We start from the raw sequence: 129887 nt of genomic DNA, 5'->3' as shown, positions 1-129887 counted from the left end.
TAACCCAAAGGTAGAGGTAAAGGTACCCCTGCCCGTACGGGCCAGTCGTGACCGACTCTAGGGTTGTGCGCTCATCTCACTTAAGAGGCCGGGAGCCAGCGCTGTCTGAAGACACTTCCGGATCACGTAGCCAGCGTGACGAAGCTGCTCTGGCGAGCCAGCACCAGCGCAGCGCACGGAAATGCCATTTACCTTCCCGCTATAAAGTGGTACCTATTTATCTACTTGCACTTAAGGGTGCTTTCGAACTGCTAGGTGGGCAGGAGCTGGGACCGCAGACGGGAGCTCACCCCGCCGCGGGGATTCGAACCACCGACCATACGATCGGCAAGTCCTAGGCACTGAGGTTTTACCCACAGCGCCACCCGCATCCCAACCGCTCTGCAATTCAGGAATCTTTTGCCCAACGTGCTTCGTACCCATGACCCTGATCTCAGGAGCCTCTTGCTCTGCTGACTGAGCTATCCCTAGAGCTATTTTAATCTCAGCTACAAGAAAACATATCCCATTGAACTGAGTGGCATTCGAGTTGCGAATGACCAAGCAATGAGCTCAGCAGAAATGCAGGTATGAAAAGGATGCTGGGTTTCCTAAACTGCCTCTCTTTATAACTTCACATTTCCATCGACCTCTATGTTGTTGTTGTTGTTTAGTCATTTAGTCGTGTCTGACTCTTCGTGACCCCATGGACCAGAGAACACCAGGCACTCCTGTCTTCCACTGCCTCCCAAAGTTTGGTCAAACTCATGCTGGTAGCTTCAAGAACACTGTCCAACCATCTCATCCTCTGTCGTCCCCTTCTCCTTGTGCCCTCAATCTTTCCCAACATCAGGGTCTTTTCCAGGAAGTCTTCTCTTCTCATGAGGTGGCCAAAGTATTGGAGCCTCAGCTTCAGGATCTGTCCTTCTAGTGAGCAACTCAGGGCTGATTTCCTTAAGAATAGAGAGGTTTGATCTTCTTGCAGTCCACGGGACTCTCAAGAGTCTCCTCCAGCACCATAATTCAAAAGCATCAATTCTTTGGCGATCAGCCTTCTTTATGGCCCAGCTCTCACTTCCATACATCACTACTGGGAAAACCATAGCTTTAACTATACGGACCTTTGTTGGCAAGGTGATGTCTCTGCTTTTTAAGGTGCTGTCTAGGTTTGTCATTGCTTTTCTCCCAAGAAGCAGGCGTCTCTTAATTTCGTGGCTGCTGTCACCATCTGCAGTGATCATGGAGCCCAAGAAAGTAAAATCTCTCACTGCCTCCATTTATTCCCCTTCTATTTGCCAGGAGGTGATGGGACCAGTAGCCATGATCTTCGTTTTTTTGATGTTGAGCTTCAGACCATATTTTGCGCTCTCCTTTCCCCCTCATTAAAAGGTTCTTTAAAAGGTTCTCCTCATTAAACGGTTTGACCTCTATAGATTACGTATATATTCTCACTTGAGGAGCAAGCACTAACTGTTTCTTTTGGCATCCTGGTTGAGCAGGAAGCCTCTGTGCTCATCAGGGAATGAAGCCGACTGGGTGGTCCCCGAGAAGCCATTCTGAAGCTAATCTTTTGCAGAAGCTTTGGAGAAGGAAAACAAGGCTATGGTGTAAGAATGCACATCAAAATAACGTTTTTTGCCTCAAGTGAATACATCGTCTTCCTCACTACTTTTTTTTTAACTTGCATTTTATTTATTTGTTAACATTCTTATATTATATCGGTAAACATTGTCATATTGCATTACAGGACTTAACGATAATAGAATTCCCAACATGTATGAAAAACTTATATACAAATTTTATATACCTAGAAAGAAAATGAAACAAAGAAAAAAGAAAGAACAAAGAGAAAAAACAAAAACAATTTCCTCTCCAAAATCATATACATACCAACACACTAGACTTCCTGTCTTTCCCGTTGTATATTCCTTTTTTACAAATGACTGTACTCTTATTATTGTATATTTCTTTACATATTATCTAATACATTCCTATATCAATATGTGCTCTTAGTCTTATTTCTCAACTCAAGTCTCACCCACTACTACTGTACCTTGCCCTTGGTCTTTCTTTTCTTGTATTAGGCAATTCCTCGCAGGTTATTTTTATGGCCATCTGTAGTGTTGGCACATGTCGGACATGACCGGGATTTCAAAGGCAGAAATAATGTCGAGGGGCAAATTTCTGAAATGTGGCACTCTGTCCTGGATCTTAGGCAAGTCAATTGAAAATTTGCATCTTTTCGGTAAAAAAATTTTTTTTGGGGGGGGGGTCTTCCTCCAAAAAATAAATAAATCCTGGCACAGGGTCGTTCATTTCTCTAGGGTTTTCCTTAAAAAGCTCAACAATTATGGTGGTACACACACACACACTTTTTGAAATATGGCAACCCCACCATGTGTGTTTTGAGCTTTGCTCCAGGGGGAAGCATTTTGTCAGTCTTCTGGTGGGTGTTATATTTATATAACTGAGGCTGCAATCTTATACCCATTTCCTCAGGAGTAAGGCCCACTGAACTCAATACATTTTGAGCAGACATGTATAGGATCCCACTATTAAATTAGGAATCAGAATGTGCAGGGGGTGGGAGGGCAATGAGGCCTGGCCCAATTAAGACACATTGTACCAGAGCTTTCCAAACTTTTCATGCTGGTGACACACTTTTTAGACATGCATCATTTCGCAATGCAGTAATTTAGTTTTACTAGCAAAGTGGAGGTTATATTAACCGTTTCCAGACCTGGGAGGATTCATGTGACACATCTACACACTGAAGCCGACACACTAGTGTGTCACGACACACAGTTTGGAAAGCTCTGCATTATATCATCATGCCAGTACAGAAAAGGATTTACCTTTTTGCTCTGCTTTATAGTCATGCTTGTTTCTTGGCTTTTCTCGAAAGACACTGTAAAGACACTTCCCAACCTCCAAATTCATTTGCCTTATTTCCAAGGCTTTTTTTTTTCGGCCGGAACTTAGTTCCCGCACCTCTCAGGTGGGCACCATTACCATTCTAAGAGAGCAAGGGAGGCATTCATGGCGAGTTCCATGAAAATAGCATTGCTATATACATGTACAGCCACATAACGTCCCCTAAAGAATCTTAGGAACTGTAGTTTAAGGGTGCTGGGAATTATAGCTCTATGAAGGGTAAACCAGAGTTCCCAAATTTCTTTGGAGGAAGATGGGCTTTAAACATATATGATGTGTGACAAATCCATCTAATTATAGAAGTTACACATTAACTTCTGTAGTAAAAGATTGCACGTCTTCAAGCAGGACCTTTCGATTGACAGGGTACAAAAGGAAGAGAAGTGGGAGAGAACTGGAAAGCGAGTGCAGGAATAGCTCTTCCTTCACTGGCCAGTTGATGGAGCTACGTTGGTCTCCTTGCCACGATGTTCTTCCTGGCTGGTGGAAGAAGCCAGAGAGCGGCTTCCTTTAGTTGTGCAGTCCTGGCAACAGCATTCTAGTACAAATCTAGAGTGAGAACTGGTCAAATGTATGAAATATCAGGGACACTTTCCGTGCTTTCCTCTTTGGGCCCTTATGACAGTTTAGGTCCTTTCGTTGCCACAGGAGACCAATTTCCTCCCTGTGCAGTGCAAGGCTACTTACTATACTGTATTGACATTTCCTGGCTAGTCCCAATTTGTGGTTTGGAAGCGATCCAAGGCTTGCTCCCAAGGCAGCTTTAATAAATAAAATATCGAAAGTGAGGACTCCAGTCACGTGGTCTCGAATAAGGATAGTAAGCATTTCACAGGAACCCCACAGATTGCAGCCTGCTTGGATATAAGATGAGGCCTTCAGCAACTCAGCAGGAAGTGGGTTTTCTTTTTGCCAACGTGACACCCTTGTGCTGGCTAGGGCCAATGGGAATTGTAGTCCAAAATTAGGGTTGCCATACATCCAGATTTTCCTGGACATGTTGGAATTAGCGTCTCCAGGGGGAATTTCCAGAAATCAGCAAAATGTCCAGGTTTCCCAAAAAAAAAAACACCTCACAACTTTTGGGTAGTGATTTCCCAACTTTCCCAGATTTTTACTTCTCAAAAGATGGCAACTCTACCAAAACAGTCTCTCCCAAGTTCTATGTTAATCTTCTACATGAAGGGCACCAGTTTGGTGAAGGCTGATGAACTGCTAGGTTTTTTTGTTTTTGTTTCTCATCCTGCTCTTTATGTCTATCCATTTTTGCCCTTCCATTTGGCTGTCTGTTTTCTTTAAACACGATAAATAAGAAGTCATGTAGGACCAAGCTACATATAATGAAGGAGATCTATCGTCATCTCTTGACATTTTAATTTTGTATTAACAAGCTGCTGTAGGAACTCAATATGCGAGTAAAGCAGCATTGAAGGAGAGCCAGAGAATGGATTGGGGGTTGGGGGAGGAGAGAGAAGTAAGGCGCTATTTTCCTGACCTACATCAGCCCCCGAAGCTGTTTTTACTTGCTTTCGTGGTGGTGGTGAACAAACAAGGAGAAAAATTACAGTATTTCACACTATTTTTCATACAAAATGTATTTCATATTACATACTGTTTGGAAAGAACAGCCTGGGGAAGGGAGAACAATTGAGAAGGGACATTTCCCAGAGCTTCCATTCATGTCAACAGATCTTCCACGTAACATGTAGTTTCACCATAAAGACACACTTTGTATGTTATTATAACGGATTTCCCCTACCAGTTAAAAATGCTGTCTGGTCCTGGCATTCCCAAATGTACCGTTTCAAATCTGGTTCATTTCTTGCCATCGCTTTTCCTTAAGCTAGTCTTCTTTAGATTGCAAGATGATTCACATTTGCCAGTATTGCACCTGCAAGAACTTGATAATTTAGTGTTGCAGCACCAAGACTTTTGGAAGTCTTGGGGCTGCAAACCATCAATATTCGACAGGTGCCTTCAGCGTATTCCTTTTGTTGCCTGCTGAAGACATTCTTATTTAGACAACCCAACCCATACATGTGAGTTCTGTTTTAAGTCTATTCTATTGCAGTTTTAATTTAATGTTTTAAAATCAGGCTGTCATTTTTTTTAGTGGTCGGTTATTGTCTTACCTTTTTTGTAAGCCGCTTTGAGGTCTTCCCCCGCCCCCTACAATCAAGCCGCGTATAAATTTTATGGAACAAATAAAACAAATAAACCTCCTTATGAAGAAAGGAATGTGTCTAGGTGCCCTTCTGCCTTGTTTGAAGTTACAAAGAACAAAGCTGTCTCCCTTGTACCCAGCAGCCAGTACAGGAATTAAGACGAGAAGCAACTTGTTAAAAATATCCTTAAAGGACCCCTGACCATTAGGTCCAGTCGTGGCCAACTCTGGGGTTGCGGCGCTCATCTCGCTTTATTGGCCGAGGGAGCCGGCATACAGCTTCCGGGTCATGTGGCCAGCATGACCAAGCTGCTTCTGGCGAACCAGAGCAGCGCACAGAAACGCCGTTTACCTTCCCGCCGGAGCGGTACCTATTTATCTCCTTGCACTTTGACGTGCTTTCGAACTGCTAGGTTGGCAGGAGCCAGGACTGAGCAACGGGAGCTCACCCCGTCGTGGGGATTCGAACTGCCGACCTTCTGATCGGCAAGTCCTAGGCTCTGTGGTTTAACCCACAGCAGCCACCCACGTCCCTAAAAATATCCTTACTTTGCTCCATTCTCAGAGAAGGAAGCTGTCTGTAGCACAAGCACCCACCCTGTTTTTAAGGCATCAGTTCCTTGCTTATTCAGACAACAGCTACTCTGTCCGGACTAGGGGGGAAAGGAGGGGAAAAGGTGTTGCAGCTCCCCATGACATGTTATGGGGGAAAGGGGGACTGTTTCCTGCCCTCTGTTATCTCTGTGATCTAAGAGCAAGGCAAGGTTAAGTCAGTTCTGCAAGACTCTCCTGCTTCAGTCATCCAAGAAATCTGTTTTTATTGCTCAAAAGCAGGCAGAAAGGGATTTAACTCCACACTCCCCCCAACGAGGGAGTGATGGTACTTGAATCTGTCCAGATGCAGTTGTATAAAAACATCACATGCCCAATTTTGGGATATTCAGCCAGCTGAAACTGGCAACATTTCCATATGTAGTGAAAAGACCAAAGGCAAAAACACAAACTAAAAAACAAAACAACTCACCACCCCCCATTATTCAGTTTTGAGAGCTTAGCATAGAAAGTGGTCCTTTTCGCTTGGTGTTAGCTAATCTTCTAGTAAGGCCACAGACACAATGCAAGAACATAGGAGGAAATAATACATCTACAAACACTGGCAGAAGGCTCAGCTTGCCAAATTTGGCCACAGTTCCTTTAGATAAATAACTTCTCAGTGACGTGCTGCGCTGAAATTACATAAACAGCAGAAATTGCTAAGACGTAGGCCCCAGGGTTTTGTGGGTTTCAGGACTTTCTGCAATCAATATTCTGACATCTGCAAACATTTATCTCTAACAGCTGGTGCCAAAAGCAGTAAAACACACACACACCAACAACTTACCATCACTCTTGCAAAGATCTTGATTCGAGTATCGTTCCATTTAAAAGCTGCTTTTCATCTGCAGCTTGGTGCAATTATTTTTTTCTGTAATAGAGACCTTATATGGAAAAGGTTTTGTTGCAAATGTTAAAAAGTGTGGAAACATGTGATTATGTAAAAAAATTAAGCCTGCAGACCGATGCACACTTACTCGAGAGCAAGTCCCAAAGAACTCAATGAAACTTACTCCCCAGCAGACGTTTATAGGACTCTGCCATTAGTAGTCCATATTAAAACAATTTTAGGGGGAAATCGTGAAATAACACAGAAGTTAAACGAATATATCTTTAGTACAAGGTGACAAAAGCTAAAGATTCAGAGGCTAACCTCTTGGGGAAGCAGAAAATCCACTACTATGGTATTCAGTTCTACCAATTAGTGCTTATGATGTAATTATTAGCTTATCTTACATTGCCTTTAATGTGGTGAATGATGTAGCTTTAAAAGAGGATTTGGCAAATTCATGAAACATTAAAGCTATCAATGGCTCATCATGATGGTTGTATACTATCTCCAATATCAGAGGCAAGATGCCTCTGTCAGTTTTGAGACACGTGCTGGCTGAGCCTGTCATTTTTTTTCTTTTCTTATTTTGCAACCAAAGAACAAAAATAAGAGACACACACGATCCCATAACATATTGTTGTGCGATAATAATATCCATTTTTATAGTGTATGAAATATGTTTACTTTTGGTAATTCTAGGAAAACTGTTTTGACAATCGTACACATTATACAAAGTAATGTAAGCTAGTACTCGACAAACTAGGTCTTGCATATGTAGATATTATGGCACACAGTGCAGAGCAACTGGTACCCATCTCAAATGCTAGCAGAGCAGAGAGGAAAGGTAGAAGTTTTCAAAGAGGGAAGAAAAGAACACAATCCATATTTTCCTTAAACTCCAAAAATTTGGAGGGGGGGGGGGCAAAATCTTTATGGCAAGCACTAAGCCTTATTAAGCTGAATGGTCATTTAATTATATGAAAATTGTTCAGTCTTGATAGTGACATGGATAGGGAACAGGAACGGCTGGCAGGGAGGGACAACACTGCAGATCTGGCCAGCTGGCATCAGTAATGCTGATGTGGGTGAGGCAAGGGAGCAGCAAGCTCAGAGTGGCATGGCTGCACCAGCAGGAGTGGCAAGTTGGCTTCACTGGGCTGCTGGCACTGCCCTGTCCTAACCACCATTCTGCCCGAAATGTTCCAGTAAGCAACAGAAAACATCTGCATGGCCATCACTCCCCACCTGCCAGCTCCTGGAAAGAAGGGAAACGTGGGTCTTTTAAGTAGGCTAGGATTGGGCACACTAGAATAACTATGTTCACAGCTGCTTCTTGTTCCACCTAAAATGCATGCATTCAAAAGCTGTAGTCCTAAGCCTTTAGAAACTACTGTTGTGGGCTCTCAAAACTTCAGAATTCTCCATTTCTTCCTCCGAAGAGAGAATGTGTTTTGATGACTAGGACAAGTTTTCAAGTATACTTATTGGTTTGCGAGGCTAGAAGTACAGCAGGAATCTTTTCTGTCTCACATCAGCACCCTTCACATATTAAAGGCACATTTGTACAGGTATTAGGAGCTGATTAAGAAGCAGCGGCGCTCCTAGAAGTCAAGAACGAGGCAGCCCAAAGGAAGCCCATGCAGGTATCGTGCCAAGACCAGACTGGGACCACTGTGGGTTGCAAGCTGGTTCATGGAGGTCCAGTACATCTGCAGATTGCATCATCAGCGACACAACAAAATTAAAATAATTTAGAAATGTATGGTGTAAGAGCATGGGGAAAAATCTGTCCCAGTCTGCCTTTGATTTGGACTTCAGTATGTTTAATAGCTGACAAGGTTTTTGTTTTGTTTCCGCAAGTTGGGTGTAGCTATGAAGCAATTTGGAGGAAACAATGTCCCTCTAGGGATTCTGATTTCATTTAAAGATAAGGAAACTATGATTTCCAATGCTTCTGGTGGTACAGAGCTGAGCATCTTTTCACTGCTTAATATTTTTGAAGAAAGGATGAAGCAAGGCATCCTTTGCAGTTATTCTTGTAGCAGGATTTAGGTCTAGCAGTTTATCTAGAAGATCATAGGCCTCATCAGGGACTTTGTCCCATCCCAGATCAGCTGGCTTTTCAGAAGTTCTAATAACCAGGCCATCACGTTCATGACAACTTGGCTTCTGATACTGCAGGTGCTTTTTAGATGTCTGAAGTGCAGGCTCTGAAATGTTGAAGATTTCAGCTTGTAATGCAGGTTCCTGAGAAAGGTTGATCTGCCCATCACCTGTCGAGATGTCAAAGCTGGTTTTGCTTCCCCTCAGCCTTTCACAGAGCATTCGTAAATCCTGTGCTGGGATATCTTTACTACACAGTATTGATTTACCTGTGTGAAAAGCAATGTGGTTAGAAAGGATGCTTGACAGCTTTCAGAAGACACATTATAGCACTGTAACACAGACAGTGGATGCACACATACAATACGTTAAAGCAGTACTGTCGACCTTTCAAAAAATATAAGCTAGTTTGTCACTTAGCACACTGGTTTGCACTTAACATTAAAGCCATAATTTTAAATAAACTATGGCTTAATGTAAATGTGCAGTGTGCTGGCAAATACTGCTCAAATGTCCCCACTTCGTCCCTACCTATCCCATGCTTGGAGGAAAAAACCTGCATCACTGGCTTGGCACTGCATGTGTACCAGAGCTCATTGTTTTCCCCAAAACCATGAACAGGAAGCCCATGGGTTCTGCTTGTGGTTTAAAATAAGAGAAAGTAACCAACAAGAGTGGGCTTGCGCACAACATTAAGCCAGCATTGTGAACTGTTTCCTACAAGCACAGCACAGGACGTAGGAGCCAACTCCTAGGGGCTGTGTGGTCTTTGGCCCCCAAAATAAAATATTTGAGGGGGCTGGGCCCCCACAAAGTTGATGGGCATTCCCATTTAAATGGTGTTTGTGCACACTGTGTCATGTGATCGATTATGTAGGGCCCCACAAAATTTTCTTCAAGTTGGCACCCCTGACGCAGGAGTAAAGAGGGAGTTTTGAACTAAACTGGTTTAATGTTATGCACAAATTGGGTCAACTGGACCTTTCATAGAACCAAAGCTTGCAAAACAGATTTCTCTCTCTCTCTCTCTCTCTCTCTCTCTCTCTCTCACACACACACACACACAAACACGCCAAGAGATGAATCTGCCATATTGCTATTTTGTAATGGAATAGTGATGTATGGAAGTGAGAGCTGGACCATAAAGAAGGCTGATTGCCGAAGAATTGATGCTTTTGAATTATGGTGCTGGAGGAGACTCTTGAGAGTCCCATGGACTGCAAGAAGATCAAACCTATCCATTCTTAAGGAAACCAGCCCTGAGTGCTCACTGGAAGGACAGATCCTGAAGCTGAGACTCCAATACTTTGGCCACCTCATGAGAAGAGAAGACTCCCTGGAAAAGACCCTGATGTTGGGAAAGATGGAGGGCACGAGGAGAAGGGGATGACAGAGGACAAGATGGTTGGAGAGTGTTCTCGAAGCTACTAGCATGAGTTTGACTAAACTGCGGGAGGCAGTGGAAGTCAGGAGTGCCTGGCGTGCTCTGATCCATGGGGTCACAAAGAGTCGGACACGACTAAACAACAACAATGGAATACAAAACAGCCAACAGAACTGAGTTAAGTCCCAAAGAACTTTTGATAGGTGTGTTTTGGGGATGTGCGGGCATGCAAAGACCTCATGTTGCACCCCTGGATGAATACGGATAGGAGGAACACGGGAAGCTGCCTTGAACAGAGTCAGACCATTGTTCCATCCTGCTCAGTACTGTGTACATTGACCGGCAGCAGCTCTCCAGTTTTTCCAACAGGGGACATTTGCAGGGCTACCCGGGATGCAACGCAGACGCTCTGCCTCTTAGTCATATACACCCGTGTGAATCTGTGAAAGAGCAGTTCTGGTGACACTGGCAGTAATTCCCACTGTGGATACATGAAGCACAGGTACATACTAAGACAAGCAGGGCATATGGCTGGAAGACTAGGTTATGAGGCCAGTCGTCTGCACACTCCCAACTATGCTAAGAGGGAGGCGCCTTTAGAAAATATGCAGCCAACCACTATGTGCTTCGGTTTAGGGGGGGACGGACAGCAATTTATTTCGAGGGACACTGCAGCCAATGCTGTGGGACATTCCTCATCAGGTGATGAGAGGCAGGAGAAAAGACTTGTGGGAAACAGGCTCAATTCCCTCAGTTTTCCAGATTCGCCAAGCAGCAAGGTACCGATGGAGTCACTGAAAAAAACAATATACCTGCCTACTTCCCCCTCCCCACCTCGGAATAAACTCAAAGAGTAGGACTAAGATATATGTATGCACTCAGGAACAAATAACAATTGAGAGCCCCACATTAACATCAGTGCATCACAGAGCACCCGAGGATGGGGTCCATTGGCTCTTGTATCCCTCTCTTAAATCTACACTTTGGGTAAGGCCAATTGTTCTTTTCCATATGTTTCATTTAAAAAATAATAATCAAATGTTAAGTAACTGACAGCAGCGGTTTTAAGGTGTAATTAGCCTATGTATTACCAGTTGCTACTTTTATTTGCATGAATGGACCTTTAAACACAATCTGTTAAGTACATACCAACTTATTTGGTTGTTTGAACAGTTTCTGAAATATCAGGAGTAACAGATACCAGATAAATATTTATAAGATGATGCATGGAGGAATAACGTCTGTGAGGAAGTAGTGGTGGTGAGAATGAAGGCGCTGGCAGCTATTTGCTGGACTGCCTTCAAGTCACCAAGGGATGAGAGGTCAGCCGGTTTTGTCCTAACAAGTGCCAGGACAAGCACACAGGGCTTAGAAAAGGAAGTGGCAGGGGTCCAAGAAGGCAATCAGGCCCATGGGAAATTTCCAGGGGGCAGTCTAGGGCAGGAGGAATGAAAGAGGAAATGGTACAGAGGACTGAAGCAAGAAGGTAACTATATGGGAGATTTTAGGAGAGGAAAATGGGAAGAATTCAGAACAGTGGGCTGGACCAGAAGCTGCTAGAAAGCAGAAATTCATATATTGATGAAAAACAACCAGACACATCTTTGGTTGCAATCCTCTATGTCTATAAAGCTTAATTTCTACTGGGATTATTTAAAACTAACTTGAGGTCAGCCTGATTCTGGTGTTTAGACCAATAAATTCCAATGCCATTCGAAAGTCTCTGGGAATATAAACACAAATTATCTACAGAAAGCGGATGGCTACAAAACAGTCTGAACGTACACTGAATTACAAAAAAATATAAATACAAAACCTGCACACCAAATGTTTTAGCAGCTTGAATTGTCTCCCTGGATCCACGAATAGTCATAATCTGTGCCAAAGCTGTTAAATCATCACTTGCTTTGTAAAATGGATACCGGCCACTCAGCAGAGAAAGGAATATGATTCCTGCAGACCACATGTCAATTGCTGCAATTAAAAACAAACTTCAGTTACAATTACTTATACTCCCAGTGTGTTTGAAAGACTGAGTCAAAATCGAAAGCCGATTTTAATTTACATTTGCTCGTGACAATGATAACTGGTATTATAGAAAGTTACTTTCAGAGCTAGACTTTCTGCTCAGCATAAAACTGCTGCATTTACAAAATGGGACTGCTGTTATAAAAGGACAAAGTTAATAGGATTGCCATATTTCAAAAAGTGAAAATCCAGAAACAAGAGTTGTTGAGCTTTTTATCACCAACCCCCCCCCCCGACGTTTCTGAGCCAATTTAATGGAAAATCAGTAAAAATGGCACTGCCAACATGGACTGCCGTACATCCAGATTTTCCCGGATATTTTGCCGATTTATGCCTGGACACTGCTTCCAACTACTGTATTCTGGGTATGTCTGGGACATTCCAGACATATGGCAACCCTACAGTTATAGCTGTTTTTTTGCTTTGGTTAATCTCAGTAACTACTGCAGGCGCACTGAACAAAGCAGACTCAAATACATCCCTGAAGTGAATCAGAAAAGCTTTGAATTGGTCTGAGCCAAATCAGGCTGTTTCATGAGGGACCACATTGGGGTCTCAACCAAATCGTGTGGTTGGTGCGTACCCCTAAACCAAAGTTTTGCATGATTGGGCTGCTTCATTCACTTCAATGGAAAGGACAGTTCTGAACTCTTAAGGGATGCTCCCACATAAATGGGAAAGCACTTGAAAGCAAGAGCACATGGGATCCATTGCAATGGACAAAGTATATCCTCTAATTTGCAAACTCTATGGGTACTATCCCAAGCTAAGTATGTATGTCTCACTGACTTCAGTGGAAGAGAGCTAAAAGTACGTGCTTACAATTACCAATGAAATCACGTCAATGGAACTCAAATGTGCTTAATTTTTGCTAGTGCTGTATTGCCATATGGTTACATCTGAAAAGCGAGATGAGCGCTGTATCCCATAGTCGCCTTTGACTGGACTTAAGCATCCAGGGGTCCTTTACCTTCACATCAAGCCAGTGACATGCGAGGAGTGTTGGTGAAACATATATATTTATAAGGATAATCAACATCAAAGAGAAGAGGTGGAATAAACCAGTGTGGGAAAGTGGTGAGGGTTGGAATGGCTTAGTTAGGGTTGCCATATTTCGAAAAGTGGAAATCCGGACACAAAAGTTGTTGAGCTTTTCTTGGCAAAGTTGTTGCTATTTTTTGTGTGAAATGAGTTTTTGAGCTATTTTTAATGGAATCTGTCAAAATCTACACCACTGCTAGACTGGGATTTGTTGAATTGCTGCTGGCAGGACTGAACTGGTAAGGGAAAGTCCTGGCTTCCCAAGCAAAGGAAGGTTCTGTTCTGGCTTCCCATGTCTACCCCCAAACCTTCCTAAATGCCTCTTTCTTGGGGTCCATCAGGCTGTAGTTGAAGTAGTAAGGGTGCAGAGAAAAACCATTAAAAGCAAAACAAAAACAAACTCCTAGACTTCACAGACCTTGGCTCTTGCCAATTAAAGAGGACTTATCTGGAAGGGCAGGATGTTTCTCGCCCTAGCAAGTCACTTGACCATGCCTTCCAGTCGTCATGAGCAGATTTCCATCTGCTTAAAAAGATTAAATATCTAATGTCAGCTTTTTCATGTAATCTTTTAAAAAATCTGGTGCAAGCGTATTATGTTAGTTATGCTTGCTCTAAAAGAATACAAAGATGGATATGATCTCTCACAATCCCTGAAGAATAAGCCGGGGGGCGGGGGGCGGGATTAAAAAATTCTTCAGCTGACGCAAAACCCTCAGTGTTGGAACTTTCTGCCCACTTTCCACCATTTAAAAGAGGAATGCTGCTAACTCCCAATATCATAGTAAATATCTATGTTCTTCTTCTTTGGCAATCACTTGTCTTCCATGAATATAGTCTTAACAGTGTGTGTGTGTGTAAGTGACTGTGGAGGCCAATTCTGGATCCACACGTCCTTCCACAGTGGGGACACAAGTTTCCGGGTGAGAGTTGATAACAGCGAGGATTCCTCCTTTTAGCCCATTTCTCCCTTTCGTCCTGAGTTTGTCTTCTTCGAAGTCCATGACACCTTTAGTAAAAGCTGTTCTCCAACTGGAGCACTTGCAGGCTAGTGTTTCCCGGTTGTCGGTGTTTATATTATATTTTGGAGGGGTTTGCCTTGAGAGCGTCTTTAAATCTCTTTTGTTGTCCACCGGTATTTCGCTTCCCATTCGTAAGTTGGGAACAGAGTAGTTGCTTTGGGAGGCAATAATCAGACATCTGAACATGACCAGTCCAACAAAGTTGATGTTGAAGAATCATTGATCCGACAATAGTGATCTTTCCAGTATGCTGACATTAATTCACCTGTCTTCCCAAGTGATATGTATAATTTTTCAGAGACACCGTTGATGGAATCTTTCAAGGAGTTGGAGATGGCGTTTATAATTGGTCCATGTTTCACAAGCATACAGTAAAGTTGGTAGTACAATAGCTATCTATGTTAGGTATACACCTAACTTGTTTTTATTTCAGGTAAGAAGCTTGGAATAAAGAAATGTGTTTTATAATAGCTTTTCTTTAGATAACACTCCAACTACATACAGTCTGGAAGACCTACAGTGGTATCTAGTGCATGGAAATATACATTTTCAATTTGTTATACTGCACCTGTAGTTTGATTCGGAAACTTGGTTAACACTTCTGGTGCTCTGAATCCTGGTGTACCAGCCCTTGGAGCAACCTGCTGGCGTCTTGGGGATTAAAACATGAAAAACACATTTAGCAAATAACAGCACAGTTTGAGCTTTTAGGGGTCCGACAGTAAATAAACCAACTGCTATGACTTTATGTGGTAACATGAGTAAGTATTTTGTAAAATAATAGAATGCCACTCTCATTAATTCCTCCCAATGAGATGGCTGCAACACCTTTCAAATTTAGAACTGGGATCATATTCCTCCATATACCAGAGACTGAGAACTACGTGTGTGCAGGGGATTTGCAGCTAGCTACCACACCATGATCACAAGGAATACGCTTATGCATGCAGATACCATTCAATTTCAGAAGGCTAGCAGGGCACAAAACATTAGAAGTACATCTTTAACTGTTGTATTTTGCCAGCAGAGATCTTTGACAGAGTTATATGACCTAGACCACTTGTCTCCAATTAGCTGAGTACAGAGGACCCCCTGTTTTTCAAACAGCCAAGTCATGAACCCCCTACTTTTGAAAATTTTGATATCACTGTGGTAGTTTTTGTTATGTGAATGGTACCATGGACCCCTTGAGTGGGATATGCAGACCCCCTGGGGTCCGCAGACCACCAACTGGGAACCACTGACCTAGACCCATTTACAAGCCAAGGCATAACAACCGGCCCTCTGAAGCTGTGACACTACATTGTGCTTCCAACTCCAGTGAGTGTTCTATAACACTGGACCAGCTTTGTGGTGCGAGACACCGTGGAGATTGTGTCACAGAAGAGAGTTGAAACTTAAGAGGGATCAAGTTGTTTTCTGCAGCCTTGCACAGAGAGTGTTGACACTATTATAAAGAAAACCTTCTGCAGAAAACATTTAAACAAATGCACTAAGTCAGAATTTGTGGGTGCTGAAAATCTAGTTGTGAAAACGAACACCTGCATGAAATAGGCTGCCCAAAATGAGCTTTTGGAATATTTATCTGCTGTTGCATTGCAAAGATTTAATATTATCTTGTGCTTTACTCAACATGGATTAATTGGACAAATGTTTTTTCTTTAATCATTTCTTGCCAGTAATGCGATTGCATCAAAGCTAATTACCTTGAAAGACAAACACTGCAGACTCTATCTTTTGCATAACAGTCACAGGTCATGTTAGTTGGATAACTGCTGGCAGCTTTCTTCACTAAGCCATTAGTCACAGCTGAAGTTGTCTTCTTCTTCGCCAATAATTTTCTAGCTGCAATATCTGTCACCCTAGGCTGCTTTATGAGCTGCAATATAAATTATATTTTTTAAATCCAAGACACATTTAAACACAATTTTGACTCTAGCTGCCCTCAAAGACATAAAAGTTCTATTAGGTAGCATTTTTAAAGGCAGGTTGCCAAATTCAGACTAGTGAGCGATAAATCCCAATGGCTATTAAACCTAACAAGGTATTATAAGAATTCTAATTTAGTGGGTTTCAAGGAAAAGGTCTATTGTGTTAATATCTAGAATACGTTAATATTATAAAATTATGGAGATGTAAACTCCAGGCCAGAATTTGAACAAAAGGTTAGTCAATTTTACACTAAAGGGCTTTATACAGGAACCAGGTGATGCTCAACAGAGGCTGCTGCCAAAACCAGAAATCCAATCGCAAGGACCATTGTCCCTCCGTAATGTTCTATATTACCCCGTGCCAGTGGGGTGAGTAAACACATGACTTAGGAATTTACATGTTATAGGGAAAAGTAGGGGGAATTCAACACAAAGCTGCCATTTTGTGGCCATCTACTGTCAAATCTATTTCAGCACCATATCTGTGGCAAAGTTTCTCATTGCTTTCAAAGGGATTTAAGTGTGACCAGCTTTTTCTGTGCTGGGGCATCATGCACCAATAGACAAAAACGAAAGGGGGAGCTAATTCTCTCACAATTTACAAGAACTGTCATACCTCTTTGCTTAGAGGCAATTCTTATTCATTAGGTTAGCGGTTATTGAATATTATTCAACAGGAATATTGGTGCTCCTGTATCATCTCCAGTTGTCTACAAAATCTCTCTCTCTCCTCACTTTTCAGGTCATCAAAGTGTGTCTAATGGCTAATGTTGATTAAATAATAATAATAATATTTATACCCTGCCCCTCTGGCTTGGTTTTCCCAGCCACTCTGGGCGGCTCCCAAGAGAATATTAAAAACATGATAAAACATCAAACATTAAAAACTTCCCTAAACCGGGCTGCCTTCAGATGTCTTCTAAAAGTCAGATAGTTGTTTATTTCTTTGACATCTGATGGGTGTTCCACATGGCAGGCGCCACTACCAAGAAGGCCCTGTTGAGCCATGTGGACAACACGCATGATAATCAAACTGTATCTGGGTTAGTAACTTTTGTATACTCAATTGCAAGACTGTTCTACTGCTGAGTAAAAACATTCCTGACAAAGTTGTCCAATTCAGTTCAGTGGATCTGCGCTACTTTGTATCTGCGTCATGTCTAGTAAAGCAGAGCAGAATTATTATTAGACCTTTCGCCTCTGTGTTAAAGGGCGCTCACAAAATACCATTTCACATGCCTGATCGTTCTTAGCTAGACGAGTACATTGCTTGAACAATGACGACAAAGCTACAAAGAAGAAAAGGTTCAGATGAGAAGACACGCATGCTGCAAGCATATCCACCAGCTTTCAAGCGGTTTGGGTAAAAACCACCGCCACAGTAATACAAAATAGGCATTGTGCCAACAAGCGCAGTTCACATTCCACATCTGCCTAGCAAACATGACCTATGTAGTCTTAAAAAATGATAAACACTGAACGTGCTGCTGAATATGCAGTTGATTTATCTGTGGTTAACCAGCAATGCTTACTTTAACTGTGGAATTGTCTTGAGATGCAGAACTGCGGACATTGAAATTCCTCTCCCCAAAGACAGAGCGTTGAACATGAAGGCTCTCAGGCCCCTCCTGCAGTGTCAAAAAGAAGACAATAAGGATTCCATCTTTAACACAAAGTCAACTGTGGCATGGCTTTTAAAAAGCGAGATAGTGCAAAAACAGAAAGGTGCATATAAGCTGTCTCACGGGACTAATTTACTGCAAAGGGAACACAGTCTAGGGTGAATGCTTACTCATCCCGATTCACGGTAGTCCTCCAGCAAGATTCAGCTGGGTAAGGATAGGCTTTCAAAATTCTGATAAATGACTTCAGAATGTCCTGACCATTTGGAGAAAGGAGGCCGAATTTTATGCCGAGAAATATTATTGTTGAGATAATGGAGCTAAACTATAAATCTAAAAATTTAATCTAACATGGTGACAGAATTAGCCCTCTGCAGGGGAGAAGAAAATTCATTTGGGGAATGAATCAACTTTCTAACTGGCATGTAAATTCTCCTTATATGGAGATGCTCAGTCAGTTAAAAGGGCTTAGCAATACTAAACACACAACAGCCCTGACTTTCTGATTTCCTAACACTGCATTTGTGGTTTTATACATGGGTACATTTCGACTCCCCCCACCCCACCTGCTCAATCTACTGAACAGATAAAGGTTGATTCTCCCACCACTGTCGTCAGTTCAAGAAGAAAGTTAGCTAAATCGAAACATTCAGTGTCATTCATAAATATCAGCTTGCACATTAGGGGCTTACAGTGGAATCCTAAACACGTCTACTCAGAAGTGAGTCCTAATGAATTCAATGGCACTCCCAGGTTAGGTGGGGGCTAGGATTTCAGCATTAGGAATTTTTTATTATCCTACGTATACTTGCTTGGGAGTAAACCACTTTAAACTCAAGAGGACTTACTGATGAGTAAACTTGCTTAGGACTGTATTGTAGCAAATCATGGCAATTAAGAGCATTAAAAAGCAGATCTACCCACAAAGCTCTCTTAAAAATAATCTTAGTAAGATTATTTCTAACCTTAGACCCTGATTTTGAAAACCATTTAGGATAACTGATCTGAAATAATACATATAAGGCTACAAGGAAATTCTAATAAAATGTAACCTGGAAAATTCATCCTGCTGCTCTAATTTACACTGACTAAACAAGCGGCAAGATAGTTAAACATATCAAAATGCCAGCTTATTCAGAGTTAGTTTATTGACTGAAGATGGGATCTGGGGTTGGCATCTCAGCACAGGTGTACTCTTGTCATATCTAATGCAGCTTGTCATGTCTAATACATGCCTATATACAGCCTTCCCATCATTTTTAAACGGCAAGAAGCTGCAAGTGATTACAGCTCTCCAATGTGCACATGCAGTTAGAGAGCGAGAGTGTGTCACCTGTTCATAGCGTACACTCAGTCAAATGTTGTGCACCTGACTGCGGAAAGGTGTTTGTGACAGCAAGAACCAGCCCCAGGATTTTAGTCATTCCTGCAATAGCTAGTCTGGAATACAATCTCTTGGGCAAAGCTCTCATACAAAAGTTGTGCAAAAACCATTGCTGCACAGAAACAAATTCCTATTTTGCAAGTTCTATGTGTTGTTGTTTTTTTTTTAAAAAAAAATCTTTACATAACCACAAAGATTTCGAAAAAGGAGACTGAAGTTTCATTTTGGTACTACATCTCCCCCTGGTGGATGAAGCGGCTCATTAAACGAATTCACGCAACAAAATCAAGGAAGAAGCACAGAACCTTTCTTTTCTGTCCTTGTTTAATCTGTGTTTGGGAAAGGGAACAAGGCCTTTTATTAGCCGTTCTTGCAGCTGGCTGACGAACTAGCTGCCTAGGTGCTCTAGCAGTAACTGAAACCTGGGGTCCCAAAGTTATCTGAGGCTTATTCCATGCACAACTTTCCTGCTGGGCTTCCGACTGGATAACTTTGAGAAGTTCTATTTTTGTGTCAGGAGTTCCTTGCGCCAAACCAAAGTCGACCAGGGCATACCTAAAAGACAATATGAGAACACACAATTTGTAAATGATTTAATACATACCTCAGCTGCAATAGGGTTGTGTTAGAACCCCGTGAGCTTTAGCTGCTATCCTGAAGGAAGTTTGGTTGTGCTATAGCAGCATGTAAAAGGGGTGTGGCCTGCATTCCCGTGTTCCGAGGATTTTAACACTTTTTTTAAAGTGCACATAATTTGGCTCCTTGATTTGAACAAGGGAACCCTCTCCGTTTTGACAAGGTGCATTATCTAGACTAGAGAAAACTACTAAAGAAAAGCAGGAAGCAGCAAACCCTCAACTAGTAGTGTGTGTGTGTGTGTGTGTGTGTGTGTGTACATACGAAAGAGACATCACACACTTTTGTAAATCAAGAAAATCTTTAATAAAAAAACAAACCATAAAAACCCAAAAAACCCAAAGGCTGTAGTAGCCTCTCTCTCACTGACTAGGGTGGGAATCATCCCTGAATGGTCTTATATCCTAGAGAAAATGTGACAAATACCCATTGTGAGAGCCCCCTTTGACAAATACCGTATTTTTCGCTCTAGACGCACCAGATCATAAGACGCACCTAGTTTTTGGAGGAGGAAAACAAGAAAAAAAATATTCTGAATCCCAGAAGCCAGAACAGCAAGAGGGATCACTGCACAGCAAAAGCAGCGATCCCTCTTGCTGTTCTGGCTTCTGGGATAGCTGTGCAGCCTGCATTTGCTCCATAAGACGCACACACATTTCCCCTTACTTTTTAGGAGGGAAAAAGTGAGTCTTATAGAGCAAAAAATACGGTACTTATAAAACTTTGGGTTAGCGGAGGGGGGGGGTTTCAGCAGAGAAACAGCAGGACGTATTTAACTCTTTCACTACCTTCCCTGAAAAAGCACTAGATGCGGCAAATACTGGTCTGGAACCTGGCCTGACAGGCAGCAACACATTGTCTCTCCCATTGTAAAATATGCTATACTTTTGCCTGCTGCTTAGCAGCAGATCACAGCCCTGTGCTTGTCACTGAACATCTCGTACAGCCTTTACATGGCATACTGCTGGACACTGGGAAATGGCAGTTTGTTACGCTTAAGAAATGTATTCCTACAGAAGATCATAACAGTGTCAAACTTGGGCAGACGTACCGTTTCATTTGCCTGTTGTACAAGAAGTTACTGGGTTTGACATCACGGTGAACAATGCCAAAGTAATGAATACGCTTCAAAGCTTTGAAGAGATTAAACATATAATCTCTTACTTCTTCAAAGGAGAGAGAGTTCAAGATGTCCTGTAAGAATGCCAGAATAAATAATTGTGCAGCAACTTGCAATTAAGCGTGTTTAGTTCCTCTAACAGAAGGGATTTGTAACTCACCAAAAAGGATTCGTGTTCCAGGTATGGCATAACAATAACCACATGATCGTTTTTTCTAAAACAGTACCTAACTCCCATGACATTATCTTGTCCCCTACAAGGAAAAAAAACACACGAATGCTCTCATTAAGCCCATGTATTCAACATTTGCTAGCATTATTCTCTCTCTATACTCCAATTCTTAAAACCTTTCATTTAGAAAGTTATATCTAACACTTAGTTACTAATCAGTACTGTCAGGGAACTGACATCTAAAGCGCCGCAGGTGCAAAGGCTCCCTGAGGTTGAGAGAGCAGTAGCAGCGGAAGAGGGAACCAGTAGAGGGCGAGCAAGAACTCCAAGGGAAAGTGAGTCGGAGGGATGGCTCAGAGACGCTTCAAGCGAAACCAGTGGGGAGGTCTCAGGACCTCCTATAGGGACACCCACACCTCGACGGAAACTGTCACGCCGAGAGGCCAGACGACGTGTTTCCGTTAAGGAGCTTTTATGTTGGAAACGTTTCCGAAAGCAGCCACTTTCGGATTCTACTAGTGATTGACGCAGCCATGCTGGAGGGGCTCCGTCACAGGCAGAGGTTTGAAAACCTGATCAAACTCTGAGGGACTTGCATTTTACGCACAAGCAGCTCATCGTCCCATCACAGCAATCCGAAAGTCACCGAAAGCCAGCTTGTGCAGAGAGAAGCATCATGAGCAACCCAGCCGGAACCGGGGGTGCAGGAGCAGCTGGAGGGGGTCCAAGCCTGGAAGAAAGGTACAGAGCGTTGGAGATCCAGTTGGCGCTGCAAACGGCGAGGCTTGAGGAGAGGAGGGCTCAGGATGCAGAAAAGGGAAAGGAGAAAACCACCCCGCTCGCCAGAAAGGTACCAGGATTGGTGCAGAAATTCGGGGGGGATCCCAGGAACTATCATGCCTTTAGAACAGAGATGCAATACGCTCTAAACTTGCAGTTTGATGACTTCCCCGACGAGGAATCGCGAGTGGCGTATGTGATTGGCCATCTCGAATCCGGGGCGAAAGATTGGGTTAGACCCCTGATGGCAGCGAATAATGAGATCTTAAAGGACACGAGGAAGTTTTTTCGTGCCATGGACCTGATGTTTTCCAGCGATATTGAGCAGGGGGTGGTGCGAAGGCAGTTAATGGCTTGCCAGCAAGGAAGCAGATCTGTCCGTGAGTACTGGACTGAATTTACTATGCTGATTCATAAATTGGGGTGGGACCTATCGGCGGAGCCCATCCAAATGCTTTTCGAAGAGGGGCTTTCTTCAACCGTCAAAGATGAGCTTTCCCGGGGGCCCAGGGCGGAGTCTATGGACCAATTAACCAAATCTGCGCTGGCCATAGGAGCGCGCCAGGAGGCGAGGGCTTTGGAAAGGCGGGAAGGGAAAGGAGACCGTTGGAGGGAGTTCCGCATTCCAGACATTCCAGAGCCATCTTTCCCGCCGGCAGAGCCGATGGAAGTTGGAACAGCGCGGGCACGCGCAGTTTCAAATCCCAGTGAAGGGCGGAAGAAGGAGGGAAAGAGCGCCAAGAGATGTTATCTCTGCCAACAGCCAGGGCACTTTGCCAGAGTCTGCCCACAAAGAAAGGAATGGCAAGGGATGGCAGGAGCTGTTGGGGGAAAGGAAGAGGAAAGCAAGGAGCAAGTAAAAGCCAACGCCTGGCTGCCACCGTCGGGGCACAGCAGCCAGGCCAAAGAGCAATGAAAGTGCCCATGCCAGAACCTCCCAGACCTGCTTTAGTGATAGAGGTGTTACTAGAACTGCCAAACGGACACCCACTAAAGGTCAAGGCGCTTTTGGATTCAGGCAGCTCCTGTAATTTCATGAGTAAGGAGTTTGCAGCTGAGCACCAGATACAGACCATCCCTTTAATTAACCCCTTGCAGGTGACTACGATTGACGGCAGAGAGCTGTTGGGGGGAGAAGTTAGCCAACAGACTGTCCCGATGATAATGAGAGTGGCAAGGCACACCGAACAGATAGCGTTTAATGTGGCCATCCTGGGAGGAGCGCCCATCATTTTGGGGATGAGCTGGCTGGCGCTACACGATCCGCTAGTGGGCTGGCATCAGAGGGTGGTCTCCTTTGGGTCAGCGCATTGCCTAGAACACTGCAAGGAGGGGAAGGTCTCGGGAGGAGACAGAGTCACCCTAGCGGGGATGGAAGTGATGGGCAAAGGGAAGGTGCCCCCGCAATACGCAGATCTGAGCAACGTATTCAGCGAAAGGGAAGCAGACAAACTGCCACCGCATAGACCCTTTGACTGTCAAATCAACCTACTCCCAGGGGCCCAACTCCCAGTAGGCAAGCTGTACGCCATGTCAGACAGGGAGATGCAGGAGCTGAGGGAGTTCATTGACAAAAACTTGAAGCGAGGTTTCATCAGAGAGTCCCGAGCGGTGGGGGGCAGCCCAGTGTTCTTTGTGGACAAAAAGAACACAGACAAACCGAGACTGGTGTGTGACTTCAGGGCCCTCAATGCAGTGTCGGAGCCCCTGGCTTTCCCTATGCCCCGAATTGACGACATTTTGACCAGAGTAAGGAAGGGAAAGATTTTTACAAAACTGGACCTGCGGGGGGCGTACAATCTGATACGCATAAGGAAGGGAGATGAATGGAAGACCACCATGTTTACCCCTTTGGGAGCCTTTGAATACCTCGTTATGCCCTTCGGTCTACAAGGGGGCTCCGCCTGTTTTCAAGCTTTTATAAACCACGTTCTGGGACCTTTGCTCTACAAGAACTGTGTGGCCTTTTTAGACGACGTGTTGGTGTATTCGGAAGATGAGGAACAGCATGTGAGGGACGTTCGAGAAGGGTTGGGCAGGCTGCAAGCCAACCAGCTGTGGGTGAAACTGGAGAAGTGCCAGTTTCATACCAAGGAGGTGGAATTCCTGGGGTACCGCTTGTCAGACAAGGGATTGGCCATGGATCCAGGCAAGGTTCAAGCGGTACTGGAATGGAAGACACCGAAGACCAAGAAGGACGTGCAAAGATTCTTGGGGTTTGGGAACTTTTATCGGAAGTTCATCAAGAACTTTGCCCACTTGACGGCGCCCATCACCGACTGCCTCAGCAGCAAGAAGAAATTTGTTTGGACGGTGGAGGCAGATCGAGCCTTTGAAGAACTGAAAAGGGCTTTCGCCTCGGAAGAACAACTTCTGCATGTGGATTTACAAAAACCCATGAGAGTGGAAACAGATGCATCCGACCGGGCTATAGGGGCGGTCCTTCTTCAACCGGGGAGGAGTGCGTCGGAGTGGAGACCGTGTGCATTCTTCTCGCGGAAACTGAATAAGTCCGAGAGGAATTACACGGTGTATGACAGGGAACTACTTGCCATTCACGAAGCATTCCGGAGGTGGAGACATTTATTAATTGGGGCACAACACAAGGTGCAAGTGTGCACCGACCACAAAAATTTAGAGTATTGGAGAACAGCTCGAGTGCTCAACCAACGACAAGTGAGATGGGCACAGGAATTCTCCAAATTTAACTTTGAGATTTGTTATGTGCCAGGCCCAGAAAACGTCAGGGCGGATGCGCTCTCACGCAAACCAGAATATTGGGAAGGGGAGGAGGTGATCGAAGAGAGACATGTCATCCCGGAGGACCGCTGGGTGTGTGGGGCGGCGCTGGTGGGGCAACGGGAACTGGTGGAGGAAACGGAAAATGATGAATATGCCCAGGATAAGCTCAGAGGTCTCAGGGGGGAGGGCGAGAGCCCCGGAGGTTTTGAGGAAAGAAATGGGGCATTGTATTACAAAGGGGCACTGTATATACCCGAAGGTGAATTGAGGGGGAGAGTACTCAAGCAGTTGCATGATAGCCCCACGGCGGGACATTTTGGGCAACACAAAACCATGTGGTTGGTTACCAGGGAATTTTGGTGGCCTAAGGTGAGGGAAGATGTAAGGGAGTATGTAAGAGGGTGTGACCAATGTCAGCGAGCCAAAGGGGAAAGAAGGGCGCCGGCAGGGTTATTAGAACCTTTACCCACACCAGAACGGCCTTGGGAAGCGATATCAATAGATTTTATGACGGATCTGCCAAGGTCCAAGGGGAAAACAGCCATCATGGTAGTAGTAGACCTGTTAACTAAGATGTGCCATTTTGTAGCATGCTCACATGCAGTCACAGCGGAAGAAACGGCGAAGTTGTTTGTGGAACATATCTTTAGGTTGCACGGGGCTCCCTCGAGGGTGATCTCAGATCGAGGCAAACAATTTACTTCCAGGTTCTGGAGGAAGCTCATGAGCTTGCTACACGTGGAAGTTAATTTTTCAACTGCCCGGCACCCTGAAACCAACGGGCAGGCGGAAAGGGCAAATGGCATTCTTCAACAATATCTTAGGTGTTATGTCAATGACAGAGAGAACGATTGGGTCGAAAAGTTGGCGTTGGCAGAATTTGCCTACAATAATGCGGAGAATGTGTCCACAGGGATGAGTCCCTTTTTGGCTAATTACGGGTGTCACCCCAGGGCATTTCCAGGGGAAGGAGGGGAGAGATGGAGCGTTCCAGCGGCTGAACATTTTGTAGAAGAGATGGAAGCCATCCATCAGCAGCTCCAGCTCAACTTAGAAAGGGCCAAGGCACAATATAAGAAGCAGGCAGACAAGAACAGAAGGGAAGGTGAAACCATAAGGGTGGGGGATCAAGTGTGGTTGTCAACCCAAGGGTTGCCGTTCAAAGGGGGTTGTAAGAAACTGAGGCCCAGAAGATTGGGACCCTTTGAGGTGATTCAGCAGGTCAACCCGGTAGCTTTCAAACTCCGATTACCCAACCACATGAAATTGCACCCAGTGTTCCACAGGTCGTTACTGTCACCATACAGGGGGGGACGTGAAGGGGAGCACGTCAGGGGACCAGCCTTGGAAGAGAGGGAACGCCGCAACCATGTAGCGGAAATCCTCGATTCCAGGTGGAAGGGTAATCAGGTGGAGTATTTGGTGGCGTGGGAAGGGGAACCGGAGTCAGAAAACACCTGGGTAAGTGCAGAGGAAGTCAATGACGAGGTTTTAACAGAAACGTTCCACCAAAGGTTCCCGAGGAAACCTCAGCCTATAGCAAGGTTTAGGAGGGAGTATTTCGGCACCACCGATGAGGAAGAGGAAATGGAAGGGTTCGCGGAGTCGGAGTTGGAAGATGGAGTGGACTCTGATGACGAAGAGTACCTAGAGAGTAGGAACAGCAACAAGTGGAAGGAAGTGTTCGCGACGTCGGAAGATGAGGGAGGTTCTTTCAGGGGTTTTACCTCCTCACCGCCAGTAGGAGAGGAGACGGGAGGGGGTGAAGGGGGCCCTGGAGGGGAGGTGGATGTCAGGGAACTGACATCTAAAGCGCCGCAGGTGCAAAGGCTCCCTGAGGTTGAGAGAGCAGTAGCAGCGGAAGAGGGAACCAGTAGAGGGCGAGCAAGAACTCCAAGGGAAAGTGAGTCGGAGGGATGGCTCAGAGACGCTTCAAGCGAAACCAGTGGGGAGGTCTCAGGACCTCCTATAGGGACACCCACACCTCGACGGAAACTGTCACGCCGAGAGGCCAGACGACGTGTTTCCGTTAAGGAGCTTTTATGTTGGAAACGTTTCCGAAAGCAGCCACTTTCGGATTCTACTAGTGATTGACGCAGCCATGCTGGAGGGGCTCCGTCACAGGCAGAGGTTTGAAAACCTGATCAAACTCTGAGGGACTTGCATTTTACGCACAAGCAGCTCATCGTCCCATCACAAGTACATAGGGCTATATGTATGCTATGATACAGAACGAGTGCAGAATGCCATATTAGATGGATGTCAGCATTCACTCCTCTTGAGGTAGGGTATAAATTTAAAATAATGTAATTGTAGCTCTGAAGATGTGCTTGGACAGCTATGTGGGCAATGCCAGCTGATACTTTTTTTCCCTGTGTTAGGAGTAGCGTTGGCATACAGTGCCCAATATATCTCCTCGTCATGGCAAGCAGAAATAAAAATGGTGATGCAAATTGAAGTGAATTTCAGCACGAACTGTGTAAACAAAGTGAGTCATGCAATACAAGCATTTTCAAAATTACAGAACCTTGATTTTTGAAGGAGTAGGATTTACGATAGGTTGCATTAACAGTTTCCCTCCCCTTAATTGGCACACAAAAAAAATGCAACAGCCCTACATCGTAACATACTTCTCTGGAAAACTGATTACTTTATGAGCCACATTAGATGTGTTGTGAGCATGGGCCCACCACATTATTAAAATTTCAGGAATGTTCCTCTACAGGTAGGCTTCCTCAGATCAAATAAGGCCATGTGACCAGGCTTCAAAAACCAATTCTCCTGTAAATTTAAGAACTTGGTACATTTCTGAACCTACCCTGCTATTATAAGACACTGAAGTTCAGCAGCAATTCGTACAGGATGACTGGTAGGAATCAAATGCTTCAAAGCCACTTTTTCTTCATGGCCTCCTCGTAGCTGGGCTATGGCCAGGTAAACAGAACTAAACGTACCTGCAAAAAGGCAAAAATTCTTTAGTATATATTGAACTTTCATGAGCTACAAGAAAAAGCAAATTTCTTATAAAGCAGATCTGCTTCCATGCTGACAGTCCACAGTTTCATAAAGCTACAATTGGGGTACATAATCATGACAGCAGCAGTATTTAGAGACAAGACTTTGTGAATGTTGAGCTGTTAGGGGAACAAGGAGAAAATAATATAGAGTACTGTTTTAAGTGAACAGTTACATTTTGAATAAAGGTATTTCAGAAATTCAGAGCGATCATTAAAAAGGAATACCATCTGAAAAGGCTGAATAATTTATCTGTTGGGTTAAATGTGACAAGAGATTCTCAAGCGGGGCAAAAGCTTTACAAGAATCTTCAAAGGTAGTAGTATCTTGGGGAGAGGTAAAAAAAAGATCTTTTCTTATAAAATAAATAAAAAAAGTATACTATATGCTCAGTCCATTTGACACATTTGCGTAGTCCAAAGCATTTATTATAGCTTACAGGAAAGTAGGCTTAGAAACCTCTGCATGACTGGAGATTCTGATAACACAAAGTTCCCAATTGTGGGGAGGTTTCTAAGCACCAGGAAGGTCAGGAGTGGAGCACACCAGGTCTATTGTGGGTGGGGACAGCACACACACAATCTGTACACACTTTACACCTTCAAACATTCTTTGAATATCTGGACAGGGCTAAAGGTACCACTCCAGCAAAAGATGTATGTTGACATTAAACATTTATTTAAAAAAAATCAGTAGTGGATTGAATTGGTAGCACAAAGCAGTTAGGCTGCCAGACAACTGTCCCTCTCCTATATCTAGCAAGTAAGTAACACACTTATCTTTTTTTTAAATTAATTTTTATTAAAGTTTCCACAACATTTTCAACACAAACAAATACAAAACAATTAAACGTAAAACAGATATACTTCTGAATCTTAGTTTCATGTGCCTTACTTTCTCGACTTCCTCATACCTCCCCTTGCTGCATTCTCCTGTCAATAAATTTTAAGCAAATCCCCAGCTTATTTCAACTTAATCTTAATAACTCTCATTTTCATTCTCTTATCTATTACCGCAGTTAACCCCTATCTTCCCATTCAGCACCAACCTATCTTTCACCAATCTTTGCATATTTCTTTAAATAGTCCTTAAATTTTTCCCAGTCCTCTTCCGCGGTTTCTCTTCCCTGGTCTCGAATTCTACTCGTCATCTCCGCCAGGCTCATATAGTCAATCACCTTCATCTGCCATTCTTCCACGGTGGGTAACTCCTGTGTCTTCCAGTATTTTGCGATGAGTATTCTTGCTGCTGCTGTGGCGTACATAAAAAAAGTTCTATCTTTCTTTAACACCAATTGGCCAACCATGCCCAGGAGAAAGGCCTCTGGTTTTTTAGTAAAGGTGTACTTAAGTACCTTCTTCAGTTCATTATAGATCTTTTCCCAGAAGACCTTAATCCTAGGGCACGTCCACCAAAGGTGGTAAAACGATCCTTCCATTTCCTTACATTTCCAACATTTGTTATCGGGCAAATGGTATATTTTAGCCAGTTTGACTGGGGTCATGTACCACCTATAGATCATTTTCATAATATTTTCTCTCAAGGCATTACATGCCGTGAACTTCATCCCGGTGGTCCATAACTTTTCCCAGTCAGCAAACATAATGTTATGACCAATGTCCTGTGCCCATTTAATCATTGCCGATTTGACCATTTCATCTTGTGTATTCCATTTCAACAGCAGGTTGTACATTCTTGACAAATTCTTAGTACTGGGTTCTAACAGTTCAGTTTCTAATTTTGATTTTTCCACCTGGAAGCCAATTTTCCTGTCCATTTTAAAGACTTCCATTATCTGGTGATAGTGAAGCCAATCTCTTACTTTCCCTTTTAACATCTCAAAGCTTTTCAATTTCAATCTGTCCCCCTCTTGCTCCAAAATTTCCCAATATCTCGGCCAATTAGCCTCCATATTCAGTTTTTTAACGGCTTTTGCTTCCATTGGCGACAACCACCTCGGAGTTTTACTTTCCAACAGATCTTTGTATCTAATCCAGACATTATATAATGCTTTCCTGACAATATGATTTTTAAATCCTTTATGAACTTTAACCTTGTCATACCACAAATATGCATGCCACCCAAAGAAATTATTAAAGCCTTCCAAGTCCAATATATCAGTATTCTCAAGGAGTAGCCAATCTTTCAACCAGCAGAAAGCCGCTGATTCATAATACAGTTTAAGGTCTGGCAGGGCAAATCCACCCCTTTCTTTCACATCAGTTAGTATCTTAAATTTTATTCTTGGCTTTTTGCCCTGCCAGACAAATTTGGAAATATCTTTCTGCCACTTCTTGAAACAATCCATTTTGTCCAATATTTGTAATGTTTGGAACAAAAACAACATTCTAGGCAATACATTCATTTTTATAACAACAATACGACCTAACAAGGAAAGCTTCATATTTGACCAAATTTCTAGATCTTTTTTTACTTCCGTCCAAGTTTTCTCATAATTATCTTTAAATAAGTTCAGATTTTTAGATGTCATATTTATACCCAGATATTTCACTTTCTTAACCACCATTAACCCTGTCTCGTTCTGAAACTTTTCTTTTTCCGTTATTGTTAAATTTTTCTCCAAAACCTTCGTTTTACACTTATTCAGTTTAAATCCTGCCACTTGACCGAATTCTTGAATTAATTCTAAAACTCTTTTAGTACTGGATTCAGGCTCTTGTAATGTAAGTACCAAATCATCTGCAAATGCTCTCAGTTTATAATGTTTCGCTCCGACCTGTATTCCTTTAACCAACTGGTCCTTTCTGATCATATTCAGCAAGACCTCCAGGACCGATATAAAGAGTAATGGAGAGATTGGGCATCCCTGTCGTGTTCCTTTTTCAATGGTAAACTCTTCTGTGACCACATTATTTACAATTAATTTTGCCTTTTGTTCAGAATATATCGCACTTATACCGTTTTCAAACCCTTGACCTACCCCCATCCCCTGTAGATTTTTTATCATAAAACTCCAAGAAATATTATCCCTCCAGAGTTGTTGGCACTTCCTATTCCCCATGCTCATCTAAAGCACACCTTTCTCAACCAGTGGGTCTCCAGATGTTGTTGAACTACAACTCCCATCACCCCTAGTTAGCAAGGCCAGAGCTCAGGGATGATGTGAGTTGTAGTCCAACAACATCTGGGGACCCAAAGGGATCTTTTTTAGCTGATAAGGGAGGACATCTAAACAGAATACTGGGGAAGGTTCCAAACAAGCAACCATCCACACATCCTGTTGCTGCTGCTGAATAATGTGAAAAATGATAGCAGCCATGGAGCTGGATACTTTGCAACCATATGCATTTTTCCAGACATTCTTCTCATGGAACAAGCATTAGGAAGACCATGTGGTCTGGCCCTCAAAAATGACAGATGAAATGGTTAAGCCTGTTTCTGGACCATGGCACCTCCAACTGCAAGTGGGGGCTCACACGTGGCTGAATACTCCACGAAAAAGATTCCCTTAATGCCCCTGCACACACAAACTATTCCCTGCATACAGGGAACTTTTCTGTATGAATAAGGATTCAGTCACACAGGGTCCCACCTGCAACCTAAAATGGACAGACCGGGTGGCATTCAACTAAGCTGTATTTGGAGTACATCTACTGAAATTAATGAACATGACCAAGTTGGGTCCCTTAATTTCAAGTCTGTATAAAATGTAGTTGAATACCACCCACAAGGACAGGTTAAGCAACATTTTCTAGGATAAAAAGCAAGAATTATCATGATTATTACCTTCACCAATTTTCCCCTTAATTCTGAACACATTTGCAAGCTGTGGCACTGCTTGATAAAGCTGCTCAATATCTGTACTTGTTCCTGTTGAGAAATTAAAACAAACAAACAACTTTCTCATTAATACGTTACATATCATTATTGCAAAGTGAACACTTCAATAGTGAAATTAAATATTAGCATAAACTATCTTAGTCCTAAACAACCCAATACTGAATATAACACCAATGTTTCACAACAAATGTTAACTGATCTGTAGAAAACGCAACCTGAAGAAAGAGGCAATGCATGTGCATTGTAAACGAGGAAAATCTTTAATAATAAATTAAAGTAAATAAATAAATGAAAAGTCTCCCATGGATTATATGGATACGTGACTTTCTCTTTAAAATAAATAAAACCGTTACAACACTTCCACTACATGCACATTCCATTGGAATACTCATCACACAGAACAAGAATGTCAGTGGCTAACATCTGAAAATAAGTCGCCAGTTCTATTCTATCAGCACAGCTCAAGGCACATGCTATATACCTCCCGTGATGACGAGAGAGGCAGGAACACAAAACCTTCCTCTGGTATGCAGAACAAACAGTAACAATATTAATGCACAGTGCAATCCTAAACAGATTTACACACAAGCAAGACCAGAGTTCAACAGGGCTAAGTGCCAACAGGTAGGAACCCTGACTGGGCAGCGGCAGCAGCACACTGGCTGGCTGGAAGGTTCAGGGCATGCACATCACTGTTCCAGTCTGTAGTTGTCTGATGCCATAAAATGATAACAATGGGGCCAGCTTGGGCCCTCCCTGTTTGGGGTTTACTGCTGGCAATACCTGCTTCCCAATTCAGCAGGTGGGAGTAGGGGGACTCCAATGCCAGCAGAGAAGGGTGTGCTGGGAAGAGAGACACCTCTACCTAATTCCACCCCAGCCCAGTGCGAAGTGGACTTTGATCACAGCCTATGAGCACACAGGACCGTATTCTTAGTGATCTCCACTTGACCGTAGATAGAAACACCATAGCATACTTTACTCAATGAGTACTCATGGCACCCACTTGCTATATAGTTCACACAAAAATACCATTAGTTAGGAGTTTGCTATTGTTCAATAAAGCGGTAGAGAAAATAGCAAACCCCTTGCAAGCTGCAAATAGCATCAATTAAGTTTTAGGAAAGACAGGACAGGAACGCAATGGAGTGTTAATTACATCCATTCAGTGCACACATTTGAGCTTCATTTTTCCTCCAAAGTGTGAATCAATGTTTAAGATTATTATTTTTCTATACTTTGATTAGAACTAATCGCTTAAGAACCTACAGCTGGGTCCCCAATGTGGCACCTGTTGGCACCATAGCACCCCAAGAGTTCTCCCTTGGTGTCTTGCCAAGGCCCACTGCACCTACATTTTTTTTACATTTTTAAACTGAGATTCTTTGGGGACAGGGTTCAGGCCTTTTCTGTCTACATTTCATTTGCTCTGTATGTGAGGATGAGGGCTTTACCAGTTTTTCTTTTTTTGCCTTCTCACTTTGCATTGCAATAGTCTATATTCCAAGGATATTCTATTGTGCTTCGGTCCAAAATAGCAGGGTGCAATGGCAACAACTGTTTTCTCTGCACTTCTATGAGCTATCAGGTTAGTAGATCAGATTACACTAAACAACATCTCTATTGTCTATGTTACCAGCACACAACAAACTAACCATCAAAGGATGTCAAGGACCAGGCTATGTCAATCACTAAAAATATTTCCTAGAGACAAAACGTGGGCTTGGAAACAAAGCAGGCAGTAGATTTGCACTATTACCTAGAGCTGTTGAATTCAAAAGCTAATTCAAAAGTCACTGCTTTTCATACTCTTTATCACTAGATGGCATGGCAAGGATGTTATATTGCATTTTCTGCAAAAACCAAGGCAACACAAACAAGGTACCCTAATTCTGTTAGACAACTGTTCTGCATTACATGACTGTTCTCTGTAACACAATTAGAGTAGGCTAACCTGTGACCCTTCCTACGCTGTTGGACTACGAAATTCATCATCCCTGTCCATTGGCTGGCTGAGACTGATGGGAACTGAAGTCCAACAACGTTAGAACAGCCTTGCTTGACCAGGCCAGTAGCCCATCAAGTCCAGCATCCTGTACTCACAGTGGCCAACCAAGTGCTGTGGGAAGCCTGCAAACAGGACCCCGAGCACAAGAGCACTCTCGCCTCCTGCTGTTTCCAGTAACTGGTATTCAGAAGCATACTGGCTCCGAACAGGAAGGCAGAGTGGGGCCATCAACAGCCTTAAAAGCCATCCATAACAGCCTCCTTGAAAATCCTTCTTAAAAGCCATCCAAGTTGGTGGCCACCATTGCCTCTTGTGGGACCAACTTCCATACTTTTTAACTATACGCTGTACTTGCTTTCCTCGTTCTGAACCTTTCAATATACCAAGTCATTGGATGTCCATGAACTCAAGTGTTACAAGGGAGAAAAACTTTTCTCTGTCCTTTCTCCAGCCATGCATAATGTTATATATTTCTATCATGTCACCTCTTACTTGACTTTTCGCACAAGTAAGAAGCCCCAAATGTGGTCATCTTTCCTCATAGGGCAGTTGCTCCAGCCTCTTGATCATTTTGATTAGCCACCCCTGGACTTGACATTACTCTTTCTAAAGCTTAGAAAAATGCTGTAACCCTGTTATCTTACTTTCATACTGTTATTTTACAAAGGGCTGTTGGTGTCATACCAATAGAGGTAAATGAAAAAATATCTGAAATAAAAATATACATATGAGCCTCTTGGGCTTGCCGATGAGAAGGTCAGCAGTTTGAATCCATACAACGGGGTGAGCTCCCACTGCTCTGTACCAACCCCTGCCAACCTAGTAGTTTGAAAGCACGCCAGTTCAAGTAGATATGCAGGTACCGCTGCAGTGGGAAGATAAACAGTGTTTCTGTGCACTCTGGCACTTGTCACAGCATTCTGTTGTGCCAGAAGCGGTTTAGTCATGCTGACCACATGACCCAGAAAGCTGTCTGCGAACAAATGCCTGCTCCTTCGGCCTGAAAAGTAAGATGAGTGCCGCACCCAATAGTCACATTTGACTGGACTTAACCATTCAGGGGTCCTTTACCATACCTTTTTACCTTTACCTATAATTTTGGTAAAATATGCTTTCATCTGTGAACCACTTGAGTGTCACTGAATTATACTTAACCAGCTGAAAGCTACTGAAAGTTGTTTATAAATGCAGTGTTCCTGTTCTGAGGCTTAGCATGATGTAATGCACTGCTCTTTTCCACAACAAATCTATTTTTGATAAGCCAGGCTAATCCCAACCCGCTTCAAAAGATACCACACACATTACATCTTCATCTGCAGGACAATGTACACACTTTTCGCATCTGCTCCCCCTTAAAGGACAGCTTACTCAGTTGCCTGGCACTAGAGCCACCGGGCAGTCTCTCATGCTGTTATGAAGTACACTTTTTATCCTCTGTTGGGCTGCTGCAAGCCATGTCCACAATTACTCCTCACGCCCCACAAAATTGTGAGTTAAAGCTAGGGGCCAGGATCCAAAGAACCATAAACCTACATCTGTTATGTGAGCCCAAAGGGGTTTTAGACTTGCATTCCTCTACCAACGTCCCTCTATTCTCTTGCTTTAAAGCAAATTGCTTTTGAAACTGAGGGGCAATTCAGAAAGAGGTTTGTGATATAGCGATCAGTTGTTCACCATCAAAAAACCAGGCAGGTGAGTGTAAGCCCCTTGCATGATCCCAAGCAGTTTCTTGGATCCTAGCCATAAAAACCTAACAAAACACTCTCTCTTTAACCTCCGCACAGCTCTCGTCTAGCTTGAATGAGATCAATTATTTAAGAAAAACAAGTTTGGCTGGAATTCAAAACAAGAATAAACCTGTACATATGAACCAACCAAGTACATCAAACGTCCAACTTCTTTCTGCTACATGTTCCTCTGCCATAGCATTCACTAGATCGCTTCTTGGCTCTGATAAAGTTAACATCCATTTATCATCTTAAGAGAACCTAGCAATCACTGCACAAACTAGGATGCAAATGTGCAACAATATGAAGACAGGAACAGGGAACGGACGGGGGAATTAGTGATAATATCGCAGAGGACGTTAAGATGTGTGACAATGTATACCTGACAGTTTCTTGCTGTGGTCGTATTTCATACGAGAGTCTTCACAATGCAAGGGAGGTTGTTCATCTGCATCCATCACAAAATTACCTGCAAGCAAACAGGGAAACAATGATAACAAAGTTCAGAACAAGCAAGCTAGGCTTCTCAGGACTAAGCAGGTTCAAACAAGTCTGGTCCCTTCCAGCTATATAAAGAACAGTAATGTTGTATGAGAATGAACATTGGATAGTCTGTACTGTACAGTCTGATCCTATGCATCAGAAGTCCCCATGAAGTCAATAAGATTTACTATAAAGTGTGCATAAGACTTTAATAAAAACTGAAAGTTCTTAATGAATATGGAAATATATTTGCTTTTCTATTCAACAGGAACTAAAGAGATATTAGGAATCAAACTTTTATCCAATTATCAGAAAGTATTGGTCAAACGTTGATTTTTCATAAGGATAACAAACAATGCACACCAAATTTTAAAGAGCCTATTGAAGAGCTTCCCCACTCTACTAGCTAAATATAGTTTTAAAATCACATTAGGAGACATTAATGGAAAATATGCAAGTAATAAAAATCCACAAAATGGTCAGATTCTAAGCTATGACGCACATTAACAGCTGTATGTACACAAGAATTCTTCCAAGGGTAGAATTTATTTCCCACATTTTAACTTCCTTCAAAATGTCAAGTAGATGTCAGCCTCCATGTCTGAGTAGTGTTTGCAATTATCCATTTCATTTAACACCTCCAATTAGGGCAGAATTGAGAAGCTGATCCTGAAAATACGTGCTATTTTTATTTAAGTATGCACATGCACAAAAAGCTAAAAATTGCACATTAGGAAATATTGTTAACAGAAAGCTGCCAATTACTCAAAATCCCCACAGATAACCACAAATCTCTTTTAACTACGTACCCTCACATCGGGGTGTTCAGACCATGTACCTTTCACAGGATGTTCTCGTGTCTTGATAACCTAGAACACATTAAATGGTATTAAAGACAGTGATGTGCAGGTATTGAGAAGATTAAAAGGCCACGTGGCAACCATTTCCAAAATATCTGGAGGGTTGTCATGCAGGCCAGCAAGGCAGTAGCTTCAGGCAATTCACTGGAACCTATCTATTGGGAATGGCATAGTTGCATCCTGCTCCTCAGATTCTGCATTGCATTGGACTAAATGATGCCAAACATCCCTTCCATCTCTTAAGATCCTATGTTTGAAAACAGCAGGCTATCTTGTTCATTATCTAATCACTTACAGTGGTACCTCTGGTTACAGACGCTTCAGGTTACAGAAATAGTACCGCCGGTTAAAAACTTTGCTTCAGGATGAGAACAGAAATTGCGCGGCAGCAGCAGGAGGCCCCATTAGCTAAAGTGGTGCTTCAGGTTAAGAACAGTTTCAGGTTAAGAAAAGACCTCCAGAACGAATTAAGTGCTTAACCTGAGGTACCACTGTAATTCCATATGCTTCAAAGGAAGAATTTTACTAGCATAGGAAACTGATATAGCACTCCATACCTATAATGATGAATAACTGGATTTGTTTTTAACAATAGTATTAAAACATTATTGTTTGTGGATAATGAATATCTCAGGAAGCGTATGATGAAACAAATTCCTTTACCTTTCATTCTATATACAGCTCAGACCCCATCACCTGGAAAGCATCACTGCCCAACAGCCATTGGGAAGATTTTATGCAATCACTTGATGGGCTCAGTTGATATACTAGTAGTCAAGTGATTACATCACAAAGGACATTATCTTAACTGTTAATAAAAGACACACTGAGTTGAATCCAGCTGTCAAGAGTAGGACTCAGTTTGACATATCATTTAATCAGTGGACTTCTCGTTAGTCCCATTGATTTCAATTAGTGTACTCAAGAGTATGACTTCAACCCTTGATATCTGAAGATTGCATTTTTATATACAATGGGTCTATCTTTTTTAAAAAATGGCTTTTAGAAACTGATGGACTTTACTCTAAAGATTTAAAATTCTAGTGAGTGATTAAGTTCTCAGCTTGGTAAAGTTCTTCTAATTTTATTTTGAAGAAATTTTTCAGGAGAGAGATTAACATAAAATTTTACTTGTTACTAAGGTATGTTTGTTTGTTTTTTAGTTTGCTGTTATATTATTATTATTTCTGGGGGAACTGAACCAGAGTAATTCAAAAACAAATTCTGTTCAGTTACTGGAATTTGGGGAACAGGCTTCTATAAAGTAGTTGGTAAGATTTCTCTTATACTCGGACTTACCTATGTATTCATCTTTGGATTATGTACTATAACTACATCTACTTTTTATTCATTTTTTGGGGAGGAAACCTATAGCATTTCCATTAGTTAAAAACCATAATAAAAGTGATAGAATGAGCTTAGCTGCATAGCTTTGCTGATCCTGCAGCTTTTAGAATTCTATTACAGAAATCAATATAGTTATCAAACATAAAAGAATTCTCCCACTACTCAATGGGTCTTGAATCCTCGTCTCTGGAGGGCTGTGTGTGCATTTTGCAGGCCTTCTGTCTGGGGAACCATAAGGGTGCTGCAGTTTGAACTCTTCATCTCTCATTTTTTGTACTGCACTCCACAACAGTGCCTGTGCACAGTCTGTAGCTTAAGGGGGCTTAAAGCCCTTTGCATGAAGTATAACTGGTAGCACCACTGGGACAGTTGCTGCCTGTGTCAGAGAAGCAGATGGAAGTATAAGCAGGAATGTGTGGTGCCATCGTATGCATTGTGACGCAGGGAGATGTCCTGGGGGAATCGTCCCATCAATTGATGGGTTTCTTCTGTGTGCTTGTGTCAACAGCACAGACTTTGACTAATAGGCACTGGAGATGCTTCCACAGATGTTAAGGGCATGGTTGCTCTTTTGGGATATGGTGGTCACTGACTCGTGTTGTAGAGGACTTTCCCTCCCTTTCACAACTGGCCCATAGAATCTCTCAGTAACACTTACCTGCAGGCATAGGGATATGGGTTCCTATGGCCAAGGAGGAAATTGGTCAAAAGAACCTCACCACTTCTATCACCCCTTTTGGCAGGAAGGTAATTTTAACTTAACTAAAAGGATTCAAAGCATCAAAGTAATGCAGAACAAAACAGAGTTTAGGAACCAAAAGCAAAGCTTACAACGATAATTAAGTATTTCAGATAATGACCTGAATAAATGTCATTTATATCCTGAAATTCTGATAAGCCATCATTCCATTAAATTTTTTTCAAGAAATCAATAAACAAAAAGACTGCATATAAGGAGTCTTTTATTAAGCTCTCTTTATTTCAGCCCACTACAAGCTTGAACAATTATTGACCGTTTTTAACAGATTTAGGAATCCAGCATTCAGCTAATTGATTGCAAGAATACTGAACAAAATATGTAGTAAGAGCAATCTAGACTGCTTTTGAAAAGAATGTGAAATAGCTGTCAAAGTATAAAACAATATCAAATTCAAATTATACAATTTTTTCCTTTTATCAATATTAGATTAGAGATCAAGGGCAAATTTTAATACCCTTTGAACAATACAGTAACTGCAGTTAAGTTTTTGTATTTTCTCATTTCTTCTTGCTGGACAAATATACCCATCTATTATAGCTCAAAATGTGGAAATCATAGTTCCATGATCATTGTTTGAGCTCTATCAAATCATTGGTCTGGAGAGAAGAACAACATCTGGGGCTTGTCAGAGCAGGTTAACTTTACAAGGTAGCTCCTTGTAGCAAGACTCCTGGTCAAATACAAACCTTCCACTGCATTTAAACTGAAGGTTGCAAGCATAAATATTAAAATAACCAAGCACAAGCTACCTTAAACTTTGTCGTTTAGTTTGTACATGATGTGAAACTATTTCTAAAAGCACTGAATGGAATGCCACCCATCATATGGAATGCCCAATACTTTGTGTACAATTTTTAAAGTCATTTCAAATTTACATATTGATCTTAAACATAGCTTTAGGTTATTTGTTAGCCTTTTGCCGTGAAACCCATACAGTATGGCATAGTAATTTCTTAATTGTACCACATGCTGATCTGGGACACAAAGCAGAGATGAGCTTTGGTCAAAGCAAGATATTTGCTATGACAATTTTTGTAAAAAGAGTATTTCTAGTTGAAGATTTGACAGTGTCTACAATTATTCTAAGAACACCCCCAATACACTGATACAAAAAGCAAACAATTGTATTGCTTCCACACTCAAAAAAAAGAAAGTTTTATGACAAAAGTAATCACTAACTGAAATCTGTGCACAGTAAAGGCTCTCAGAATTCATCCATTATATCATAGTTTTATTTATTCATATTTACTTATATCTAATATTTCAGCCTCAGGCTTACTCAGAGATCCCACTGAGTTCAAAGGGATTTCCTGGTAAATATGAGAAGTAAAAGGTAGAATTTTTGGCCCTTAAGAAAAATGGGCAGTGTTTTTATTAGAACAACCAAAAAGGCAAAAATTGTGTGCAAGTTTCAAATAGTAAATACTGTATGCTTTGGTTTGCAGTCTAAATCCTACTTTAACCAACAAAGCTATCCCAAAGGTGGGGGGAAGGGAGTCAATGGCATATGGTACTTTTCAAAAAGTATAATGCACATCTTGAAAATAAATTACCCTCTGGTTATAAGCTTTTACTAACTGTGCCAAACTATGTTCTTAATTCACTTACTTTCTCCGCTCTCCCGGGAAGGCAGGCAGGGGGGACAAAGGACCTCTTCCGAAGGCGGGCGGGGGGCAAAAGTCTTTGTCCCCCCTGCCTGCCTTCCCGGGGGCTTTTAAATCGCCCCGGGACAGCGGAGCGCCCGCCAGCATTTTAAGATCGCCTCGGACAGCGGAGAAGTCTCCGCTGTCCCGGGAAGGCAGGCGGGGGGGGGGGGAGCAAAGACTTTCGCCCCCCGCCGGCCTTCAGAAGAGGTCGGGGGACAGACTGTCCCCGGACCTGGTCTGAAAGCGGTTTCCATAGGAACGCATTAATTGATTTTTAATGCATTCCTATGGGAAACTGTGCTTCGCAAGACGAAAAACTCGCAAGACGAAAAGACTTGCGGAACGAATTAATTTCGTCTTGCGAGGCACCACTGTACTTTTGCAAATGTATTAACAATGGACATGGCATTTTATAAAGAAAAAAATGATAAATTTTCTGCTGTGAGCTACTTGCATTCTGACACCCCCCCCTGGGGGAGGGGGATTTTCTGTGAAGATAGGTGGCAGGGATAAAAATGGGAATAAAACGCATTTAACACTTACATGTACTTAGGCTTAAGTTTAGTAGAGTATAGGATTGTGAGTTATGCAAAAGGCTTCATGGAAAAGAGCTTTGAAGAAAGTACCGTAAGGGTGGTAGTATCACAGAGATGTTCTAGCCTGCAATTTCACACATAAGCAGCAGCCAGGAATAAAAGACAGAATTGTTTGAGGAAGCAAGACACCTTTAGGGTACTGGTGGAGCGGAGACCTTCAGAATCCAGTTGTTAGAACCAGAATCCTGGAGCTGCTGAAGCCAATGGCACAATTAAAAACTAAGAGGCTTTTTTTAATAACTAAGAACTAGTGTTCCACCTTTTTGCCTGCTCCCTCATCATTACAAAGAATGCCTATACCCAGAATTACTGGATACTTAAATTAATTCAGTATTTATTTAGCTGTACTTTATAGTCTTGCTTCTTTTTTCCTTAACACAAGTCTCTTAGCAATTAGGTAAAGGTAAAGGTACCCCTGCCCGTTTGGGCCAGTCTTGCCAGACTCTAGGGTTGTGCGCTCATCTCACTCTATAGGCCGGGAGCCAGCGCTGTCCGCAGACACTTCCAGGTCACGTGGCCAGCGTGACGAAGCTGCAGCTGGCGAGCCAGCACCAGCACAGCACATGGAAACACCATTTACCTTCCCGCTATAAAGCGGTACCTGTTTATCTACTTGCACTTAAGGGTGCTTTCGAACTGCTAGGTGGGCAGGAGCTGGGACCGAAAGACGGGAGCTCACCCCGCCGCGGGGATTCGAACCGCCGACCATGCGATCGGCAAGTCCTAGGCGCTGAGGTCTTACCCACAGCGGCACGTGCGTCCCTTAGCAATTAGAGTACTTTAAACAAAAATAAAGTAAGAAAAGATGCAGGAATTGTGAGAGTAATGAATGGAGCTTTTAGGCAGGCTAGCGCTCCAGTCTTTCATTTCAGAAACTAAAGCTACAATCTTATGCCCACTTAACTGGAAGTAACCACCATTAAACTCGGTGGGACTTATTTCTGAATGGGCACATAAATAACTGCACTGTAAGCTATGCATACTCCCTCCCCCCCCCGGGGGGGGCACAGAGTGGGGAAGAAACAAAGATCCACTGAAAGGTAGGATCTTAAAGCAGTATGAGCCTTCTTTTTTTGAACTCAATCAAGACCTGGGTGGGTTGAATAATACCCTGACAGGGTACCTCCACTGATCCACACTGTATTTAAGGGAGTAATAATATTCACACTACCTCATCATTCCATGAGGTGGGTTTTATTTTTTGAAGATGGGAGGATGTGAGCTGTCTTGTTCTACTGTACTTTTAATGTCAATTCATTCTTACTTTTACAAAATGTTGATTTAAATGCTTGATTGCAATAAAAATATTTTAAATGGTTTACAAAAGGAATGAAAGATTTAAATTATCAATGAAACAATTAAAAACAGGTATTGGAAACTTTCAGAATACAATTAAAATCAACAGCAAGGTAAAAATAGGTTAAAACATATGTGAATGTGTATTAGAGTAGAACTTCACAAGCAACAACAGGGCACATGGAGATATTAGACTGCCAGAACTCATTATCAGCATTTATAAGGGGTGGAGAGCAAGAAGAGGACAACCTGTGGAGAGTTGTTAGGAAAGGGCTCAACTTTAGCAAAACACTGAATTGAGAACCTGGAGTAACCACACAATGAGTCAGAGCAGAAAGAACCTCAAAATCAACACCTCTTCCATTTTAAGAAGCAGATTTCAGAATGGTAGCTGAAATTTACAGCACAGTTCTAGTTATGTTTACTGGGAAGTAGGTTTCAGTATGTTGAAGCTTACTCAATAACCATAGTCGTACCCTGGAAGTTGAATGGAATCCGTTCTAGAAGTCCATTCGACTTCCAAAACGTTCAAAAACCAAGCTCCTGCAGCCAATCGGAAGCCCCGTCAGACGTTCGGCTTCCAAAAATAATTCGCAAACCGGAGCAGTCACTTCCAGGTTTGTGATGTTCAGGAACCAAGACATTTGGGAACAAAGCTGTTAGACTTCCAAGGTACGACTGTACTTAGGGGTGGAAAAGCATTCCCAGCCAGAAATCAGGTCCAGCAATGGATACAGCATGGGGAAGAATCCAGGATTTCCATGGTTGGCCATCAAGCCTTTACTCAGAAGTAAGTCCATATGCCTTCAGTGGGATTTCCTCCCAGGTATGGGCACAGAGGATTGCAGCCATGCAGTGCAACACCGTGAATGTTTACTCAGAAGCAGGGCCTGCTGTGTTCAGTAGAACTTATTCTCAGACATGTGTTATAGGATTGCATCGCTATTTGATTATATGTCACCTTAAAAGCTAAAATCATGTATACTTGTGTCAAAACCTCCCAGGAGGATTTTTTTGGGGGGAAGGGTGTCGTATTTAGGAACACAAATGCCTAAGGTTGGGCTACAGCACTTTTGGGTGTCCCACAGCATTCAAATATTGCATGCTAATTCTTCTAACTTAGATTAGCAGTAGGAAGCAGAACACCCCAGGAGGGGCCAAGCAAATCGAAGGAAGGGAGATGGGTTGAGTGCAGGTCCAGTGATATCACTGGGCCAACTAGGCAGCCAACCACAGAATGGACATTTGAATAGCATTTTAATTTTAAAAATTAGTTCTTGTTATATCTTGCAAATTTCCAACAATATTTTACTTTTGTTCTACAACTTCAACGCAGCTTCTCAAAGCCCAAACTTGCCAAAACTTACATACACTCAACCACACTGCAAGACAGACCAGCTGGCTTGGCAGCAAATGCTAACTGAACCTGCACCAGTCCTGAAGAAACTGGTGGCCAAACCTGCAACGCGAGATTTTGACGTGCTTTTAAAGAGACTTGAAAGCACCGCCATTGGCAGGAATATTCAAAACGACTTGTGCGCAGAAACATTTTCATTTTATTTATTATTATTAATTTATGTTATTTCTATACTGCCCTATACCCAAGGTATTTAAGGAAGCTAATCGGAAATGGCTGTATTACTTATTCTCGCAATCTGGAATAAATTTTGCAGTTTCAAGTTTTTGCGTTTCTTTACAAGTTTTTGAAAACTGAAGTTACGGAAAAAAACAACTGGGGGGAGCAAGCTGTTAGCCTTGCCTAGGGCGCAAAAGAGCCATTGCACCGTGAAATCCAAAGTGAAAACCTGGACAGAAAAGTTGCAGAGCTTTCGGAGCGAGGGGGTCATAGTTTTTGAGCTACGTATTTTTGAGGAGAATGGGCAAAAACGACATGGGCTGCCACACGTCCGGTGTTTTCCGGGCACATAGGCGATTCCCGCCGGGACATTGCGGGCGGCCGCTGGGTTCCTTATGTGTCCGGGAAATTCCGGTCGTATGGCAAACCCACTCCCCCCAAAAGTCCCTCGCTACGATGCTGATTAGGGGCTCAAGGAACGACCCGTGTGGGGAACTCTCCCTTCTCCCTTCCCAACGATTTCAGGCAAGAGCCACCCAAAGCGCTGAGCGGGAAACCCACCCTCTCAGCCTTCCCGCCTGAAGATGCGGAAAGACGGGGTCCGTTCGGAGACTTATACGGGGCTACCTCAGAGACGGGCCGGCCTCTCGCTCTCCCTACCGGGAAACTTCTCCTCCCTCACGCACGCGCGTCGAAGTCCGATCTCTCCCTCCGCGAAGCGCTTGACGGTGCCGCCTTCCGAAGCCTGCTCTTGGGCGGCCAATCCCCAGCGCCCGTGCGAAGCGGTCGGATCAGCCAATCCAGCCGCCGCCTTGAAAAACGCGGAGGGGGATTGGCTACGCGAAGTTGCTGACGCGCCCAACGAACGCACCGCCCTATTCGGTGCTGGGGAGGAAGGCGAAGAACGGCGCCGAGCTGCCGAGCATGCTCGCTGGCAGAGGCTGAAGCTGCGCTGCCCTTAAGTTGCCCTCGCTTGCCCTATACAATACCTGCTTCATGGCTTAAGGCCTAAGCAGTCAAAAGTGGGGTTTTTGGGCGCATCTTATTTGGGGGAATGGCCTGGGTTTTGTGATCCTACCAAGGGAGGGAGGTCGAGAAGGCCCAGGACATCATAATCAGACTGACACACGCAGAGAAAAGGAAAATAATTAGGGCACCTCATTGGGAATCCTATGGAAAGTTAGAGGAGGTTATTATTATCTACACGGATGGGAATCGCTGAAAATGCAGCTGCTGCGATTGATAGACCAACCCAAATGTAATTGGATGTCGATTTTAAAAAAAATACAAAAACCACAGCAATATAAGAACTGGACAAAAAACATTGATCAAGGAGCTCAGGAAACCACTTTGGTTAAATTATGCAAAATTGGAATCATTTTGATATTCATTGGAATCCATATAATTGGCAAAACTGTAAATATTGGAAAATTAATTTTAAAAATATATTTTTTAAAGAAATAAATCTATCACATCTCCAAATAGCTATTTCCCAGAAACTCCCATTTTGTTATTCTGAACCTTTCCCCATTTCAGAACAGTTGATCTTCAACGGATTTGCACTGTCTTTCAAAGTGGGGAGGGCGGAGGGGAGCTGTTTCTAGTTTAAATGGCTACAGATCTGGAGGAAGATTTTGTATTAGAACATGGGGCAATTGTCTTAGATTTTTGAAAACAATTTGTCCCCCCTCCAACATTTCCATAGTGGGGAGGGAAAACTTGACTTCAGCACCACAGGATCTGTCAGAAAGAGGCTATCTAATTTATAGAAATGGATAAAACTTCAACCTGAAAAATGCCAAACATTAAAGGAAGCAATATACTATTCTTGATGTTAATTGCTGCTCCTCTGCCTCATCACTTCTAGCAACTGCTTTTTTTTGCCAGTTATTTATTTTGTTAATTTATGAATCTCCTTCCATGTGAGTCTTAAGCCAATTTAAACACATGCCATTAAAAAAAACAACTAAAATAGTTTGTAAAACAGTGGCACTGAGCGGGTTCATTCTGTCCAGTTTATATTAATTGATACCATTCATGTGTAAGAATTTGTGTTTTCTGGATTCACAGAGGCTGCTTTCTACAGAATTGGAGCAGTAGTCTATCTGGCTCAGTAAATAGGTAAAGGTAAATGACCCCTGGTTAAGTCCAGTCAAAGGTGACTATGGGGTGCGGTGTGTTAGAATTCCTGATCTTTCATTGCAGTCATGGGATTTTTGTCTATCACATGACGGTATATGTTTTGACTCCACAGAGTGGGAAGTGATGGAGACAGGATGTTTGTGTTACTGTGTTCCATGAAGTGGAACTATTGTCCTTTGTTCTTTTTCTTTTTGCTGTCTGACGCCAGAGAGAGCCATGTTGCAGTGCTCCATGTGTGTTTATATGTAAATAAAGTAGATTAGCCAAAATGCTGAGTCGCTGAGGTCTGTTATGCGAAATGTGCTAACTCTGCATATCCCTAAGTGTGCTGGTGTCGGTTGGCATTGGTCGCTGTGATGTTCGGGCTGAAGAAAGCTGATGAAGCTTCCAAACGATAGACCCAGAAGGGAGGGAACATGCCAGTTGGGCATGTGTCTCTGCCAAGGTCCTACTCTAGTGTAGGCTGAACTCCTGACAGGCTGCTCATCCCACTTCAGGCTGAGGGAGCCGGCATTTGTCCACAGACAGCTTTCCGGGTCATGTGGCCAGCATGACTGAACCACTTCTGGCGCAACAACACCGTGATGAGTGCCAGAGTGCCCGGAAACAATGTTTACCTTCCTGCCACAGTGGTACCTGTTTATCTACTTGCAATGTTGTGCTTTTGTACTGCTAGGCTGGCAGAAGCTGCGACAGAACAACAGGAGCTCATCACCATCGCATGGATTCGAACTGCCAACATTCCAATCAGCAAGCCCGAGAGGCTCAGTGGTTTAGACCACAGCACCATCCATGTCCCTATCTGGCTCAGTATTGTCTATTCTGGTGGATGGTGACTCTGCCCACTTTCGGAGAGGAGTTTTTCCTCATATTCTAGCAGCTCTTTTTCGGGAGTGGGGTGGAAAGTGATTCACTGATGGTCTGAAACATTACCTACCTGGCAGCCCTTAGATTTTGTGCTAATTCAGCAGGATGTTAAGTTTTTGTCAATATGGGACTGTTTTAATTTTTAATTCAGAATGCTGTAGGAATGCATCACATATTTAAAAACCCCGCTTGGCCTTAGAGTTCATCCGCTTGGCCTTTTTAAAAAAATACTTTCCTCTCACACCTGCAGAATTCCAAGAGTACTTGCTTGTTTTTCTCTTCTTCCTATTCGTTCTAATACTGTTTCCAATGCATAACTTCGGTTTCTGTTTATTTTCATGGATTAGCATCTGGTCCTTTGTCTTCTACTATCAAATAAGGTTTTGAATCTGTTCATATTATCCATGTTAATTCATGCATTGGACTCTGTGACTATTCACACAAATATGGCAAAGCAGGATTTGGCCTCTCAGTCACACTTTTGCAACAGAAGATAAGATGAGATGTTAGAAAATCTCAACTTATGACCTTAATATTTATGATAGTGTCAGGACTGCACAGTAAAACTTTATATTATTTAATTTTCAACTCTGACACTAAAGCATCATTTCATTTATATGCAAATAAGAAGAGACTCTGCTTTTTCTTCACGGTAGAAGCTGTTTGAATTATTCACATCTTATTAATAAAGCTTCATAAATGCATATTTTTTCACTCAATTGGTAACGGCCAAGGGAGAGAATCTATATATCAAGCCTTTGTTATTATGAGAGCTGTAACAAAATACAAAGATTTAAGGAGTACATAATTGTAGGTTATAGAGTTATAATGGAAACAATGCATTATATAGATGAATTTTTTACCCCTTTCATTATCTTGTTGCCATTCTCCTTAGTCCTTGGCAGAGATATCTTTTGGAAGGTAGATTAGAAAGAATTAAAGTTCCATATATTTAGTGACTGAAACCATGCCATTTAAGGAGAATATTTAACTCTGTTATATCATTTTATTTCTTTCTCTATGAACCTCATAATGTATATTGGCATTTCCAAATCTAGTATCGACAGTCATTGGGCACATGTATGCAGCATTATCATTTTTCTCCGCTGACAAATGAGTATGACCCTTTATTGATGTGGAGCGGGTGGGACAAAAGTGGAGCTGGGGAAATTTTTGTTTTGTTTTGTTTCCCTGAAGGGATACTTTATTGTAAAGTGCATAGGTTGAAAATGAGGAGTTTGAAGCTTCCTCTCAATGAAATAGGAATGACCACTAGGACATTGTGGTGTTTCACAAAATGATAAGCCAGACTTTCTGAGACCCTATCTGCCTGCGGACTGTCTCGCCAGAGTGGTGCATGCTCTGGTTATCTCCCGCTTGGACTATTGCAATGCACTCTACGTGGGGCTACCTTTGAAGGTGACTCGGAAACTACAACTAATCCAGAATGCGGCAGCTAGACTGGTGATTGGGAGCGGCCGCCGAGACCATATAACACCGGTCTTGAAAGACCTACATTGGCTCCCAGTATGTTTCCAAGCACAATTCAAAGTGTTGGTGCTGACCTTTAAAGCCCTAAACAGCCTCGGTCCAGTATATCTGAAGGAGCGCCTCCACCCCCATCATTCTGCCCGGACACTGAGGTCCAGCTCCGAGGGCCTTCTGGCGGTTCCCTCATTGCGAGAAGCAAAGCTACAGAGAACCAGGCAGAGGGCCTTCTCGGTAGTGGCGCCCATCCTGTGGAACGCCCTTCCAGCAGATGTCAAAGCAATAAACAACTACCTGACATTCAGAAGACATCTTAAGGCAGCCCTGTTCAGGGAAGTTTTTAACGTGTGATTTTACTGTATTTTTGGTTTTTATGGAAGCCGCCCAGAGTGGCTGGGGAGGCCCAACCAGATGGGCGGGGTATAAATAATAAATTATTATTATTATTATTATTATTATTATTATTATTATTATTATTATTATTATTATTATTATTTCTGGTTTATTATGGTTCTTCCAATAAGCTGAGGGGTAGGTTATACAGCAAGACAGTTATAGGCCCAAGGTCACACAGTGAGCTTCACAGCGGAGTGGAAATTTGTACCTTGGCCTCCCAGATCCTAATCCAACACCCTAGCCCCTATAGCGGCAGTTTCCCATCTCCCTTCACCCCCACTGCAGACTACTTCAAAATCACTGATGGTCTTGACAGCTCACTCAGTGAATATCTTTTTCTGCCCATTGTCACAATCGTGATGCTCTGAGCTAGATGCCGCCTGTTTTTCTAACAGCATTTTTAGTGCATCTTTTCGTACGTTGCATTTTGTCGTGTTACGATTTGCACGGCAAAGAATTCAAACGGTGAGGCGAAGGCATGCGGCGTAAGACGTGAAGTAAGTGATTAAAAAAAATAGCAATTCAGGATCTATGTGGATATTGAATGTGGACCACCTGAATGATCTTGCGGACCACTGGTGGTCCGTGGACCACACTTATCAGAACCTCTGTGCTTGAGCGCTCTGCTTCGCTGCACCACAATGCCTTTCTTTTAGATGTTGTGTAAATCTGCCAAGTGTGGCTCCCTCCTTGCCTTCACAGCGCTGTCGCCTCCGTTGACGCCAGCTCTTTTTCTTCTTTAACACCAAAGGAACTGGCAGCAGAGTCAGGCCCTTTGTGCACTGAATAGACAGCCGTGGCAGGAGGCAACAAAGACACTGCGCCGGTATAGTTGCTCACTTTATCTGCCATTCTTTCAGCTCTAAAGAGCTACCAGCAAAGAACAAACCCCGACGATTCGTAAGAAAAACTACTTCATACTCCCGACACGAAAGAACAAAGAAACGTATGCTGAGAAAACAGCGCTTCTCCCCCGCCTCTCTTCAGTTTCTACGGCCCAAGAAAGGTGTGTGTGTGTGTAAATCCCGGCAGGCAGAGCAACCCGTTCTGGTGCCCACAGCAGACAGCAGCATTAGGGCCTTGAAACGAAAGCAGCCCATCAAAGGCAGGAATTCTGTACTGAATGGAAAAGGAATACATACAGCACTCAAGGCATCTGGCTTAAAATATTAAAAAGGAGGACAGCCGAATGGAAAGGGTTCTTTACTTTGAGAAAATTGCCTGTGGACTGTCTCTTAGTGTTCTGAAGCCGCTCCCTGAAGCTGTTTTATATAATACCTAGTTTTCTCCTGTTTCAAAAGTGCTAATGATTCCGTGGTTGCAGAATCGGAGAAAGCTCCTGGTCCCTCCTTCTGCCCCCTTTTATTCTCTTGAAGTCCTATACGCCAGCAATTGTTTTAAAGTTGGATGGTACTGGGGGCAAAATGCTCTCTAAAGTATTAACTGATACTTGTTCTGAAGGGGTCTCATTTAGAAAGGGGGGGAAGTGGGTAAGTTAGGTATATACTTAAAGTCTATGTTGTCCCTTAAGAGCGTTGGTAGAGAACTGAAGGAAAGTAATATTCTTTCATACAACTGCTGAGTTAAATTGCTGTTTACTCATTTAATATCTGTATCCTCTTCATTCCCTGTCTTTAGTTGCTGTGCATATTCTTTAAGGTAACTATAGCTGTGGTTATGATGAAGGTCTGTTGTGGAGAAGATCTGGTATGTTGAGAAATGAAAAGTTTTAGATTTGTTCCCCTGACCCCTCCCTCCTAAAATATGAAGAATATTGCCTGATCCAATTAAAGCAAGTATTCTAGGGCAAATTTCAAATATACAAATATTTCCCTACAATTATGCAGCACATATCATCTCTATACATAAATCATACTGTTTTCATACTGGAAAACATATGCTTATATTTATCCCTGCAATAAATAATACTGCAAGAGAAATATATTAAAATGACATTTTAATAAAATATGCAAAATGTAACTGAAATTTCAAAGCAACTGCAGCTTGTGAAATCTTGTCTTTCTAGCCTCTTGAGGAATATTCACCCTGAGAGCCTGTTCAGCTGGAAGTAAATCAAGCTTTCTTCTCTCAAACAAACAGTTTTGAGTTTTATAGTTAGTCTTTATTTAGACTAGAATTGGTGGCGGGCCTGGAATATCACCAGCTGCAGCTTCTTGTGCAGTACACAATTAAAGCTTTTATATTATTTGGATATTTACATACTGTTCTTCCCTGTACATTCACTGGGCAACGTTAAAGCACACTGATAGATGTTTCTGGAACCAATGAAAACATCAGTACAAACTACAAATGGCATTACATAAAATAGCAATGAGTAAAATACAAAACTGACTTCGAATAAATTTTAGCTTCTTAACTCCAGAAATCTATCATAAGTGTGTTTCTTCAGCATCTTCCCATAAGAGTATAATGTCCAGGTGAGATTCACCTTAAGTGTAGAGATCATTCCAGAGTTTTGGAGCTTCCACTGAAAAACCTTGGGCTGCTGCACTGCTGACCTTGCCCATTGCTGATCTTAAAAAATGTGCAGGATGGTATGGGAAAAGGTATTCTCTATTTGGGTCTCCCACCACTCCAGGTTTTAAATGTCAGCTTGGAAGGTATTGACAGCCAGTAGTCTATCCTAAAGTCCTTGAGATAAGAGGGGTTATAATTCAATGTAACACAGCTCAAAGAGACTGTTTAAGTCATAACATAGGAATGGAGCCTAGGTTTATTATATCATCTCATCGTATTTACAACAGCAGTTGCAGAAGTGACCAGACTATAGTGTGGATCGCATGACTCAACTGTACTGTGGTGTTTATGTAACGGACAACCAACGAGTGGTACAAACAGAATAGGCTGGATGTGCATCAGTGTATAGGTAATGCAAAACTGCCCAATTTGCGCCAGTGCACATGTACCTAAGGAATCTGTAAAATTGTTCAGAGTACAACAAGGAGTTCAGGAATGACGTACAGCCTGGGATCAGCTGAAATATCAATTGCTTTGTGTTAACAGACCCAAACTTTTGGATCAAACTCTTAGCACTCACTCTACTGATTCCCCCCTCCCTTTCTATTCCCCAGGAAAATCAGAGGCATCAGTAGAAGCTAGAAATTCAAATTCCAGTGTTGAGTGCCTGCTGAAGCTCATCTACCAATGAATAAATATTCTCTCTATGCGAGCGGTAGCTGGAAGGAACGGTTTGGCATCCTGATTTCTCTGAAGGGAATTATTCTAACGGCGTGTTTTCCTTGATTCTCCTGCTGTCTCTACTTATGTTGCCCAAGGAGACATGCCTGTCTTAAATCCTTCCACCACAGAATCCTCTGCACCTTAGAATATAGGTTGAAGGTTACCCTATAGATAAAAGAAGAGAGGGTGGAATTTAGACTGTAGGAATTCGGAGAATAATAGAAAAAAGCAAATAAGGGCGAAAGATGTCGGGGGTGGGGACGAGGAAGGACAAAGAAGCTTATATTCTCAAAAGGTATCAGTAAGTACCAGATTATGAAGGGAGAAAAATGTTTTTGAGATCACAGTGGCATATAACAAACATGAAGTGTATGGATGGTAAATAATAAGCCCAACATTATGATTGAGGCATCATTTTCCTGGGTGTGAATTTTGGACAGTGCTTGAAATTTTGATGGGCAGTAGTCATATGAGCATTATTTTCTTTCCTTTGACTCGGTGTTTAGCTGCAGTGGTGCAAACAGTGGTTTGGGGCCTTGCATCTAAAGCAATACCCTAAGCTTGAAAAGTACAATTCAGCAATACCTAAGTCAAGAATCTCTCACTACCCAAATTTGGGGCACAGGTCTATAGAGTTTGTTCAGATCTTAGGATGTCATGTGTAGGAGAATTAGTTGTCTTCCCATCTTTTCTATTCCATGTAAATGATACAAACTTTATTAAGCTAGGGTGATGAGGTCCATTTCCTCCATTTCTGATGTTCAGGCTATGTTTGTCATGGAGCAGCATGGTCTCGGCAAGCTGGGGGCGAACCCAAGGTTTGCAGAAATACAAAAAAACCTGGGAGGAGTAAGAGCCCCATGGGAACCCCAAGCCGCCCAAATAGAACTGAATGTGCATGGTCATGATGGAACACTAACTGGAACAGAATGGCTGGAATCTTGGACTGCACAGTCCACGCTGCAACATTTTGTTGCATATCACACTTGCATATACTTTATCTTTTGTTTTGCTGGTGACCTTATGCTTCAAGTGGAGCCGTAATCAAAAGTGACATGAATCATGTATGTGTTCACAAAGTTCTCACAACTAGTATTTGAATAATATATATACCCAGACACGTAAACATCTGGAACATGCAGTTTTCATAGGCAGCATTTATTTTCCGTATAAGCAGCACACTTAAAGCATTTGCATTTTAAAATCATTGTGCATCCTAAGTAGTTCTACAGTTTTCCTGCAAGGTGAGCAGGGAGTACTACTGTGGCAACCGTTACATCTGTTTAAGTATGGCAAAGGAGAAAGAAAGGGAAAGGATTAAGTGATATACTTCACTGAAATGATGATAGTGACAAGTTACTCTTGGGTAATTTTGATCTTCAGCATTTGCTCTTGCATATCTTCCGGCATTGCTCAGGTAACATAATAGATTTTGATAGGGTACAGGCAAACAGTATAACCTTTGCCGAATACTTATGACAAGATATTTATGTGATGTTAATTTCCTTCTTATGAATTCTATTTAAAAAGCAAAATCGTGCTGCACAAATCCCTCTGTCTCTGCCTTCATGCATCCACTATCCACAGCAACGCAGGATGTCAGGACAGTTGTGAGAACGTTGATGCGAGGTGTAGTGCTCACAGCAATCCTTTGACCTCTATAGCTATTCTATTTGGAAGGAGCATCCTGACCCTGTGTAGGTTTGCCCTGGCCTGAATCAAATCCCATCCAGTTCAGAGAGTCTCAGTTCCAGAATAAATGCTTATAGGATTGCAGGAAAAAGATATGCATGTTTTCTCAAAAGTACCATTATATATGCAGTGAACGTGAATAGAATCACATATGGAATGGAACCTTTAGCCTATTTCCTTTGAAAGCTCAGGCTGAGATCCAAAGAACTGTAAGGAACGCCCCAGAGCTTGAAAAGACCCCAGACTCCTTCTGTTCATCCCTTTGACTTGTGGCTTTGGGGCTACTTTGCAGGAATTAGAAGCTCAAAGTCCCCTTAGATACATAGCACTACCCATGGAGTTCTTTGGACTGGAGCCTCACTCAGCCCAGTACTATTTGAGTAAAGGTAAAAAGGTAAAGAACAACTGGGGTTGTGGCACTCATCTAGCTATACTGGCCAAAGGAGCTGACGTTTGTCCGCAGACAGTTTTTCCGGGTCATGTAGCCAGCATGACTAAGCCACTTCTGGGTTAAACCACAGAGCCTAGGACTTGCTGATCAGAAGGTTGGTGGTTTGAATCCCCGTGACGGGGTGAGCTCCCGTTGCTTGGTCCCTTCTCCTGCCAACCTAGCAGTTCGAAAGCACATCAAAGGGCAAGTAGATAAATAGGTACCGCTCCGGCGGAAAGGTAAACAGCGTTTCCATGCGCTGCTTGGGTTCGCCAGAAGCAACTTAGTCATGCTGGCCACATGACCCAGAAGCTGTACACCAGCTCCCTTGGCCAATAAAGCGAGATGAGCGCCGCAACCCCAGAGTCATCCACAACTGGACCTAATGGTCAGGGGTCCCTTTACCTTTACCTTTAGCATCCATTAGTGACAATGAGCTCCGATTCCAAGACTGTCTATTCTTTCTGATTTGTTAGAGAAATGGGAGGTGGTATTTTGTTTCAGTTTAAGTACTATTTTCCAGCCTTGCCATCACAGAGCACACAATTAGTTTGGAAATAGAGTCAACACAACACAACAAATTTGGGTGGGAATTTCTGAAAGGTGTTGCTTGGTCCTGGATCTTAGACAAGTCAATTGAAAAATCGCTTTTGACGGTTTTGTAAACAACTTTGGGAAAAGCTCAACAGTTTTGGGGTTTCCTTAAAAACGGTTTTGGGTTGTTCTGATTTTTACTTTTTGAAATATGGCAACCCTAGACAAGGAAATAGACAAGAGAACAGAAATGGAAAATTTCAAGTGTGGGAGAGAGTACATAATATTTCCCCCCTAAGATGCTGGTTATCCACTCTTGTTCTGCAAATAGACAATATCATCAACTGTTCTTTAATTTAGGCCTTGTTCAGCTGGTGGAGGAGGCTTTCGTCCATACACCTCTTAAAGAGAACCTGCCAACAGAAAACTACTGCACTCACATCCTTGTTAATATTTGAGAATAATAAAAAAGAGAGTAAAGAACTCCATACATAATGCTATAAGAATTATAACAGAAAGGTAAAAGACCATAAGCCACTGCTCTAGATTGAGTATGCAAATTATAAAGTTTAGCTTGATGGGTTTTATCCAAGGAAATGTTTTAATAACTTTATCAACGTCAAAGGTGTCATCTGATATTTCTCGTGAAATCTCGAGACTATCCTTTCATCTGTGTTGTAAACACATCAGCAAGTATGTAGCATGTCTTGACTTTGAAATGCTGTCACCTACTTTCTGTAGTGTTGTCAGCAGTCATCTTGTTATAAAAGTGTTTCGTTTCCAGCTCCATTTCCTTTTGGTAGCGTCGACGTACCTCATTCTTCTGCTGTGTTCATAACCTCTTCTGTTTTTATCAGAAATTTAATATGACAGAGTTTCTCTTTCCTTTTGCATCATGTTGTTTTTCTTTGGTCCTTTGCTGTCACCAAGGCAGTTGTGCTACTTTGAGGCTACATTGAGAGTGTTTAGCCAAGTATCTTTGCTGTATTTTGCCAAAATCGCTGCAGGGATTTGAACACAAGTAGATCCTTGATGGTGTGATCTCCCGAAGTTTCAGTCAGCTATTTTCTTTTAATTTAGAATATCCCCAAGCATGAATGCTAAAATGGAGCACTTACTTTCTTTTGGGTAAATTGCCCACTTGAAATGTGCACATATAGTTACAGGCATTTAAAAAATACATATACATTCTCACAAAACTATGGGGCTCACAAGACTGTATGCTCTTCCAAAGATATCCATGCAGATAGAAAACTGGATGCCAGGGCAAAATATATAGAATCCTAGAATTTTAGACTTGGAAGGGACCCCAAGGGTCATCTAGTCCAATCCTCTTGCAGTGCAGGTATCTTAAGTTGATCACACATCACTTCACCCCCAGAGGTTCACTCCATTGTCTCTTGAGACCAAGCCTTTTTTCCCAGCTGGAACTCAGTTCTGGCACCTCTCAAGTGAGTGCCATTGCCATTCTAAGAGATATAGAACATTTTCTTTTATTATATTTAAAATTCCAAGTGACCTGACTCAGAATAAACTGGTTTTCTTTTCTAAATTGCACTAAAAACCACTTCTGGGTTTGAACCATCTTCACCCACACCTGCACTCTAAGGAGTACAATTGTGGATCTCCTTTTTTCACCATAGATATATATATATATTCTGTACCAAATCCAATACCAATAGGAGGTAAGTCCCGGAAAAATCAACATGCCATGTTGGAACCAGGAGTTACAATGAAAAAATGGTAGCTACCAATTAATCAACTGGGGTATGGCTTAGATTTCAGGGCATTAGGAAAGCATCAAATGACAAATCTGTCTTGGGGTTAATCAAGTTGAGAACTAGAATTCTTTCCAGCGCTGCAAGAATACAAAGAACATCCACACAGGTTGGTGATACTCCAGTAGTTGTTTTTTTTTTTTTTTAGATACACACAGCAGTTTAAAACAGATCCTAGGCATCCCATGTATGCGTGCTTTTTGCATCTACACAATGTTGTCATCCAAGTGACAGCCTGAATGTCCTCCCCGTTAAATTTGGATTTTCTCACAAGCTTTCTTTGTTAGGCATTGCAAATATAAAGGTAAAGGGACCCCTGACAGTTAAGTCCAGTCGCGAACGACTCTGTGGTTGTGGCACTCATCTCGCTTTACAGGCCGAGGGAGCCGGCATTTGTCCGCAGACAGTTTTTCCGGGTCATGTGGCCAGCATGACTAAGCCGCTTCTGGAGAACCAGAGCAGCGCACGGAAACGCCGTTTACCTTCCTGCCAGGGTGCTTTTGAACTGCTAGGTTGGCAGGAGCTGGGACTGAGCAACGGGAGCTCACCCTGTCGGGGGATTCAAACCACCGACCTTGTGATCGGCAAGCCCAAGAGGCTCAGTGGTTTAGACCACAGCGCCACCCGCATCCCCAAATATAGGCCATCATAAAACATCCATATATAATTTTTAAATATATATATATATATATAAATAAATAACAATTTGGATTTTCCTGATCTGTGGATAATATGATAAGGTGGTGGTGGCAGGGACACAAATTTAGCATAAAACAGCATATTACCCAACTGTGGATGCAGTGTAGTGCAAGATGGTGAGTGTTCTTTAAAATGAATGAAGTGATGTTTTGCTGGGCACCATCGATCACCACAGCCCCTCCTTCTGTTGGCGAGGTGGTCCTCCATGGCCTGCTGGTGGATCTGGGCATGGCATACACATTTTTGATTTTTGTATAAAAAAAAAACCAATTGTTTTGCGCAGGCCTGGTGTATTGGGAAACTTGTGCCTCGAAAATAACAATTGGCCATGCACAATGGGTCTGAACATTGTGCTTTCCTGTTATTTGTGAGTTCAACTTCTCTGTTGTTTATCATTTTATTAGTATTATCATATCTTAATGTATTACTTGAGAGAAAGATGTTTTATAGTCAGAAAGGTATGTTTTAGCTGTTAGCCTGGAGGGGCCAATTTTGACAGAGAATGTAGAAAAGCGTAGGTTGCCATATTTTTTTTGGAAACCCCTCAATTGTCAAGCATTTTTTTTAACACAAAAATGCCAAAAAAGTGCAATATTTTGATGGGCTCGTCTTAGATCTAGGACAGAGCGCCACCTTTCAGAAATCCCCCCTAGACATCAATTCCACCTTTGAAATCCCAGTAATGTCCAGGAAAATCCAGTCGTATGGCAGCCCTAGTGGGGGGGGGGTCCCCAAAAAAGAGAAATAAAGTGAACTCAAAACCATTTAGAATACTGGCTTCCAAACTTGGATTTCCTAAGTGGGCATGAGTTAGTGCAGTGCTGCATAAAATGTATGCTCAGCCTCTGGAGAGGAGAATGTTGCATCACTCCTGGGAGATTCCCTCTGGCTGACATACAAACAGTATTGGTGGGGTCCAGAGGGACCTGTATTTAGTTCTCTTAGGGCCCAATTTGGCAAACGCTTATGCACTTGACTAACTTCAGGAGAACTATTTGCATGCGTAAGCTTATTCAAGTGCATAAGTGTTTGCAGGACACAGCGATCAAAGGCCGGGTAATAAGGTCAGTAAACATCTTTTTTTTAAATGGAAACAGGGAGAAGATCACTCCTGTTTCATCCAAGCAAATGAACTGTATTGCTTGCATTTTATTTCTTGTAGGAGCTGGAAAAAAATGCAGGGAACTAAATTTTTGATTTTTTTCTCCTTGACTTGAGTTGCTGTTTTTCATTTTAAAAGAAACTTGGAAGAATGGTGTTATGTACTGAAGTTCTCGCCAACAAATGGGTCATTAAAAAACACCAAAACAAAACAGGGCCTGAGCGTTCAGAAGAAGACAAACTGGAGAAAAGCTATTCAGGTAGCAACACTGCACTGGAGAAGGGAAAAAGCAGGCAAGGGATTCTCCTAGTTTGCAGGTGTTCTCCCATAGCCACAGAGTGCAAATACCGGTAATTACTCCCTTGCCAGCAATTTTTGATAGGGTGGGGGGAGTTTGCTTGTACCTGAGGTCATGTTGAAATTTGGACATATTGGCTACACAAAATAACTCTTTAAACTTTTAAGTTGGGCTGCCATACGTTCCCTAAGAAAAATCTCAGCATGGCAACAATCGCACATTATAAACATGCAGGGAGGAAAAACACTCAACTATTTTGAAACAGTTATGTGTAACACTTAGTTTAGGGCTGATTTCCCCCAGAAATTGCCCGGATTTCAAAGGCAGAATTGATGTCTGGGGGAAACTTCTGAAAGGTGGCGCTTTGTCCTGGATCTTAGACAAGTAAATCGAAAAATCATGCTTTTTGGCGTTTTTGTTTTAAAAAAGGTCAACAACATTTTGGGGTCTTTCTTAAAAAAGCTGAACAACTTTTGGGGTGTCCTGGTTTTTACTTTTTGAAATATGGCAACCCAAGACAAGGGTCTCCCACAGATGAGGGGAATAGAGGCAGAGAATTTCAAGGGTGGGAGCGAGTACATGTTTTTTCCAAGATGCTGGTTATCAACTCTTGTTCTGAAAATAGACAATGTCATCATTTGTTCATATGACACCATAACAATAACTGTTACCTAGTAATTATCTGCACGAGAAGGAAATGATCCTGTTAAAGGTCCTCTTTCTCATTTCTCATTTCTTTTGTTGTCATTATAACTCAATCAGTGTTTTTTGGTGTTGAAAAGAGCCTGTGTTTCTTTACTCAGTGGGAAACTTCTTCAGAACTTCTCAGGCTTTTAACAAATTTGTACTCGAATGGGACATGTCTCCTCCTATTGTTGCATGGACCATTGACCCATGACTGTCTGGTGTTCGTGATTTTTCTGGTAACATTGCTCCTGAACATACAGGTTTATGGCTTGTTATGTGATCTCTGTGAGTCAAAAAGACTCAAAACATATGGCTGATCAGATGTTAGGCTTGGGGGAAATCAAAAATTAAACTGTCTCAGAGCTGTTGAGAGGCTGCTTTGCTATATATTTTATGTGATTTCCGTGTGTTGAGGGAGATGACATCTTGGGAAGAGACTCTGAGGGAGAGAAAAAAAGAGCTCTAAAAAAACCTGAACAGTTTGTATGGTCGTTTTAATCTTTAAAGTCTGGTCAGCTAAAAGCAGATGTTGCAGACGAAGATGGAAACTTGCCTGAGGCCAAAAGAATTGGAGAGACCCTTTCTGAAGGTAGAAAAAGAAAAAGAAAAAAAGGCAACTGCTGTCTGAAACTACAGTGGACACGATCCAGTCAAAGTTAAGCACTTTTACATCCCATGGATTTCAGCCGAGACTTTTTAAACTCATGCTTAACTCTCACCTTGAGATCAATAGCTTAAAGGTGCTTAACTCTGGCAGGATTGTGTCCAGAGAATTTATATACATAATAACTTTATTTTGTTTTTGTGTTTTGATTTATAAAAGAGTAAGTTTATAAAGTTTTATTAGCTGTAGAGTTCATAAAATATAAAAATGTAACAGATTTCAAAATAGTTCAGGTTTTTTTGTACTCCAGCATCCTGAACAACTCCTTGTCATCAGGAACACTTTATAGGGTTGCCATAAGTCCGGAATTTCCTAGACATGGATATGGAATACTGCAGTCAATATGGAATACTTGGGTCCGGGCAGAAATCAGTAAAATGCTTTTTGCTGACTCCCCCCCCCCAAAAAAAAAAACATATCAAAAATGGCTATTTTGCTATTTTGCTAAAAAAAAAAAAAAGCTCAGCAACTTTGGGCAAAGCTAAAAAATAGCTCACCAGGTGGGAGTGGTAACTGTAGATATTTGGCTTAATAAATCTGAGTGCACACACACACAGTTGGGTTGACAGCTATGCATCTTCATGAAGAATCCAACATGCCATGCAAAACTAGGTAGATATAATGTAACAACAGATTCAAAATGGCCTGCTGCTATGGAAACATAACTGCAGACTGATTTGAAGGTACTTTGCTTCTAGCTCGATGGAACACCCATATATATCAAGAAGAATAGAGTACCGGTACATTTATGACTTAAATTCTGCATGGGATGCAGGTTTCCATATTTTTCAGGGGGGGTTGGGACAAAGTTGTTGTTGCTGCTGAGAGGCTTTGATATCATACATGCTTAAAAAGACTGAAACGGGGACTAACAGTTAAAAGTAACTATAAGGGAGGGAGCGTGAAGGAGCACAGGTGTTGCATTTGGGGCCAAGTCTGTTTCAATCACCAAGTGTATAATTCTGTATTCCACTATCCTGGGCGCGTTAGAAGTGCCTTTTCATATGACCAGCGTTTGCTCTTCGAATCCTGCCACACCAGACAAATGGTATTTTTCCAGCTAGTAAAATACTCCTAGCTCTCCTGCTAAACGGTTAATTGACAAAGGGCTCAAAATAGTGTAGCAAGTCCCCTTTGTGCCCCCTTTGGGCTTATCTCATCAGCACTCGGCTCAGTTAATACCTTTGAAGCTATTTGTCTCTCTCACAGACGGGCTCCAAATAAATTTTAGCTATGTTCTGGGCATAAGAAACAGAGGTGAAGGAGACGTGTTCTTAGAGCTGCCATACATCCTGACTTTCCAGGACATGTTCTGCAATTGCCTCCAGAAATGGTACCCTGCATTATTTTTCAGGGGGAAACGGGGGTTAAATTGAAAATGCCCCCCCAAAGCTCAACAACTTTGATTCCCTTAAACAAACAAACAAACCACTCAACAACTTAAGAGCAATTTTTTTTTATTCCACGTTTGGAGATACGGCAGCCCTACATATTTTGCCTTCTTTCCTTTTGTTTATCTAATAAGGGAAAGAACAGCCTCGGCTAAGGAACTTAATTTCCCTCTCTGCTTTTATGAGGGCATTCCCTCTTTTCTTTGCCTTTGATTCCTGATAAAAGCTCCTTGAAAAGCGGCAATCTTTCTTCCCTCTAGTAATAAGCCAGCCGGTGGCGTCCATGTTGTTGGAGGACAAACAGTGATTTGGAGTGGCTGGCCTGTTCTCCTCAGCTTTCACTATTTTAGGCTGCTAGTAGAGACTTAAGGAAACAACCTGAGGGAACATTTGATTTTAACGTTCCCCACTTGGGGTGAGAAGGGAAGGTTGTAGCCTAGGGGCTCCGCTTGGCCAAAAAACGGAGCCGGACACAGCCTACAGACGTAGGCCATGGTACAAAACAGCGCTTTTAATTCATGGGGTGCTGCTTTAAGCAGTCCTTCCTTTAGAGCTCGCAAATCCACTTTGGGTGGATGGGAGTTGCATGTCCCACAAGGACAAACATTGTCTTCTTCACCCAAGGAAAGGGCTGTTTTGCCAAGCAAGAGATGTGTGTGTGTGTGTGTGTGTGTGTGTGTGTGTGTGTGTAATGTATGCATGTGTACACACACACACACACGTCCAAAGGTGTCTACCAAGTCAGTTGGCAAAATATATGGAATTTCAAAATGGCTGCCTGCCACTCTGTTCTGATTTTGCTCTGAGGTGAAAAATGACACGGGGATCTTTGAATTTAAGGCTTCCTCCAGTGGGAGTTCTAAAGAAAATAATATAATAATAAAAAATGCAATGTTATAAAAATAATAATATCCTTATTGGGTTGAAAAAGCTGGTATACTTACGTGGCAGGGGAGACACCTTGGTCATGAAAAAGCTGGTATTCCTTTGTCAGTATATTGAAATAATTATAGTTGTCATTGTCTTTTGCAGCTTTTCTGAGAATTCACCTCTCGTCATAATACAATGACAGACCCTGCTTTTTCTTTGGATAATTTGTTTTTTGAAGGACCAGGTACAAAACAAAAGTAAGTTTGTTGCAGCTGTCTCCCATAAGTTGTCCCTGTGATTTGGCAGTGGTAGATGTGAGGGAATGTATTCTGGCTCTAATATGTTTTCTGTAAAATGAGATAAAGGTTTTTTTTAAAAAAAATAATGATAATATTTTTAAAATTTTCAAATATTTACCCAATATTTGCCATTATTATTATTATTATTATTATTATTATTATTATTATTATTACTACTACTCATATACCACCCTATACCCAGAGGTCTTAGGGCGGTTCACAGAACAAAATCAAAATATAAAACCACAAAATATATAATCAAAATAAAAACAACCCCCCCAAAAACACCACATTTTAAAATTATACAAATTCCAATTAATATAAAAATAATTCCAGTTATTTCCAAATTTATAAATTTGATCAAAGTGGTTTCCTACACTCCTTGATATTTGTCCAGTTCTTATATTGCTGCAGTTCATATTTTTTCTATTAACTCTGGTCTCTCTTCAGATTGTATCAATCTTTCACCTTTACTAAAGGTTTTTCTTTTCAATGAGCCATAATAAATAAGCTTCTCCTTTCCTAATTCTCTCAGTCCTCTATATTTCAAAGAATAACAAAACAAAACAAAACAAAACAAATGAAAGATAACTAAATAAATTCATATTGTTAAATATTCAAGGGGCTACCTATCTCTATATTCCAAAGAATGTACATAGTGGCAGGTAGGCCCCTAGAATGTTTTACAATAACAATTTATTTAATTATCTTGCATTTGTTTTGTTTTGTTTTGTTTGTTGTTATGTTTTTTCCCCAAAAAAGTTTCTGTAGCAAATGATTATGATAACGTAAGTTAGTTCTGCAAGATAACATAGCAGCAGGACATCTCAGCTTATTAGGAGCCCTACGGTGATATCAGATGTTTTCCCTTTGCTGACTGTAGGCATCCAGGAGCAAAATGGGGGAAAGAGATGCAGTTTTGCTTATTTCTTCTGTTCCCTACAACCCCACCCAAATCCGCTCTAGCCTCCAAAGCTAGGGTTGCCATATTTCAAAAAGTAAAAAGCAGGACACCCCAAAATTCTCACTGGATGTCAATTCTGCCTTTGAAATGGCAGCCCTATCCAGAGCAGATTTTGGGGTTCAGTGGGGAACGAGAATCTAAAAATAATTGTCTCTCTCTCCCCCTGTTTTACCGACTTCTGTCGGAGGAGAGGAAACATTGGCTATCTGCTTTGGTTGTGTCCCAAAGCATAGCAAATTCTCATTAAACTGAGGTGGGTTAACAGAAGTCTTACATTTAAAATATAACACGTTCCCCCCCCCCCACAAGTGTAATGTTAAAAGGGATAATTTAGAAGTGACACAACAGTCAATATGTTCTCCTGCAGTTTGTCATTAATTTGGTTGGAAACACTTAATGTTTTTTCGCTTCATGTTAATATGTTGGAAACAGATATCTAGAAAATGAAGAGCCAACAGACTGGTATCTTGCACCTGTTCCATCTGCGTTTGAAATTCCACCTACTCAGCAGCTACAAATGGAATTGGGAGGGAACAGCCAAAAAGGTAGAATGTTGTGTGATTAGTTTTAATAAGAGGAAGTATGGAATTTAAAAACTGCTGTATTTTTCCATGTATAAGACGACCCCTATTTTTTTGAACCCAAAATCAATATTTTAAAATAGTTAGGGTTTCCAAAATTAGGATGCCATATTTCAAGAGCCAGAGCCTGGACCTCTGTGCATTCACCATCCGTGTATAAGATCACCCCCCAATTTTTGAACTTTTTTTTAAAGCAAAAAACCATTGTCTTATACACAGAACAATACGGTAATATTCAATTACTCACTTTAATTTGAGGGGGGCAATGCCTACTTTTACTGAAGTATGTTGAATCATGGGCTATAGACTATATGTGAAAATGCATGACTGTATTTTACACATCTTTTCTTTTAAAAAAATAACAGCCATAGTGCTGGGTGCATCATAATGGCTTACCAACCCCACGTTGCTATTCAACATAGGATGAAAATACCTCCCTCTCAGGTTGTTATTTGTTCCAGGAAGGAAGCTATCCAAAATGTTATCTACAGAACACTGAAGCACTATGGGGTTGCTTTTGGTTAGGTGCAGCAATGGAGGATTAAAAAGAAGAAGAAAAGAAATTAAAATTTCATTTAAGTTGTTTTTTTAAAAAAATCTGTTTTTTTCCTACAACGAAAAAGTTCAGAGCTCTTTGCAACCCTACAAGCAGTATTGTAGGCAATAGGCTCATGGCTTATTGGAGAAAACAAGGCTTACCACAGAGCGCTTAGGTCAACGTGAAGGTACCATTTTAAAAACAATATAGAAACAAGAATGCATTTCGCTCAGTCATCTCTTAAATTACTTTAAGGTAAGGAGCAGATAGCCTCCACCCAAAGGGATTATGGATTAAAGTGAATCATTTTTACTTCCCCTCACAAAAATCTCCTGGACATATTTGGATGCAATTTGGCAAGTTTAATCCACTTTGAAGGCGATTCTGTATCTCTATATGCCATACACTTTGGCCAAAAGGAGGAAAAGCTTCTCCATTATAGTGAATGAGGGAACACAATTCAATTTTATACAGAGTAGTTTTGGAGCTGATGACAGAGTGAAGCAGAGAGAAAATACAGGGTGACTCTGGAACAGATCAGGATTTTTTATTTAAAAAAACACCAATATAAGTACTGTATAGGCCAGATATCGGGGCCTGTGCATGACCATAATAAATGAGGAATTTTAAGGATTGTCAAGCTGAGAAAGCGCAAGAAAACATTGAGAATAATGGCATGAAATTTATTTTCTTTTATGCATGTTTTGTTGAATCAACTTCTTGGTAGGCATTATATTCTACATTTCTTTTCCTTTTGCAAGTAGCTTGCACAGAGCAAATGACTTGCCCTCTTTTAAGAGCATTACTAAGCGATAAAATCCTAAATAGTCTACATGATTACTTTGCTGTGAATTTTAACAGGCAAAACCTATAGGAGTTCAGTTAGTGGAGGCAGGTAAGTTATTTTCAGGCCAATAGTCTGGAATTGGTTCCATTGTTCCTCTATGTGACCTTGATAAATATGAAAACAGAGCTTGTTAACTGTCTTGTAGAAAACCTTAAAAAAAATAAACTATTAATTAATTTTCCAGAAGAAGATGGTGATGAAAGTGCCTGCTCAACATTCAGGAAAAGGTAGGCTTTTTAAAGCCAATTATAATAATTCATCAAATATCAGAACCATATTATTTTAGATACATTTGTCAAAGACTCAGTTTTTGATCTTTGAAATGAAAGTGCTTAATAGGGCTCCAGGCAATTGTGTTAATATTCTTTTGAATGTGAGAAAACTGGGATAGTTCCTTTCGGCGGTGTTTTAATACAGTAATTAGATTTGCTCTAGGCACAACCCTTTTTTACAAGTATTTAAACACAGGATTTAGTTTATTACTTTAGTTAAGAGGCAGCTGATGTACTACCAAACACACTCTTAAAATTCCATACAAAGACATGGTCCTTGGCAGCTCACAGATATACTAGTTTATTTTTATACTTTAAGCTGTCACAGGGCATGCATGTAATCCAACTCCTTTAAGAATCAATCACAGGATAATCATTGCTTTAATAGGACTGGACTTCACTCTTTGCCAGTTTGTTGCAGCAGACTAGAACTGTACTTTTCAGAAATGCGTCCTGAAAGTTCAGTTAACTCTAATATATCTTGACTCTACTTGAAACTATCTAGGTGACAATGAATGCTGATTCTCAGCCCATTTAAGAGATGGTGCTCCTCTTTTTGGATGTGTAGAATCCAGTGGGTTTTCTTTAATTAATAACAATTACCACAAATATTGAAAGTAAGAACTAACAAGCAATGAACTACAAGTAAGCAGCTCTTTGAAAGGGAAAGATTGTTGCACTCTGGCTACTTTTCCATTCTTGAATTCTTCCTGTCCAGATGTTTATTTTTATATTTATTTATTTATACATACAACTAAAATGCCGCTTAACATAAAACAACTCTATGCAGTTTGCAAGAAGAAGTAAAGTCATAAAATCACAGCAAAAATCTAAGAGATACATCAGGGGAGCTTTTTTTTTTTAGCCTGAGGGTTGCTTTCCTTTCTAGGTGATCTTCTAAGGGCCACATGCCAGCAGTGGGTGTGGCCAGAGGCAAAGGTAGGCAGAGGTACAAATGCACATCTTACTTTTGTACAGTTGGCTAGTATCTGCACACACTCGCACGCTTCTCTTGACCCTCCATCCAGACGAGCAAGAGCATCATCAGAGCTCAAGTACATATTCCAGCAAGGCAAAGACACAGGGTTCAAAATAGGGCCATGGATGGATGGGACCTGGGGATAGCTGTGAAGGCTGAAGGTCTTTGTCACCTGGGCCTGGTGTTCCCTATTTCTCAGAGACATAGTAAAATGCTAAATCACAGTACCGATCAGCACAATCTGGAAAAAAATGTTTTCAACAACCAGAGAAAGCCTGAATAAAGAAATGGGTTTTAAAAACATACCACATTTGATGCTTCCTGAATGGGGACTGGGTTCCAGAAGGAAGGTGCCACTGTGGTCAAGGCCTGTTTCCATGATGTCATGGTCCTCAGGGGCCTCATCCAGTGAACATATGGGTCGTCTAGGTCAGTATGAGTGAAGGTGCTTTGCTAGGTATCCTGGCATACAGTATCCCACTCACAGTATACTCTGTGACATACATTGAAATATGCAAGCAAAGCCACTGCATGTTTTTGGCGTCAAATGTAAGTGGTTTTGATGTTATGCTCAAGCAGGAAAAACAGATGTACAACATTTTCAGAGCAACGTATAAAATGGAAAGACACATACCTTTCCTGTATGGCTGATACATCTCACTGTGTCAGAGATGCAAAATGTCCCACTTTGGATGTTATGATAGAAGTGTAAAGTCCAAAGCCACCGCAAGTCTTTCCTCTTTCAGTGTCATTGTTTCTTTTATCTGTACTCAGCTATTTCACTTCCAAATCAACAGTGAATTTATCTTGGAGATCTTGGTCTATGCTGCACAGCTTGATAGCCACTAAAGGAAACATGGCCCACCAGCCCTGTATAATGACCAGCCCAAGGCTGAATTAACCCCTTGTTTCGGTTGCCTGCCAGAGACTGCCAGAATGGGTGTGGGGGAAGCTTGGTGGGTCAAAAATTGTGCAAGCCTGTTTCAAGTAACTAATAACAGGTTTGGTTTTCAGCAAGTATTGGAAACAAAGCAATGTAAGCTGTAGTATGTAATTGCTATGTAAGTAAGGTTGTAAATGTGTATATTATATGAAAATATCCCTTTGAATTTATTACAGCTTATTTAAACCAACCAATTATACATATGTAAATCCAGGCAACACTGAGAGTACCAATGCCAAGGGAGGAATGGACATGTATTGTAATATTACCAACAACAAAGAAATGAGGAAGGGAGACCTATGGAAAAATAATACGCAGTTAACTCAAGATTCAGATTTTAATCTGCTTAGTGTAAATGATATTTTTTCTGCTTATGGAAATGGAATTGAAAAAGCACAGTCATTTCCTTCTGTTTCAAAGACTTTTAGGATGGAAGGTAAATTACACATTTTCTCTGTAATTTTTCGCTACAAAGGTATTTACAACACTGGCTTCATGAATATACATTATTCATAGTTATTGCATGAACAAAACTGTAGATGGAGTCAAGAAATACACAACAATCTGCTTGAGTAATATAAAGTAAGGAACATAGTCATATTCATATAGAAGGTCAGAAGCAAATTAGAAAAAAAAGATGTGAATCACAGAAAGGAACACCTAAGCCAGATAAGACAGAAGTAATTATAATGTGGTGGATTAAATGCATGTCTCAAAGAGCTTAGTACTCTGCTATTTTTGAGGTCAGCCATGGGAACTGATGAAAAGAAAGCTATGCATTGTTCTTTCACATCTTCCTCTTCTGCTCCTCCGCATCAAATTTCGTCTGCATATACTACAGTGAAAAATTTCTTCAGCATGTCACAAGCCATCCTTCTTCTTTCTTCCCACACTGGAAAGAAGGGCCTATAGGTAATTTGAAGGTAAATGAGGGCAAGATATAAGTCTGCACTTCCAAAGAGCAGTGGTAGTCAACATGGTGTCCTCCAGATGAAGTTGGACTACAGTTCCCATCATCTCTGATCATTGACCATGGCCATCTGTCATGGATACTTTAGCTGAGATTCCTGCATTGCAGGGGGCTGGACTAGATGACTCTTGGGGTTCCTTCCAACTGTAAGCTTCTATGATTGACCATGTTGGCTAGGGCTGATGGGATCTGGAATCCAAAAATGTCTAGAGGGCCATAGAGTCCCCATCTCTGATGTACCAAACCTTATTGCCCCGGCCCTCATTGCTAGACAAGGGACTTAAACTCTCAGTGCAGTTTGTGCCAAAGTCTTTAAAGACAAGGCACAGGTTACAAGATTTAGCAGATGTAAAGGAGGTACACATACATGGCTCTTGCAAGCTAGGACATGGGTCCAGCAAGCAACATGCCCCTGCACCTTCCTTTTGAAGAGACAGATGGGCACAGAACTTAGCATGGCAAGTGATCAGAGTCCCAGGACTAGGCACACAAATGGGCACTCCCCATGTGTTTTTGGGCACCGCAACATGTGTTTTTGAGCACCGCAATCTCACACAAGACAATGTCCGGCTGTGATCTCACGCATTTTTGGGCGCCATGCTCTTGCATGAGAGCATGGCCCCCCCAAAATGGGAAGTCTCGGGACAGTTGATGGGTATGTGCGGACCATCAATTGGGAACCACTGCTCTAAGTCATTGTTTTGTGGATACATTTGCTGTATTGAAAGATGTACAGAAACACTGTTGTAAAGAAGGGCAGTCGAGAATTTTTGTCTGCAGTCCTCAAAAAGATACTGGCTATTTGCTTTCCTAGATAAAGCTTTGGAAGATTGCAGCCTTCTACCCTGGCTTCAGACAACTCAACTGGTGTATCTACGTGCAGGATCAGTGTTATGCAACCTTTGCCAACCTGGCTGGGGATGATGCTGGGCTTGCTTTTGGGGGTGGGGGGGGGGAATTGTAGTCAAAAATATCTGGAGGAAACCAGACTGATGAAATTACATTCTATCCTTAGCATTTTTATTTGTGTTTTTTATTAATATTGTTAATGGATGATGATAAAAATAAAGTTTCATTCACCAGGAACTACAGAAGAAGACTTGGTTTTGAGACCTGTGACTGAAATCCGTATCCTTTTATGCACTACAATTATGTAAAAGTAACTTCTTGTCTGTATATTAGGTAAACTATAATGTTTTTAAATATGCTTTAAGAATCCTTTAAAGCCCTAAACGGCCTCGGTCCAGTATATCTGAAGGAGCGTCTCCTCCCCCATCGTTCTGCCCAGACACTGAGGTCCAGCTCCGAGGGCCTTCTGGCGGTTCCCTCACTGCGAGAGGCCAGGTTACAGGGAACCAGGCAGAAGGCCTTCTCGGTAGTGGCGTCCGCCCTGTGGAACGCCCTCCCATCAGATGTCAAAGCGATAAACGTCTATCTGACATTCAGAAGACATCTGAAGGCAGCCCTGTTCAGGGAAGTTTTTAATATGTGACATTTCAGTGTATCTTTTATCTTTGTTGGAAGCCGCCCAGAGTGGCTGGGGAAACCCAACCAGATGGGTGGGGTACAAATAATAAATTATTATTATTATTATTATTATTATAAGAATCTTGAAAGTAATCATGTGGCTGGGGGACTCCATAAAGGTAAAGGTAAAAAAAGAAATATAATTGAGGAAACTTATGACTGTAGTAATGGCCATGGTCCATTGAATGAAAAATTAACATATTCACATTTTCTTAATCAACTAGAGTATGAGTATGCAGTTTAGTGGACCAGCTGCATAATGCTACCATAGCAGGCTCCAGTAGCACAACCATCATAGCACAATCATTATTTGGGTTTTCCCAACAATGAATAATGCTTAGGGTTGATTAGTAAATCAATATTTTGCATATGTTTTAATTTTTATTTCATTCCACCCCATATCTTTTTTTTCTTTGACATATATTTTTTTACATTTCTCCCCAGCTCCAACCTTGTTAAAAATTTTCTGTGTAGTTGAAAAACTGCTATTCCTCCATTTAATCATTTTCCAAACATATGTTTAAAAGTGGTAAATTTTATTTAAATTTGTATAAAGTACTTCATTGTGAAAGTTGTATCCATTCCTAACTAAATTGTTTGACTCCTTTATATGATTTTAAGCTGCCCAGTTTAGAAATATTTTCAAAGAATTCCCTTATTTTAATTACATTCAATCCAAGGCTCTGGATGATGTAAGTATGGATTAGTTTTAACTATGCAGGTTTCATAATTATTTTTACACTTACGGCCATGCATAAGGAAATGCCCGCTGCTGATTTCATACAAGTAGTTCCTGTGACCCGCCAGGATTCATGGTGCTTGCCATCAAGTTTGGCAGTCTATTAGGGCAGGGCAGGGCTCTGGTTCCAACCAGAGGACTGAATCCAAAAGTAGCTTGGGGAAAGTTATCCACCTATAAAATCACCTGACACGCCATATGACTCCAACTTCAGTTTGTGACTGCAAAAGAACATTATAGCCATGGCTTCAACTACAGTGGAGAAATCTTCCTTTGTTTGCAGGCAAAGAAAGAGTTTGGTGTTCATCTAGAGTGTGCCTTCCCCATTTGTCCTTTGCAGCAGCCATACCTTGAACTTTCCTGCACCTGGTGTGGCTTATGAAAAATGACTTGGCAGACTGACCTCTGAGGTCTGGTACGCCTAAGTAGCTCAGCAGTCCAGAGTTTCCCCACAACCAGTGGTGACTGATGCCCACTGGGACACACATATGGCAGAAGGCAGGAAGGCCAATAATAGGCAGAGCTAATGACAAATGGAGCCAAGGAATTCTAGTTTTGACTCATTCTCCTCCATGCTGAGGAGGGCAACCCTGAGACTGAGGCAGAAGCTGCCACAGGCAGTGCTACCCGCAGACCAATTTTAAGTTGGAAAATAGACAGGTAGGGACCTACTAAAGGCAGACTGAGATTTGTGGGGCCCTAATGGACCAGCCTCCACAGCTCACCACTTCCTAAGGGCTCAATGAACGTCTTGTTCTTGCTGCTTGCCTTGGATCCTAGGGAAAAAAGAGAATATTTGCTCAGTTGCCGGATTCTTTGGCTTGATATAATAACAAATATAACATAAACCCTTATGGCTGCAATCCTGTGCAGTTTTATCTGGGAGTAAGCCACATTGAACCCAGTGGGACGTGGTCTGGATAGATATGCATAGGGTTAGGCAAAGGTAAAGGGACCCCTGACCATTAAGTCCAGTCATGACCGACTTTGGGGTTGCGGCGCTCATCTCGCTTTATTGGCCGAGGGAGCCGGCGTACAGCTTCTGGATCATGCGGCCAGCATGACTAAGCCGCTTCTAGCAAACCAGAGCAGTGCACGGAAACACCGTTTACCTTCCCGCCGGAGCAGTACCTATTTATCTACCAGTACTTGCACTTTGACATGCTTTCGAACTGGCAGGGTTGGCAGGGTTAGATGCATAGGGTTAGATTGCACAATTGCAATCCTGTGCACACTTAAATTGGGAGAAAGCTTCACCAAACACAGTGGGAGTTAATTTCTGAATAAATATGTGTATGATTGCACTGCAAGATATGATGGCATTTGTTGAGCATGTTACTTAACTAAAATATGTAGAACTGGAGTTTCCAAATCTCTGCGGTGTTCTTAATTTAGGCGATAACTAAAGCATTAACTAGAATGGGGTTACTATAAAGCAGGTATGGGGAATCCATTGCCGTCCATATGTTGTTGGACTACAACCCACATCACCGCTGGTCCCTGGGGCTGATGGGAATTGTAGTTTTCTGGAGGGCCACAGTTTCCCATCCCTAACATACAGTAGAGCAAACCTTTTTAAAGCTTTTGGCCTTATTCTGGTAACAAAGTAGTAAATAGATAATAGGTTTATTCTTTATAACATTAGAACTTTGCACAAGTGGCTGCTTAAGCTACATATAATTTATGGAAAAAACAGATCATTAAGGGATGATTTGTTCTGAAATTGATGCTGAAGGACAAATCTTACTGTGTATTTTTAATGATAGACCACTGTCAAGGCCTATCATCTTCTATGTGCATGGCTCCCTCCTGAGACTTGAAAATGGGTTTTGTGTTAGCAACTCTACAGCAGGCTTTGCTACATAATGGCCCAAGCTGTGCCATATATTCTTCATAATTGCTCAGCGGCAGATCGCAAGGAAAAACTATTGCTTCTACTTTATCTTTTTTGTCCTTGTGTAAAGTAAAAAGTATTTGATGCATAAAAAAGTAGTCTTTAAAAAAATTGAACTTAGCTGTTACAGCATGTTGAATTCTTCAACTTTCAAATTCCAAAGTTGTAACATGATCTGGGAATTCAAAAGACAACTTGGTTAAATTAATATAATATAGTTTTGCTAGGCAAGTAAAATATGTGTAAGCCTGTATAGAAATAATTAAAAATGATTGCCAAGTACCTGCAATACTATTTATTTATCTAGCATTACCTGATATTTTCAGAAGGTAAATTTGAAATTTGTTTCGTTTTCTGAAAGCAGTTTATATGCTTTGACGTTGACATACCACACTAAATTTTGTCCAATAGCAAAAAATAATGGCAGATTAGAATTCCTTATACCCCCAAACCTATTTTAAACACCCCTCATTGAATAAATTTTCAAAAATTAAGTTTTACCCCATAAAATGACATGCCCTAATGACTATATCATTCATGATTTGAATGTGTGTGCATCAATACATTAATAAATAGTTGATTGTGTGCAAATTATTCCAAACCTACTTGTCAAAATATATGCACCTGATTTTGTGCTCCACTTACTATTAGTTGTTCTTTTCTAGCTCCTTTACACAGATAGAAATTTTGTGATCTGTGCGCCCACTGGTTCTGGAAAAACTGTGATATTTGAGCTTGCAATTATCAGGTTATTAATCAAAGTGCAAATGCCTTGGTTAAATATTAAAGTTGTATATGGTAAGTATGCCATATGCTCAAGTTAATAATTATTAATTATCAAGAAAAAATGATAACATTATTTTGATATTTACACATGATCGTTTTGTTGATGAATATGGACACATATCCAAACAAAGTCTGTCACATTGCTAAAAATGGTTTATTTTTTAATTTACACGACAGTTGTTGAAGTTATTTTAGCCATCCTTCCAAACTGGAATTCCTAAATGTTCATCTGATGTCAAGACAAGGATATGGTCCTAACAGGCAAAGGCGTTGCAGGCATAGTTGGAGGCAGGTCACAGCCCAAGTTTCTGAGAAGGCAGGAATCTATGATGGCAGAGGTGTAATTAGGACTGGGCCAGCAGTTCTGTCCTAGGGAAGACAGAGGGCAAAGCAGGGCAAAAGCAAGGCAATGCAGTAGGAATCCGCTGCTACTACTCATAGTGACAAGTTGCTGTGCCAAACTCTGAGATCAGAGCTGCCTTATAGCTGACAATTTCCACAGTCTAGGTGGCAGCCTTGTATTGTATTCAGCCAGGTTTGCAGCAGAGTGAGGTCAGTAATGCAGGAGGTAAAGTACCAGGCTTTGTTGGATGCCCAGGTTCAAAACACGACCCCGGTACCCTTAAGCCCTGCATCTGTTTAAGAAACACAGGTTTCCCAGTATAACATGTAGTTCTGCCTTCAGAAGGTAAAGACAAGCCCATTTCATTGATTGATTGATTGCATTTAAATCCCACCCTTCTCTCTATCCAAAGGAATGAAACATACTGATTCTAACAGTTTGTAATAATATTGTTATGTTGTTGTTGTTTAGTCGTTAAGTCGTGTCTGACTCTTCGTGACCCCATGGACCAGAGCACGCCAGGCACTCCTGTCTTCCACTGCCTCCCGCAGTTTGGTCAGACTCATGTTTGTAGCTTCGAGAACACTGTCCCACCATCTCATCCTCTGTCGTCCCCTTCTCCTTGTGCCCTCCATCTTTCCCAACATCAGGGTCTTTTCCAGGGAGTCTTCTCTTCTCATGAGGTGGCCAAAGCATTGGAGCCTCAGCTTCACGATCTGTCCTTCCAGTGAGCATTCAGGCCTGATTTCCTTAAGAATGGAGAGGTTTGATCTTCTTGCAGTCCATGGGACTCTCAAGAGTCTCCTCCAGCACCATAATTCAAAAGCATCAATTCTTCGGCGATCAGCCTTCTTTATGGTCCAGCTCTCACTTCCATACATCACTACTGGGAAAATCATGGCTTTAACTATACGGACCTTTGTTGGCAAAGTGATGTCTCTGCTTTTTAAGATGCTGTCTAGGTTTGCCATCGCCTTTCCCCCAAGGAGCAGTCATCTTTTAATTTCGTGACTACTGTCACCATCTGCAGTGATCATGGAGCCCAAGAAAGTGAAATCTCTAACTGCCTCCATTTCTTCCCCTTCTATTTGCCAGGAGGTGATGGGCCCAGTGGCCATGATCTTCGTTTTTTTGATGTTGAGCTTCAGACCATAATATTGTTATACCCCACCCCAATCTCCACGAGCGGTGAGAGATTCTAGAAAAGTTCCAGGTGTTTATCCAGGGTCTTTGTTTCCTTTTGGGCAATGAGGTGGCAGCAGGAGGCCCCATTAGCAAAAGTGGTGATTCAGGTTAAGAACAGTTTCAGGTTAAGAACAGACCTCCGGAATGAATTAAGTACTTAACCTGAGGTACCACTGTATATACAACCTGAGTCAGATGGTGGAAAATCCCAGCATTAAACAGATACAGAGGATCCCTTACCTCTCCCATAGGCACCACAGACTGGGATCTAAAGACAGAGGAATCCTCCATGCTCCCTCTTTTTGTTACAGTCGGCCACTTTCAGCCCACATCACATTCTATCCCACTCCTTCCTCCTTGTCACTGCTAACCCAGTTAAACTATTTCCCTCCAGCCTATGTCATCCAAACCTGAAATCCTAAACCCTTCTTGTCTCTTGGAGGGCCCCCCCTCATTTTCTAGTACCTCAGTGCCTTCTTAATGGCTTCCTTGATGGGTCAATCACAGGCCATCACCAGTCTTTGTTCCTCCAATGTCCCACATTCAACTAGCTCTGCCAAGCTGGCCTGCCTCGGTAGCATAAGCTTAACCCAGAGAGCTTTCCATGTTTGGCATAGTTTAGTCAAATTTTGAATTATGGGAGACTTACACCCACAAACTCTGGCACCCAGAAGCTATAACATTATAAATGCTTTTGTTGCCCCCTGGAGCTTTATCCACCTATACTGGACACAGTTAAGGTTGAAAGCTATTTAGAAGTGTTGGATTTATAATAAAATTAATATGACTCGCCCATATGCTGTTGCTTACATAAGTAAAATTGCAATTTTCAAAAGCTATGGAGGGGGAGATTCATCTAGTTCTAGGACCAGCTCAAATAGGTACAGGAATGAATAAAGATCTTGACTTGTCGGAAAAGAGGGGGAAAGATGGGGAGAGTTAGTTTCACTCAAAAATCTTATCAGTGTAGGCAATGTGTTTGGCGACCTGTTTATTCATGTCTTCTATTCTCCAACTACTCACTTTTTTATAAATTTTTTATTGGTTTTTCAACACTTATTAAACACAAACAGTACACAATACAAAACAAACAAACACATAAACACACAAGTATAATTTCGAATCCTTTTTTTTCCTTAAACCCTAGTTCGCCGACTTCCCCATACCTCCCCTTTCTGCATCCCTATTTCCAAATTTGTTTCAGCAAATCCTCCCTTCTAAAATTATCTAATTTACCCCTTGTTTTTCTCTTTTACTTGATCATTTACAGCTGTAATCCTCTTTTTTTCAATAACCTCGACATTTTAGCACTCATTAATCTTATAATATTTCTTAAGATAAATTTTAAATTTCTTCCAATCTTCTTCCGCCATCTCTTTTCCTTGGTCTCGGATTCTGCCAGTCATTTCAGCCAGTCCCATATAGTCTATCACCTTCGTCTGCCATTCTTCCAAGGTGGGTAGTTCTTGCGTCTTCCAATACTTTGCGATGAGAACTCTTGCTGCTGTAGTAGCATACATAATATTCTCCAACTACTCTCTATTGTTTTTAGTGGCTCCAATAAAAGCTCTCTGCAGTCAGCGTTTTGATGACTGGAAAGAAAAATTTGGACCCATTGGACTCATCTGTAAGGAACTAACAGGAGATACGGCAATGGACGACTTGTTTGAAATACAACATGCTCACATTATTTTGACTACACCAGTAGGTTCCACAGTCCAATTAATTGCATTTGAATTTTTTTTAATGAAGATACTTAACTAGACATAAAAAATTATTTCGCACGCATGCTGTTTGCGTGTAAACATTTTCCATCAGTTTCTGATGCTAGGAAATGACTGGAAAACTTCAGAATCACTTGAAAAAAATATTTTAGCTTTATCAAGCAGTTTGATTAATTTATAGTTTATCAAAGTGTATTATGTTTGCTTTGTGTGGCATTGTATGAGAAACCTTTATTCCTATGCCAAATTTCATGTGCTCTGATAGTATCATTTATACAATAATTCATTTTAAAAACTTAGGAAGGAGAATTAAATTGCATACTTCATTGGATTACGGTGAAAGATTTACTGCTTGGGGGTTTGATCTACACCATTTCTAACATAAAAATGTCCTTAGCTTGGAACAAGGACCTACCAGAGTAGTCTTTTACTTCAGCATTGAATAGATTGATAATAGCATTCTTTTCATAAGAATAGCAATATACATCACCAAATATTACTCTCAGAAAATCTCATTAAAAGTTAACGGAGGAATGATAGTGGAGGACTGCACCATTAATATGAATAATAATAATTATTATTTTGTTTGTTTTTCTACTAGGAAAAATGGGATAGCATGACTAGAAAGTGGCGAGATAACTCTTTAGTTCAACTAGTGAGATTGATCCTCATTGATGAGGTAAAGTAATAACAAGTTTTTTTTAAATGCAAGTGATTGAAAGCAGGGCATTGTACTTCATATACAATTGTGTTTAACTCAATAGGTACATATTGTGAAAGATGAGAGCCGTGGTGCTACTCTTGAAGTTGTTGTCAGTCGGATGAAAACTATTCAGTCTTCTCTTTCACGTGGCCTCGAGAATCCTGACGCAGTACTTCTCATGAGGTTTGTGGCAGTTTCTGCCACAATCCCAAATGCAGATGATGTAAGCAAAGTTAATAGCATTTTATTTCTAGAATGCAAAATGCTGAGGTGTTTTCCCCCTATTCAGCTACACACACAGTACAAAATGAGATAAGCACCGTCATTTGTCCACCGACCCACAACAAACATGAATAAGCTAGGATTGCCATATTTCAAAAAGTAAAAACCAGGACACTCTGAAAGTTGTTGAGCTTCCCCCCCCCCCCCCAGTATCTATTGATTGCTCACACCTCAATGCTAGAGTACATATCTTGCATTCTGCTGGTCTTAGTTTCAATCCCTGGCATTTCCAGTTAAAGTAGGGATGGGGAAGCTGTGACACTTTGCTTATTTTGGACTACAATTCCCATCAGTCTGGGATATGTTCATGAAATATACCCCCCTCCCCAAATGCAGTACTAGACAATGCTGAGTAAATAACATCCCTCCTTTGATCATAACGTATACGGTAACAAGCCCTCTCTCACAGAGGGAAATGTCTGCCCTATCCACAGGAACCTTTTGTCAGTATTATGTGGTCTAAAGTACAGTAAAATTCTACGGCAATTATATTCATAACAGAGAAGAGCACATTGAATAACCAACACAGTATTTGTGTCAGTAGAACTTCCATGACTTAAACAGCTCTGCTTGAGCAAGTACGTTCAGGATTTCAGCCCAAGGCATTATTTTCCAGCTTCAAGCCTAACATGCTCTCTTTTCTCTTTAAAGATTGCAGAATGGCTTTCAGATGGCAAGGGGCCTGCTGTATGTCTGAAAATAGATGAAAGACACCGACCAGTGAAGCTTCGCAAAATCGTGCTTGGATTCCCCTCCAGTAGCAACCAAACGGAATTCAAATTTGACTTAACACTTAACTACAAAGTAGCTAGTGTTATTCAAACGTATTCTGAACAAAAGCCAACCCTTGTGGTATATATTGTGCCTTTCCCTTGTGATTGTAATGTTCTCGTGTATATTCTACATTATTAGTACAAACAATGGGTTTTCATGGGTTTTGTTATTTACAGTTCTGTGCCACAAGGAAAGGAGTACAGCAGGCGGCTTCTGTCCTAGCAAAAGATGCTAAATTTATTATGAGTCTTGAACAGAAACAAAGGTACCTTTTTATAAGACAAGCTTGCTTTTAATATCTATCTCTTTGTATTCAATCACATACCGTATGTAGCAAAGTTGTGGAAATCTATCCAATTTATAATGATATGTTTATAAAATCAGTAACCTCAGGGCTTGTAGCTTATAGGCTCTTATGGTGACAAGATAATGAAACCTACCCCAATACGCCATTTGTCACTAAAAGTGACTTTGCTAAGGATATTTTTCATTTATCATGTGTTTCAAGTGGCTGTTTGGAGAATATGAGTACATTGACGTTTGCTCTAGGCAGTTTTCCCTTGAAAATCTGGAGTATATTGTTCATCTATGATCTGCATAGGGCAGTGTCCATATGTATCTATTGACATACCCATGACAGGGATGTAGATACCAAGAAGTTTTTGCCCAGTTGCCACAAAATTGTCCTATAGATGCCCTGTAAAAGTCCACATCAATAAACAGAAGGCTGTTATTCTGATCAGAAAACTGTGTTCTGTAAAACCACCATTTTTGCTCCCTTACCCCATTTCACCTAACCTTTGTGCATCGAATGTTTATGCAACCTGACACTGGAAATCTGTCTGGATTTCAGTGTGAAAGCAAATACAGCCCACAGTTAGGGCTGTACAGATTTCTAGAAATCCCAGTTTATGACACACGTGTACATCTAGATGTGTCTCCGCTTCTAGCTCAGTTCCAAATCCAGGAACGAAATCTGGGCACAGAAGACATGTGAATATTTGTTTTATAAAATATTTTAGGCAGCACCTAAAAAAACAAACCTGGGTGATAGACCTGGCATTGCAATGATACAAGATCTGACATTTATTATTAAATTGGTTAGTTGCTTTATCTTGCCCAAAGCAACTTACAACCAACCGACCAACCAGCTGTAGGGATCTGTGTGTTCAACATCCTTCTCAGCCATAATGTGGGGCCCTGGGTATGCCACCATCTTTTAGACTCCACTGCTTATAGGGTTGTCATCAGGATAAATTAAGCCACCCTGCCCTGCCAACTGGAGCTCCTTGAGAGAACAGTGGTAGTAAAGATAGCTGAAAACTAAGCTGAAATATATTTGGCAGGGGAAATGTTATAACTCTCAGATTAGCCTTTGATATAGAGCAGCCCCAATGCTGGCTGAAACTTAGTAGGAAGTTGAAGATTCTCACATGAAGAATTATGATGCATCTTTATTGAAGCAGGTGTACTGACAACACATCAGGTATTAGACTGCTGTAATCTATTTTGACTTGAAGCCTAATTTCCAACAAAGGTTTTCCTAGATGTATATCCCCAGTGGCATAGCGTGGGGGGTGCAGGGGGGGCCGGCCGCACCGGGCGCAACATCTGGGGGGTAGGGTTAGGGGGCGCAAATCCACAGGTTAGGGGGCGCAAGTCCACGGGTTAGGGGGCACAAATTACTTGCCTTGCCCCGGGTGCTGACAACCCACGCTACGCCACTGTATATCCCTTCTGGAAAGCAAAAACATGTATTCGTGGGCCTTGCAATAAGGACGGGCAGGCAAAAGAAGAAGATGTTGCTGCATGGGAAGAGATATGAGGCAGTAAAAACAAGAGGAAAAATCATGCTCCTTCACTGTCCTGAATATCTGAATGGGATTGTTTGTTCTTCATGTATGATGAAGTCCAGTAGCATAAGACAGTTTTATAAACAGAGCCATTCTGGATATTGTTACTTGGGCCATAGAAAATTCTGAGTCCACAATCCAGTGTTTCCCTGCCCCCCATTTGATACTTGAACTTTTCTAGGGATAATTTTTATGTTTTGATATTTCACAAAATTCAGTTCAAAGGGTTTAAATAATGGTATAGATCTTTACTCAAGCAAGAAATATGTGCAATTGCTATCAATGGTTTTTGTATGGTGTTTTATTTATTTTTAATTGTGATACACATTCTCTCTCTCTGTTTCAGATTACAAAAGTCTGCAAATTCAGTAAAAGAAGCCAGACTGAGGGGTATGCAGTGTATACTAATTGCAGAAAAGTGGATGTATTTGTCCCAAGATGTTCTGGTAATGTTCTGGGTCTGATTTTCATTTATAGATCTCTTGACCTATGGAGTAGCTTATCATCATGCTGGAATAGAGGCATCTGATAGAAAAATCATTGAAGCAACTTTCAATATGGGAGTCTTGCCAGTTCTTTGTGAGTACAAAGCATATGAGAACAAACAGTGTAGATACCATATTGCAGTAAGAGGGATGGGGTTGCAAAAACCCAATTTGCAACCATTTCAACAATAATGTTTACAGAGATAATACTAGTTTGAGAAATAGTTGATAAAAGTGAACAGTTCCATGGAGTCTGGTGAATCTGCATTTTTAAATTTGTGTTGGTGGCCATCTCCACATCTTGCAGAAACAAATTTTAAAAACTCCTTCATTTTGCCTATCCTAAGCTGCCACTACTCTGTGCTTGGGTGACCCTGAATTGTAATATTTAGGGAAGTTTTAAATGACTGATGTTTTAATGTATTTTAAATCTTTTGTTGGAAGCCGCCCAGAGTGGCTGGGGAAACCCAGCCAGATGGGCGGGGTAGAAATAAATTATTATTATTATTATTATTATTATTATTATTATTATTAGGGAGAAAAATCTGTACTACTTTTACTACACCATGCATAATTTTATACACCTCTCTGATGTGCTCTTTACTTGCCCCTTTTCTAAACCAAGAACCTTTAACTTCTGTAACCTTTCCTGTTAATGAAGCTATTTCAACCCTCTGATAATTTTAGTTGCCCCTTTTCTGTAACTTTTTGAGGTCTACAATATCCTTTTTGAGATGCAGTGACCAGAAACATACACAGTATTTCTAGTGTGGTTGCACCACAGACATCACAGAACTTTCAGAACGATATGGGTGGGGACTCAAAGGAAGCATGTGACAACAACCAGGTTTTGGATGTTCATGTGTAATGAGAGAGAAAGATATGAATGGATCGTATACTGGGAATAGTCAGAACACTACAGAATTGTACTTCATGTCTGTTGCTTTATGAAACATCCAAATTCTTTGAAAAACATTTAAATGTTTGCAGTTACTACAAGTACACTTGCTATGGGTGTAAATTTACCAGCTCACCTGGTAGTTATAAAATCAACAATGCATTATGTTGGAGGAATGTTTCAGGAATACAGTGAAACGGACATTTTGCAAATGATTGGGCGAGCAGGAAGACCTCAAGTGAGTTGAATCTGTTATTTAAAGCCATTTTTATTATAATCGTAGCAAAAGTAGCCATGCATTTACAGAGGCAATGTTACAAAAATGTTAAGTGAAAGTTTTGTAGTTATAGTTGCTTGTGAAATTTTTGTTTGCACAGTAGAGTTTATTGCTGAATAATTAATATAGCCTTGTTTACTAGGAAATGTAAAGTTGACGCTACTAGCTTCAGTTTCCAAGCTGAATTAGCTTCCAAGTTATTTATTTAAGAAATATCGACCAAATATCTTTTTAAAAAATAAAACAAAACACAACCATCCCAACTCTACAAACAAAATCAAACCTAAACACTCTCCTACAAAAACCAACAATTCACAGGATATTCCACATTTGAAAACATCTATACACAGTATAAGTTTTATGAACCATTCTTGCTGTCTTTTGATATACTGGATCCACATCTATGGGAAACAAATTTAATAAATACAGAGGCATACCTAGGAGTTGGTGAAACCAGTCCCCACTAGTGGCACAGGCCAGCACAAAAATCACCTATTAGACTATGGAGTATACGACATATATTTGTGTGGTGCTGCACAGACACTTTCGTGGCGTGATCAAACGTGGGAAAAGCTTCCTGTCCTCCTTGCACTGCAGCTCAAAGGCGTGTGTGGTAAAGTGATTTCTTGTGGGGGGGGGGGAGCACCAATACAGTTCCCCTTGTGCAAGGGACCCTAGGTAGTCCTCTGCGTAAACAGGGTTCTGCAGTCCTACTCCCACCCTCCCAAAAACTTGAAATGCAATGAGCAAGACAGACAAAATTAGTTGGAAAGAGGCCAGAATCTCTTTCATTTTCAAGGCTTTTGTTGATAATTTGTTGACCACCCCTACCTGTCTGGAGTAGGACTTGCCCTCTGCCTTGCATACTGGGCTCTGGGAAGGTCATGCGAGAGCCCTGCGACAGGCCCTTGTGCTTACTTCCCAGAGGCTAGTAAGCAAGGTGGAGGGCTTTGAAAGCTATTTCTGCAATGGATTTCCTCATCTATCTATCTATCTATCTATCTATCTATCTATCTATCTATCATCTACAGTTGAACCTTGGTTTGTGAATGTCTGAGGTCCAGTGCCGAGGGCCTTCTGGCGGTTCCCTCACTGCGAGAAGCCAATTTACAGGGAACCAGGCAGAGGGCCTTCTCGGTAGTAGCACCCGCCTGTGGAACGCCCTCCCACCAGATGTCAAAGAGAAAAACAAATACCAGACTTTTAGACGACACTTGAAGGCAGTCCTGTTTAGGGAAGCTTTTAATGTTTAACAGACCACTGTATTTTAATATTTTGTTGGAAGCCACTCAGAGTGGCTGGGGAAAGCAAGCCAGATGGGCAGGGTATAAATAATACATTATTATTATTATTATTATTATTATTACTACTACTACTACTACTACTTGAACATTTTGGCTCCAGAATGCCACAAACCTGGAAATAAGTGCTCCGGTTTACGAATGTTCTTTGGAACCTGAACATCTGATATGACTTCCGAATGAGTGCAGGAAGCTCTTGCAGCCAATCGGAAGCTGCGCCTTGGTTTTCGAACGTTTTCAGAAGTCGAACAGACTTCCAGAACGGATTTCGTTTGAGAACCAAGGTACGACTCTATCTATCTATCTATCTATCTATCTATCTATCTATCTATCTATCTATCATATACCTAAGGTTATGATTGCATAAGTAAATTACGCATAAGTGGTGGTCCCACTGTACAAAAGAACCAGGCAGATAGAGATACCCTCCTGCCCAGAATTTTGATCTGTTTCAATGATTGAACTTCACGTTAGTTGATAGTCCTATATTTTTCACTGCCATAAAAATGTTTCATTACTGCCTACTCAGTTTAAAGCATTCTTCTATATATATATTTCCTCCCCAGTTTGATACAACAGCCACAGCAGTTATCATGACAAGGATAAGTACTAGAGACAAGTATGTTCAGATGTTAAATGGTGCAGATACAATAGAAAGCAGGTAACTTGAGCCATTTTTCTGTATATTGTTGGAATTACAGTCTAAAACACATTTGTTTATCTTGAAGAAATTTATCTGATGGATCATGAGGATAGGCCTATGGGGAAGCTAGAAAATCTTTATATTCCCAGCATGTGGGGAAATAGTAATCAACAAGACAAACAAAAATCCACACCAGCGTTTTCCTTGATTCTTCTATAATAATCTGCATAGAACGGAAGCAATTTTGTGTTGCAATCCTTCATATGGTTATATGCTTCTAGGTCCCATTTATATAATTGTGTGCAGTACTGCAGTGTTTAATTTGAAATTAGCGAACTAGAAGAAGAAAATAAACACAAGCACCCCTTTCTCTCTAGAAGGGTAAAGAGCAGCTTTAGAGATGATAGGATATGGAGATACAGATTTGGAGAAAGAGTCTAGATTCTGAGCCCCTTGTGCCTGCTTTTAATTAAAAATTAAAATGCTGGGAGAAAAGCTGAACAGCATGTGTAATTTGCTTAGGTTTGCACTCCTATAATAATTTCAGGGTTTTTTTGTGTAATTTCCTTTGCACTTAAATTTTGGCAAATCAGAAGCTTCCAAAATTAGAATTCACAGTAAAAATGACATTGTATTATTCACTTTGACTCAACATAGGCAATATGTGTGTGGAAACAGGTTTTCACACACAGAGCTCTTTGCTGGAGCTGTACTTTGCAAGTCCATTTGGATGGGAAATCCCAGCTGTTGGAGGCACTTATAGTATCAGACAGGTGATCAGACCATCCCTTAAGGGTGCATGTGTGTTGATATTCTTGTAAACAGCAATGAACATTTAACCTAATAAGAGAACGAAAATACATTTAATTGAGGCTTTCCTAAAACTTTCTTATTGTATTGTTTTACTACTGAGAGTTCCTAGGATGAATTTTCAGTGAAATGAGTGCTATCTGATTGGTGCCCCTCAGCTAATGGATGGCTCATTGATGTGGAAACTTGCATTGGTGAATTAATGATCATTGGTGTTTCACACACCCCTACCCTAAATCTGCTGTGGAAGGTTGGGAAACCTTCAAAACAACATGCGACATGAAGTGGTGGATAGTAGAGGATGAGTGGGGAATCACTGAAGGTTGCCGTGGTTCTCTGTTCTGGAGCTGGTAGACTCCGCTAAAATGAAAGAACACTGGCCTGATCCTGCATCTAGTCATTTAGTCCAGCATCCTGTTCTCAGAGCAGCCAACTAGATGCCTATGAAGAACCTTCCATCAGTGAAGAGGCACCAATTGGACGCAACCTCTTAGAAAAGAGCTTTCGAAACTGTATGTTGCGACATATTCGTGTGTTGGCTGCAGTGTGTAGATGTGTTGGGCGAATACTCCCCACACTTCTCCCGGGGCTGGAAAGGAGTTAAGTTTAACCTCTGGTTTTTCTAGTAAAACTGAATTACTGTATTGTGAAATGATGCCCATCTAAAAAGTATGTCACCAAGCTGAAAAGTTTGGAAAGCTCTACCTTAGAAGCAATAAAAGATCTATTGGGCTGGTTGGCAACTAATTCTTAATAAGGATTGCAATTTGTACTGAGCAGGAGCTGATGGGCCAGAAACATTTGCTGTGCCCACTGACTTGCTCCCATGTTAAATAAGCCCCAAGCAGATACCTTCCTTAATTGTTTTTACCCAGCGTGTAAAGCAGCAGTGTGTGTGTGTGTTTTGTGGACTTCTTCACTTATACATCTTCAGCTGTCGTCTCCCATATGCCCCCTGGGAGTGAGAAGCAGAGGTGTATAAGGGTAAAAGAATTTATAGAGCCTCAGCATAATAGAGGAGTGTGGTGATTCTTGGAATTGAGGGCTATTCTAGTAGCCAGATGGGAAGCTGGAGGTGATGGATTTTGCCTCCAAACCTCTAGTTGCCTAATCTATTTTAAGAATGCAATGTACTGCTTGCCACTGGAAGACTTTTGGTATGTTTCATTTGTATGCATTTGCTTTCTGGTTTTCAGTCTGCACACACAACTCATTGAACACTTAAATGCTGAAATTGTGCTCCACACCATCACGGATGTGAACATAGCTTTGGAATGGATACGATCAACTTTCCTTTACATCAGAGCTTTGAAGAATCCAGCTCACTATGGTTGGTTACTCTTAACGTTTTCTGGACTTCAGTGTTCAATTAAAATATGCTACGATTTGGCATAATAAGGTCTGTTGCAATAAAATAGTCACATCTTGGGAAATAAATTAGGTATATTGAGAAATTACAGGAAAGATTAGTGGCATCTTCTTTTGTCTTATATGAGTTCTCATTTTCAGTAGAGATTTTGGCAATGAAAACTTTTGAAGCCTTTTCATGAGTTGTGCTCAAATCCTTGCTACCTCATTTTGTCATAATCACATATACCAGCATCATTGCATTTGTCTTCCTAATATGCCCCCTTTTCAAGTTCTGTGCATATCTTATAATAACAGAGCCTGTTCTCTTAGTGCTTTCTGATGAATGTCAAGACTTTAAATTTTCTGTGTTAATATTTGTCTCTTCAGCTAGCTTTATTTTATTTTTTACTTTATCCCTTCCCTTCCCTACCCTACCCTACCCTACCCTAGTAGGCTACTGTGCCATGGAAGCAAAATGGTTAGCTGCAAGAGGTCATCTACGTAACCTGTAGCTACTGGATGCTACATCCATGAGTACAGTATTGGCTTCTGTTTGAAATAAACTGCAGAAGCCAGTAGAATCTTTCTGAGAAAGCCAAAAATGACAGATACAGGCATAGTGGATGAACACCAGGGAGATCTAGCAACAAGGCTGAAGTAGTGGAGTAGAGTATAGAGATACAGTGGGATAAATCAGCTTCATACAACCAACATGCTTAACTCTAATTAATGCATGAAGGCATTAAGACCATAGAGTAAGCTATTCTGCCAGGCTTAGCTACGTCACTCCCCCTCACCTTGGGAGGAAGGGTTACTAAACTCTTTGTTCTCCATTCTGCCATGTGAACCCTACCAGTGAGGAGGTCTAAGCTGGATGTTGTGTGACTTAAGCAAGCCATATTTGTGTTTCTGTACAAATGATTTAGAAACATTTACCATTTTGGAACATAAGTTATACTACCTGTCTTTTTTGCTGCTGTATGGAATAGCACATGAATCTGACCTTTGAAGAGTTTGTAAGTAAACCATTTTTGACATCCTAAAAACGTGATCTCTTTCTATTCTAGGGGAAGTGGGGAACTTTAAAAACAACTTAGAAGGGAATTCTAACAGCCTATATTTCCATGCTTTACTTTGCTTCATGTTTTGTGATTTCAAATTTCTGCTGGGGCTCTCTCACCAAAGAGTACTTGTCCTGAGCCTTGATCTAGGCATTCAGTGAATTCTCCTTTTATTATACCATATACCGTATTTTATTCTTTTCCTTTTTACCGAAAACCAACATATACAACATTAAAAACAAATAAAAACAGAAATTCACTAATAACTGGGTGCGGTATTAGAAGTCAGGGAAATCCTGAGCAAAAATATGTATTTACAATATTTCTGAAGCAATGGATGGATAGCGTTTCAGTGTAGCAGAGGGAAAGACATTCCACAGTGTAGAGTCAATGGTGGAAAATGCCTTGCAATATTCTGTAGGCTGCGGTTCCATGAGTAAAATTTCCCCAAATGATCAAAGTGATCTTATAATCAATACAGGGGCAACTGGTCTCAGGCAACCTAGTCTCAAGTTGTTCAGGGCTTTGTAAAAAGACTTTGAACACAGCCCAGTAGCTGATAGAAACATAATGAGCACACAAAAAGGTGGTGCTGGCATTTCACCTCCACTTGTCAGTATGAAGTCGCAAGTCTGCTTTTAAAAGAAATACAATTCACATTTATTAACCACTGTGTGACAAATCACTTTTGTGAGGTAGTGTGTGGCATTTCTAGTTTTCTGTTAAATAGACTTGTTTTTATAGAGGATCAAAAAAGAACATTAAAATTCAGAAAAACATTTCCTATCAAGTGAAAAGAGATCTATTTCCCCCCTGAAGGCAGAGTTTCTGCTTCTGCACTGATCCTACTTGCTGTCAACACCACAGCATAAGGCATTCTAGGGTGTTCAGCACAGTAGGATCTCTCTGTACATGGAACATCTGCTTTTCAGAGCTGTGAAAGAAAGGAAAGAAGTGGTAAACGGAATAGTTGCTTTGTTGAAATGCCCTTAAATGATAGCAGTTAGGACATTTAGCACCTTTCTCTACATCTGTTTTCACACTGACTTTGATTCTTTCAAGATACAGGTGAAGCCATTTTATTAGTAAATGGGAAAATAATCACAATAATAAGCTACTCCTTAAAACAAAGGTGCATACAGTATTTGTTATAGCCAACAGAATTGCAGGATGAAGATTTATCCAATTGTTTTCTTCTGATTTATTTATGTAGTAAGACACTGAAGAAATATCATTGGGAGGCAATAATATATTCTGCATTTGCAGATATTTTAAGCTAGGAAAACAAAAAATAAGGTTTTTTCTAAGCCTTTGCTTTCATTCTTATTCCAGCTTCTTATGCTGTGTGCTCATAAATAATCAGTGTATGGTATAGTTCATCAACACAAAAAGGACCGTTTCAGAGCTGTGACAGGAGAACAACACCCCCAAAGAATTCTGGGAACTGTAGTTTACCCCTCCCAGAGATACTATTCCCAGCACCCTTACAAACTACAGAATTCTTTTGTGGGGGAGAGGGATGTGTTTTAAATGTATAATACAATGAATATACAACCCCATTCAGCCCACTTAACTCCAATTCTGGGTGCTAATTGAATATTGTTATCCCAATTAGTATGTATGTTAGATTTGAGGTTGATTATATATCTGTGTAATATTTTATGCCAAAAAAAAATTGGGTTTATGTATACAGTTTGTTCTAGCTCTTTTATATATGTGATTCTTTTATATGTGTGTTTTTTGCATTGTAAATCACTTAGAGATGCCTCATAGGAAGTGATTCATAAATGAAATAAGCAATAGCAGCAACAAATTTAAGAAAGCATTAAACCAGATTTGGGGATTGAATATATAATTCACTAAATACTGAATCTGTATAAGCACCAATACCTTTGCATGGAGCTTATAGAAGTCCTGGTTGAGTAGCACCCCACTTTTGGTCAAGCAAGAATCAGCCTACTACTAAAGGAGACAGAAGAAGACAGAAGAACTTATACAACAAACAGCACAATAGTTCTGCACCTTAGAAACATGAATAACCCACTAGGCACATCAGGGCCCACCAGACACCCCATTAGAATTGAAGAGCAGTCAGCCAGGCTATGGCCTTGGATGCGTCTTAAATCTCAAAAACCCCTTTATTTCTCATGGCTGGTAGGTCCCCATATATGTTCATTATATAAATATATTGTTTTTAGATTTCTAGTGCATATAACAGCTGAGAGTTCTTACAAATTAAAGCCATAATCAAATGCAAATGTTTCCATTGATAAAGGTTTTCCAACTGGATTGGACAGAAGTGGAATTGAAGCAAAACTGCAAGGTTAGACACTTTCCACCATGCTTGAAAAGACCATGCATTTTACATAAGTTCCTATGTGATCTATTAAGCCTGTACATCCTTTCTTCTTTATACCATTTATCAGTAGCAGCTTTGTGCAAAGTTCAGGTAATACTCGCGTAAGTTGTTAAATAATCTTTTCACCTGACTGACATATCCATCTAGATTCCATTTCAGATCTACGGCTTTCCTCACAACAAAGTAAGATGTAAAATGAAAGTACAGCCATTTTAAAAATGGCTGAGATAGGCAGCAGATTACCATGCAAGGTCTTTACCATTTTTAAAAAAGTTTAAGCTGGGCTTATTTGATTTGTTATTGTTGGCATCCTTCTGTCTTGAGAAACAATGGAGTGCACATCTGAAGGTGAAGTTAAACCACTGGAGAATCTCAGTACCTGCTGTGGCTGCAGAAACCAGTAACTTGTATTTGTTGCCTCCCACTTCTTTTGTGTGCTGCAGCACCAAAGTGACCTCTCTGGGACTCAACCTTGGGCAGTGTGTATGGAGGTCCTGGACTGCCCAGAAGACAAGAACCCCCTCTTGGCCTCACTGATGTGGTCCAAAGGAATACATCTGGCACCAGCTTGTCTACAGGAGATGGCAGAAGGAGGCATACAAGATGCCATCCAATCATCTTAGGGAGTCTACTCTGGATTTATGTAGAGTTTACTCCTTAGCCCTTTCTTCTCCTCTCCTCTCAAGGCAGAGGAGGTTTAGGACCAGAGTTTTCCTTCTCCTAGATGGGCTACCTTCTCAGGTTGACGAGCCCCATCTGCCCCTCACTTCTTTCTGCAACATGTGCAGTAATCGCCTTCTTGACTGTTGGACCCACTATTATTCTTGCCTGCTCAATCTGCAGGAGCTTGTCTTCACATGCAGGGGAAGTCCCTAACTCACCAAGGGTTTCATTAAAATATGTTAGTTATTGAGAGCACAATCCAGCAAGTACTACTTGCCAATTTTAAACTTCTATTGATATCAATAGAAGATTTAAGCTTGTTTAAATTTCATATCAAATTCTGTGAGACCTAAAAGTGCTTAATTTTAGCTGGAACGTGGCCTTAGGTACGTACCAAACTTTTTTCCCTACATGTACTAACAATTATTTCTCCTACTTGAACAGAATTATGTTTGAAGAACTTGAATGATTTATCTGCATTTGATTTGATCAAGATGGATGATAAACTCTATTTCAAGCCAACAGGTAATACTTAAAACTTACAAAAGTGAGAAGCTTATTTTTTTTTAGTATTTAGAATGTTTTCTGGATAGGGCACTGCCTCTGTTATGGCTAGGGCCCTAGATATTTTAGGGGTTCCTTTCCTGTCATTCCTTACGATTTCCATGATAAGAGCAGCCTCTTGCTGACACATCTATGTTGCAAGCGTGTACTAGAGAAAATAGAAAATGGATTCAAATCAGGTGCATTAAAAGGTTAGGAACTGGTGCCAGTAAATACATGCCCAAAGGCTGTGGTTCAAAACACATTCAGGATTAAATTGTCCAACTAGTGCTCAAAGTTCTTCTGAGGATTGTGGAGTTCAGCCACAGAATTAGTCATTAGGCAGCAAAGAATGTGAAAGCTGCAATAATGCCCATATTGGTTCCCAAGATAGACATGGTCATTAGGCCAGACCAGACAGAACTGTTGATACTGCTGAAGTACATTGTTGGGAGAAGTGTCCCTCTGCCACTTTATGCTAATTTGAGAGCATGGAAAGCTCTTATGTCAGTTCAGTGATTTCATAGTTGTAAATGGGAACAATTTTTCCCTTTAATATTAATACTTGAAATTCTGTTATCGGAGCAAGCCACAGTACTGTTGTTAAATCTGCTTAATGATGTGTTGTCTCTGCTTTCTAAAGGTGAGTAATTAAAAACTGGTAAGTCTGCTCAGGGTTATGATATGCAGGGAGAAAAATGGATGGAACACTACACCTGACTCACCAGAGTGCTAAGTGCTTTATATTTCTTTTCCTACAGAAACTGGACGACTAATGGCTTGGTATTATATTGCATTTGACACCATGAAAAAGTGTTTTACGATTCATGGAAACGAGACTTTACAAGAACTGGTAATTTTGTTACACAAATGAAATATGAATATCGTGAGCAGAAGGAGGAAAGGGTTTGTTGCTGTTTCGTTAGCTCTTGCGCAAGCTGGTGGAAGGCATCTTGTAGTGTAGCATCACATTGTACCAGGCATACTAGATGAGGAGGGCAGGGATGGCTGGGACTTATCGTTGCCGAGTGGACCTGAGTGAAGCCTGACTCCCACAGGTCCATTTGTTGAGCCATGCCCCCTAAGGCTGCCGCGGATTGGCTCTTTTGAATCAGTGGATTTGGCGGGAACCCGTGAGCCTTCACGGTGGCCGAGGGGGATGTACTGCGCTCAAAGTAGCACATTGCATCCAAGCAGCAAGGGAAGCGCTGTGTCGGGCCGCAACCACCGCTCACCGAGGAGGTATGCTAAGTGACCGTTCTGAAATCAGGCGAGACTTTCTACTAGCAGAAGGGTACTTTTGGATCCCAGTTGTTCCATATAATCCCATTTTAAATTTATACTTTACATAGTCATAAAGACTTAAATCCTATGACTAAGCCTGAATCCAACCCTGTTGTGTTCCATTAGGAATAGCGTTACAGTGGTACCTCGGGTTAAGAACTTAATTTGTTCCGGAGGTCCATTCTTAACCTGAAACTGTTCTTAACCTGAGGTACCACTTTAGCTAATGGGGCCTCCCACTGCCGCCGCTGCGCAATTTCTGTTCTCATCCTGAAGCAAAGTTCTTAACCCAAGGTACTATTTCTGGGTTAGCAGCGTCTGTAACCCTAAGCATCCATAACCTGAAGCATCTGTAACCTGAGGTACCACTGTACCTGTTTTAGAATTTCTTTTATCTGTTTTTGTAATGGTAGATTAAATAGCTATAACCCAGCCTGGGACCTTATGGTGAAATGTGGTGAAGGGTGGTTAAGAAATCTTACTAATTAATTAATTAATTAGTCCATTAATATTACCACGGTATATTTTATAAAAAGTTCCTCCCGCCATTTGCCAAACTTCGTAAATCAGATATTGCAACACTTCCCAATTAAACTTCTTAAAATAATCATTTTACATTAGTTTTGGAGTGGGTACAATCCCCCCCCCATCTATCTCATTCTGACTTAATTTATTTTTCTTTGCTTGTTTACACTGATGTGGTTCTGGCCTAGCCACTGATCACTCCTTGTAGTCTGTACTGTATATGCTAGAAATATATTGTAAAGGGCTGATTTCCTAACCAGCGACTCAGCTACATTAGCAAAGAAACAGCGATTTGAATGTGTTATAAACATGCAACACCAGCTGGTGCAAGAGAGCAGGAAATTATTGTATGTGATTTTCCATAAGGTTTTTCCCCCTTTGCTATAATGATTTAATTTCTGACTTATTTATAGTGTTTTTTCCCCCTGTGTGTAGATCCATCCCAGGTTTCATACACATGAACAATATATGGTTTACACACTGTGGTTTGCATTTAGCTGTACAATTAAACATTGAACACAATAATTTAATCCTGGTTTGCAATCCTAGTTTTCAGGGCAACCCCAATCATACTTTTCTGGTTTGATTGTGCTAGCAGTCCTGAAAGGCCTTATGAGGTATCAAAAGTAATACTGCTGTGCTTAAAATATAATTTAAATATTTAGAAAAGGCCAAGATGGGAGAATTTTGAATAAATGAAAGAAACTATTGCAGGTCACATTGATCTCCAGCTGCAATGAATTTTCAGACATCAAGTTAAGAACAAATGAGAAAAAAATACTGAATACTTTGAATAAGGACAAGAACAGGATAAGCATAAGGTACAAGGTGATATGTTCAAAAAATAAAGTTTAATTTTGAGTATAGACCACTGTTGCTGTCCTGCACACAGTTACATAGGTTTAAAATCACAATTTCAAATACTACTACTGTAATTCCAGTTGCCACAGGAGATGTAAGAAGAAACTACATGTGGTCAACATTTGGCTGGGTGTAGCAACTACTTGTTCTGACAGGTATTACAATCTGCTTGAGAGCACCATGCCAACACCCTTCCTTTGCTGCTACCCCTCACTCATTCTTCAAAGAAATGGCAAAACAAGCAAATTACTGAAATTTCGCAATTCTTTCTTTCCCCCTCATAGTGCAAGAAGAACCTTAGTGCATGCTGGAGCGTCAACTGGTGTGTGTGTGTAGGGGGGGGAGACACACTGAAAGAACTGGACTCAGGCTGTGTGACTGCTTTTCGTTAGCACTTGTCCAAACCGACAGTTGCTACATCTAATCAACTTTTCTGCCCATGTGTAGGTTCTTCTTAGGTCTAGTGTATGAACTGTGTCTTAAGTTATTCTGATTTCAGCAGAACTTCGTTTACGTGTACTTAAAACTGGCTTCTACAATTAGTGACACAATAAGTCAAATGCAGTCCCGGCAAAGTGACCTGTCAGGTGCTTGATCATCCCATTGTTTGCTCCAGGCAAGCAGCAATACCAGGAGCATTATAGAACCATTTATGGCTGGTGGGCTGCATTTGCTTTGTGGATCTCTTAATTCTTCAGGCCTTGTGTAGGTCACTAACTAAAACAAACATGTATATATCATTGCATGTGATCATTCTAGATGTACATTGCTGATAGTTCCCACAGACTAGACAGTGTGTCACATTTGAAGCCATTGTTTGTCATTGGACCATTAAGATGGGAGTAAGGTCCCAGTCTTATGGAATGAAAAGTGATATGTTGTGTTTCATATACAGATATCCAATGGAAGGAAAGATAAAAACGAGAGAAATGAAAGTGAATTGGTAAGCATTTAGGCTCTCCTATTTTAAAAGAGAAATAGAGCAGCCACTCGCTGCTACTTAAGACAATGATAAAATTCTAGGTCAATTATTCCTGAAGAATCACTTCTTTTTTATATATAATAATTTTCATTAAATTTTCAATTTTACAATTTCAAATAAACATTTTGCAAACTTTAAAATATCTAATCGCTTCCCCTTTTCACTATCCATGGTTCATTTTACATATTGTACATACCTGCATATTTTACTATAACCATTTCAGTCAGTTTTCCCCTTTTACATCCATCAAAAATTATTTACTCCTTTGAATTTACCTTAATGCTGCCAGCGTTTTCAGCTGTATACAGTTATTTTCCATATACTCAATAAATGTTTTCCAGTTTTCTTTAAGCGTATGTTCTTCTTGCTCTCTTATTCTGTATGTTAAATCTTCAAGTTGTGCATATCCTGTAAAATCACTTCTTAGCTTTCTATATACTCTAGATTTTATCCTGACCTTGATTCCCCCCCCCCCTTCAGTAGCTGACATGACTGAAATGTTTAAAATCTGTTTTGATAATTTGAATGATTCACTATTTCTTTTGCAGTCTTATTCAGGCGCAGCTAGGATGCATTCCCATACAAGATTTCACATTGACACAAGATATAGGGAAGATTTTCAGAAATGGCATAAGGCTTACAAAATGTATGATAAAAGATCATTTTTACTTTTGGATTATTTAAAAACAGTCTGTCTTGCAAGATTCCCCTCCCCTCACCTGTATGTTTGTTGTCTTGTGCAGGGTTGTCTGAATTTCTGGCCTCCCGTCAAAACAACTTTATTGCATTATTAAGCTCTCTGATTTTAGCCAAGTGCTTCAGGTGTAGACTTTGGGAAAACTCACTGTATGTATCTAAACAACTTGAAAAAATTGGTAGGTACTACAGTCAACAAGAAAGTACAATGTATAGTGAACTCAGTTACGATATATAACACCCCACGCCCAATATTTGCTGCGGAGTTCAAAGGGTCATATGGGGAATTTCTGCATCTTAGGTCCCAACCACACTGTATAACTAAAGCAGTATCATTATCACTTTAAACAGCCATGGATTCCTCAAAAGAATAATGAAATTGTATAGAGTTGGAAGGGACCCTGAGGGTCATCTACAGTAGCCTGAGGTCCATGGGAAGAGAGATTCACTGTTAAACCACTCTAAGAACTGGAGCTCTGTGAAGGGAATAGAAGTCTGCTAACAACTTCTTAGACCCCTTAACAAATGACAGTTCCCAGAATTCCATAGCTGGGAGAAGCCATAACTGTTTAAAGTGATACTGCTTTAAATGATGGTGCCTTACTGAGGCTTCTGACACACCTAAGAAATGAGACCTCTTTTTAAAACAGCTGACTCCCAGACATGGGGAGATGCTGCAGCAGTCTCTATTTGTACACAAAAAGCAGCAATTGGAAAAGAAAACCAGAGATGCTTCAATGTACATATGCACTTGAGCGTGCTCACAGCATCTCTTTGGATCCCAGCCTTTGCTTTTGGCCTGAGCGCAATTTGATACTGGCAAGAATTAAGACACGCAGAAAGTGGAAAAGGCACATGTAGTAGATTAGGCATCCAATCCTTGGGCGTAAGCTCCATTGAGCTCAGTTGGATTTATAATATGCACAGGATTTCAGTGTAAATCAGTCAAGCCAGCCCTTGTTCTAAATAGGCAGACGTTTGATCTTTACCTCCTATAGCCAGAACTTTTAACTATGATAGGTGCATGCCAGCAACATGGCAAATTGTGACAGAAATTCAGTAATCCATCTCTGTTTCTCATAATCCACCTATAATTGATGGCCATTGCTATAAGGTTTTTGTCTTTAATTTTTACTTCTTGCATAAGTCTGTTCAGAAAATGAAACTTGAAGGAGAATTGTGCCAATGTTTTGAGATCTATTTGGTGTAACCCTCTTCAAATGTATTTTAAATGCCATTTTATATTTGCTTGCCTTTGGTGAAGATAATGATAATTTATTATTTACTACAGTATTTGTAAGAAAATGCTATTAGTAAAACAAAACAAAAGAAACAAAAAACAAACAAACTAATTAAGACTGTGATTTTCAACAGGTATGACACTGTCAAGTGCAATGATGAGCGCTGGTCTGGTATCCTTTGAAAAAATAGAAGATATAAATGCAAGGGAACTTGAATTGGTATTTATTTTATTATCTGCCTATTTTACAATTTTGTTTAAGTATGTTTAATTGGCAGAAGGGGAAAGCAATAATGACACCACAGACGGTCAGTGATTGCTTGGATGTAGATTGGAAAATGAGCTTGGAGCAGAATGAGCGAGACAAGTCGTTGTCATATATTTTCTTGCTTCCACTGTACTGTCATTGATTGTGGTACCAAATACAATCACTTGAATAAAAGACTGGCTGATTATTATTATTATTTTTTGTAAGCACGTATAAGGGCCCTGTAGATTGCAGTTACTGGAGGCTAGTGAAAAAGCAGGCTGTTAGGGTATTTTATCCTTCTATCTTTTCCATCAAAATCCAAGGAACCTGCCTCTTCTAAATCAGCGCCTGATGTCAGTAAAAGACTGAATGAAGGTGAACAATCTGAGACTGAATCAGACACGACAGAGGCACTCTTGATCAGTCAGAAGGCAGATAAAGAAATAACGATTCAACCTGTGTTGGGTGGGGTTACGCTTCTCTTGGAGACTCGTAGTTTAAGTATACTCCTGGATTTTGCCCAGGTTTCAATGGTGTCCAAGTATATGTTTGCACAATTATAGCTCATGTGTCAGCTGCATTAATTCCTAGCCATGATGACTGATCCCTGGGTTGCATCCTGATTGGACTACTGTAATGTACTGTACATTGGGCTGCATTTGAAAAATGTTTGAAAGTTTCAGCTGGTCTGGATGGCTGCAGCCGGACTGTTGACTACGGCTGCTAACGGAGAGCATGTCGCTCTTTTGTTAGAACAACTTCACTGGCTCCTGGTCCCTTTCCAGGCACAATTCATGACCTATAAAAGCCCCAGATAACTTGGGCCCAGCTTAACTGAAAGTTCATATTTTTCTTTACAAACCAGCCCAGGTGCTAAGCTCTTCAGGTGAGCACCTTCTCTTGGTCCCATCAACTTCAGAGGCACAATTAGTGGTTACACAACAAACAGCCTTTTCTGTGGCTACTGTCTTGTTGTGGAATTCCCTCTCTAGAGAAGTTAGATTGGCTCTCTCCGGCATGCTAAGAGCTTCCTATTTAAACAGGCCATTGAAAATTATATGCAGCAGATATTATTACTAGGCTGCTGTCTGAGCTATCAGTATTTTAATGACTGTTATAAATGTGTTTTATTGCATTTTAACTACTTTTCCCTGGTTTGTTTGTATTACTTTTTATAGTGTCTGATACTATAAAATATACTATATATAGTGTTATTTAGTATATGTAAGCTGCCTTCTATCCCAACTTGGGAGAAAGGCAGACAATCAATCAATCAATGAATCAATCAATAATCTAACATTTGTCAGCGAACAGTTTAATTAAAATATCCCCAAATAATGTTTTCACTATTTTGATGCATTATGGGGAAATGGTTAGCAATGATAATATCAGGGGGACAATCTTTCTCAAATCGATGCTATTTTGTATTAGGATGTTTCAAAATCAATGCATACTGAATTAATACGAACTCTTTCTGAAATTAAATTTCCAGATTTTGAATAGGCACCCTCCTTTTGGAAATCAAATTAAAGAATCGGTAGCACACCTTCCAAAATATGAACTTACTGTAGAGCAGGTAAATAGAATGGCCTAATTGCATTTTTGTTCTGCCCTTCACCTCCAAAACAGTTGTATAGAGAAGGTTAAATAAAACTCTGTTCCTAAATTTCACAAAGATCGGTTCGGTTATTTAACTCTCATGACATGTGTAGTGCCCTCAATAATTACAAAGAAGGTCCTCAAGCTAAGAATTCCTAGGTTTACAATGATTTTGTAGGAATGAAACGTGCTAACTTGGAGAGGAGGAGGAATAAGGAGCCTATAGAGAAGATTTTATAATTATAAATTGGAAAAGTAAACCTAAGACATGTTGATTTTTCTGTAAGATTTTGTCTGCACCGTGGTCCCTGTTTCTTGTAATCTCTCATTTGTTCCATTTTCTGCTTGTGCAGATTTCCTCATGTTTGCAGTATACACATAGAAAGGAAACTACAGGGAGAATTAAGAAGTAAAAAATTAGGTGGTAGATCAATATTGGATTAGGCACAATACCTAGTTCAATACAATGGTAGCTTAGGATAGATAAGTTTCTGGGTAGGACTCTCAGTTTCTCCCGCAGCCTATAAACTGTCAAATAATGCCCTCTTGCAGGATTTGGCTGAACATATGAGGGTTATGTGAAGGGGCAGGGATGCAGAAAGAAGCCCAGGACCCAATATCCTCATGCCAAGGCTCCTCTCTGAACTTTTCATGCTAATTGTGAAGGTCTGAAGGGGGCCACTTCTGGGTTCAACAGAATGCATGTAGAAGCAACTGGGGACCTTGTCTTATCAGGATTCCTGATCAAGTAGAGACTTCTAAGCACATTGTCACATATATAGAGAGAAGCACTTCTCAAACCTTCATGCTCTGTGTGTAAAAGGCACTGTTTTGAACTAACCATGGTTTGGTGTAGTCTGAACTATGGTTTAGGAAAGAAACTCAGGATCAGAAACAACCGTTTGGAGTTGACTTGTTTTCTTAACCCTAATTAAGACTAGCCACAGTACTGGATTTGCACTTGACAAAACAAATATTGGTTATCTGAAAGCAGAAGTAAACATTTCCCATCGCCTTCTGGACAACCTGGAGGAGAGGGGAATGGGGCGTGTCAGAGCCAAGCAACAACGTTTACAACATTAAATCATACTTTAGCAGTATGTTTGAACCCAGCCAATATATACAAAGTAAAAGTGTATTTCTACATTTTGAAACAGGTGAAAAACTAGTATTATTTTTAAAATATGTATCTTTTTCAAGCTAACAAAATACAGTGAAGCCGTAGCTGAAATTCTAGTGACGGTCATATTAAAAAACTTTGAACAGCTACAGACAAAGAGAACTGCCCCAGATTTTCACTACGTGACCTTAATAATAGGAGATAATGATAATCAGGTGGTTTTTAAGCAAAAGATTACGTGAGTATACTCAAATCATTTTAAAACTTTAAAAAATTGCCCATTTGTGCATATTTAATATAGTATATTGATACTTTGCAGGGATTCCGCTTTGCTGAAAATTGGAAATTGGACTAAAAAGGTTGAAGTGAGAAGAGCTGTTAAGTCTGAAGAGCTTAGCATAAATCTAATCAGTTCTGAATATGGTAAGTTAATTTATGTGATGTAAGTCTTAAAACCAATTCTGTTCAAGTAAAACTGCATTCTATTTCTATAATATATTGCAAACTTAATGGATTGGATCCAGACTTAGCTCCCTTGACTTAAAATTGCATAACTATGATCTCCTTTTCTATCTGCTGCCTCGCTGACTGATGTAACAAGTAGGAAGCACACCACATTCATTTGACCTGTAGCTCCATTCAGGGGGTGGAACCATGGCTCAGTGGTAAAACACATAAAGGTGTGGGAAGGTAAATTGCAAACGTCATGTTTGCATATTCAAAATCAGCTTCTGATCCAATGTTGTGCTGATTTTAACCTCTATATGATAAAACTCCAAAGCTGTAATGAGAATACTGGATTCAGTTTGTTTCCACCGCCTTAAATACCGCTTTGTGCAAGCTGTTTCAGTGACGTCTGCAGCATTTTCTGCTTGAAAAAGACTGTTCAGCTCACATCATAAATCAGAATTGTTGCAATTTTAGCATCTAAGATGCCATATTTTAAAAAGTGAAAATGGACACGACAACTGAAATGGCCACAACTTTATTGATTTCAGATGTAGGGAGCTTTGGCATAGGCATTGGGCATGTATCCCTCTCAGCCCCCTGCTGGGGGAGTGAGGCATGACATGGCATATTTGGGAAGGTGGGTCCATCGCAAAACACAGGTTTATGTAGCTGGCCCCCCAAATGCTAAGGGAAGCCCTATGGCCCGCTAGCCCTACGCAACTGGCTCTTTGGACAGAGACTTCCCTTCAGGCCCCTCTAACAGGGTATCCTGGAATCGCCACCTCAGGATATGGGTGGGATGAATCACCACGTCCCTCCCTAACCTAATTGGATGAAAGACTATAGGATTCTGCCCAAGCCTATATCACCAAAAATGGCACAATGCCACGGAGTGAGTTGAAGGAGGCACCACGTCTGGCCACAACCGCTGCTCACACGGGAAGGAGGTAAGTGGCCATTATATTTAGATAAAAAATAAGCTGGTGAAGGAAAGACTCTGGAGAGTAGCTGTTGGTCTGACATCGGTCTCCTTTGCACTTGGCTCATAGCATTCTTTTGGTATTTTAATCTTTCAATTTATTAAGGGAGACGAATTATATAAATAGAGACATATTTGAAAACTCAATAAATCATACATATATACATGTATATTTTCTGCAACAGTTGGACTAGATATCCAGAAAAAATTTAAGGCATTTTATCTTGGACCAAAGAGGTTTGGAAATGAAATGATGAGCGTACACGGAACATTAAAAAGTGAATGTTCATCCAATCAGACTTCCTCAGAAGGATCAGCAACAGCAGAAATAAGTAAAGGTAAGTGATAGTTCCATACTAAATAACAGATCTGAGAGGCAGGGTTGGATACAGTTGCATATATACTAGCAAATCCCAGTGTCATCTTGCATAATGTGTGAATTGGCTTTAAAATTTTGATTGCAAACAAATGAAAGTGCAGCATAATCTCAGAGGATGCCTTTTCTTGCACAATGGCGCTCCTGCCACAGGAACAAATTCGTCCCACACACCCCATCCCTTACCTGAAGCAGACTCCACTAGATTCCCTATGGGGCTGGGCAAGGAGATCACCAATGATAAGTGACCAATCACTTATCTTGGCAATTGTACCTTGGCAATTTAAGCCTGCTCTGACCCAGGACCAGCCCACCCATGAGGCAAGGTGAAGCAACCACCTCAGGAGGCAGGATCCACAGGAACAACAGATCCTGATGTAGATCTTTATCCCCACCCTCCTTGTTTCTGACACAGGTCTTCACTTACTCCTTCTTCCCTGGTATGAAGGGGGGTGGTGCCATTTTGTGGTTTGCCTCCGGTGCCAAAATGTCTTGAGCCAGCCCTAGCAAATGAAGATGGGGGGTACACAGGAAGCAACTGTGTGTAGCAGTTGACATACCTTGGGTTTGCAAGAGGGTGCTTCCCCCTTTATACGATGAATAAACTCACCTGCTTTCACTGTTTAGTTGGCTGTTGATTTGAAGATCTTAGGTTATATTTCAATAAATAAAACCACTCCACCAACATGCTGGCTCCCAAGTCTTCTTCAGGGATGTTGGGGCAAAGCCCTTATCCGCAGGGACTGATGGCCTGCTCCAAGTTTGCAGGAAACTAGAAACAATTGGGCACGCAGTGCCTTTTTGATTGCTGCTCGGAGGCTCTGTGATGAGTTGACAAGAAGAAAAGCATCAAAAAAGAAATGCCAAGACCACCCTTTAAGCAGGCATTGGGGGGTATATCTGGGGAAGGTTTCTTTTTGTGTATAATTGCCGGATTTTTGTTGTTCTGTTTGTCGCTCCTTAAACATTTTAAATGGTATTTTACAATCTTTTGCTTTTAATTATTATAAGCCGAGCCCCTCTTTGTTTTAAGAGGTGGGGTTAAATTGATAAATAAATGAAATAGACTTAAAGTAACTTACTTAATGGCACCCCATTTCTGAATGTACTTGTTTGAAAGTACATCCTGTTAATTTTAAATGGCATTTATTTACAGGCAGTTGGGATTAGGAACAGCTTTTCCAGTGAAAGGCTCAATCACTGCAGTGGGACATTTATTGCCACTGAGTTGCGATAAATAGAATATTCATGCTCTATGGCTTTTATAGCTTTTCTTCAATGACATTAAAATTTAAAATAGTATAGGAGCAAATATTAAGGGTAGACTCACAATTCACTTTAAGTGATAGCAAACATGCAATATAGGTTAACTACCTCTGGAATTGCCTACCCTCTTAGGCAATTGACTGACAGGACAACCGACAATTGTCCATGATAAGTACATAACAACTGTTCTACATACAGATAGGTAGCCGTGTTGGTCTGCCATAGTCAAAACAAAAAAAATTCCTTCCAGTAGCACCTTAAAGACCAACTAAGTTAGTTCTTGGTATGAGCTTTCGTGTGCTGATCTACATGTTCTACATGTTCACGTTTTACATGTTCACATGTTCTACATGTTCTACATGTTCACGTTTTCAAAATATGTCTAATATCAATTGGATAATGTATGCTCTCAAAATCAACCAAGTTCCACCCCACTGCCATATGTCACCTAATGAACAACATAATCAATATTTTAAAATAGGTATTTATTACTTTAGGAGGCCCTCGTAGCCAAGGGAACCTCAGCATGAAGGACGGGAATAGGAAATGCAACCATCACTGCAAAAATAAGGAAATATGTGGACATGACTGCTGTAAGTTTCATCCATTTTTTGGCAACCTTTACCTGCGAAAGGGAGGAGGATCCAGCCTTTGATGTGAGCATTGAAATGTGCACTGCTCTGCACACATCTGAACACTTTTATGAGCCTAGAACGTGGGTTTGCTGGAGGTAATATCACATGTGGGGCTGCACACACAGGAAAGAATGTGGAGATTGTCTCACAAGTTCTTCTAGAACGAACGTCACTGCAAAACAAGGGATGAGGGTACAATGGATATGACATCATATGCAATTTATACTGCTTTTATAAAATGAATAACATTTTTTTTACAAATTATATGCCTTGGTTTTTTAAAAACATAAATATATATTAGAGTGATATTTATAGGGACTTCTGGAGAGTCGTTTCTCTTCTTCTTATCCCAGCATGAGCTATTCTGTGGTGGGGGTGAGGCTGTGTTGCTGACCCCCAATGCCACGCATCACTGCGATTTATCAAGAGTGGGAAGGACAAGACTGGGAACCTGGCGTGGTGCAGGTGCAGTGGCAGAGCCAATCTGATGCTCCCACTGCTGCAACCCGCCACTGAGGCAACACTGTGCTGAGCTTCCACTGCCTTGCCTTCCCCCTCTTGGTAAACTGCCGCAGTGCATGACATTGAGAAGGCAGGTCTGAAACACAGTCAGACGCTACAGCCTAGCACTCAAAAGATCACTTGGTGAATTACTTCACCTTCGCTGCTGGGATTAAATTCACCGCAGAGCAGTCACAAAATCAAGAGCTGTCAACTGCCTACTGGGATAAAGAGCAGGAGGGCTCCTTTGTATCTTCAAGAAGCACTTCGGGACACATTCCTTTCCCATGGCTTCCGTAATTTGCTGTGACTTCAATGCTGGCACCGTATATAGAGGAGAGCGGGATCCCAGCAGTGAGCCCCACCCGCAATCAACATTTAGCCACAAGACTGTCTATACATCCTGTCCCCAAACTAGCCCTCTGTAGATGTTTTGGACTACAGAATAAATACATTAATGTGCGACCATAGCAGAACGGCGATAATTCCTTAGATTGGATAATGCAGTTTTACTTAAATGGAAAGAAATAGGTTTCTTGACGAACATATAGGTCCAAGTGGCACGTTTCCGTAATTAATGGTTTATTGTAGCCATGCTGAGTTGGGCTGTTTTGCACCCGGCTCCCCACTTGCACATGGGAGAAATAAACAAAGATCCCTGGCTTAGCATTAAACAGTAGTGGGTGGAGCAATGCTGCACACTAGGATGCTATGGGGGGGGGGCTCTGAAGACTCTAGTGGAACCAATATGGTACTCGTATCAGTGCCCCTTTAGTCTACCTGTGCAGCCCTGACCTCACTGCCATTCAGTGTTTCCATCTGTATAGGTAACATAGATCTTGGTAATCAAAGACTATTAGCCAAATAAAAAATATGGGATGTACATTTATAGGAAACTTGGGTGTGAAATTACACAAGGGCACAACATGATTTACGAATGGCTTCCTGATACAGAAAATGCAGCAGAAGAATGCAACTTTGCTCTTTAGAAACAGAAAGGTTCAGTCTTGGTTGTTCAGATACAGAATTACCAAAGAATATTTTTACATTTTTGTAACTTACCATGTTGTCTTCCTAAAGTTGTATGGGATAAAAAATTTAATTGAATGCAAATAAAAAGTAGACACAAAACATGTAGACTTATCTTTTTTCAAGGTAAAATTGGAGTTTCACAGAAATATGAGATGAGGAAAGATTCAAAGTTTTCTTCATATCTCGCTGATTTGAGGAACAGAAACACAGAATCTGCCATTCCCCCAGCCAAACGATTAAAGGTGCACAGATGCGGAAATACTTTTGCTTTCACTTTGTTAACAGAATGTCTGTCTATTTCCAGTTAACATTTTTATTAGTAATATGGTTACTGCTCTCAAACATTTGCTATGAAATTGGCAGAGAGGAAAAGCTATATTGATTGATTAAGAAGATGCCCAGAAATGATGAAAGACAACCTTGTTAATGGGAACTATCCCAGCAAACTTCTTTGAAAGTAACTTTTATTGTAAAATGCAGTAAGACCTATTTTCAAGTAAGTTTTCTCAGATAATTTATAATCATTGGGATATATTTCCATGCAAAATTGATTTAGGATCAGGCTGTAAGACTGGAAAAATTATTCATCTTGGAACAGCTTAAAGATTGGAATGCAAGTGTCACACATTGTTTGGCTGCCTGATTTGGGCATGCAAGATTTGCAAATAAAGACGGTACACAATATATCTGTGTTAACATACTTTTATTGGAACTCGGTAGAATTAAAACTTGGACAGAGTGAAGATTTTTCGACCATATGTTAGCAACTTCAGGATGATTCCCACCACCTTTCCTCAGGTTTCAAAGCTGAATAGTTCTACCACTGTAGGACTGCCATTCATTCATCCTCCTTTGCAGAGTTACACATAGGAATGAGGAATTGCTCTTCCCTTCCTTGCAGGAGAATGACTTGGACAATTGATAACAGGGAATGAAATATGGTTAACAAACTATAGATTACAGCCAGCCCGGGCTTGTTGACATGCTTGCATAGTTCCAAGCTTCTGCTGACTAAATTTGTTCATTTAATTCGTTTTCTCCCCTAAAAAAAATTATACACCTTCTCAACCATATAAAAAACACCTCTCATAAAGTGGGGAAAAATAATGTTGTTCATATATGACTTTCCTATTCCTGACAAGGTGTCAGAAGTATTCATTTTCTAGGTTTATTTGTACATACATAAACCAAACCCATGCTATCATATATGTCCATTGTAATGATCTCTCCCTGTATTTTAGATGCAGATGCCAAATAAATCTCAAAATGTGGATCTTAAACAATTTGCTTATACTCCTAAATCTTTGCTTCCAAGATGGCCAAGGTACTGTATTGCCATAAAAATAGTCTGTCACCCAGTTTACTTGTTCATTTTAATATCAACAAACACAATGTATATTTTCTATATAAATAAGATTTAATTTACACCTTTCCTGTGATTTTGCCTGCTTTTATAAAGGTATGTACAACATTCAGGGTCCCCGTTGCTGGAAGAAAGGAATGATCCTGTTCTCCAGGAAAGTTTACCACTAGAATCCGATGGTTCCAAAGAGGCTGGTAAGTTGTAAATGGATTCTAGGATTCAATCCAATGAAAGTTAAGCGTTTTAAAATACCAGAGGTTTCAAGTGAAGAAATTATTTCAGTTGCAATCAATGTGACTTAAATGTCTTACCTTTGGCTGAAACTTCTCTGTTTTGTTTCGCTTTTCATTTTCTGACAGCTTGAGATTTCCTTGTAGCTTTTTCTTTTTGATGGGTGACATTCAGGTAATATTGGGATATCTTTGTCCTGGTTGTCAATTGGTTCCTAGCTCATTCTTGCTTTTGTAGAATTCTGAGACTAAATGATATATTTGATTATGCTAGAACTCTCTTGATTTCAAAAGTCAGTCTCTTGATCATTCTTATGGTTTTGAATTTTTAGGATCAGTAGTTGGCAATGATTTTTGCAGCCTGTGTAATCCAAATGCAGTTAGAATATATTTTATAATGAGTATGGGATTAAGCAGCTCAGACCTAAAAAACATTCCTATTGCTGTGTACCTATTCCCTAAAATAGTGTTGACACATGCCTTCTTGTATAAATTTAACAAATTCTCTAGCTTTTTTTAACCCTTTGTGAGAAATCATTTTACTCTTTCACCTGTATTTTTATTATGCTCAATTATAGGTTTCATTGTAAGCAAGCAACCTGCAAGTTGGAATGAAAAGAGCTGTTGGACAATGCCTTCACATGAAAATTTCAAAGAATCTTCAATAAATAATAACTTGACTGATGCAGATAAAAGCAGCTCTTTGTTTTCTGAACCTTTCAGTGTAAACTTTGAGTTAGATGAGATTTGGGGTGATTACGATGACAGTAGCCTTGTGGACGCCAGCACATTTTGTACTAATATGGAGAAAACTAAGACTTCAGGTAAAGCAGCTGCATGTAACATACAGTTATGTATAAAATAACCGTTATCACTGCATGTGTAGAATTCATATCATTGGCATCTGGGGGGGGGGAGAGTATCCAAGCCCACCCATACTATACAAAAGATACAAAGGGGTGCCAACTGCCTTTTGTTGGGGGAGAGAGAAAGAAAAGTGCAGAACATAGCTTTTGAAAGGTACAATAATTTGCTTGTGATATTCAAGATGAATATCAGAACTTAAGCTGTAGTTCTTAGTCTGTATGACACTATAATAAATGGATGGGGGAGTGGTAAATTGATGCTACTTCCAAAGCTCTGTTGGCTTATGCCAGCCAGGGTAGGAGATGATGGGGAGCAGACTTACATTTCTTCCCTGCACAGTTTTTGACACTCGTCTATTCGTTCCAATAGGAAGGAAATTTAGTTTTGCTAGTTCCAGATTGATGTCAAGGGTAGGGCTGGCCCAAGGGTTTCTCTGAACCCAGTGGATCCAAGCTCCCCTCTTGAATTAGGTCCGTTTCAGGACTTGATGCTGGCCTCTGCAATAAGCATCAGTGGTTGATCGCTCACTGAGATATCCACGAGTGTTATTTCAGTGGAGTGGCAGTTGGACTCCAGTATATGGGGTTTGGGGTTGCTTTGCCAGTTGCTAGTAATGCTTTCTCTTTTCATCTCTTGAATTTTTAGATAAAAATCCATGGGAAATTGGCCCCATTTTGTTTGCAAAACATAACTGGAGAAGCAGCTTTGTATATATGATTAATTTGCTTTTGTTTGGAGTAGTTATGTTTGCTTTCTACTTGAAAGTTGTTTGGGTTTGTTTTTATGTTTTAGAATCTTCTCATCTGGGATCTATAAATACATGCTTCCAGAACAACCAGAACCAAACTGCACAAAGCAAATCTCCTGGTGCACTTTTAAAAAGGTACGTGGAAGCCGGTACCAATAGTGCATACATACAATCCAGTAGCAGATGGCAGGGCAAAGTGGCATTGCTTACCTGGCTAAGAGAGGCAGGTTGGCGCCATGCAGATGCAGTGGTGGAGCCAACCCTAATATATTTATCATTGCCTGCAAACTGTTACAAGAATTTTAGATTGAGGGCACTAAAATGGAAAACCCTGAATAATGAGGAAACACATTTTTATTGATTTGGAAAACTTTGCAAAGGGATGCTGTGCAATAGTTTCTTACGTAATGTAGCTGTGTCTGTATAGTATGTTTCTTCTGTTTTCTCAAATACATAGGACTGCTCTATACATTTTTTTACTCCTTCTTGCTCCTAGTAAAAAGTCATAACAGGGTAAAGCCTTTTAAGACTTGGGAAAGCCCAGATCCTAACAGGCGGGTCTGCCTTGTTTAAATCCACCTGATTCTGGAGAGAAGGAAATGGACTCTGCAATGTGCGGAGTTCAATGATGGGAATGCTTTTAAATAGCAGTATTTTATGCTGTTAAACCTAAGTGTCTTCAATGAAGAGAACACTAGCAGTCTTCACTCCAAACACAGCCCAAAGGGGAACAATTTGCTGACCTCCCTGAGGACAAAGACATGTTTCTGGGCTCTTGATCCTTAGACTGCAATTAAAATCAGCGATTCAGAGAGGAATCTGAATCCTGTTCTGCATTGGTGTGCCAGCTGCTCAAGGCTTCTCATTCGCCTGCACGCCTTCATTTGAAATGGACTCTACTGGAGGACACTTAACAGTGTGAGGCTTGCCCTTAGTGGAGCAATGATGTGCTGGGTAGGACTGGTCCTGGTTTTGGATGCTCTGCTTCTGTCTCTATTTGCACCCTTCTGTTCAGCTGCCTAACCAAAGATACTCCTCAGGCCAATCTTTTGCCAACTCCACCTGATGTTCTGGACTGATCTTACAAGGCCTAGCTCAGGAAACTTGATTGCTCCCATCTGGGAGGGCTTTCTGTTCAAGCCCTTCACCAGCAGCCTGGCATATGAGTGAGAGTATTTAAAACACCAAGTAGGCCCAGTGAGTGCCAGTTCCCACAGTCACTTAAGGGGACTGGCAGTCAACTGAGATTTGTTATCTAAGCCCAGAATTTAAATTCACATCTCTGTATGAATATGTGAGGAAAGCGCCTTTCAGAACCAAACATTCCTAGAGCACGGACACCATTCTATATCTGGGGTGGCTAACCTGTGGCCTTCCAGATGTTGCTGGGCTACAGCTCCCACCATCCTTGACCAATGGCCATGGTGGATGGGCTTCTAGCAACACCTGAAGGGGTTGGCCACAGGTTAGCTACCCCTGTTGTAGAGGATAATTGCTATGAAAAGGGTGTGTGGGTGTGGAACATTTCTGTACAGCTAGTTCTGTGCTTTAGAGAAAGATTCAGCATGCAAGTGTCCAGAGAGACATGAGAGGTACGGTACTTTTACAGGGCAACACATGGAACCTACCATGTAGGTTGCCCATTCAACTGTGGTCTTACATTTATCTATTTTGGCTGAGCAGAGGACTAGCACATGCTGTTGTAGTCCGTGAAAACTGTATCTTCTCAGTGAACTGGGGCTCTTTTGTAAATAAGCTCTTTGAAGAAATGTCCTAAATATGGGTAAATATAAAAAGAATGTCTATGTTTTCTACATCTGCCCAGAATATGCATATTTTCTATGCTCAAAATAAAAGTGCCCTAAAAGGATGGCATGACTCATTTTACCAGTGTCTTGCCACACTTTAAAACTATATAAACTCTCATTTTCTGGTTTCATTTCCAAACATTTAATTTTGCTTTGGGTTCTTTTTTAGTTTTTCCATATTTAAAGAGAAACCTGATATCTGCCTGCCAAAATCCACCTCTCCGTCATTAACTCCACCATCAAGTGTGAAACCACTTGCTGAATATGGCAATAAGAATATTGTAAGTGAAAGTAGATATCTGATCATCTTGCTTTCTAATTATCTGCTCATTGTATGCATGTTGACATGCATATTTTGTGTGTGTGTGATCAAAATGTTTTTTCTAGAGTAGCAAAACATCTCAGACCACCCTGGCTTTGACCCATGTTTGTACAGAGCAATATTCCGTATCAGCTTATCATGCTTCCAACAGATTAATGATTGTTGCTTGGAATCACTTGTTTGCTAGCACAAACACATTGTGTCTTAAACCTAATCTTATATAGTCTTAAAAACTGTGCTTGTAAATTCTTTAACCTGGCATTCTGAATAATACCCACACAGGGGCGCCGACTTATAAAAAATATTGGGGGGGCGGGGGCCAATACCGACTTATAAAAAATATTGGGGGGGGCCAAGACCTCCAAACCGCTGCTGCTGGGGGAACGAAAGGGGCGAGCCCCGGGCTACCCCGACCTTAAGTGAACCTGTGAGGGCCCGCCCTTTGCGGCAGCCGATTGGCTGCCGCCGTGGGCGGTGAATATTAATGAGCTAGGGGGAATCCCCGCTTCTCGCGGGGCTGACGCCAGCCCCACGAGATTGTTGATGGGTCGAGAGCCCGCAACCCCACCCCCTCTCTAGATCGGGAGTGGCTTTGTTTTAACTCATTACTGAATGTATTTTAAAAGGTAACTATCGTCAAACAAGGAAAATAAAAAATACCAACATAATTTTGTGATTTTACAAAGCATAATATAACTAATAATCTTCTTAAATTATTGGGGGGGGCAGAGCCCCCCAAACGAATTTTTGAGGGGGCTCGGGCCCCCTCAGGCCCCATGGAGTCAGCGCCTATGTACCCACAATAGGACAATAAAATGTAGGTGATATTCCTTGTGTAAATTACACTTTTGGAATGATAGGGCCACTTGCTTTGAAATCCACATTTCCTCTTGTGATTTTTGCATTACAGTTTGGCTTTCGAGAAGAATATAATCTCCCACAAAAACCGAAACCTGTATGGTTGACTACAACCTCAGGTTCTTGCCAAGTTACCGGAAAGGAGGACTTTCTTATCAGTAAGAAGAAAATGACAGAAGAGGCTGACCGCAGGTAATGAAAATTATTTGTGAAGGTACTGTCCGAGCTTGGTCTGCAGTCTGCATAATTGTATCTAGATAGATATTTTAGAAAGGTCATAAGATTACAAGTAACTTTCTTGAGCTTTCTATGCAAATAATTGTATTCTAACACAAGAGTTTGGTTTAATAGCACTATATATTGTGCTGCAGATAAAATAATCTGATCTTACAAGGTTTGGTATAGTAAACCGAAATGTTTCTTGGGTGCTTTCTTTTTACTAGGCAACAGCTTTCTGATGATGACGAAATTAAGCTTTACCTTGGGATATTTGATGGCATTTTCTAACACCAGGAAACAAACGTACATTGCTGGTGATGAAGCATAAGCGCTCATTTTGAGGATGAGATCTTCAAATACCCAGTCTGGATTTTCTACTTTTGATGTATAGCAGTTCATTAATAGTCAGTTTTGCTACATACAGTAATGACCAGAATACTATACGGTTTGCTTGCAGTATTTAATGTACAATGCATCTTTAATAGTTATTTAAATAACTTAGTTTACATGAGGTTTCTGTTCATAATATTGTAGAAGATAAAGCCCTTTGCAAGCCTTTTATTAAAGGGGATTGTTTTTGAGCCAAGCTATTTGTTTTGTTTCAAATTATACCCAGTCTTATTCTTGGAAATAAGATTATCCGTATAATATGCATTTCCTAGGTAAATACATTTGTGAACAATGCCTGTGTTATCCCTGGATAAAATATCTTCTTGGTAGAATTTTTTTTATTGGGCAGTTATTCGCATTAAACTGATTTTATAATGACTATACATGATGTGAAACAATGCGTTTTTAAAATAAAATGGAATAAAGTTAGTTTGCAACCTCAGTTTTCTTTTAAGTACTATAATCAGAATCTGTCCGTTCAGTGGATAGAAGGCATTTCAGTTCACAGAAAAAGTCTTCTAAGAGCAAAAGGGATCTTTCAGTGAACAAAGCTCTCCTTCTATGTGTAGAACAGAGCCTTTGGATTCAACCAAATGTTTTTGCCTTCCGAGAGCTCTGCAGAAATTGGGTCCAGGTTTCCAAAAGAAATTTCACCACGTAGAACTGGGTTCAGTAAACTGACAAGGCTAAATATAGAATCACAGGATTGTTGAGTTGTAAGAGTTCCTGATGCTCATCTATCTAGTACAACCCCATGCAATGCAGGAATATCAACTCAAGTATCCATGGCAGATAGCCATCCAACATTTGCTTTAAAACCTCCAATGAATGAGACCCCACCACCTTTCAAGGGAATCCATTCCACTATCAAACAGCTCTTACTGTCAGAAAATTCATCCTGATGTTGAGTTGAAATCCCCTTTCTTGTAACTTCAGCCCATTGGTTTGGGTCCTACCCTTTGGAGCAGGAGAAAACAAACTTAGATGTAGACAGATCTTATGGGTGCACCTGGAGGTTTTTTCCGCTCCTCCTTTTGGTAGCATTTCCATGCATTCCCAAGTTTGAGGGCTGCCTTGAGCAGCATTCTGTGACAGCAAAAAGTTGGTATTGAGGGGCGAATCTGCTATAAACATAACACTTTTGGGTGCACATATGAGGCTCTCTAGACCCCAGCCATTAGATAGAAACATCTCCTTATGTCACCATTGTTTATTTATAAAATTGGTACAATGCAGCATTACAGGAAACTACAGAAATTATTCTGTGGTAGTTTTATAAGTGGACCAAAGAAAAGTGGCTGAAGTCTTACATTATGTCACTGCTAAGAGTGTGTTAATAAATATGTGATGGCCATTCCCTGACACTTACAAATGTATTCCTGTTACATGTTCAGACATGTTTATATGGCCATAAGGTCTATAAACAACCCTTTTGGGGGGAAAACACCAGAATTTTCAAGATCGTAAAAAGTTCACTGTACATACCAAAGTGCCAAGGCAAATGATATAGCCAAGGAAACAAGATAGACATTTTCCCTTGGATCTGTCAATATATATAAATTTACCTTAAATTGCAAGTTAGACCTAAATGCATGTTTTTTCTCCCCAATTGTCCTAGGTAGGAATTGTAGCATGTGGATTGTTTTCCTTTCCTTCTTTTGTGGGAACCATTGGCCCTGGTCCCAGGAGTGGCTTATAAAATGGCTTGCAACATATCAGGTTTTGTCCCACCATTGCGGAAACTATTGACCAATTCAAAATACATTTGAGCAGCCTAGTGACCCACTGTTCTGATTATCTGTATACTCCGAATTTTGTAACAACCATCAATGTCTGTCTGGGCCCAAGATAAAATGAAAGGACTACAGTCTCCATATTCTACAAGAGTTTGAATTAGTTTCTTTTTATTATTATTTCTGATAACATCTTGGAGGGGGAAAAAGTTATTATCCGAGTTACTTTCTCTTTCCTCTTAAATTAAATCTTGCCCAAGGAGAGGATTAGTAGTTATTAATGTTTTTATTTCACTCTTAAAAGTGATTAATTTTCAAAAGATAAATTCAAAGTTTCTTCTTATAACATTGTCTCCTTGTCTAATATTCCCTTCATTTTTCATATGCCTCTCATCAATAATCTGTCCTGCATACTTTGGGGAATAGCTTCAGTTCTTTTTACAATATATTTCCACTGTTCTTTTGATTTTAAGAGACTTTAATTTCCATTTTTAGCCACAGACTAAGGGCACAATCCACCAGGAAGTTTATTCTCCCAGCTGGGGTCTGAATAGAAAAATTTCTGGTGAATTGTGTCCAAAGATGCCCAACACTTCAAAGAATCATTTTGAATTATTTTTGCCTTGCTCATAAGTTGCTCACAGTAAATCAGCATCATATACCGTACTTATTTATTGTTGATATTTTCACACTTTCAGAAGAAGAGTTTCATCAGGCAGAAGTTCTTTTAGTAGCACAGAATCTCTAAGGCACACCCCCCCCACAGTAAAAAGATAGGTTTTCCCTCCATTAGCTTACCTGATTTGTCATTTTTGTTTTGCATAATTTATTCATGGCAGTTTTATGTTTCTTTTAAAGTCTAATTTCCCTTTCATAAAATTGGTTTGAAAATTTTAATAGAAGCAAAAATATTCTGAAGTCTTTTTTCAAAGGAAGTTTTTATATTTACATCCACTGTTTTCCCCCCAATTGCTTGCCTTTCTGGTTTTGAAGTAATTGTGATACCTGATCAAGATCAAAGGTGATAAAATACCCCATTAGCATGGCTCCCTCAAAGTATTTAGTTTATACTGACATGCAGTGCATTCCACAGAAACTGCTCCCATAAAATACCCTTTGAAATTCATAAGGCCATTTCTGCACACTCAGTTTCCACAAGTCTGGCACCGAAGACAACACTGCGGAAGAGATGTTATTTTTCAATAAAGCCATGTGGCCCAGGTAGACCACCTCCTGGGACCAGGCAGACACTGAGACTGCTGTTGGTTTGTGTGTGCATGCAGAGTACATAGATTGGTTCACACTGTAATGCATGTCATGGCTGCCAATACTTGCTCTCTCATTGTGACCATGTGGGGAGCTGATGTGTGCAGACAATCTTCTGTTGTACTGGCACAAGGAGTGCATCTTTTTCTGTTCCAGTGGTCTGTTCTGTTATTCTCCAGCCTAGTATATTAGGGTAAAGTGTGCATAAAAATATGCTTCTATTACTGAAAGTAATATTCCAAATTGCCTTATACCATATTGGCCCGAATATAAGCCACACCCAAATATAAGCCGCACCTTTAAAATTGAAGGGGAGGGGGAAGAAAAAATACCTGAATATAACCTGCTCCCTTCCTCACTGCTCCTGGCTACAGAAGGGGGGGGGGAGGAGCTGCACTGCATTGCTGGTGGCCTTTCCCCTTCCTTGCTCTCTCCCTTTTTGCTCTCTCCAGTCCTACGTAGAGCACATTATGGCAGTCAACCCTTGAGATGATAAAGGCATAAATTATGGCTTGTAAGTATGAAATCAGGCCCTCACTGGGTCTTAAAAAGACCTAGGACTCAGCTATACGACTGCAAATAAAACATTTTGTTTTATTTGTTGTAAAGTACAATATACAAATCTGACACTAGATGGCGAAAGTGAGCTATGCCAAATTCAGTGTGTTTTTCAAAACTCTTCTTAAAAAGCATTTTCACCGTGTTGTTATATGTGTGTATATTGCACCCTAATTATATTCAGCAAACAGTTTTACTCTAATTCAATGATTCACACACAAAAGACAAGGATCTGGCTCCAATGAAAATTACTACAAGTGAAGGTGCTTAAATCATTGATATCATTTACTTCTTGAATTGAAATGTAACACTATGGGAGTGTTTTGTTTAGAAAGAAAGGGAATAGGGCAACCAATTCTCAGGTGATATAGTAGAATGCTACAGTCATTATTCAGCAGAAGATTCTATATAATTTGCATTATATCTGTGCTTTCTCTCATAATGGAGTAGAGAAAGCAAAATTCAATATAGCAGGAGTCATATTTACCATCTTACTGGTCTGAGTCTCTGTAATAAACTGCATGCTGATACCTGCTTTTAATTTTATTTCAGCTGCCTTACATGTTTCTTTGTCCTATCAGATATATTGATTTCAAACAAGAAAGTGAGGTTGATGAGATCTGCACCTGAACATGGAATTGCGGAGGCTGGGGAGGGGATATTTATTCTGCTCTTGAATATCAAGATCCGAAAAGGCCTGCCGTAAAAAATATATGTTTGCTTTCGATGCTTAGACATGCTTCCAGTAACACACTGAAGCATACAATATCACACATTGGATAAGCTCATGAATGCAGTAGAACACACAATTTTAACCACACGACACAATTTTATTTTATTATTATCTTCTGTAATGGTATTTCAAAAGCTTACAGTATGAAGTTCAAAGTGGTGATCAAAGGAAATTAAGGAGCTAACTTAGTATTTCCAGTTACAGGCATGTATTATTCTAAAGTAAATTCTTAAAAAAGCAAAGGTAACTATATTTACTGCAGGATATTCCTTTGCACTTTTTCAGTTCCACCTTGTGGATGTCTACACAGAATTTCTTAGAATGAAAAGCTGGGAAAACGCGGACCAAGTTACTCGGTCATCCTCACACTAATGCAGGCTGCTCTCTGCCTTGGGTTGATCTGTACTAGTCAAATATGGTCTTAGGGTGGGCCTGAATCTGGTGCTGCAGGCTTTTGTCGCAATAAAAACATCCTGGCCCTCAGTGTGGCAATATGTTATCCTAGCATACCTACAGACAGTGGCAGTTCATTAGGGCAAGTGGGGCACTGCCCCACCAAGCTCAGTCTGGCCTCAGCCACCCCACATGTACCTACCTCCAAGTCATAGCACAATGGACCTTTCCATTCTTTACTGTGGTTCAACACATAGACTCTGCATGGTATCAGAGCCACTTGTCTGCTGTTTCAGGGTTGTCTCTGACCCCTCAGATGCCACTTTCAACTTTGCTAGTAGAGCATCCTTCAAAAAGAAACACTTTAGAAGGTGCGCCTATTAAAAAACAAAACTCCCCAAAACTGTATGATTTTGAATGACTTGCCCAAGATCCAGGACAAAGCGCCGCCTTTCAGAAATTCTCCCTCGGACGTCAATTCCGCCTTTGAAATCCCAGTAATGTCTGGGAAAATCCAGATATATGGCAGGCTATAAGAGAAGGAAAAGGGCACAAAGGCAGTGAGGACCAGAAGACAAGAACAGGAAATTGCCAGTGGAGAGATAATGGTAATTTTGTTCAACTTATTCGCATTTCATGCATCTGAGAGTGTTTGAGGGGTAGTGGAAAGGCAGAAAGAAAGAAACAGGAATCCAGCTAGAGACGAGAAAGCGAACAAAGAAGCTGATACGAGGAAATGGTGCCTTGTTTTTGAAAACGGAAGTAAAGAGCCACAAACTGGGATTCCTCCAATTCTAATTTGGCTGCTCCAGGCTTGCTAGTGTTCCTGCAAAGTGAAGTACCTGGAAGTGGTGCTGTAGGTACAAGGTAGACAACAGCCAGAATCTTACAAAAGAGGATTTTACTCTGTGTGTAAAACACAAACCAAAACTAAAACAATGGAGGCAAAACTGTTTCTGGTCACAGTGGTTGAATGAAATGTATATAAAGAGGCAAAGAGAATGTTACTTAAGAACCTGCAGCTTATGTGCATGCTGTTTTCTTCTGCCTTTGAATGTACATTGTATTGTACCATGTGTTCAGAAGTGATTTTTTATCTTACTGTTTATTCCCCCCCCCCCCCCGATTTGTGATTTTTTCCATCAGGGCTGGCGGACCTCAGGCCTGGAAGGCAAATGCATACCCTTCAACATTTCTCCGATGAAAATAGGGACGTCCTATTCCACAATGATGATGATGGTGGTGTTATTATTTATACCCCGCCCATATGACTAGGTTGCCCCAGCCTCTCTGGGTGGCTTCCAACACATATAAAAACATAATAAAGCATTATATATTGGGCTGCCTTCAGATGTCTTCTAAAGGTTGTATAGTTACTTATCTCCTTGGCTAGGGGGTTGCATAATGCCATATCCTCCAACATTTCTCCAATAAAAATAGGGATGTCCTAAGGAAAATAGGCCGGGACGCGGGTGGCACTGTGGGTAAAACCTCAGTGCCTAGGACTTGCTGATCGCACGGTCGGCGGTTCGAATCCCCACGGCGGGGTGAGCTCCCGTCGTTCGGTCCCAGCTCCTGCCCACCTAGCAGTTCGAAAGCACCCTTAAGTGCAAGTAGATAAATAGGTACCGCTTTATAGCGGGAAGCTAAACGGCGTTTCCATGTGCTGCGCTGGTGCTGGCTCGCCAGCTGCAGCTTCGTCACGCTGGCCACGTGACCCGGAAGTGTCTGCGGACAGCGCTGGCTCACGGCCTCTTGAGCGAGATGAGCACGCAACCCTAGAGTCGGACACGACTGGCCCGTACGGGCAGGGGTACCTTTACCTTTAAGGAAAATAGGGACATTCTGGGATCAAATCAGAAACCAGGACAGCTTCTATAAATCCGGAACTGTCCCTGAAAAATAGGGCAGACCACATGACACTCACAGCTCTGTCCCCTTCCCACCTAGGGGTCAAGTCAAACCATTGTGTTAGCAGCACAACCTTGATGGCAGAAAGTGAGGAGGAATTAAAGAACCTTTTAATGAGGGCGAAAGAAGAGAGGGCAAAATATGGTCTGAAGCTCAACATCAAAAATACTAAGAGCATGGCCACTGGGCCCATCACCTCCTGGTAAATAGAAGGGGAAGAAATGGAGGCAGTGAGAGATTTTACTTTCTTGGGCTCCATGATCACTGCAGATGATGACAGCAGTCACGAAATTAAAAGACGCCTGCTTCTTGGGAGAAAAGCAATGACAATCCTAGACAGCATCTTAAAAAGCAGAGACATCACCTTGCCAACAAAGGTCCGTATAGTAAAAGCTATGGTTTTCCCAGTAGTGATGTATGGAAGTGAGAGCTGGACCATAAAGAATTGATGCCTATGAATTATGGTGCTGGAGGAGACTCTTGAGAGTCCCATGGACTGCAAGAAGATCAAACCTCTCCATTCTTAAGGAAATCAGGCCTGAATGCTCACTGGAAGGACACACTGGGGCTCACTGGGGCACAAGCCTGGGCAGTGTGAGTGGAGGTCCAGGGCTGCCCAGACAACAAGACCCGCCTCTCAGCCTCGCAGATGTGGTCCAAAGGAAAGCAGAGCAATACGTTTGGCACCAGCTTGGTTGCAAGAGTTGCTGGAAGGAGGCATATAAAGCGTCATCCAACCTTCTTAGGAACTCCACTCTGGATTTGTGTAGGTTTTACTCCTTAGCCTATTCTACTCCCAAAGATATCCCACAAGACAGCAGAAGGTTAGGTTCTGAGTTTTCCTTCTCCCAGATGGGCTACCTTCCCAGGTTGTTGAGCCCCATCTGCCCCTATTGGAAAGCTATTATGTGGTTGAATTGGGGAATAACCACAGAACAACTAAGAAAGCAGAATAGATCCACCACTAACTCGCTATTGGTGGCACTGTGGGTAAAACCCCAGTGCCTAGGACTTGCCGATCGTATGGCTGGTGGTTCGAATCCCCGCGGCGGGGTGAGCTCCCCTCTTTTAGTCCCAGCTCCTGCCCACCTAGCAGTTCGAAAGTAGATAAATAGGTAGCGCTTTATAGCGGGAAGGTAAACGGCGTTTCCGTGTGCTGCGCTGGTGCTGGCTCACCAGAGCAGCTTTGTCACGCTGGCCACGTGACCCGGAAGTGTCTCCGGTCAGCGCTGGCCCCCGGCCTCTTAAGTGAGATGGGCGCACAACCCTAGAGTCGGACACGACTGGCCCAAAAGGGCAGGGGTACCTTTACCTTTTACCTTTAACTCGCTATTATGGAGCGAAGAACATGCAGCAGAAGACATCTGCAAGAAAACTCCCATTCTGAAGCCCTGCAACAAACAGTAAGTACAGGAAAAATCCACTCAGGTGGCTCATGTCTTGCCCTGCAAAAAGAAGTTAAAAAGCCCTGAAGGTTACTATCTAGGTGGATTAGGAGAAATCCTTTTTGTGACCCACAACAGGCCGGTTCTTCTTTGTAAAATGTGCAAAACATTACAACATTTATTCTTGTGTTTTTAGAAGATGTCTCGCCACAGACGATGGCAAAAGGAACGGACGGAAGTACGCTTTTGTTTGGATAAATGAAATTGTGTTTCTCTTGTAACTGTGAAACTTTCTATTAAAAGATGCATATAAGTTTCAAAATACGAAAGAAGCTTGGAATGGCAAATAGATATGATAGATTTGCTACTCCCCCACCTGTTTAAAGGCAAAACCTATTTATGAGGCTTTATTAAGTGCAAATAATTCCCAGAGCTTCAGCAGAGAAGAAACAGCTGCAGAATGTGGACTCATTTGCATATAAATGACATGATTTCAGCTCAGAGAGGAATATTGAAAAATATACATTTCTACAGTGAAAGCCTGGAGAGTCAAACATATTAAGGTCAGATTGTGTGATTTCTGTCTCTCCCCCACCCAACTCCTGCATGTCAGTGGTAGCGAATGATCACACTTCCAAATATGTGTAGGCAGTGTCAATTTTACCCTCTCAAATAATATGTATTTTTAAATGTGCATTAATTAAACTACCACTTTTAAGTGTGTGTGCGCACACATCCCCCACCCCAAAAATAAATTAGGTCAACTATCTATGCCTTTTTTTAAAACAAATAAAAAATGGTAGGAACAGGCATGAGGGGTGTGCCTGACTGTGAATATTCCTTATCTCTTGTTCTGAGAGGTTGTGATGTGAGAGAAACATTGTGATTTAGATGAGGCAAAAAGAAAGAAAGAGAAAGAAATTAACTGGCCTCTTCAATCTCCGGAATATACCTCTCAACACTAATATGTAAAACACAAAGGGATATTTATTTTAACAGCTCAAGAAAGGCGGTCATTATGTATCTGCACAGAACTGGATTTAGGATGGTAAAGGTGGTTCCCCCCCCCCCCACACACACCGGGGGCACAAAATAAAATATAATAATAATATTACCTATATTTATGCAGGTACCTACTGAGAAGATCCATAAAAAAGCAACTGTACCAAAAGGAATTATTGTGGCAATAAGAAATATTTAATGTGTTGTTTAGTCGTTTTGTCGTGTCCGACTCTTCATGACCCCATGGACCAGAGCATGCCAGGCACTCCTGTCTTCCACTGCCTCCCGCAGTTTGGTCAAACTCATATTCGTAGCTTCGAGAACACTGTCCAACCATCTCGTCCTCTGTCGTCCCCTTCTCCTTGTGCCCTCCATCTTTCCCAACATCAGGGTCTTTTCCAGGGAGTCTTCTCTTCTCATGAGGTGGCCAAAGCATTGGAGCCTCAGCTTCAGGATCTGTCCTTCCAGTGAGCACTCAGGGCTGATTTCCTTAAGAATGGACCGGTTTGATCTTCTTGCAGTCCATGGGACTCTCAAGAGTCTCCTCCAGCACCATAATTCAAAAGCATCAATTCTTCGGCGATCAGCCTTCTTGATGGCCCAGCTCTCACTTCCATACATCACTACTGGGAAAACCATAGCTTTAACTATACGGACCTTTGTTGGCAAGGTGATTTTGTCTGGGAAAGGTGCAGGTAGAGGGAAGGAAGCCTGGTGTCATGATGACCCCAGACTCTGACTCCCCTTCTTCTGGAGATGGGGTTGGGGGTTCAGAAGCCCCTTCACCCACTGGAAGCAATTCTGCAAGAAGAGCTGATGGAGACCATGCTTGGAGGTGTCATGGTGACTTCCTTAGATTCAGAGGACTTTGTGAGTTATCTCCCCTGTTCTGTTGGAGTAGACTGTAGAACACTGGGGCCCCCAGGAAAGGCAAAGCGAGCCACGGAGCCCCTCTTTTGGCGAGAATTCCTGAAGCAACATCTAAGGACTGCTCTCATGCAGTCTTCAGCTCTGCATGGAACTGCCACCTCTCCACTGAGACATCAGAACATCTGTTTCCTTCTGCGCTTCTCTCACCCTTTGGGAGCTCAGTGACGGAGACAAGATCCCATGTTCCGGATCTTATATGCTCGAAAATAGAAACAAGATGAGGTTCCAGCAAAGGAAGAAGACTTATTAAAATGATGGCTCATGCTAACAGCAAAGATTAGCAATCGAAATTGTGAAACATTCTTTGAGGATTGGAAAGCTTTTGCAGAATATCTAAAGAACTATTTAACTGCAATAAAACACGAGCAGGATTTGAAATACGAGCAACCGTGGAAAGGCATTGAGGCTAATAATTTAGGATGTACATATTGAGTGTTAAGCGACGCGGGTGGCGCGGTGGGTTAAACCACAGAGCCTAGGGCTTGCCGATCAGAAGGTCGGCGGTTTGAATCCTCGTGACAGGGTGAGCTCCCGTTGCTCGGTCCCTGCTCCTGCCAACCTAGCAGTTCGAAAGCACATCAAAGTGCAAGTAGATAAATAGGTACCGCTCCGGCAGAAAGGTAAACAGAGTTTCCATGCGCTGCTCTGGTTCGCAGGAAGCGGCTTAGTCATGCTGGCCACATGACCTGGAAGCTGTACGCTGGCTCCCTCGGCCAATAAAGCAAGATGAGCGCTGCAACCCCAGAGTCGGCCACGACTGGACCTAATGGTCAGGGGTCCCTTTACCGTTACCTTATTGAGTGTTAAAAGGTAAAATATGCAGCGTTAAAGAATAAACAGAACATCGTGGAGGGGGGATGGGGAAGTCAGTGGATAAATTAAACGTGTTGTTGAGGGTAAAGAATACAAACTTTTGAAAACTAAATAAACACACACACGCGCGCGCACACACACACACACACACATATATACACATCCCATGTTCAATGCCTGGCATCAGCAGCGAAAACAATCAAGTAACAGGGGGTGGTGCAGATTTCTGCTTGAGATTCTGGGCAGCCACAATAGCTGACTGGATGGACAAATATGTAATTAGAGGTGATCTAAGGCAAATTCTTATGTTCCCTCTGCAGCAGCATCTCTGTTCCTTTTGCAAACAACGGTGCTGTAGGAAGACTAGGTGGCAACAGATGGGATGGGAAAGAGTGAGCCATGAAACCGACATCCTTCAAACTTTGCCAGCCCGAAATGATGCATTCTTGAGTCAGGAGAGTTGCCGAGAGACTGAAGCCATATAAAAGAAAGACAAGGCACCGGCGTGCGAATGCTGCCTGCTCTCTCTGGGGCACAATTGTCTCCGACAACCCTGTCAAGAGAGGCTTGGACACATTCTCACTTCCTGGAACAGCTTTCCCGAAATGCCAGCATACATCGGGGAGGATGGTAATAAAATGGACATTGTGTCCTGCAAGAAGATAAAGTTGGCAGTTTAGATGGTTGAGAAACAGTTTGCGATAAGCTTGTGGTTCCATAGAAATTAATCCCAGCCCCTATATTTTATATCAGCCAATCAGAGTGTTCTTAAAGTTCAGGCAGTTAATAATATCTCACATCTTTGTAGCTTAAGGGATACAGTTTTCAAAATTATTGTAGTGGGGGAACAATAAATTCCTGCACCAGGAAGGCTGCATGCCATATAATTTATTTTAGATTTCCATCTTGGGTACATTATGACACTCCGCATGAAAGTCAAATTGTCCATGTAAAATGCTTTCCAGGTGATAAGTTTACCCCGAGGGTTCCTGTAAAATAATAGATTCAGAGTTATATCTGACTCTCACAATCTATAAAGACTAGTTATCAGCTTTTTGAAGGATCTGATAAGCAGGAGCAAAAAAAAATGTAGCACTTGGAGGCTGACATTTTTCTCATTAATGGGAGTGATGTTAGAGCCACTCGTTCCTTCTGGATTCGGCTGCAAATACTCCACTGATGTACATTTTGGGATGCGGCAGCTCAGAGTGAGTCAAAGTCCATTTGTCTAACCTGGTTCAGAAAAGTACTAGGCTTCTGGCACTTGTAATATTTCTGCCTTGTACCCAAGCAGCTTTTAAAGCACGGTCGCTGTCTGTATCTTGACCCGTTGCTGAATTCCAAACCATCACAATATTAATGATTAGATTTGATCTATAGCATGTAGCATATGGATTTTATAAGAAGAGGATTGTTTGCCTATTATGCTTGGAAGGGGCGAGGGAGGCCTCTAATAGGCAGCGCCACACCCTTCGTGTTCTTTTCTTAACATTCAGAGTCAAAACTAGTTCAACACAGTGGCGTAGCGTGGTTTGCTGGTGCCTGGGGCAGGCGTGCACGAATGCACTTGCCACAAGTGCGTGCCTCCCCCACTGCAGCCAAACGTGGCTATGTCGCGCTGCTTGCTCACTCATAAAAGGGGGAGCTGGCTGGCCAGCACAGCCCTTGGGCAAATCCTTGCCAGCCTGTATGCCTACCTGCAAACTGCCCACTGTGCAGGACGCAACAGCCACGCAAAGCGAGACTGAGGCTAAGATGGAAGGGCGCATGGCTTTTGTGTCCCTTTACTGCCGCCCTTCCAGCCCTGTGTTGCTTTGCGAGGTTGGGATCCGACCTGAATGATTTGCCAGGCAAATCATCCTGCTGAACTCTCACCCTGATTGCTACTAAATGTAAGAAAGAACAAACTCTGCTATAACTTTCAGGGGTTAGAAGCTGGGTAGCCCCAAAGGTGTGATGGAAACCCATCTCCTTCCTGTGTTGAATTTCATTGCACCAACCTCTCAGGCTATGCAGCTGGGTGTCCACCAGCCAAACACCACACTTTGTATCTGTGGCTTTGGGGGAGCAACCTGATCTGTTTCAGAGCCGCTCTGTGTCCTTCTGAAACGACTTGTTTTTCTGAACTGGATCTGTTAAAAATGAATCTGTTTTACCCAGTTAACAATACACACATGGTTATAACCCTCCTGTTTCACAGATGTGGGTGACATTAGCAGGCCTTCGACTTTCAATGTGGATTAAGCCAGACAAATTCTTGTATTCTTTTAGAGAGTGGGTTCCTGGTGTGCTTCAGCTGCTATTTTGGAGAGGCAGGTAGGGGGGATAAGAAGAGAATTGTTCGCCTATTATGCGAGGGAGGGAGACCTCAAATAGACAATGCCACACCCTTCATGTTCTTTTCTTAACACGCAGAGTCAAAACTAGTTCAACACAGTAGCGTAGCGTGGTTTGCTGGTGCCTGGGGCAGGTGTGCATGAGTGAACTCCCCCCACCCCCGCAGCCAAGCGGGGCAGTTGTTCCTGTCTGAAACTTGCCTTGCCTGCCTGTATGTCTACCTGCAAACGGCCTGTTCAGCCTGGAAAATAAACTGATATCGTGAAAGCTCCACAAACCCCAACAGTTGCTGTCTTCTAAAGAAAAGTAACTCTGTAAAGCTGGCCTGACACTTCCCATGTCTGGGAGAGGTAGGGAGAGTAAAACCATAAATTTCTCCTTACACCTGGCATTATTTCTCACTTATGAAAAATTGCAGGCTTTGTAAACCTTTTGATCAGCATTCTGCAAACACAAACAAATGCACATTTGGGTCTAGTTATCCTGCAAGGTGCTGTGTTGCTAGCGTATTCAGAACGTTTATTAGGCAAATGCAGCAAAGGGGGGGGCAGTCTTCTTAGGCCTCCTCTCCTCTTCCCTTCCTCTTCCCTCCTTTTTTTCCTAGCAGCATCTTTATTTTTCCCTCCTCCGCCGAAAGGTTTTGAAAACAGATCATCGCTGCATTCATATTCCCAGTTGCGACACAAGTGGAATGAGAGATGAATCTTTGCCAGGAAACGGCATTGGTAATATTGTTTCATGTCCTGGCTAACATCTGTAAACATCTGTGCTTGCATACAGATTTCGGCAGGAGATTTCAGAACATATTTATTTAAAAGGTCAAGGAGGAATACAAACCCCATGATGCACTGCACACTAAGTGCTTTAATATGGCTTTCATACAGGTCTCATATTGGACATTTTCCCCTTCTAATTATGCTAACAACCTCCAGCCTGAGGCACGCTGAAAAATCCTCCATCTGCTTTAGGAAAAACACACACGCAGAAAAGCCCTCCCTGCTTTTAAAGAGATCATTCCTTGTTTCTATTCCTAATACGAGCACTTAAAGAGGCACAGCCTGTTTTTAAAAAATGGGTTGTGTTCAGCAGTCCTCAAGCTCTTTTGAAAGCAGAACATAGGAAGCTTCCTTCTGAGACTGGCCCATCTAGTTTAGTATTTTTCACACTGGCTGGCAGCAATTCTGGAGGAGATATTTTCCTTGCAAAGCAGATCAGATACTCTACCTCTCAGCTGTGGCCTGTCCCCCAGAACACTCTATGTGAATTTATAGCTGTGTGGTCCAGATGGCTGCAATCCTAACCATGCTTGTGGGCGTGTAAATAACTTTGAACCCTGAGGGACTTAACCCATACACTCCAACATTCCTCAGATGAAAATAGGGACATTTCCCCCCTCAACTGGCCCTTCTGGCACACCACACCCCCCATTTTTGTCCTCCGCTCTCGCAGAGTATTTCCTATCAGAAGAAGGGGCAAATGTCAGCATCACTACACTGACAGGACACGGCACACACGCCCTCCCTTGTCCTGAGAAAAACCCTTAATCCCCATTTTATTTAATCCTTTGGTAGATTTACAAACACAGACACACACACCAATAAATAAATTTTAGAAAAGGGGCAAGGTTAGATGCGGATGCACAAAGCACTGGGTTGCCATACAGTGGTACCTTGGTTCCCAAACTTCTTAGTCGTTGAACAAATCGGCTCCCAAATGCTGCAAACCTGGAATTGAGTGTTCCAGTTTGTGAACGTTTTTTGGAAGATGAACGTCCAACACAGCTTCCGGGGCTTCCGATTGAGTGCAGGAAGCTCCTGCAGCCAATCAGAAGCCGCGCCTTGGTTCTTGAAAGGTTTCGGAGTCAAACGGACTCCCGGAATGGATTAAGTTCGAGGACCAAGGTACCACTGTGTTTCAAAAAGTAAACACCAGGACTCCCCAAAAGGCGTTTTTAAGGATTCCACCAGGAAAGTCCAGACGTATGGCAAGACTCCTTCCGCTTCGCTCCCCCTTTCTTCCCACCCTTTCCTCTGCCTGCCCGTCAGAGCCAGCACATCATGAGGGGCTGGGACTCAGCAATGGCAGCCTCTTCTCCTCCTTGTCCGTTCTCCAGCAGCCTCTACAAACTGCCCAAAGAGGGAGACTGGCTGAGGCAGCCATGGAGAGGCAAGGAGATGATCCTTCACTATCACCACTGTTAAGTTGTTGGTGAACATATCAGACGACACAGCGATTCTTCAAACAGCTCTTGTTTATTCACAGGCCAGAACAGAACTGAACTGAAGGGTTCAGCCAGCCTGCTTATACAGAGCTCCAGAACAACGTAATTGTAACAACTTTCTGTAACTATCCAATCACTGATCGTCACTTTCGATCCCTTATTTGCATATGTGGACCTGAACTATCTACAGTATCCCCCTACTGGCCCAGGGTGAGAATTTCAGTACATAACAACCACCACCCGGCCATCATCACTGCAGCTTCCCCATCTATGTAGGAGTTGTGGACACAATTTGATGATTTTTCCGAACTGTATACCACTTGGCTCCTTGCCTCTCCTTGGGTTGCTTGCTCCTGTGTTTTGAAAACTTTGGAATGCTGGCTCCGAAGCCTCAATTCTCACATTCCTTTTGAAAACGCTCGAGTCCCTGTGTATTAAAGCATGAGAGCCAAGTTTATTATCACTGCACTCGCGCCATGAAGGATAGCCAACTCTTTCAACAAACAAACAATTAAAATGCTAGTACGTAGGAGAGCCAAGGAGCAGATCTCTCTGGCATTAGGAACAGAAACCATAGCAGGACATAGCCAGAATTATGTTCCAGGTGAAACACATCTGAAATATTGGTTCAGTGAAAAAAAATACAGTAGGTACAGTGGTAACTCAGGTTACAGACGCTTCAGGTTATAGATTCCGCTAACCCAGAAATTGTACCTTGGGTTAAGAACTTTGCTTCAGGATGAGAACAGAAATCATGCAGCAGCAGCGCAGTGGCAGCGGGAGGCCCCATTAGCTAAAGTGGTACCTCAGGTTAAGAACAGTTTCAGGTTAAGAATGGACCTCCGGAACAAATTAAGTTCTTAACCCAAGGTATATGAAAAGGAGAATTCCTGGATGCCCAGATCCAGGTTTGGGGCGAGTACTCCTTGGTGTGAAGACCTCAGCAGATTTAAAACCACAAAACATGAAGGAAAGTAAAGCATGAAAATAATACTGGCTGTTAGGCCTTTAAAATATGGTCTTCCAAGTTCCTTCTGAAGTTTCCCTCTTGCCCTAGTATAGAAAAAGACCACACATTTGGTAAGTTTAAAATGGTTTACTTACAAACTCTTCAAACATCAGGTTCATGTTCAGAAAGTTGCACAGGCAGTAAAACTTGGCTTACTTGCAAAGTGGTGAAAGTTCTCAAATTATTGCTGTAGGAACTCAAGAATGCCTTGTGAGAGCTACCGGTATGTGGTTGAGCTGGACAAGCTCAGCCTCTTCACATGATGAGCTTCTCAGGTAGACTGGGAGGGGAACAATAGGCTTGATTATCGACATAGCTAAGCCTGGGAGGACAGCTTAACTCTATGGTATTAACCCCTTCATGTATTAATTAGACTTAAGTATGTTGGTTATAAGGGACGCGGGTGGCGCTGTGGGTAAAACCTCAGTGCCTAGGACTTGCCGATCGCATGGTCGGCGGTTCAAATCCCCGCAGCGGGGTGCGCTCCTGTCGTTCGGTCCCAGCGCCTGCCAACCTAGCAGTTTGAAAGCACCCCTGGGGGCAAGTAGATAAATAGGGACCTCTTACCAGCGGGAAGGTAAACGGTGTTCCGTGTGCTGTGCTGGCTCGCCAGATGCAGCTTGTCACGTTGGCCACGTGACCTGGAAGTGTCTACAGACAGCGCTGGCTCCCGGCCTATAGAGTGAGATGAGCGCGCAACCCTAGAGTCTGGCAAGACTGGTCAGTACGAGCAGGGGTACCTTTACCTTTTATGTTGGTTATATGGGACGCAGGTGGCGCTGTGGGTAAAACCTCAGTGCCTAGGACTTGCTGATCGTAAGGTCAGCGGTTCGAATACCCGCGGCGGGGTGAGCTCCCGTCGTTCGGTCCCAGCTCCTGCCCACCTAGCAGTTCGAAAGCACCCCTAAGTGCAAGTAGATAAATAGGTACCACTTTATAGCGGGAAGCTAAACAGCGTTTCCGTGTGCTGCGCTAGTGCTGGCTCGCCAGCTGCAGCTTTGTCACGCTGGCCACGTGACCCGGAAGTGTCTTCGGACGGCGCCAGCTCCCGGCCTCTTGAGCGAGATGAGCGCGCAACCCTAGAGTCGGACACGACTGGCCCGTATGGGCAGGGGTGCCTTTACCTTTATGTTGGTTATATGAGAGAAGCTATCCCACATGAAGGGCCTTCCTTCCTGCTTTATTCAACTTTTGAATATCTTAGGGTTTTTTAGTTGTATTAGCTACACATTCCATGTCTTGAGGTGCATGATTTACTCCTGTCCTGCAAGAAGATAGATTTGCAGTCGTAGATTGCAACAAGACACACCGTTTGTTGAATGAGCACTGACTTGTACATTTTCCTGCGAATAAAAGCAAACAGTGGTCACACATAGGCCAGTGTTGTCAGGCTCAGATCAACAATTTGTACTGTTTTTGGTTTTGGCTGTGGGGTGGATAGTTTAGAAAGCCTCTGACAGGTACCCTCTGATCCTGGTACCTCCCAGGTCTGGTACCATAAGCAGGCACTGGGTACCCTGCCTCTCAGTCTGGTCTTGGGTTTGGAGCTGAAACTGGCACCTGTGAGAAACTGGTCCTTCTCTTTTGGTTCCTGCCCAATCTAGGATGGATTTGTCTACTTTAATTGTGTGTCTCAATATCTGAGCTAGGCCTACCTACATGTCTGAAATCATGTTCCAAATGGCCCAAAATGAATCCTCACAAATATCTAAGGAGCCTAGGGACATAATTTTTGGACTCTTGCAAGCAATGGCCGTAAATAAAAGCATTACCTTCTATTTCTTAATCAGCTCTTATTTCCTCAAATAATCCAGTGTTTAATTTTATACTAAACCATCGTCGAAAGCCATGTTTAAATTCAAAATTTATAAGAATGCAGATTCTCTTCTCTCTCTACTTTTTTTTTAATTAAATCCCCCATTGACTTTTAAGGTTCCTATTGTTGTTTTCATCTCAATAGGAATTTTTAAAAGCTCCTTAACAAGATCTCAAAGGGGTGATAAATCTAAGCAATTGTCCTTATTAGTAGTAGATTATCCACTTGGGTCTTTAACAGCCATAGAAATATTTAAAACCATTGGGATTAAAGTAGAAAGACACCCCCCTCCATCCGCCTCAAATACTAAACAACTTGTGAATCGGTCGCCCACGTTCCCAAATTAAATTAAATGGTATTTTGTTGATTCTACACATTTTTCAGCAATTAGGTGTTTGCTGATAAATCTTAAGGGTTTGGCTCTTCAGGCAATTGCCTTTATCAAGGGAAATAAAATGCAGGATTTCCCTGGATTCTTTTGTTAATGGCTTTAACGAGACTTGTTTCTCATCGCTTTCTCCTACGCAATACATCGTGAGAAAAGTCATCACATCTTTTTAAAATGAAAGCTGGGAATTTGGGTATTATGGTTCATTGGAGTAGGGTGGGTAGGGGACTGTGTCCCCCCCACCTCCACCCCAATGGATACCCATGAGTGCGATATATACAGACATGCATATGCAGAGAGCCAGTGTGGTGTAGTGGTTAAGAGCGGTAGTCTCGTAATCTGGGGAACCAGGTTCGCGTCTCCGCTCCTCCACATG

General features: G+C 41.4%; 2 protein-coding genes across 11 annotated transcripts; one reads left to right on the top strand and one right to left on the bottom strand.

Moving 5' to 3' along the window:
* Positions 1-8304: 8304 nt before the first annotated feature.
* CDC7 (cell division cycle 7) lies at positions 8305-44347 on the bottom strand. Of its 6 annotated transcripts, XM_081914230.1 has the most exons (14): positions 44211-44324; positions 43375-43466; positions 36312-36371; positions 35402-35488; positions 31231-31314; positions 27287-27422; positions 20935-21028; positions 20706-20848; positions 19324-19573; positions 17545-17640; positions 15788-15960; positions 14650-14732; positions 11815-11964; positions 8305-8875 (listed from the first exon to the last, which is right to left on the bottom strand). In XM_081914230.1, exons 4-14 carry the CDS (start codon positions 35475-35477, stop codon positions 8484-8486), a joined length of 1677 nt encoding a protein of 558 aa, XP_081770356.1. In that variant the 5' UTR covers positions 35478-35488; positions 36312-36371; positions 43375-43466; positions 44211-44324; the 3' UTR covers positions 8305-8483. The 6 variants fall into 6 exon arrangements, with proteins under 6 accessions (XP_081770356.1, XP_081770354.1, XP_081770355.1 ...); XM_081914228.1 differs by lacking the exon at positions 43375-43466 and having other exon boundaries at positions 44211-44347; XM_081914229.1 differs by lacking the exon at positions 43375-43466 and having other exon boundaries at positions 44145-44310.
* Positions 44348-60501: 16154 nt separating this feature from the next.
* HFM1 (helicase for meiosis 1) lies at positions 60502-112452 on the top strand. 5 transcript variants are annotated; one of them, XM_081914111.1, is made up of 39 exons: positions 60502-60609; positions 61985-62079; positions 63518-63630; positions 65236-65278; positions 67422-67681; positions 69299-69343; positions 70364-70434; positions 73041-73173; positions 76242-76393; positions 77015-77092; positions 77178-77339; positions 78050-78250; positions 78349-78437; positions 80372-80415; positions 80503-80604; positions 81501-81646; positions 83553-83647; positions 85636-85769; positions 89126-89173; positions 90317-90397; positions 91177-91268; positions 92939-93045; positions 93981-94028; positions 94616-94713; positions 94811-94942; positions 96138-96223; positions 97746-97829; positions 99053-99210; positions 99292-99395; positions 100587-100739; positions 102541-102636; positions 104335-104453; positions 105453-105535; positions 105671-105768; positions 106383-106628; positions 107464-107554; positions 109397-109508; positions 110460-110599; positions 110851-112452. In XM_081914111.1, the coding sequence occupies exons 2-39, from the start codon at positions 62018-62020 to the stop codon at positions 110912-110914; spliced, it is 4170 nt and encodes a 1389-aa protein (XP_081770237.1). In that variant the 5' UTR covers positions 60502-60609; positions 61985-62017; the 3' UTR covers positions 110915-112452. The 5 variants fall into 5 exon arrangements, with proteins under 5 accessions (XP_081770237.1, XP_081770236.1, XP_081770235.1 ...); XM_081914110.1 differs by lacking the exon at positions 60502-60609 and adding an exon at positions 61064-61367; XM_081914109.1 differs by lacking the exon at positions 60502-60609 and adding an exon at positions 61064-61447.
* The last annotated feature ends 17435 nt before the right edge of the window (positions 112453-129887 follow it).

The sequence above is a fragment of the Podarcis melisellensis genome (assembly GCF_964234715.1).
Source record: "Podarcis melisellensis genome assembly, chromosome: 6".
NCBI classification, from domain to species: domain Eukaryota; kingdom Metazoa; phylum Chordata; class Lepidosauria; order Squamata; family Lacertidae; genus Podarcis; species Podarcis melisellensis.
This window is presented reverse-complemented; position numbering and strand designations above follow the sequence as displayed.

What these genes read in the sequence shown, in the direction of transcription:
- CDC7 (XM_081914228.1), bottom strand. Translation starts at nt 35,477, where the DNA reads ATGGATGCAGATGAACAACCTCCCTTGCATTGTGAAGACTCTCGTATG. An exon ending in AACAAGGACAGAAAAGAAAG is followed by an intron (nt 17,641 to 19,323) that starts GTTCTGTGCTTC and finishes TTGACACTGCAG; the next exon opens with GAGGGGCCTGAGAGCCTTCA. An exon ending in TCAAGCTGCTAAAACATTTG is followed by an intron (nt 8,876 to 11,814) that starts GTGTGCAGGTTT and finishes CTTTTCACACAG; the next exon opens with GTAAATCAATACTGTGTAGT.
- HFM1 (XM_081914111.1), top strand. Translation starts at nt 62,018, where the DNA reads ATGACAGACCCTGCTTTTTCTTTGGATAATTTGTTTTTTGAAGGACCA. An exon ending in AACAGCAGAAATAAGTAAAG is followed by an intron (nt 100,740 to 102,540) that starts GTAAGTGATAGT and finishes TTATTACTTTAG; the next exon opens with GAGGCCCTCGTAGCCAAGGG. An exon ending in AATATGTGGACATGACTGCT is followed by an intron (nt 102,637 to 104,334) that starts GTAAGTTTCATC and finishes TCTTTTTTCAAG; the next exon opens with GTAAAATTGGAGTTTCACAG.